Here is a 129,116-nt window from a genome sequence, read left to right on the forward strand (position 1 = left end):
TGTAGAGTTAGTTGGTGAATTCGGGATTTTTCTATTTTTTTGAGTGAGGCTTGAAAGGCTATGTATTTCCCCCTTAGGACCACCTTTGTAGTATCCCATAGGTTTTGGACCAATGTGTTTTCGTTCTCATTGATTTCCATGAATTGTTTAAGTTCTTCTTTGATATCCTGGTTGACCCAAACATTCTTGAGAAGAGTGGTCTTTAGCTTCCAAGTGTTTGAATTTCTGTCAAATTTTTTCTTGTGATTGAATTCCAGTTTTAAAGCACTGTGGTCTGAGAATATGCAGGGAATAATCTCAATCTTTTGGTATCGGTTGAGACCTGATTTGTGACCCAGTATGTGGTCTATTCTGGAGAAAGTTCCATGTGCGCTCGAGAAAAATGAGTATTCTGTTGTTTTAGGGTGGAATGTTCTGTAAATATCTATTAGGTCCATCTGGTCCAGTGTATCATTCAAAGCTCTTGTTCCCTTGTTGATTTTCTGCTGAGATGATCTGTCCATTGCTGAGAGTGGAGTATTGAGGTCTCCTACAATTAACGTATTGTTATCACTATGACTCTTTATTTTGGTTAACAGTTGGCTTATGTAGATGGCTGCTCCCATGTTGGGGGCATAGATATTTACAATTGTTAGATCTTCTTGTTGGATAGACCTTTTAAGAATGATATAGTGTCCTTCTGTGTCTCTAATTACAGACTTTAGTTTAAAATCTAATTTGTCTGATATAAGAATTGCTACCCCAGCTTTCTTTTGATGTCCACTGGCATGGAAGATTGATCTCCATCCCTTCACTTTCAGTCTGGATGTATCTTTAGGTTCACAATGAGTCTCTTGTAGGCAGCATATGGATGGGTCCTGTCTTTTTATCCAATCTGCAACCCTGTGCTGTTTTATGGGAGTATTTAAGCCATTCATGTTGAGAGTGATTATTGAAAGATATGAATTAATTGTCATCATGTTGCCTGTGAAGACGTTGTTTTTATAGATTGTCGCTGTAAATTTCTGTTCTATATCACTCTTGGGGTCTTTCTCCTTTTATAAAATCCCTCTTAATACTTCTTGCACAGCCGGTTTAGTGGTCACATAGTCTTTCAGTTTCTGCCGGTCCTGGAAGCTCTACATCTCTCCATCCTTTCTAAATGACAGCCTTGTCGGATAAAGTATTCTTGGCTGCATGTTCTTCTCATTTAGTATCCTGAATATGTCTTGCCAGCCCTTTCTGGCTTGCCCGGTCTCTGTGGATAGGTCTGACGTTATTCTGATGTTCCTCCTTCTATGTAAGGAATCTTTTCCCCCTAACTGCCCTTAAGATGGTTTCCTTGGTTCTAAGATTTGCAAGTTTTACTATTACATGCCGGGGTGTTGGCCTGTTTTCCTTGATCTTGGCAGGGATCCCCTCTGCCTCTAGGACACGAATGTTTGTTTCATTCCCCAGATTAGGGAAGTTCTCAGCTACGATTTGCTCAAATACATCTTCTAGTTCTCTCTCTCCACTCCCTCCGGGATTCCAATTATTCTGACATTGAAACACTTCATGGTGTCACTTATTTCTCTGATCTATTTTCATGGATTCTGAGTTGTTTTTCCCTGGCCACCTCTTTTCCCTTTTTATCTATTATATTGTCTTCCAGGTCGTTTTGTCCTTCTTCTGCTTCACTTACCCTAGCTGTTAGATTATCTAGATTGGATTGGATCTCATTGATAGCATTTTTAAATTCTGCCAATTCAGCTTTCATTTCTGCCCTTAGAGACTCTATGTTGCCATTAATTGAGTTCTCCATTCTAGCTATTGTCTTCACAATTGCTAGCCTGAATTCCATCTCCGACATCTTGGTTATATCTGCATCCATTTGTAAATCTGCAGCATAAGTCATATTCTCTGAGTCTTTTCTATCTTAGGGGCTCCTCCTCCTAGTCATTCTGTTGATGGGTGTTTGAGGGACTGTATAGAGTCCAAATTATTGACCAAAACCCAAGCAAGATGCACCTGTTTTCTTCGGACTTTAGGGTTGCTGGCCTCCTGTTTTCCCAGCCTATCTTCTGGGGGAGAGGCCTGCTGCCCTGTTAATCAGGCAACCCTGTTTGGGCGGAGTTGCCCTGCCCCCCTGTGGTGGGGGATGGGCTCAGCGGGAATCAGGTTCTGGGGCTTTTGTTCTCTGGCAGCTTTCCCTGGTGGCTTTCCATGTCTCTTCCGCGAGTCAGAGCAGAAGAGACCGTTTCCAACCCTCTGCCTCAGAGCAGAGAGACTGCAGTCTGTTCTTCAGTGAGCTCTCCAGGCCACACTGTCTCCGTTTCTGTCTGTGCTGCTATAAATTGCAGTTGCCTGGGTTGTGCGCCCCTCCGCAGCACCCCCATTCCTGCCTCCAGCTCGGGGCACGTCTCTGCCCTTTGTGCTTCTAAAACTGCCAGCCGCTCCCAGTTCTCACGTGGGACCCCGCCGCTCTGGGTTTCCACCCCGGGGGCTGCCCTAAAGTCCTTTCCTGCCACTAGGGGTCTGCGAGTCTGTGCCCCGTTCCCTGTGCGCGAGGCTGTAGCTCACCTGCAATGTAGGATCCCCACGGACAAGCACCCTCCCACTGCCGTTTATCTTTTGATATCTGCCCGCGTAATCAGGGCTCCCCACTTCATACCTCAAAACCAACCGCCTGCAGTATTCTGTTTGTAGAGATCCAGATCTTCTTACATCTCAGGCTGGTTTCATGGGTGCTTAGAGTGAGCTGGTAGATATCCAGCTAAATTCCAGGGACCAGTTGAAATAGGGTCCCCTACTCCTCTGCCATCTTTCCTTCTCCTCTGGATGGCATAGACATTTTAACAGTATTTATTCTTCTAACCCATGAGCCTGGACTCTCTTTCCATCTCTTTGTGTCTTCCTCAATTTTTTTCTTAAGTGTTCTGTAGTTTCTAGAGTACAGATCATTTACCTCTTTGGTTAGGTTTATTCCTAGGTATCTTTTTTTTTTTTTTTTGGTGCAGTTATAAATGGGATCGATTCCTTAATTTCTCTTTCTTCAGTCACGTTGTTAGTGTATAGAAATGCAACTGATTTCTGTGTATTGATTTTGTATCCTGCCACTTTGCTGAATTGCTGTATGAGTTCTGGTCATTTTGGGGTGGAATCTTTTGTGTTTTCCATGTAAAGTATCCATGTCATCTGCGAAGAGTGAGAGTTGGACTTCTTCTTTGCCAATTAAATGTCTTTTATTTCTTTTTGTTGTCTGATTGCTGAGGCTAGGACTTCTAGTTTTACGTTGAACAATAATGGTGAGAGTGGGCATCCCTCTCATGTCCTGACCTTATGGGAAAAGCTCTCAGTTTTTCCACATTGACAATGATATTCACTGTCCACACACCGATTGGAGCCCAATCTTATGACCCTGAGATCATGACCTGAGCGAAAATCAAGAATTGGACATTTAACCAGCTGAGCCACCAAGGTGCCTCCACAGACTTTTATTTTTTAGAGAAGATTTAGGTTTACAGAAAATTGAGCAGTAAGTATAGAGTGCTCCTGTATACCGCTTCTCTCAAACCCTCCTGCCACCCCTCAGTTTCCCATATGATTAGCATCTTGTATTTGTGTGGTACATCTTGTTACAACTGACAAACACATATTGATACTATGTTATTAACTAAAGCCCATAGTTTACATTGAGGTTCATTCTTGGTGGTGCATATTCTATGTGTTTTGCCAAATGAATAATATGTATCCACCATTACCTTATTGTACAGAATAGTATCACTGTCATAAAAATCTCCCTGTTCCAGCTATTTTTTCCTCCCTATCTCCCTCCAAAACCTTTCACTAATGATCTTTTTACTGAGTTGTTATGCTTCTTCCAGAATGTCATATAGTTGGAATCATACAGCCTTTTAGACTGGCTTCTTTCAGTTAGTAATATGCATCTAAGGCTTTTCCATCTTTTTACAGCTTAATCATCTCTTTTATTGCTGTAAATAATTTTCCGTTTTATAAATGTACCACAGTCTGTTTATGTGCTAACCTTTGGAAGGACATCTTGTTGCTTCCAGTTTTTGGTAATCGTGAATAAAGCTGCTATAAATATTCATATTCAGGTTTTAATATGGATGTAAGTTTTCAACTCATTTAGATAAATGCCTAGAAGTGTGATTGCCTGATCATATGTTAAGACCGGATCATAAATGACTGTTCCATTGTCATAGGATTGTTTGGCTGTGTAAGGAATTGCCAAACTGTCTTTCAAGATGACTCCAACCAGCAATGAATGAAAGGTCCTGTTGTCCCATATCCTTGTTAATCTTTGTGTTCATCAGTGTTTTGGATTTTAGCCATTCTAATAAGTGTGTAGTGATATTGCACTGTTTCAATTTGCAGTTCTCAAATGGAATATGATGTTTAGCATATTTTCTTTTTAAAAATATTTTATTTATTTTTTATCTTCACAATTCTCTTTATTTTTTAATATTTTGTTCAATTAACCAACATATAGTACATCATTACTTTTTGATGTGTTCAGTGATTCATTAGTTGTGTATAACACCCAGTTCTCATCACATCATGTGCCCTCCTTAATGCTCATCACCCAGTTACCCCACCCCTCCACCCACCTCCCCTTCCACAACCCTTAGTTTATTTCCCGGAGTCAAGAGTCTCTCATGGTTTGTCTCCCTTTCTGATTTCTTCCCATTTGGTTTTCCCTCCCTTCTCCTATGATTCTCTGTGCTATTTCTTATATTCCACATACAAGTGAAACCATATGATAATTGTCTTTCTTTGATTGACTTATTTCACTTAGCATAATACCCTCCAGTTCCATCCACATTGATGTAAATGATAGGTATTCTGATGGCTGAGTAATATTCCATTGTGTATATGAACCACATCTTCTTTATATGCTTATTTTCCATCTGTACATCTTTGGTGAAGTGCCTGTTCAGATCTTTGTCCATTTATTTTGGATTTTTTTAATTGTCAAGTCTTAAGCGTTCTTTGTATACTTCGGATATAAGTCCCTATCGCGTATGTATTCTTTTTTTTTATTCAAGTGCAATTAACATATAGTGTTATATTAGTTTCAAGTGTACAACATAGTGATCCAACAATTCTATACATTACTCAGTACTCATCATAGTAAGTATACTCTTAATGCCTTTCACTTATCTCACCCCCCTCCCCACCACACACACACACCTCCTTTCTGGCAACCAATGGTTTATTCTCTATATTTAAGAGTCTGTTTTTCAATTTTTTAATTTAAATTCAATTTAATTAACATACTGTATTATTAGTTTCAGAAGTACAATTCAGTGACCCGTCAGTTGTATATAACACCCAGTGCTCATTACTTCAAGTGCCCTCCTTATTGCCCATCAACCAGTTACCCCACCCCACCCCCACTTTCCCTCCAGCAACCCTCAGTTTGTTTCCTATAGTTGAGTTAAGAGTCTGGTTTTTTGTTTGTCTCTTATTTTGTTTGTTTTGTTTTGTTTCTTAAATTCCACATATGAGCGAAATCATGTGGTATTTCTTTCTCTGACTGACTTTGCTTCGCATTATATCCTCTAGATCTATCCATGATTTGCAAATGGCAAGATTTAATTCTTTTTTATGACTAATATTTTATATAAATAGCTTCCATTTATATTTTATATAAATAAATATATATAGCTTCCATATCTTGGCTACTGTAAATAATGCTACAATAAACATAAGGGTGCAAATATCTTATTTAACTAGTGTTTTTTGTTTTCTTTGGGATAATTCAAGTAGTGGAATTATTAGATCATATGGTAATTTTGACCTCTTTATCACAGTGGCTACACTATCTTACATTACTACCAAGAGTGCACAAGGTTTTCTTTTTCTTCACATCCTCACCAACTCTTGTTATTTCTTGTCTTTTTCATTCTGGCCATTCTGACAGGTGTAAGTTGATACCTGATTGTGGTTTTAATTTGCATTTCCCTAATGATTAGTGATATTGAGCATGTTTTCATGTGTCTTGGCCATCCTGTATGTCTTCTTTTGAAAAATGTTTATTCAGGTCCCCTACCATTTTTTCAAGTTTTTATTTAAATTCCAGTTAGTTAACATACAGTGTAACATTAGTTTCAGGTGTAAAATCTAGTGATTCATCAGTTACATACATCACCCAGTGTACATCACAAGTGCCCTCCTTAAGGCCCATCACCCAATTACCCCATCCCTCCACCCACCTCCTCTCTAGCAACCCTCAGTTTGTTCCCTATAGTTAAGAGTCTCTTACGGTGGGGCACCTGAGTGGCATGGTCACTTAAGCATCTAATTCTTGGTTTTGGCTCAGGTAGTGATCTCAGGGTCCTGAAATCAAGCCCCGTGTAAGGCTCCATGCTCAGCATGGAGTCTGCTTGGGTTTTCTCTCTCCCTCTCCCTCTGCTCCTCCACGCCCCCCCCAAAGGTGCTCTCTCTCTCTCTCCACCTCTCTCTCTAAAATAAGTAATAATAATAAATTTTTAAAAAATAGTCTCTATGGTTTGCCTTTCTCTGTTTTTATCTTATTTTTCTTTCCATTCCCCTATGTTCATGTTTTTCTTAAATTCCACATATGAGTGAAATAATATGGTATTTGTCTTTCTCTGACTTATTTCATTTAGCATAATACACTCTAGTTCCAGCTATGTCATTGCAAATGGCAAGATTTCATTCTTTTTGATGGCTTAGTAATATTCCATTGTACATCTGAGTAATATTCCATACCACGTCTTTTTTATCCATTCATCTATTGATGGACATCTGGGCTCTTTCCATAGTTTGGCAATTGTGAACATTGCTGCTATAAACATTGGGGTGCATGTGTGTATGGAATTTTTTTAATCCATTCATTGACCCTATGTGTTTTGATTGGAGAATTTAGTTCATTTTCATTTAAAGTAATAATTTATACATATGTATGTATTGCCATTTTGTTAATTGTTTTCTGGTTGTTTTGTAATTCTTTTCTGTTCCTTTCTTCTTACTCTCTTCCTTTGTGGTTTGGTGATTTTCTTTAGTGTCATGCTTAAATTCCTTTATTATCTTTTGTGTACTATTATAGGTTTTTGCTTTATGGATACCATGAGGCTAACATATACTAGAGTGTGTGTGTAAGTACACAGTCTCTTTTAAGTTGATAGCAACTAAATTTGAATGTATTCTAAAACTATATTTTTACTTCCCATTTTTATGTTTTTGATATCACTTGTACATCTTTTTTAGTATCATTTAACTGATGATTAATATAGTTGTAGCTATTTTTACTTTTGTTTTTTAACCTCTATACTAACTTTATAAGTGATTAATCACTTTACTATATATTTACCTCTACCAAATGAGATTTACATTTTCATGTTTTGTTTTTTTAACTTTTTTTATTTTTTCTATTTTTAAAGATTTTATTTATTTATTTGACAGAGAGAGATTTTAGCCATTCTAATAAGTGTGTAGTGAGATTGCACTGTTTCAATTTGCAGTTACACTATTTTTGAAAAAACTTTTTTAACCTCTAAGAGTCAGATGATTATATTTGGAATACTTTTCTTATCAGTCAGTTTTTAGATGTTAGAAACTAGCCTGAGAGGAGGATTAATTCTGGAAAATGTATCTTTTACAATAGTTTTGATATAAAAAGCATTTTTAAAAACAAATTTTGGCTCATATGTGAACACATACTGATAAGCTGAGGTTTTCTACTTCTGATGCGGCTGCAGTCTTTAAGAGAAAAGGCAAGCATTGCTCTCCTTTGAAACAACATCTCCTGGATCTCATGTTGCTGTGTGTTCATGAGTGAGTCTGTTTTTATGCTTGTATTTTTTTGTGTTGAATATCTATTTTGAATTTGCATAATTATGCTTTGATTCTTCATAATTTCTTACTGTATAGAATTGATTTGCATTAAGCATAAACTGTAGACTAAAAAGTGTGAAATATTTCATTTAGCATAATCTTCTCCAGTCCCATCCATATTGATGTGAAAGTTGGGTATTCATCCTTTCTGATGGCTAATATTCCATCGTATATATGAACCACATCTTCTTTATCCATTCATCTGTTGAAGGGCATAAGTCAAGCAGAGAAAGTCAATTATCATATGGTTTCACTTATTGGTGGAACATAAGGAATAGCATGGAGGACATTAGGAGAAGGAAGGGAAAAATGAAGGGGGGGAATCAGAGGGGGACACAAACCATGAGAGACTAGGGACTCTGAGAAACAAACAGAGGGTTATAGAGGGGAGGGGGGTGGGGGGATGGGTTAGCCCAGTGATGGGTATTAAGGAGGGCATGTATTGCATGGAGCACTGGGTGTTATACGCAAACAAAAAATCATGGAACACTACATCAAAAACTAAAGGTGTACTGTATGGTGACTAACATAACATAATAAAATAAATTAAAAAAATAAAAAGTGTGAAATAAGTATGTGGTTAAAAGAGGAGCTCATTTGTTTTGGGGGGCAGAGGATGGGAAAGACACTGGGTGAGGTGAGGGGGTCATCAAGGCCTTAGGAGTGGAATGGTGAGAGGCAATTCCCTGTCCTCCACGGAGAGGAGGATGGGGTACTTGTTACTCCCCTAAGCCAACCCTAAAAGAATTATATATAGTTTGGGGGGATGCCACCCAAAATCTTGTTTGATATGATTGTTAGCATCTTGTTTGATATGATTGTTTATCTGCCGAGAGAAAGAGAAACTAAAGGGTGTAGTCCTTGGAGATAGCATGCCTAACTCTCTTTTAACACAGCACACACACACAAGGTGTGAGTTTCCTCTGTCAAAAGAATATCTGGAAAGCTATCTAAATTGAACTATTTTGCTGCACCATCCTTCCCAAGCATGTAGTCTGACAAGTGAGGGGACCCAACATCACAGGAGCATCGGAGTGTTCTTGCATGAACTAATGGAGCAGAGGTTAGGGATTCAGCTAAAGCTGGGGGAACTGTGGAATGGGGAGGACCCGGGGGAGGTTGTGGCTGCACTGTTTCCTTCATCTCTCCTTGCCTCAGCATTGTCTGTCAGAGGGAGAAAGTGGAGGTCTCTAGGGGCAGAACAGCCCCCGCCCTAGAGCAGGCACACAGCCTGCCAAATGCCAGAATTGGGTATGAGACCAGAGTTTGCAAACTGGACAGATCATTTAATAATTAAAGTTATACAAACACTTTGGACTCTATTATTGAAGAACAAGAAAGAAGGGCTCTATGGAAGCAATCAAAGGCAGGGATTTAAAAACTATGAAAGACATGAAAACATGTCATGTCACTACCTTGTAGTGTTAAGATTATTCAATCAGATGGTTTTGATTTTCAATTATATATTTTAAAAATATTTTCTTGTGATTGTTTCTCACTGGCATGAGGCAGAAGGAAAAAACAGTGGCTTACTTTTTTAATTACAAAAGCAATAACACACACTCCCTGTAAAAATTTATCGTGCCACAGTACCCATAGTATAAATAGACTATATGTTATCTGTTCTCCTAATAGCAAGTAGGTGGTATTCCATCACTGCTTTCAATGCTTGCAATGGATATCCTCATATTTTCAGGTGCTGGTGTGAATATTTCTGTAGTCAGATTCCTGTGTTTGGAACTGTTGGGTCAGAGGATGCTCACATGTAGAAATTGGTAGAATTAGCAAAATTGACCTCAAAATGTGCCAATTTATAATCCCACCAAAGATGTGTGGAAATGCTCAGTCTATGGGAATATTTGTCTCCCCCTGTAAGATTCCCATGGGGCCAATGATAACTTGACTCCTATCCACTGTTGAATTTAAGGTCCTCTCTCAGCTCTGCCTGCCCCTGTGAATTAGCCAGACCTGGGCTGCTTCAAACAAGGGCAGCCTCCCTTCACAGTTGTATTTTTTTTAATATTTTTTTATTTTATTTATTTATTTATTTGAGAGAGAGAATGAGAGAGAGAGAGAGCATGAGAGGGGGGAGGGTCAGAGGGAGAAGCAGACTCCCCGATGAGCAGGGAGCCCGATGCGGGACTTGATCCCGGGACTCTGGGATCATGACCTGAGCCAAAGGCAGTCGCTTAACCAACTGAGCCACCCAGGCGCCCCCACAGTTGTATTTTGTACACTGGATTGGGATCCACTCATAAGTGCCATGTTCACCATTTTCCAGTTTTGAGGAATAGCTCCATGGAAAATGTAAACAGTGGGGAGAATTGAACATACCATGTCTTATTTTTTTTTAGAAATTTTCAAGAGAGTCATGGGGTTTGACCGGAAGGAGGCTTGGGTTTCTACTCTGAAACATTATTTAAAATGCACCAGTAGAGCTATCAGTTATTTAAAAATAATTTAACTTGCCTTTTGGATCAGCTATATGTTTGTTTTTCTTATTTAATGTACAAAAACAATCAAAAGAATAGATAATCACTGTATACAGTCAAGGAACATATTTTTAATGCTATCATATAACATTTGTGAGTGGGACCCCAAAATATTTGCACACTAATGCAAATGATTATAGAAAACCAACCTTTTCTGAATATCATACATGGTATGTTAACAAGGCTATGATTTTTTTAAGTTTTTATTTTAATTCCAGTTGTTAATATAGTGTTATATTAGTTTCAGGTGTACAATATAGTGATTCAACAATTCATACATCACCAGGTACTCATCACAAGTGCCCTCCTTAATCCCCATAATCTATTTCACCCATCCCATCAACCCTCTTCCCTCTGGTAACCATCAGTTTGTTCTCTATAATTAAGGTCTCTCTCTTGGTTTGTCTCTCTTTATTCCCCCTTTGCTCATTTGTTTCTTAAATTCCATATATGAGTGAAATCATATGGTATTTGTCTTTCTCTGACTGACTTATTTCACTTAGCATCTTAAAAAGTTTCTATTTTACTTTTTTTAAAAGATTTTATTTATTTATTTGACAGAGAGAGACACAGTGACAGAGGGAACACAAGCAGGGGGAGTGGGAGAGGGAGAAGCAGGCTTCCTCCTGAGCAGGGAGCCCAATGTGGGGCTCAATCCCAGGACCCTGGGATCATGACCTGAGCCAAAGGCAGATGCTTAATGACTGAACCACCCAAGCACCCCTGTTTTTTTAATTTTTTAAAAGTTTTTATTTAAAGTCCAGTTAGTTAACATACAGGGTAATATTAGTTTCAGGTGTACAATAAGTGATTCAATACTTCCATATGACAGCGGTGCTCATCACAGCAAGTGCCCTCCTTAATCCCCATCACCTGTTTAAGCCATTCTCCCCTCCCCCACTCTGGTAACCACCAGTTTGTTCTCTATAATTAAGAGTGTTTCTTGGTTTGTCTTTTTTCCCTTTGCTCATTTGTTTTGTTTCTTAAATTACTCATATAAATGAAATCGTATGGTATCTGTCTTTCTCTGACTGACTTACTTCCCTTAGCATTATACTCTCCAGCTCTATCCATGTCATTGCAAAAGGCAAGATTTCATTTTTTATGGCCAAGTAATATTCCATTGTACATATATACCACCTCTTCTTTATCCATTCATCAACTGATGGACATTTGGATTGCTTCCATATCTTGGCTATTGTAAATAATGTTGCAATAAACATGGGGGTGCATGTATCCCTTTGAATTACTGTTCTTGTATTCTTCGGGTAAATACCCAGTAGTGCCATCACTGGATCATATGGTAGTTCTATTTTTAAGTTTTTGAGGAACCTCCATACTGTTATCCAGAGGCTGCACCTGTTTGCATTTCCCCCAACAGTGTAAGAGGGTTCCCCTTTCTGTATCCTCGCCAACACCGGTTGTTTCCTGTGTTGTTCATTTTAGCCATTCTGACAGGTGTGAGGTGATATCTCCCTGTAGTTTTGATTTGCATTTCCCTGATGATGACTGATGTTGAGCATTTTTTCATGTGTCTGTTGGCCATCTGTATGTCTCCTTCAGAAAAATGTCTCTTCATGTCTTCTGCCCATTTTTTAACTGGATTTTTTGTTTTCTGGGGTTTTATAAGTTCTTTCTAGATTTTGCATACTAACCCTTTACCAGATACGTCATTTGCAAATATCTTCTCCCATTCAGTAGATTGCCTTTTCAGTTTTGATTATTTCCTTCACTGTGCAGAAACAGGATGAAGTCCCAGTAGTTTATTTTTGTTTTGTTTCCCTTGCCTCCAGAGACATGTCCAGTAAGAAGTTGCTGTGGCCAATATCAAAGAAGTTACTGCCTGTGTTCTCCTCTAGGATTTTGATGGACTCCTGTCTCAAATTTAGGTCTTTCATCCAGTTTGAGTTTGTTTCTTTGTGTGGTTTAAAAAAATGGTCCAGTTCATTCTTTTCATGTTGTTGTCCAGTTTTCCCAATACCATGTGTTGAATAGACTGTCTTTTTTGCATCAGATATTCTTTCCTGTTTTGCGGAAGATTAATGACCACATAGGTGTGGGTCTACAACTGGTGACTGAACTTAATCTCCAGCCTTTCTTCACTCTGTGAGTTTAGGGGGGGGTGGTGGGGGTGGGGGGGGGGGGCTAAATTTCAACCTTTTAATCACATACTTGGTTCCCCTGAAAACCAGCTCCACCCTTAGGGAGCTTTCTAGAAGTCATTTCACTAACATAACTGAGGTGTGGTTGAAAGGGGCTTGTTATGAATATCAAAAGACACTTATCAATGTTATGAATATCAAAAGCTCTTATCACTTAGGAAAGTCTAAGGGTTTTAGTTCTGTGTCAGAATCTAGGTGGAAGACCATATACTTCTCATTAATCATAATATTACACCTATCTTGTATTTTCCCTGACTCAGCCCTGGAGTCCATCACTTCTCGAAGGAGCCTTGGTTCCTTTTAGTGGAAAATAGTACTAAAAACTAAGTTCTGGATGCTAGGTGTGCTCATTGGTACTGGAGTGTTATTGTTCCTGTCAAAACTGACAGAGCCAGGAACCATGTGTGTGCACACACAAATCTATCTGTCTACCTATTTATCACGTGTATGCGTGTGCTCCATCTATCTGTACATTGTAAAAACTGTGAGTTCACAGAGCTACTCTTTCATTTTCTTCTTTCCTCTTTCTGTAGTTCTGTATTTCATCTCTGACTGAAAAACCTCTCAGCACACAGAGGGAATTTTCTTATTTGCCCAATCCCTTGTTGATCAATTCTTGTCATTATTCATCCTTGTCATGATTCATTTTAAAGTTCAAACTGTCCCGTAACTGGTCAGTGGAGCATCTCCACCCTGGTTCCTATGGCCCCATCAGTTCCTGAGCACATTTGAACACAAGATGTTCCAGATTCACCTGTACTTTCTCTGCTCCAACCCTGGAATCAGCCATTTCTCCAAGTTCATTTCAGTGGGAAGTGACATTTTAAAAGCCCTAAGTGAACTCACTACTTTGAGGTATCATTGCTTCTAGACATTTTAGAGCTAGAATACATATACAGAAAATATTTAAAAAATACAAGTTAACTGATACTTCTTATCCAATCCAGTAAGGTTACCCACCATTTTCCCCCCATTCCAGTTTCTTTCTGGTCTCCCACAGTACACACTGCAGCTCCCAACAACATGAATTTATTGTTCCTCCTTTGTTTAGTCCTATCATACACACAAACAAGCTTTGGAATTCCCTTTTTTCATTAAAGAAAATCATACGTATATATATTCATGCATATCTATGCATACATCTATAGGTAAAGATTCCTCTTTTTGTTTGCTTCTGCTGTGCTGAGTCTTTAGCCTTTGCTGACATTTTGGTGATGTTTCCTCCACTCTAGAGGAAATGTGAGAGCAAATCCCAGCCAGGTGTCCTGGAAGCTGCCAAGGACCCAGGCAGGAAAGAGTGCCTCACCACAGGCCCAGGGTGGGATCCAAGGGCTCATAGGGCTATAACCAGCTATCAGTTTCATCCTCTTCAAGGATACATGTCCTGCTAACAGGCACTGGGCAGATGGTGAGGGGATCTGGGTGTTCACCACCATCATGAGCTCTGGGCCTGAAATACGCACAGAGAGTCCCTGAGAAGGTGTGGGTGAAGGTGAAGATGTGGGACCCATCTGACGCATTGAAGAAGGACAGTTTTCCTGCCTCCCAATCCAGGAAGATGCCCACACACCGTGGCGGCACACGCAGGGTGAGCGCAACGCGGTGTGGGTCCAGGATGAAGTACTCACAGCGGTTCCACAGCCCCATCACCCAGTAGCCATTGGCTGGGCTTAGGTGCCCCGGCCCCATGCGAGGCACTGAGGCCAAACACACACCCAGGAACCAGCGGCTGCGCCTGCCCACGTGCACTTCCCAGTAGTGGCGGCCAGCAGAGAAGCGCTGACAGCTCAGCACACACGTCTGCTCAGAGAACCGCTGGGGGTCCCCCACCACAGGGCCAGGCACTGCTGTGCAGGAGGACACGCTCTTGCCATCCTCAGAGACTTCCAGGCTGTGGTGCGCCGAGGCTGGATCAAGGGTTACGTCCACTGTGCAGAGGCACAGGGTTAGTGCCTGCGAAGGGCCCTGCCTGTCCCCTTCCCCAACAGATAAACTTCTAGTGCTCCTGGTGGTCACTCCCACCCCGAAACCACCCCTGTGTACTGAAGCAGCTTGCAAGGCACTTCTGAGCACTTGAAAGCCATTAAAAGAATCATTTCTGAACTGGAAGTTTCCTAACTGCCATTCTAGGTGCTACGGAGAGCAGAGATAGAAAACAAGGCAGATTCGTGGGATGGAGGTGGGCTCATTTCCCCCAATTCCTGGTCAAGGGGAAGGGGCTCCCGGCTGGTTCAATTCCTCACTGATGCCACCACCCTGTGTGACCTTGAGATCATCATGTGAGCTCTGAGCCTCAGTTTTATAGCAAAGTTAGCATTTTAAAACTGAAAAGGACCTCTGAGATCATCTGGTCCAGTGCCCTGACCTCTAACACCCAACCCTCAAAGCACGCCCATTTGATAGATGGGAACTCCAAGGATCTCTTCTGTCAAATGAGAGGTTCCTACAAACTGGCCCTAGCAGTCTTCCTGCCAGATGGAAACAAATCTAGTAAAACCCAGAAAGTAATGTGTTTTTAGGAGGAGGTGTGTGCACACAAAAAGTGCATGTGTGAATGTAATCAGATGTGTGCATGCAAGCATGTATGTGTGCATGTGTGCACATGCAGGCACATGTGTCATGTTGTGTATGTGCAAAATTAGGTTTATGTGTTTGTGTGTGTAGGCTCCATACTTGGCTCCTGGACAGATCCTTCCTCCAATCTCAGATCTCAGATCTCTCTACCTTCCTTCTGTTTAAGATCCAACCAACCCCAGTCACAAGTCATAATCCCTTGACTTCAGTTACCTGCATATTGTTGGGCTGCTCTCCACTCTGAAACCAAACAGAAAGGAAAAACAGACCAAAAGATCTGAGTCAGTGCAACCTTGAGGGAGGCTCAAAATGCAATGAGGGATGCTACAAACCCAATGATCCCATTCCCACCATGACAGCAAGTTGGAGTCCAGACTGGTCTGGGTTCACAACGGCATTTCTCTGGGAATTTAGGATTAGGTTAAGTGGCTGTTGTCAGTGCTGGGTTTTATCAAATCTGCATGCAATCTAACCTTGTACTGAAAAAGGCAGGAGAACAGAGCATGTGGGCAAAGAGAACCAATACAGATGGCCAGGATGCCCTGAAGATTGCACAAGAAGTTTTTAAATCTCTGACCAGCAGGCTCAGTCTCAGGAAGCCTGGCTGAGCATGGCTCCTGTCCTAAAATGTCATTTAAAAATCCTGTTTTGCCTCCTTTCTTAACATGAACCATTCTGAGTGGATTTCTCTTTTATCTTAATTTGCTTTACAACAGAGACATCAAGTCACAAAATAGTAAAAGTAATAGAAATTTTCAGAGCTCCATAAATTTATAGAAGGGCCTTTAAGTCCTGAGTTTACATCAGAATAACTAGTAGTTATTCTTGCATAGAATAACTCAATTCTATAAAGATGTTGATTCTTTCTAAATGTATCTATAAATTCAAAGCAATCCATGCAAAATTACTTTTGGATTTTTTTAAGGAATTTTATAAATGGATCCTAAAATTTAAAATGGGCCTAAAAAGTTCCATTCAGAAGGGGGGTAAATCGGAGGGGGAGAAGAACCATGAGAGACGATGGACTCTGAAAAAAAAACTGAGGGTTCTAGAGGGGAGGAGGGTGGGGGGATCGGTTAGCCTGGTGATGGGTATTAAAGAGGGCACGTTCTGCATGGAGCACTGGGTGTTATGCACAAACAATGAATCATGGAACACTACATCACAAACTAATGATGTAATGTATGGTGATTAACATAAGAATAAAAAAATTTAAAGAAAAAAATAAAAAGTTCCATTCACTTCTAAAAGGAAGCAGAAATGGAGGAAAATTTATACTTTTGTGTACTATAAAAGCCATAACAGTGAAAACAATGAAGTAATAGGTGGTCAACAGATAGATCCATCTACACATGAGAACCAAATATGAACTAAAGGCAATACCCACATCAATGGGGAAATCATGAACAGCGTAGTAGATGGCACTGGGAAAACTGACTCACAATATGAAGAAAAATAGCTGTATTCTCACCTAGCACCAAATAAAATGGCAAATTTCAGATGGGTTAAAGATATACATAGAACACATGTAAAGTGAATAGAAGAAAGTGGAAGAGAGTATCTTTACGACCTAAGTGTGAGGAAGGTTTTCTTCAACAAAACTTCAAAAACACATGCCATACGGTACAAATTTGATGAAGATATATCTGCATAAGGATATTAATCCCTCATTGGTATTAAACACTGTGAATTCCTTCTTCTAGTCTGTCACCTGCTATTAGCTATGTCCTTGGTTTCCCACTGAAAAGAAACCATTAATTTTGATAAAATCTCATTCATCAAATTTTTACCTAATGACTTGTGGTTTTAAAACTTTGATGTATATATATGTGTATATATATGTCATATATGTCTATATATATGACAATATATTGTCATTATGTACATATATGTGTCATGTCCCCTTGAATTGATAAAAGAAAGATAGCAACCTCATACTAAAAACAGCCAAAAGGGGCACCTGGGTAGCTCAGTTGGTTAAGCTTCTGCTCTTGATCTCAGCTCAGGTTTGATCTCAGGGTCATGAGTTTGAGCCTTATATTGGGCTCCACACCTGGCATGGAGTCTACTTAAAACAATGGCTAAAGGACACGAACTGGCAATATTCAAAAGAGGAAGCCCCAAAAGTCAACTAGCATATGAAGAGATGTCCAAACTTAGTATTCAGGGGAGAACAGACTGAAAGAGCAATGAGCAATCATTCATCCCCATTGACTGGCTAACTCAGAAAGTGCCTTACGTGGGATGTGGGCTCATGGGAGTCTCCATGCACTGCCAATGGCAGGATGATGACACTGCCTTTGGGGGATCCCTCTATCCCACTTAGTGACATATCCCCCATGGGCCAGCAATTCCCTTCATGGGTATACATCCCAGAGAAATCTCCACATAAAGCCAGAAGGTGACACATTTGAGGCTATTCATTCAGTGTTGTGTGTGGTGGTGTGGAGTCAGAGGCAGGCTGGATGTCTATTTGAAGAATGTGGCTGGCTAAAATGGAGTACCCTGCAGCAAGGAGAGACAGACCAGATATGGTGGCAGGGATGGACGCTAAAACACAGTGATGAGTGAGAAAAGCAAGGAACAGCACAAGACTGTAAACATCATTTACAGAAATGAAAATGCCTGTGCACAAAGCCAAAAATTCACCTTTTGCAAAAATACATACAAAATAAAACTACACATCAGACTGTTTGCTTTATGTGGGGAATGGAGGAAGGGACAGGGAAAAATATTTACACATAGAGTAACATGCCCTCTCTAGACCCACAAGTCAGTCTTTGAGGGTGGGTGCCAGGATGTAGGTGATTCTGATGTGCAACCAGAATTGGCATCAATTGTTTATAATATGCTTACACCTCAGAACAATAGAAAAGTAAATCAAAAAGTAAAACTTGAACATAACCTCTAGTAAGTGACATACATTAATACATGCCATATGCCTATGAAAGAAACCAGAATGAAGTATGGTTGCTGAGTCAGAGTGAGTGACTGGGATGTTGAGATGAAAGTGGACAGTGGGAGGGAAACGAGCTTCACTCACCAGCCTGGCCTTCAGCCCTTCTCCAGTCTGAAGCAGCCATGGAAAAACAGAATTAGAACACCAGGTCAGTGCTGCTTCCCTGCTCCCACATTGCATTTTGTACCCACCCCTGCCTTTCTCCCCTTTTTCCTGCCACCCACATGGCTAGCAGGGTTCCATCCTGGGCATCATACCTGGTTGGGAAATGAGAAGAACATACGTGGAAAATCAGATGCTAAAACATGGACAAGAAGAAATAATCTGAAGAAGGGTCACTTACCGAGCTCTGTCTGAAGCTTCTCTGTAAGCAAAACACACAGAGAAAACATCAGTCTCTGGGTGAGGGGAACCACCTTCCCAAGGCAGTTAGGTCACTGGGAGGAGGTTCCTTAGTCTTAAAGGACTGTTCACCCCAATCCCATCTTAGTCTCTGTATCACCCATCTGCATGATTCTTTTTTTTTAATTTTTTAATTTTTTTTAAAGATTTTATTTATTTATTTGACAGAGAGACACAGAGAGAGCAGGAACACAAGCAGGGGGAGTGGGAGAGGGAGAAGCAGGCTTCCCGCTGAGCAGGGAGCCCGATCTGGGACTCGATCCCAGGACCCTGGGATCATGACCTGAGCCGAAGGCAGACGCTTAATGACTGAGCCACCCAGGCGCCCTCTTTTTTTTTTTTTTTAAGATTTTATTTATTTGACAGAGAGAGACACAGTGAGAGGGGGAACACAAGTAGGGGCAAGGAGAGAGGGAGAAGCAGGCTTCCCGCTGAGCAGGGAGCCCAATGCGGGGCTCGATCCCAGGACCCTGGGATCACGACCTGAGCTGAAGGCAGACGCTTGACACCTGAGCCACCCAGGTGCCCCTCATCTGCATGATTCTTATGCCTCACCCTATTCTTTGCTCTAAGGCAGAAATCTGCACAGGGCTAGAAAAGGAAAACTGGTCCTGGTATTGAGGAGCCTCTTCCCAGGGCTCATGTCTAGTTTGAAAGGCTACTTTTCATTTGCCCCAGAATCAGAAACTTTTCCTGGGGATGAAGTCCTTCGTAAATCCAGGCACTGAGCACAGCTGGTGTAAACCTCGGGGTCACTTGCTGTGTACATTATTTTAAGGACTGGGAGGACATCACACTCAATTATTTCCCCTGGCCAGATATTAAGACTGATATTTTGTCACTAGGAAGGCATTCCTTTGACTTCTCCACTTTGTCTGTTTTTTAAACTTTTTTTTATTTTTAAAAATATTTTATTTATTTTTTGAGAGAGAGAGAGATAGTGAGAGATAGAGCATGAGCAGGGGAGAGAGGGAGAAGCAGGCTCCCTGCTGAGCAAGGAGCCCAATGCAGGACTCAATCCCAGGACCCTGGGATCATGACCTGAGCCCAAGGCAGATGCTTAACCAACCAAGCCACCCAGGCGCCCCTCTTATGTCTTGTTTTAAAAGTAAATCATTATGGCTAGAGGCTCGGGAAGATAGTGGAGTAGGAGGACCCTGAGCTCACCCCTTCCCATGTTTTTAACTAGATATCATCCACATCCAAGACTGGCAGAGAGATATGAAGACTGGCAGAAAAAATTTCACAACTAAATATAGAGACAAAACTGCATTTGAAAGGTTAGGATGGTCAGATAGTTGGAGAGAGCAGAGAAATGGGCCCCCTCACCAGGGAGCTCACACAGGGAAGACTGATTCCCATAACACTTGGCTTTAAAAAACAGAGGGGCTGAATTCTGTGAGTTTGTAAAACCAGTGGGACTTGAAGCCTTGTGCTTTAAAGGTCAGCTGACTTAGCAATGGATGAGCCTGGAGGGCAAGTGATAGCTGAGTCACTGCCTTTAAGAAGACAGCAGCCTGCACAGAGATGTAACATAAAAATGGCAGTTTACACAACACTGGGGGCAAATGGGAGACAGATCTGTTCATAATGATTTTGGAGCATGTTAGGGGACTTCAAAAATGAGGGAGATGGCAGGCATTGTTTTCCTCTCCTGAACTCCAGCATAAACACAGAGCCACCTGTGGGAGTTTGGGGCTGCACAGACACTTGCTACCTAACCCATTAGCAGTGTGCCCTTCCCACAAGTTCTCCTGAGGACTAGCCCACACTAAGTCTGCTAGCTTTGACCATAGGCTCAGGGGAAATATTGTTAAAGCCACACCACTCCCAGCTGTGCACCCCCAACCACCATCGTGTACTGGCCCCAGCTGTGTCCAGCCATCCTCATGCTCCACACCCAGCCTCATCGGCCCAGGAGCTCCAGCAAACAACCATCAGCCACTGCAGCACTTTAGGGGATCCAACATAGGACCAGTGGCCCAGTGCAAACTTTCCTAGCATGGCAGCCCCACTCTTAAGTTCCCCAGCAGGCACACCCCATCAGAGCTGGACTGCCTGGGTTCTACTAACAACACAGAGAGCAAGCACAGCTCACAACAGCCCACAACAGGCAGAGGGTCACTGCAGATGACTACACTAAAAGGAAAAGTGACTCAGACACAACAGCAGGGTGTAAGCAACACACATAAGATACTTTCCTGACATTCATAACACACAGAAACACACACACAGAGGCAGACAAAATGAGGAGACAGAGAAATTTATCACAAATGAAAGAACAGGACAAGGACAAGGCAGAGATCTAAGTAAAACAGATATAAGTAACATGCCTGATTGAAAATTTAAAGCAATGATTCTAAGGAACTCACTGGACTTGAGAAAAGACTGGAAGACATGACTGAGACCCTTAACAGAGAGATAACAAAAAACATAGCAGAGATAAAGGGCACAATAACCAAAATGAAAACACATTTCATGGAAAGAACAGCAGACTGGAAGAAGCAGAAGAATGAATTAGTGATCTAGAAGAAAGAATAATGGAAAGCCAACAAGCTGAACAATAGAGAAAAATTTTTTGCAAAATGAGAACAGACTTAGGGAACTCAGGGACTGCATCAAACGTAATAACATTCGTATTACAGGAGTCCCGGAATAAGAAGAGAGAGAAAAGGGGGCAGAAAATTTATTTAAAGAAATAATAGCTGAAAACTTCCCTAATCTGGGGAAGGGAATAGATATCCAGTCCAAGAGGAACAGAGAACTCCCATCAAAATCAATAAGAGCAGACCCAACCAAGACATACAGTAATTAAATTCACAAAATATAGTTATGAAGAAAAAATGTTCAAAGCAGCAAGACAAAAGAAGTCAGTGACTTAGAAGAGAAAATCAGTAAGACTATCAAGACATTTTTCAGCAGAAACTTTTCAAGCCAGAAGAGAGTAGCATGATATATTCAAAATGCTGAGTGGAAAAGATCTGCAGCCAAGAATACCCTATCCAACAAGACTATCATTCAGAATAGAAGGAGAGATAAAGACCTACCCAGACAAACAAAAATTAAAGGACTTCATGACCACTAAACAAGCTCTGCAAGAATTATTAAAATAGACTCTTGAAGATGTAGTAATATATATATATATATATATATGTATATATATATAATGGTATATTACTCAGGCATTAAAAAAAATGAAATCTTGCCATTTGCAAGATATAGATGGACATAGATGGAGCTTGAAAGTATTATGCAAAGCAAAGTAAGTCAGCCAGAGAAAGATGAATACCATATGATTTCACCCATTTAAATTGGAATTTAAGAAAGAAAGCAAAGGACCAAAAAAAGAGAGGGAGAGGCAAACGAAGAAACAGGTCATAATTACAGAGAAAAAACTATGGCTACCAGAGGGGAGGTGGGTTGGAGATGGGTTAAATACATGACTGGGATTAGGAGTGCATTTGTGATAAGCACTGGGAGGTGTATAGAAGTGTTGAATCGCTATATTGTTCACCTGAAACTAATATTACAATGTATGTTAGCTGACTGGAATTTCAATAAAAACAACAACAAAAAAGACATAGGGTGACAAAACAGATAAAAAAAAGAAGACCCATCTATATGCTGCCTACAAGAGAACCATTTTATGCACGTGGGTGGCTCAGTCAGTTAAGCATCTGCTTTCAGCTCAGGTCATGATCCTAGGGTCCTGGGATCAAGCCCTGCATTGGGCTCCCTGCTCAGTGGGGAGCCTGCTTCTCCCACCCTGCCCATTCACTCATGCTCTCTCTCACTCACTCTCTCTCTCTCTCAAATGAATAAATAAAATCTTAAAAAAAAAAGAGAGAGAGAGAGACCCATTTTAGACCTAACACACCTGAGATTGAAACTGAGAGGATACAGAAACCTGTGTCATTCAAATGGATGTCAAAGACAGCCAGAGTAGCAATACTTATATTGGACAAAATACTTAAAAGAAAGACTGTAAAATTTGATTTAGAAGGACACTATGTAATAATAAAGGGGACAATCCAACAAGGAGATATAACAATTGTAAATACTTATGTACCCCAAATGGGAGCACCCAAATACATAAAACAGTTAATAACAAACATAAGGGAACGAATCAATAATAATCTAATAATAGTAGGAGACTTTAACATCCTAATCACAGCAATGGACAGATCATCGAAAGAGAAAACAAGAACACAACGCTTTGAATGACACAATGGAACAGATGAATTTAATAGGTATATTCAGAACATTTCATCCTAAAACAGCAGAATACACATTCTCTTCAAGTGCACAGGGAACCTCCTCCAGAATAGATCACATACTGGGTCACAAATCAGGCCTGAACAATTCAAGATCTAAGTCATACCATGCAACTTTTCTGATCACAATGCTATGAAATGAGAAGTCAACCAGAAGAAAAAGTCTGGAAAGACCACAAACACATGGAAATTAAAACAAACAAACAAACAAACAAAAACCATGCTATTAAACAATGATCGACCACAAGTCAAAGAAGAAATAAAAAATTACATGGAAACAAATGAAAATGGAACCACAATGGTCCAAACCTTTTGGATGCAGCAACAGTGGTCCTTAGAGGCAAATATATAGCAATACAGGCCTACCTCAAGGAGCAAGAAAAAGCTCAAATAAACATCCCAACTTTGCACCTAGAGGAGCTAGAAAAAGAACAACAAACAAAACCTAAAACCAGCAGAGGGAAGGGAATAATTAAGATGAGAGTAGAGATAAATGATACAGAAACTACAAAAACAATAGAACAGATCAATGAAACCAGGAACTGTTCTTTGAAAAAAATCAAATAAATTTATAGTCCCCTAGCTATGCTTATCAAGAAAAAAGAGAAAGGACTCAAATAAATAAAATCACAAATAGGGGAGAAATAACAACCAACACCATAGAAATACAATCATAAAAGAATGTTATGAAAAACTATAAACCAACAAATTGAACAATCTAGAAGAAATGGATAAATTCCTAGAAATATATAAAATACCAAAACTGAAAAGGCAAGAAATGGAAAACTTGAACAGACTAATAACAAGCAAAGAAATTGAATCAGTAATCAAAAAACTCCCAACAGATCAAAATCACAATGAGATACCACCTCAACACCAGTCAGAATGGCTAAAATTAACAAGTTGGGAAATAACAGCTATTGGCGAGGATGCGGAGAAAGGGAATCCCTCTTACACTGTTGGTGGGAATGCAAACTGGTGCAGCCACTCTGGAAAACAGTATGGAGGTTCCTCAAAAAGTTAAAAATAGAGCTACCCTATGACCTGGCAATTGCACTACTAGGTATTTATGGAATCACAAAGATAGTGATTCAAAGGGGCACCTGCATCCCAATGTTTATAGCAGCAATGTCCACAGTAACCAAACTATGGAAACAGCTGAGATGTCCATCGACAGATGAGTGGATAAAGAAGAGGTGGTATGTATCTACAATGGAATATTACTCAGCCATCAAAAAGAATGAAATCTTACCATTTGCAATGATGTGGATGGAACTAGAGGGTATTATGCTAAGTGAAATAAGTGTGTCAGAGAAAGACAAAAACCATATGATTTCACTCATATGTGGAATTTAAGAAACAAAACAGATGGGGATGCCTGAGTGGCTCAGTTAAGTGTCTGCCTTCAGCTCAGGTCATGATCCCAGAGTCCTGGGATCAAGCCCCACATCGGGCTCCCTGCTCGGCGGAGAGCCTGCTTCTCCCTCTCCCTGTCTGCCACTCTGCCTACTTGTGCTCTCTATCTTTGTTAAATAAATAAATAAAAATCTTAAAAAAAAAAGAAACAGAACAGATGAATATAGGGGAAGGGAGGGAAAAATAAAATAAGATGAAATCAGAGAGGGAGGCAAAACCATTAGTGACTCTTAACTGTAGGAAACAAATTGAGGTTTGCTGGAAGGAAGGAACAGGGGGTGATGGGCATTAAAGAGGACACTTGATGGAATGAGCACTGGGTGTTATATCCACCTGATGAATCACTAAACTCTACCTCTGAAACTAATAATACACTGTTATGTTAATTAATTGATTTTAAATTTAAAAAAACTCCCAAAGAACAAAAAAGTTCAGGACCAGATGGCTTCACAGGTCAATTCAACCAAACATTTACTTTTTTTTTAAGATTTTATTTATTTATTTGAGAGAGAGAGAATGAGAGATAGAGAGCACGAGAGGGAAGAGGGTCAGAGGGAGAAGCAGACTCCCTGCTGAGCAGGGACCCCGATGTGGGACTTGATCCCGCGACTCCAGGATCATGACCTGAGCCGAAGGCAGTCGCTTAACCAACTGAGCCACCCAGGCGTCCTTCTACCAAACATTTAAAGATGAGTTAATACTACTTTTCTCCAACTATTTTAAAAAATAGAAAAAGTTATTCATTCTGTGAGGCCAGCATTACCCCAACACCAAAACCAGATAAAGATACCAAAAGAGAGACACAGAGAGAGCTGAACATGCCAAAGCCCCTGATGAACACAGATGCAAAAAACCTGAACAAAATCCTAACAAACTGAATCCAACAATACATTAAAAAAATCATTCACCATGATCAAGTGGGACTTATTCCTGGGCTGCAAGGGTGGTTCAACATCTATAGTCAATCAGTGTGATACATCACATCAATAAGAGAAAGAGTAAAAACCATATGATCATTTCAATAGATACAGAAAGACAAAGTACAACAGTGATTCATGACAAAAACCCTCAACTAAGTAGGTTTAGAGGGAACATACCTCAACATAATAAAGGCCACCTAGGAAAAACGCAGAGCTGATATCATCCTTAATGGAGAAAAAGTGAGAACTTTTCCTCAATGGTCAGGAACAAGGCAGGGATGTCCACTCTCACCACTGTTATTTAACATAATATTAGATATCCTAGCCTCAGCAAGCAGACAACAAAAAAGAAATAAAAGGAATCCAAATTGGCAAGGAAGAAATCAAACTTTCATCATTCACAGATGACGTGATACTTTATATAGAAAACCCAAAGGAGTCCACCAAAAACCTGCTAAAACTCATACACAAATTCAGCAAAGTTACAGGATACAAAATCACAGTACAGAAATCTGTTGTATTTCAATACACCAACAGTAAAAAAGCAGAGAGAGAAATTAAGGAAACAATCCCACTTACAACTGCACCCAAAACAATAAGATACCTAGGAATAAATCTAACCAAAGAGGTGAAAGACCTGTTCTCTGAAAACTTTAATACACCGATGAAAGAAATTGAAGATGACACAAAGAAATGGAAAGATATTTCATGCTCATGGATTGGAAGAACAAATATTGTTAAAATATCTATATTACCCAAATCAATCTACACATTTAATGCAATCCTTATCAAAATACCAACAGCTTTTATTCACAGCACTAGTACAAACAGTTCTAAAATTTGTATGGAACCACAAAAGACTGAATAGCCAAAGCCATCTTGAAAAGGAAAAGCAAAGCTGGAGGCAGCATAATTCTGGACTTTAAGGTCTAATACAAATTGTTGTAATCAAAACAGTTTGGTACTGGCACAAAAATCAATGGAACAGAATAGAAAACCCAGAAATGAACCCATAACTACACAGTCCATTAATCTTTGACAAAGCAGGAAAGAATATCCAATGGGAAAAACACAGTCTCTTCAATAAATGGTGTTGGGGAAACTGGACAGCAACATGCAAAAGAATGAAACCGGACCATTTTCTTACACCATACACAAAAATAAATTCAAAATGGATGAGAGACCTAAATATGTGTCAGGAAACCAAAGAAATGCTTGAAGAAAACATTGGCAGTAACTTCTTTGACATAGACCTTAGCAACTTCTTCTAGATAGGTCTCCTGAGTCAAAGTAAATAAAAGCAAAATCAAACTTTTGGGACTTCATCAAATTAAAAGCATCTGCACAGCACAGGAGACAATTAACAAAACTAAAAGGCAACCTACTGAATAAGAAAAGATACTTGCAAATGACATATCTGATAAAGGGTTAGTATCCAAAATCTAAAAAGAACTTACAAAACTCAACACCCTAAAAACAAATAATCCAATTTAAAAATGGACAGAAAGCAAAAAAAGCCCACATTTTTCCAAAGAAGACATACAGATGGCCAACAGACACGTGAAAAGATACTCATCATCACTTATCATCAGGGAAATGGAGAACAAATCTACAATAAGATTCATCTCCCACCTGTCAGAATGGCTAAAATCAACAATACAAGAAAAAACAGGTGAGGCTGTGGAGAAAAAGAAACCCTCTTGCATTGTGGGTAGGAATGCAAACTGGTGCAGCCACTCCTGAAAACAGTATGGAGGTTCTTCAAAACGTTAAAAATAGAACTACCTTATGATCCAGCAATGGTACTACTGGGTATTTACCCAAAGGATACAAGAACACAAGTTGAAGGGGATACATATACCCCAATGTTTATACCAGTATTATTTACAATAGCCAAATTGTGGAAGCAGCCCAAGTGTACATCAACTGATGAATGGATAAACAAGATGTGGTATATATATATGTATATATATACATATATATATACACATTATATACATGTATGTATATAATGGAATATTACTAAGCCATAAAAAATGAAATCTTGCCATTTGCAACATCATGGATGGAACTAGGAGACTAGAGAGTATAATGCTAAGGGAAATAAGACAGAAAGACAAATACCATATGATTTCACTCATGTGGAATTTAAGAAACAAAAAAAAAACAAAGGGGGAAAATATATATAGAGAGAGAATGACAAATCAAGAAACAGACTTAATTATAGATGGTCACTAGAGGGGAGGTGGGTGGGGGGATGGGTTAAATAGGTGATGGGGATTAAGGAGTGCACTTGTCTGTTAAAGTACAGGGTGATGAATGAAGGTGTGGAATCGGCATTTTGTACATGTAAAACTAATATTACACTGTATGTTAACTAACTGGAGTTAAAATAAAAACTTAAAAAAATAATCCCTCACAGGAAAGGCAACACTGTACACTAATTTAATCTATGGTGTTAATTACTTTTTATAGTTGGCCTTCCGCAGGACTAGGTGGACTACAGGACAAGCTTCTCTAACCTCATAAGTTCATCTGGAGTTTTACTGGGGCATACAAGGTGGTTCTTGAGGTCTCCCCCACCCCACCTGCCCCCATGGTAGCTTTTTCCTCAATGCCCCCCTTCCTTTGGCTATACTCTCCCCTCCTCCGTACAGACACACACAGCCCACAGGTTCACGGTCTTGAGTCCCCGGGGAGAAAAGCAAACCTGATAAATTAGTCACATTTTGGTGCAAATTAAAGTTGCCTTCCTTCCCAGTGGCATTCGCATTAAAAAGAGAAAGAAATCCTAGGAAGATGAACCAGTGGGAGTAAACGTTTAATGATGGAATTGTAACCAAATCGATAATTTGCAGGAAAGGGGCAGGCAGGGTTTGTCGGGGGGTCTGAAGTCAGACCTCCTTGGCAGCTGCACCATGAATCGTGTGGGAGTGGGGCGGTGGGAGGTGCAGAAGGATGGATTTAGAATTAGATTGTTGCCATCCATCCCTCTCCCCTGAGAGCCTAAAGCTACTGAACACTTTCCGCAGCGCACGCACAGGGTTACCCCACTAGTCCGCACCCAGCACTGTGGGAGTGGCACCCAGAACTTACCCAGCTCTGCTGTGAGTCTCTCTGGAGAAAAGAAAAAAGAAAAAAAAAAAAAAAACACGAAGAAAAGAGAAAAAAATCTCAATTGATGAATACTGAGGCTTCACTTCCCTAAAGCGCACAGACTCGACCCGGTGCGTTCTGGGCCACCAGGACCGGCTGCATGCGTTGGAAGAGTGGGTTCCGTGGCAGGGGAAGTGGCTGAGCAAACCTCCGCCACTCTGCGTCTCCGTCCTGATCCCAAGCGCCCCGGGTCTGAAGTACTCGCCTCCCCGACCCAGCAAACTCCCCCGCCCCCCACCACTTTGTGCTACTTAGGGAAGCGGGCAAAGAGTGCGCCTCTTGCCTCTTTCCCTGCTTACCTTTGTCCTTCTCAGCCTGCTTCCTCAGATTTTCTGAAAGATCGAAGGAAGGGGAGCATAGGTGAGGGTGCGTGCTCGACCTTCCAGTGCGCGTTCCACCCCCACTCGCAGCGCGTTCCCGCAGGATCGCGCCTCTTGCGTGCCCCCTTCTTCTCCCCAGCAGAGCCCGCGCCAGGCGGGAGACACCCCCGCCCCAAACAGCCTGCCCTGTACCTTGGCACCTCCGTTGCTTCTGAAGGAAGTACAGCGCCAGCGTCATGAGAGCAGCCAGGAGGAGAGGCAGTCCAACCAGAGTCCCGAGGAAAGCCCTCTTCCAAGGGGAGCTTCCGGGTAAAAAGGCGTCTGGAAAACACCTCACAGGGAGTTGTCTCGCTTTAGGCGCCACCAAACACTTAAGGGACAAGCCTATTCTGGACCCAGCGTGCCGGAAATCCTTCCAAGTTGGCAGGCGTTAAACCTCGTGGGCAGCACCAGAGCAATCTGTAAAATGGGCACGAGAGCGGCCGCACCCGCGCTCTCCGCAGGGAGGACCCTGAGGAATAGTGGCGGACTCTGAACTTGCTTAGCAGCAACCGGGAAAATACAAACTGAAGGATCTGGAAGGGAGGGGCTGATGGACCCCACCCACACCCCCAGCTTTTGAACTTATGTGACCATGGCCCTGCCCCCCCAACCCCGCCCTAAACTTTTCCCCACAATTGTCCTATTTCTGAAGAATACAAAAATCGAAGGCATTGGTGTCCGAAAACCAGTGAATTTTTGCTCTCTACCCCCACAGTCAAACCCACAAGTCATTTTCCGCTTCTTGCAAACACTTTTACTTCTCATCATCACACCTTTGGAAGAATTGGCTCACTGGGGAGGCTTTGCCCTAAGGCAGCATGTAGCCCAGGCTCCCTCCGACAGGGGCCAGTCGGCAAAGAGATACGCGCAAATCGGAAAGTAACTCTAGAAACTCATGTGGCAATTTAACGTATTGTTATTTTAAAAGTGATGGTTTTATCTCAGTGGTCTTTTTAAAAATATATTTTTCTCTTTTTTATTGTAGTAAAATATATAACATAAAATTTACCATTTTAAAAATTTTTAAAGGTACAATTCAATGGCATTAAGTTACTTTCATGTTGTGGATCATCATTACCATCCATATTCAGATGGTGGTCTTCCCAAACTGAAATTCTACCCATTGAATACTAACTCCCCATTTCCCGCTCCCTACCCACCTCAGCTTCCAGCAACTGGAAACTTCTATTCCACTTTGCATCTATGAATTTGACTACTCTAGGTACCTCCCTATAAGTGAATCAAACAATATTTGTCTTTTGGTGTCTGGCTAATTTCACTTAGCATTATGTGGTTCATTTTTCCTTTTTCAGTTTAATTTTTCTAGTAGTGCATTTTTATTGTCTTGTACCCAAATATTGGGCCACAAGGGATTGGTCCTTCACTACAGATGGTTTGCCAAGCTCTGACCTACAGGTTAAGAGCAAGAGCTCCGGGTTCAATGCCTCCCTGAGATGCTACCCTCGACCTTGTCCCTTTGTTCAAGCTTCTCCTGCCTCCTTCCTACTCCCCTAGGTGGCCATAGGCGGCCCCATTCTCAGTGCAGGAACTTTGCACTCGCTGTCCCCTCTACCTGAATGTACTCCTCACAGATATCCACGTGAACCACATCCTTTGAAAAGGATAAATGCAAATCAAAAAAGAAATAATTGGATTTGGAAACAGACTCCCTCTTTTTCCCTTTTCTTTCCTTCATAAAACTAAAAAAAAAAAAATCCTTTCTCTATCCCTTTGAAATATATGTAAATGTTTTTGAAAGCTAAATAAGTTTTTGCTAGCTTTCAACCCAGGAATGTTTTTCTTAAGGAGTTCAGAGACATTTCTTTGAAATGTAAACATCAAGAAGAAAGTGTCCCTATGTCCTATCTCATTGGGGGTTTCAGGTGCCTGGCTCCAAGTTGTGACTATGTGCTTGTCACAGAGATTTAAGACGTTTTATTTTTCCTTGGATAACACAATTAGCTAGCCCAAATGACCACTCCAATGACACAGTAAATTTTCAATGAAGTATGTGTGGCGCGTGGTGTTGTTGAGTCCTCTTACCCAATGACAAGTTATCATTTAGAAGGGTCAGATTTCTTTCTGTTATTATACAGTTGACCCTTGAACAACACAGATTTAAACTGTGTGGGTCCATATAGATGTATTTTTTTATATTAATTCCAGTTAGTTAACATATAGTGTAATACCAGTTTCAAGTGTACAATATAGTGATTCAATTCTTTCATGCATCACCCAGTGCTCCTCACTACAATATCAGTTTCAGGTGTGCAATATAGTGATTCAATTCTTCCATGCATCACCCAGATGCTCCTCAATCCCCATCACCTCTTTAACCCATCTCCCGGATCGACCTCCTCTCTGGTAACCATCAGTTAAGAGATTGTTTCTTGGTTTCTCTCTTTCCCTCTCTCTTATTTTATTTCTCTTTGTTCATTTGTGTTGTTTCTTAAATTCCACATATGAGTGAAATCATATGGTATTTGTCTTTCTCGGACTTAGCATAATACTTTTGCTTACATTTGCCTAGCATAATATCTCTAGCTCCACCCATGGTGTTGTAAATGGCAAGATTTCATTCTTTTTATGACTGATAATATTCCATTGTGTGTGTGTGTGTATATGTATATACCACTTCTTTATCCACTCATTAGTTGATGGATATTTGGGCTCCTTCCATATTCTGACTATTGCAAATAATGCTGCTATAAACATCAGGGTGCAGGTACCCCTTCAAATTAGTGTTCTTATATTCTTTGGGTGAATACCTAGTAGAACACTTATAAGATAATAAGGTATTTCTATTTTTAACTTTTTCAGGAACCTCCCTACTGTTTTCCAGAGCAGCTGCACCAGTTTGTATTGCCACCAACAGTGCAAGAGGGTTCCCCTTTCTCTGCATCCTCGACAACACCTGTTGTTACAATCTTGTTTTGTTGATTTTAAGCCATTCTGACAGGTGGGAGGTGATATCTCATTGTAGTTTTGATTTGCATTTCTCTGATGACCAGTGATGTTGAGTATCTTTTCTATTTTGTTTGTAGTTTCCATATCATTTATTTTTCCTCTAGTCTTTAGTATTTCCTTCCTTCAGCTGGTTTTCAGCTTTGTTTGTTCTTTCTTTAGCTCCTTTAGGTGCAAGGTGAAATCATTACCTTTGAGCTTTCTCTTTCTTCTTGGAGTAGGCCTGTCTTGCTATGTACTTCCCTCTTAGATCCACTTCCGCTGCATCCCAGAGGTTTTAGACTGTTGTGTTTTCATTTTCATTTGTTTCCACGTATTTTTTAAGTTCTTCTTCGATTTCCTGGTTGACCCATTCATTGCCTAATAGCATGTTATTTGATCTCCATGTGTTTGTGTTCTTTCCAGATTTTGTCTTGTTGACTTCAAGTTTCATGGCATTGTGGTCAGAAAGGACAGGTGGTGCAATTTCAATCTTCTTGAATTTGTTGAGGTTTTTTGTGTGCTAATATGTGATCTATTCTGGAGAATGTTCTGTGTGTACTTAAAAAGAATATGTATTCTGCTCTTTTAGGATGGAATGTTCTGAATACATCTGTTAAGTCCATCTGGTCCAGTGTGTCATTCAAAGCTCTTATTTCCTTGTTGATTTTCTGTTTAGGTGATCTGTCCATTGATATAAGTGGGGTGTTAATGTCCCCTACTATTATTGTATCAATGAATTCTTTTATGTTTATTATTAACCATTCATCTATTTGTGTGCTCCTATGTTGGGTACATAAATTTGTACAATTGTTATATCTTCTTCTTGGTTAGACCCCTTTATTATTTAATAGTGTCCTTTGTCTCTTTTTACAGTCTTTGTTTTAAAGTCTACTTTTTCCAATGTAAATGTCATTGCTCCAATTTTCTTTTAACATCCATTTGCATGATAGATGTTTCTCCATCCCCTCACTTTCAATGTGCAGGTGCCTTTAGGTCTAAAACAGATCTCCTGTAGGCAGCATATAGATGGGTCTTGTTTTTTATCCATTCTGTCATCCTATGTCTTTTGATTGGAATGTTTGGTCCATTTACATTCAAAGTAATGTTTTCATATCTTGTGCCCTCTGCTATGTTTTTCCTTATCTCTGTGTTAAGTGTCTCAGCCATGTCCTCCAGTCTTTTCTCAAGTCCAGTTAGTATCCTTATGATCATTGCTTTAAATTCTCTAATGTACATGATACTTGCATCTGTTTCACTTAGATCTACCTTGGCCTTATCTCATTCTCTCATTTGTGATAAATTTCTCTGTCTCCCCATTTTCTCTGCCTCTCTGTGTCTATTCTGTGTGTTAAGAACATTTTCTGCTTTTGAAAGTAGTGACTTTAAGAAGAGTAGGTCCTGGAGTGCCTTGCAAGAAAGTGTCCCCTGTTTACCAGGAACTGGCACTTTAGCAAATCATTCTATGTTTTTTACTTATGTCTTGCTGTTGTGTCTGAGTCACTTTTCTTTTCAGTGTAGTTGTCTACCCTCATTCTCTTCCTGTGGTGGCTGAATTTGCTGTCTGTGATGTTAGTGGGACACAGGCATGCTAGCTCTGAGGGAGTGTGCCCACTGGGGAACTTGGGAGTGTGGTGGTGGTATTAGTAATATTTGATTGGGCCACTAGTCCAATGCCAGATCTCCTAAAGCACTATGGTGGCCAGGGACTCTTGCCAGTCTGGTGGGGGTACAAGGCTGGTCTCAATGCTCGTTGATGACATGCAGCTGGGCCTGGCATGTGAGGGTGGCTGGTGGTGCATGGCTGGGCATTGCACTGCAGCTGGGCAGGGGGTGCTGTAGCAGCTATGCACCTGTTGTCTGGGCAGGGTGCATGTGCAGCTTTAACAAAATTTGCCCTGAACGCTGGGTCAAGACTATAAGTGTCTGCAGCCCCACCTCCCATAGGTGGCTCCATGTTTATGCTGGGGTCGGGGGAGGAAAATGGCACCTGCCAGCTCCCTTATTTTTAGAGAAGTCCCCCAACACTCTCTGAAATCAGGATGAACAGATCTGACTCCTGTTTACCCCAGCTTTGTGTAAATTGCCTTTTTTATATTGCCTCTCTGTGCAGGCTGCTATCTCTCTAAAGGCAGTGACCCAGCAGTCACTCACCCTCCCAGCTCACCCAGTGCTGACTCAGCTGACTTTTAAAAGCTCCAGGCTCCAAATCCCACTATTTTTACAAACTTACAGAATGCACCCTGTGTAGTTTTTAATGACATACGTTGTGGGAAATAGTCTTCCCTGGGTCAACTCCCTGGTGTGAGGGCCCATTTTTCTGCCTTCTCTGTGCACACAGCCTCCCTCTGCCTTTTTGACCTTCCTAACATTTCAGCTGCAGCTTCTTCTCTATATTGAGTTGTAGAGTTCGTTCTGCCAATCTTCGGATTGCTGTCTGGTTTATTGACTTGGATGTGGTTGATATCTAGTGAATGTGGGACAGGATGAGCTCAGGGTCCTCCTACTCCACCATTTTCCCAAGATCCTCTCCTCCTTATGGTTTTTTTTTTTAAATAATATTTTCTTTTCTCTGGTTTACCTGATTGTAAGAATACAGCATATAATACATACATAAAATCTGTGTTAAGCTTCTATTTCTGTTAGCAGTCAACAGTATATTATTAGTAGTTAAGTTTTGGGGAGTCAAAAGTTATACGTGGATTTTCAAATGCTCAGGGCAGAGGGTGGTCAGCATCCTTAACCCCCTGAATTGTTCAAGGGCCAACTGTAATATAACTATTGATTTGTACCAATGTGAAGAATGACCCATAGGTTAGGTTTATCCTCAGGACTTAAAATAGTCACGAACATCAGATCCTTCAGTTTGTGCCTCATGATAAGACTTTGGTCCTAGATAATGGCCTCACCCTTCAACTCATTGCCTAACTATCTTCTTTCCTAACCTACCACTTTTAAATCCACATGCACACCCCACCACACCTTAGCACCCTTCCCTGCTTTGTATTTCTGTACAGCACCTTACATCTTCTAATCTTACAATATAATTCACTCTTTTGTTTGTGTTTCCCCCACAGGAATGTCAACCTGAGGGCAATGGTTTGGGCCACATTACTTATAAATATCATTTGAGGGATGAAATTAGGAACACATGGGCTCTCATGATGACCTCTAATGAGGAGTTTCTGGGTTTTAGGGCAGAGCCTTTGGTGTATAATATTGATTCCCTGGGGCCTCCACAGCATACTGTTTGGGTGAGTGGTAAGCTGTTGTACTCTCAGTAGTTTCCTGATATCCAAAGTGCTGACTTTTCAGGTGTCTAGGTCAGTCCACCCCAGAGATAACCAGGCCCCAGTACCATTGTGCTCTTTTAGACGGCCTTTGGAACAATGCACATGAAGGACATGGTGGGTAAGAAGATGAGGGTTAGTCAGCATCTACTAACCTGTTATCTGGATGGTGAACTCTTTCTTCTGGAGCAGGAGAGAGTTCTGGATGGAGCAAGACACATTGCTGTGGGAACCTCCTTGGACAACCACAGATGTTTCCAGATCAAACAGGCCCCGGGCATCCTGGACAATGGCTTCCATCTCTGGAGGCAGGCACTGTCCTTTATGATCTTTCCACTGAGCCTGGGGTTTGGGGTACCAACCACTGGAGCTGCACCTCAGCTGAACGTCTCCCTTCTTGAAGCCCTCGAGGGAGATGTGAGGGTCTGAGCCCAGCCCTGGGAGAGGCAGGAAGAGTGGGAAAGATCAGGCTCCCTCCCAGAAGTTGTACATGAAGTTCATGCCACCATGCAATGTCTGCAGTCATTATAAGGTATCACAAACTGTGACTGATCTTAACACACATGTGGGCTCACAACCCCCAACTGTGGGCTATAAATGACAGTCTAAATTGGTGGTGGCAGGCGGGACATGGGGACAGTAGAACCCATGAGGGACATTTGGAAATATTGTGGGGGTTCATTTGGCCAGAAGGGCTACTGGCATTTAGTCAATTATGCAAGAGACAGTCCCCTGAAGTAAAGATAAATCCCACCCCACATTTCCATAGATTGTCCTCTGTCTCTCTTGAATCCAGAGTTCAGGTGCCTGTGTCACACACACTCTTTCATGTCTCCAACCTGTGGAGCTAACTTCATATTTTGAATATGCAAAACATTGATATGGTTAAAGAGCAATACTGTAAAAAATGTACATCAGGAAAGTCCCAGACCTTTCTCCATCCTTCCCATCCACTGCTCTCTCCTCTCCCTTAGGTAACTAATTTCATTAGTTCCAGTTTCATTAGTTTATTAGTTCCTAGTGCATCCTTCCTGTGTTTCTTTTGTGCAACGTTTCTTTTTTTTTACACCAAAGTTTACATACTATAGAACCTCTTTTGCACCTTGCTTTTTTCTCTTACCAACATCCTAGAAATCACTCATCAGTTCCTAGAGCACCTCCCCATATTTTCAGGTGCATAGTGTGGATCACTCCATTGTATGATGGACCATACTCAACCCCTTTGCTTAGATATTTAGGTATTCCACTGTTGTACAATTACAAATGATGCTACAAAGATTAAACTTATATGGACACCCATTTCATATTGGAGCTGTGGGAGGCTTATCTTCAGGGTAAACTCCTAGAGGTGGGGTTGCAATTCAAATGGTAGATGTATAGGCAGTCCTGTTAGCTATTGCCAAATTCCCATGCACTGGAGCTTTGCTTTGCTTCCCATCACCAGGGTACAAAGCAGAAGGCCTGCTTCCCCACAGCTCCACCATGGGTGTATGATCAAACTGTTGAGTTTTTGCCAATCTCAGAGGTAAAAAAGAGTTTCATCTCAGTGTAACTTTAATTTGCTTTTCTTTCATGATGGGTAAGGGTGATCATCTTTTTATATGTTTAAGGGCCATTTGTATATCTTTTTTGTGAACATTTACTTTGTTCATTTTGTAATGAATCTTCCTTTTTGATGGTTTTTTAAAATTAGATATGTTTTCCCCTTTTCTGCATTTCTCTGTCTATTCTTGAGCAAAGCAGCTCTATCCAGATGGACCCTTTACTCTGTCTCTTTGGCCAGGTCATACCTGCTACTTCCAGCTCCCAGACCGCTTCCCTGGAGAAGTTGCTGGAGAGGAAACGGCACCCATACAGGCCCTCATCGGCAGGAATGACACCACGGAGCTGCAAGTTCACGCTACCATCCATGATATAATCCTTGATGAGTTTGGTCCTGTTCCGGAACTGCGCCATTTGCTGGCTGTGAAGCTCTTGTCGCCCCTGGTACAGGTGCACCACATCAGAGGTCTGACTCCGGAACCAGCGGATCTCCATATCCTCGGCATCCAGGTATGGTGACAGGTGGCACGAGAACTCCACCTCTTCTCCCACGAGTGCCAGGATGGGCTCCCCAGGGCCCACCACCCTGACCTCCTCTAGGATGAGAAGCCAGAATGACAGCCGAAATCAGCTCTCATCCAAGGTAAGCTTTTATCACATTCCTTTGCAGCTCAGGAATCTACATACAGTAAGCCATTCAAATGACAAAAAGACACTTGACAAGACAATTGGCTTGGCTTCTTGAACAAGTAATTGTCATGAAGATGCCAGGTTAAAATATACACAAAGGATATTACAACCAGATACAATGTGTGGTGCTGGACCAGTAATTGGTTTGAACCAACCAGCTGCAAATGTTGTTTTGGGGACAGTTATGTAAATATGGCCAAGACATCAAATGAAAAGGAATCTTTGACAAAAAAAAAAGCAAGTTTCAAAACAATACATACACTATTCTCTTATTTGATTACAAAATGACATGTTTGCATAAAAACATGTGCAGAAAAGAAAGGTCCAAAATGAGATATACCAAATGGTTGATGGTGGTAATTTCTGCATGATGGGAATAGATATTTTCTTGTTTTTTCCTTGCCTGATTTTCTAATCTTTTATAATGCACATGGACAGTTTCTGTTAATAGCGAAGTATATTAATATAATCTATGGGGCTCCTTGCTTCATGGGTTTTTCTATCTAAAAGCCAAATCTTGTCTTCAAGATTTTTATTTAGTAGAATTTTTTTTTATTTGATCATCCTCTTAAATGGTGCCTCCACGTGGCTCCTCTACTCCCTGTTTTCTGCAAGTCCCATGAGAGTTGCTATTCCTGTTGCAGTTCCTTTGCCTGTGCTGTTTCCTGTCACTCAGGATGTTGCCCTCAATCTTCTGACTTCACCTTTTCTTTCTTGCTTGCTTGCTTTTTTTAAAGGTTTTTTTATTTATTTGAGAGAGAGAGACCCTGCACGCAAAAGCAGCAGCTGGGAGGGGCAGAGGGAGAGGGAGAAGCAGACACACCCCCCCGCCACACCCCTGCTGAGCAGAGAGCCCAACGTGGGACTTGATCCCAGGACCCTGGGATCACCACCGGAGCCAAAGGCAGATGTTCAACCAACTGAGCCACCAGGTACCCCCTGGCTTTGCCTTTTCTTGTACCTCCTTTTCTTCCTTTCAAGCTCAGCTAAAACCCATTCCCAAAGCTTCCCCTTCATGGATCCCTCCCATCCTTCACTTAGCTCATAGAACATGGCAGTGTTTTGTTGTTGTTGTTGTTGTTCACTCCATTTGAGACATCTTGTTGCCCACTGGGAATAACCCCAACACCCTCCCTTCCAGCTTCCCTTTCCAGGATCTCTCAAGCTGTCTCTTCCACCACACTTCATGCCTGGCCCTCTTCCTGGGAGCATGGACTGCCTCAGTTTACCCTCCATCTGTCATCTTCCTGGAAATTATGTCTCCTTCAGGGGTCTACTCAAACAGTACCTCCTCTCTAGGGTTCTTTTTGGCTTTCTGGAAAACAAATTTCTCTCTTAGCTGTGCTCACAGATCTTTGGATATATTTCTCTTGCAGCCATACAGCTGAACACCTTTTATGTCATGTCTGTCCCCCTTTTATGTCATGTCTGTCCCCCTCCCTTGACCTTCTTGAGGACCTGGGATGAGCCTGGTCATTTTGGTATCCCTGGTTTCCAGCTCAGGGAATCAGAGAATTGCATTTGCATAATTAGTTTATACTCTCTTTTGGCTGTTTCTTTCATGAGAGATGTTGAGCCTGAGGTCCTTCCTGCCCTTCAGAAGCTACACCTTCTATGTGGGAGTGAGCACCTGACATGGCCTGGCAGGCTGTAGATCTCAGCCCTGGGAGCACCAGGTAGGAGGGTGGGCAGAAGCTGAGGTGCTCATGGCCTGGCTGGCTGGGCTGCAGGTTTGACAACTACCTGAGTTCAGCTCTCCGGGCTGGAGGAGAAGAAGGAGATGGGTGAGGAAGAAGACACTGCTGGGCAGAGGAACTCCCTGGGAGAAGTCCGGGAAGACTAGGAAATCCACCATTTCTTCTCAGCTCTGGGGGGCACCTGGAGAGGAACAAAGAGATGCTGAAATGGATGCAGGAGAGCTAGAACGCAGCCCAGCAGGCCTGATGTCTCTTGCTGCTTCAATTTTTTTTTTTTTTTTAACAATAGTTCTTACCACTTCCAGGGCCTGGCTTCTTTTAAACCATAGCTGAATGTGAGTGCTGCTTCTAATTTTACCAGGTGTCACTGCTGACCTTGCTTAGACTCATGGAGCTGCAAGGGGACAAGGCCAAAATGTCCCAGAGGAAGCAGCTTCTTGGCTTTGCATTGTTTAGAGCCAGGAATGGAGCCACCCATTGTGTGGGGATTCAGCTAGGATTAAGTGACTTTCCCTGAATAAAAGGAAATCTATAAAGACTCAGAGATATTTTCATTCTCCCTGCCCCACTTCCCTTTGGCCTGGAACATGCGGTCCACAAACAGAGGAACAAACACAGAGTTCTGATCTTTCAGAAGTGGGACACATGACTGGCAGCAGCTGGCCAGCTCCCACCGCAGCTGAGACACCTTCTTCCAGGCCTGAAACCTCAGGTGGAGCCTTCAAGAGGTCAGCTGGTGACTGTCCCTATTGCTGCAAGACTGTGTCTTCCAGGCCACATTAACAGAGTTGTCCCATCTAGCCACATCCCCCATTAGTGGTCCACTCTACCCAGCCCTGGCCCAGGCAAGGGCTATCCCCTCTCAGTCCTGAGACCCCCTTGGGACCTGTGGTGACATCTCACAGTCTGATAGCCAGTGAGCATGGGCAACCCATACATCTTGGGATACATTCAAGCCTCTCCACATTTCTCCTCTGTTTAGTGGTGGGACTTTAGGCAGATTCTATAACTGACTGACTGTTGATTTCTTTGCCTGAACAATGGAAGAAACCAATGCCAACTCAGGAGGTCATTAAGCCTTCCATGGGAGGGCTAAGTGCTCTTCAGTACATAAAAGCCAGAACCACCTGCCCCTGCCTCCACCTTCCAAACATCTTGCTCTCCATCTTTTAGAGCCGGCACGCTCTCCTTTCACCCCATCATAGGAAGGCAGATTTCTTCAGCTCCAGTCTCCCTTTCTCCCCTCTTCTGCCACCCCACCCTTTTGCTTCATTCTCCTTCTCCTGAAAACATGTTCTTGGTGTCCTGTGGCTGCAAAGCCCTACCCACACAGCAAACGCATCATGAGCGTGTAGACGAAAGACTTTAGAAGTTGCTGGGTCATGTAGCAGAGGAATGGTCAGAGGAAGTATGCAGGTGAGTTAACGGTGTGTGTGTGGGGAAATCCCTGAGCTAGAAGAACCTGGCCAATGGAAATACAAGGACCCAGCCAGTGGGAAGGAGTGGGCAATGGCCAGTGAAGCCAGTGGGCCAGGGGCTGGGGCCCTCCCCTCCTGGAGCTCACATGCAGGTAGGCAGGCAGAGGAGCAAGTTGGAATAGCTCCATTAATGCTTCAAAAGGGACCCCTCAGCAGGAGAAGGTCAGAGGACTCCCTGGAGGGGTCTCAGCCACTTTCATGGCCAATAGCTATTGGAATTACTAGTCACACAATAGTCAGCTTAAACACAGGCTATGGGCCAAGGTCTAGGCTCTGGCCAGACAGTCCAGCCTCTTGCCCTATTGGCTGATGACAGGAAACTGGCAGCAAAGGAGCTCCAGAGCAGGGAGTCCACCCTGGACTCCCTCTCCCTGTTTCCTTTTGCTTTTTCTCTCCCTCTCCCTGTTTCTTTCTCTTCTCTTTTGTGTCTCAGTATTTTCGTCTAGACTCTGAGGATAGAACACCATGAAGGCAAAAGCCATGACTGTATATCAGCGCCAGCTAGTACCTTCCAAAACAAGAGGGGCTCGGAGGGTACTTATGGGTCCATTTAGATCAGTCAGATTTTGAGGAATTAGTCAAGACCTGTGTAGGTGGTAACTCGGGTTCTCCTACCACACAGTGACAGAGCATTAGACGGGCTCACAGCTGGGGGCCCCATTTTCCCTGAGCTGGGAGGCTGCCACCTCCTGGAGGGCAGTCCATGCGTTCCAGACCCTGGAATTACTAGTGGGACCGCAGTTTTGTAGTGCAAAACACCCATGTGAATCCCATCACTGAGGCTGCAGGGGGAGGAGGTCATAAACATACAAACACACATAGGCATACATGTGCTTATGCCCACAGTAATAAAAACTAATATGACTTGAGCACTTACTATCTACCAAGCACTTACATATACCAGAAGTATTTATTGTTATTATTATCATTAATAGGTCTGAATCACAGACCACAGGAAACTGAGGCACAGGGAGGCTAGGCAACTTGCCCGCACATACAGTTAGGAGGTGGTGGAGTGGGGGTCTCTCCTAAGCTCTACACCAGTGTGGATAGAGATTCCGCACCAGCTTTGTCCTGTGTCAGGGCTGGAACACCCTCTGTTTTCCTATCCTCCGAGCATGATTCCAGTTAGGGACCACCTGACCACAGACCGCAGCACTCACCCTGACAGCATCTCACATGCTCTGAAGAAGCAGACTAAGTCCCCAGGTCTCAGCCACAAGACCAAGCAAGCAAGCACAAGCAACCAACCCACAAATGAATAAAAATCCCAAACTCCAGCTGCTGATAAAACAACTCAAAACTGGAGTCTTCCTCAGACTTTACCAACAACATCTTCTTGGACAGGAGATACATGCCCTGTGGTCCCTTTGCTCCCAATGCACAGACATTGAAAAGCCTTTAACTTGGAGGGAGACTGATGATTTCCTGAAGGGACCTCAGAGGGGCTGAATGCCCCTTTATGCCCTAAAGGGCCCCCCTCCTGCCCATCTACTGCCTGAAGTCCACCCTTTCTGACTCACTCTCCAGCTTAAAGGCTCTGATCCTCACTGGAGTGCAAGTACTGTGAGGGGAAACATTTTCAGATCTCAGCTATTCACACCACAGTGTAAATGGATTGCAGACTATTTCTCGCGAGGAAGTTTTGCTGGGAACAGGGTCTGGACACATTGGAGACTCGGAGAAGGTGGAAGACCCAGGGAGGAGAAGGACAGCCAGGAAGAGGGTCCCAGGCTGGAGCTAGTCTTTGCAGGTGGGGCACATTCCCTATACTCTCCTGGGAGCCTCTGGGATGTCCCCTGAAGACACACAGAAGAGTAAGGGTCGCACACACTCATGATGAAGAAAAGCCTCCACCCTCTACCCAGGGCAAGCCTGTTTCTTTGCATTCTCTCCCTGGCCTCACTCCAACCCCATTCCAGTCTTCTCTTTCTGCATCTACAATTCCTGAACAACACCTGATGTTCTCTTAATTTGCAGTCCCTCAGCTCTTGAGTGTCTCTATAAAGATTATTTTTTGCTTTTGCCACTTCTATGAGCTTTGGCTATGTAACAGCAGTGTGTTTGTCCTTCTCCCATTCCCACATCCTAAGCTGTACACCTTGAGAGGTAGAGCACTCTCCTACCCTCTCCCCCTCCAGTATCTGCTGCAATGTTTTGCCCTCCACAAACTATCAAGTAATGCTCACTGGTTTACTCTGGTTTGATTTCAATTGGCTCACAAGATGATTTCCACCCCAGTCTCCAAGGTGGATGAACCACCCCAAGAAGAGACCCCAGGGAGGCTGGAGAGGGAATGGGGTAGGTCAGAATCCTACCTCCTCGAGTGAAACTACCTGAATGAATATTTCCCCTTAGCCATACTTGAAACAACCCATTCTTCAGCCAGGTTCAGCCTATAAGGTGATGCCAACCCATCTTGTCCTCTTTCCAAAGCCATCATTTTCTGCTTCCCATTTCTGAAAGTTGGAGGTTTAGACAAGTGTTGAGAATGAGCCACGTACCTGGCAGGTAGCAGCAAGGGGTCTGAAATGGCAGATGATTCCTGGTGAGCTCAACTCCCTGCAAAAGGCATGACTGTAGTAAAATGTCTTGGTCCCAGATATTAAGGTCCCCTGGACATGAGCTGGCAGCTGAGTTCAGGGGGCCAACTCATCTGTGACAGAATTACCCACCCACCTTCTACCTAAGACACACATTGTGTGCTCTGCCTTTTGCTATAAAAACCAAGATAGACAGAACAAAACGAGGAAGTTTCTGTCACATCCTGTCTCTGTGAGAAAAATCATGAATTGAATTTCCATGGACAATATCCCCCTAAGGTATTAGAAGGAGGAGAAAGGTAGCTGGAAGTTTTGCAGAGACTCGGAGCAGGGAGAAAATGCTCCAGTTGGCTGCCTGGGATTTTGGGGCCCTCAGGAGACAGGATGGCCATCCCCAGCTAGCCCCTCTCTCCTCAATGTCACAGTGAAGGATGCAGAGACTAGACTGGACTATGTACAACTGTTAACCAGCTATGCCCTTCTCTGCATGGCAAGGGAAGTAAAGAAGATAGCCTGGGAGCATTGCCATAAGTAAAGCCTGCAAGAGCTATTCACATACAACTTGGAAATAGGGTGGGGCAATATATTGGGATTTCTCTAATAGTGTGGAGCTCAACAAAGAGGAAGTAAGCATTACCTCACACCACCCCATTGCCATGGCCATGGTGCAGGGACCTGGCTGAGCCCCACCCTGACATCTTTCCTAGGGGACAGGTCAGAACTGGGGCACAGTGTAGCTCATTCACACAAAGGACACCCTCAGGAACTCCCAGAATTGCCTGATTTTGGGGGATGGGCTTGTGCGGGAGCTAGGGCTTAGAGTAAGTAGGTGGAGGAGAGGACAGTGAGCTGAAGGTGACACTCCATGTTCAGGCAGGCTGGTGCATGCATCACAGGATTATGCATGCATAAAGATATCCTAGGATGGCAAAGGGGCTGTGTGGTGAGCTCAAGTGGTGGGTGGTGCAGGTACCTGGAGATGGAGAAACAGGAGAGCTTGGGAACATATTAAGCATAAAATGAACACTGAAAAAGATCGGGAGCAGGAGCAGGAGCAGGAAAATGATAAAGGCAAGGGGAACAGACATTGTGAGTGGAAGGAGGTGATTAGCATGTGTAGTGTAGGAAAAGGTTATGGGCTTGTCTTGATAGTTTATGAAACTCACCAGTGGAAGGGGAAGCTGGACAAATGTATGCTAAGTGAAATAAGTCAGACAGAGAAAGACAAATACCATATAATTTCATTCATGTGGAATTTAAGAAACAAAACAAGGGGAAAAATGAGAAAGAGAGAGTCAAAGCAAGAAACAGACCCTTAACTATAGAGCAGAAACTGATAGTTACCAGAGGGGACATGGGTGGGGGTTTGGGTTAATGGGGATTAAGGAGGGCACTTGTGATGAGCACAGGATGATATATGGAACTATTGAATCACTATATTCTACACCTGAAGCTGATATTACACTGTATATTAAAAAACTGGAATTAAAATAAAAACTTAAAGTAAAAAAAAATAGATGGGATCAAATTGCAAAGGACTTTTCATGTCACACAGTTGTTCTATGGACAGCCAGGAGCCATTTGGAAGTTGAAAGAACCTGAAGTGATTCAGTCTGGAGAAGAAAAATGGTGACCATACTGATGGACTATTTGGAAACACTTATCTTTACCTTTTCATTGTCCTTCCCCTGGTGTCTGCCATATTGCCTGGGGAGAAGAGAGACTGTCACATGAGAAATGCCAAAGCCACAGGTGGCATCCACTTCTGTGGCTCTGCACACAGTCCTGCTGGGATGTGGGAGGGATACCCCAACTGCTACTGCCTACACAGCATCTCCGGCAGAGACAGGACCCTGTGCACCATCCCACCAACTGCATATGGCTACCTCCATTTCAAAGTCCTCAGGAAACACACAAAGGCCTGTATCCAAAAAAGGAATGACCCCTGGACTCCTGGAGGGCTGTCAGTGAGAAGGGAAGGACTTCCACCTGCCCTTGGACAGTGGAGAACCCACCCCGTTCAAGCCTCTCGAGTCACTTAGACCAATTCTTGGTGTCCACCAGCCCTCCCCAGGGGGTTTTCTGAGGGGACTTGGGGGTGGGGGAGTGAGAGAACCCCCTCTGCAGCACAAGGGTCATCCTCAAATACAGCATGGGGCACCAGAAGAGATGGAGCAAAGAGTCATGCTGAACTCAAAAGTGGATAAGTTAATCCTTCTCTGTCCAGGAAAGTGCAAAAAAAAAAAAATGGCAGTAAGAGGGGATTAGGATGAACTTGTGAGTGCAGAGGCAGGCTTGGGAAGGTTGGGGAGCCGTGTCCTCTCCCGAGTTTGAAAAAACCTGTTTTCCCTCTTCTTCAGGGTCCATGCAGGAATGTGTGTCACCTCTATCTCCACCTCTCTTCTCGGTCCTCATCCTAACTTTCCCAGCCTTCTCTCTCGTTACCCCCACCCCTGATCCTCACCAGTCAGCACCTGCAGCTGCCATCTCTTTCATATGGCATTCTACCCACTTCTTCTCTCTGCCAGTCCATACTCTTTCTCCAAGATCCTGCTCAAAACTCCTTCTTCCAGTGTCTTCATGGGTGAACTCCACCTCTCTTGGTGTACAAACCTCTTCTTTCTTACTCTTTCCAAATTGCCCCTAGAGTTTGAACTTGTATAAATGTGTCACAGAGGCACACTTGGCAAATGTCTTTATGTGACTGTGTTTTCAACTACAATTCTGGCTCCCAGAATTGAGGAATCAAGTCTCCGTGGCCCTTGGCATATTCTCATACACCAGCAAATTACCCCTTACAAAGGAGGTTAGTCGATTGCATGGACTGACATACAAAAGAAGAGACAGTTATCAACAGAGATGGATTTTGCCCTGTTCTCCTCAGGAACAGAAAGAATGGATTTGAACATTTTTTCATGTGTCTGTTAACCATTTGTATGTCTTCTTTGGAGAAGTGTCTGTTCATGTCTTCTGCCTATGCTAAGTGAAATAAGTCAAGCAGAGAAACACAATTATCATATGGTTTCACTCCTATGTGGAACATAAGGAATAGCGTGGAGGACCGTAGGGGAAGGAAGGGAAAACTGAAGGGGAAGAAATCAGAGAGGGAGACAAACCATGAGAGACTCTGGACTCTGAGAAACAAACTGAGGGTTACAGAGGGGAGGGGGGTGGGGGGATGTGGTAACCGGGTGATGGGTATTGAGGAGGGCCCGTGCTGTGATGAGCACTGGGTGTTATATGCAACTAATGAATCACTGAACACTACATCAAAAACTAATGATGTACTATATGTTGGCTAACTGAACATAAAAAAAAAAAGTCCTTTCTGAAGTTCCAAAAAGGGAAGAACAGATTTTCTAATTTCTCATCACCCGCTCCCTCCACCCCACTCAGCCCAAAGCATGGCCCCCCTGATCCTTCCTCATTACACAACTTCCTTTGTTCTCCAAAAAGCTCAGACTGAAAGTCCTGTGCCTGTCAGCCGGCACACACCCACCGTTGTACTTTTGTCACACAGATGGTAAAGCACACACACGCATTGAGAGTGAAGTACACTGCTCTCCGAGCTGCAGGCTCACATGTTTAGCTGGGTCCCAGGGGAGAGCGGGTGTTGTGGAGCAGCGAGGACTGCACGTACTGCACAACCAGCAAAGTCTCCAAGGGCAATGGGCATTTCTGGGATGACTTGGAGAGCGCTGCCCAAAGGCATCAGCTTTGGACACTCCCACCTCAGAAGACTTCCTCTGCAGTAAAGAGTTAGCCAACACCTTCTCATGATATGCAGAATATGTAGAATGAGAATTGGAAGTAAAGAAGCCACCAGCTGAATGCAGGTCCCGTGAGAACCGTGTCCCCATGAGTCCTTTCCCTCTGGAGGAGGGAAGTGAATGAACTCTGGTTAGTATACCTTGATGATGCTTTTTCACAGAGCCAGCTCAAACTTACAGTTGGACAGAGATTGAATTATATAAAGAGATTGTAATAATAAAAAAAAGATTAGGCTGTTCTTAAAGATGGTGCTTCCCACTCATGGGCACCAAACCTCTGCTTTCTACCCCAGCTCCGAGTGGGCACCACTGTGACATTGACATTAATGCTGAACCATTCTTGTATTCCTAGAATAAATTCTATGTAGTCATGGTGCAGTATTTTTACAAAATTCTTCTCTGTATACTAATATTTAATATCAGCTTTTCTTCTGTATTCATTAGTGAGGTAGGATATAATTTCCCTTCATTTATCTCTCTCACCAGCCCCACCCCCAGTGTTATTCTCATTCAGTTTGGAATAAAGATTGTGTGGCTGGGGCTTCTGGCAGGCTCAGTTGGTAGAACATGAGACTCTTGACTTCAGGGTCGTGAGTTTGAGCCCTATGTTGGGTGTGGAGACTACTTTAAAAATAAAATCTTAAAAAAAAGATTATGCAGGGACGCCTGGGTGGCTCAGTTGGTTAAGCGACTGCCTTTGGCTCGGGTCATGATCCTGGAGTCCCGGGATCGAGTCCCATGTCAGGCTCCCTGCTCGGCGGGGAGTCTGCTTCTCCCTCTGACCCAATGCTCTCTCTCTCTCTCTCTCTCTCTCATTCTAAAAAAAAAAAAAAAAGATTGTGCAGCTTAGAACTAAGAAAATTTTCCATCTTCTCTGCTAAGAACTTTTTTTATGTGCCACAGAACTGTTGTTTTCCTAGAATTAACTCAGAACCATCTGGACAAGAGCTTCAGGGACAATAGATGCATAACTATTGTAAAAATATATGCTGATAGTGTCTGTTCAGTACATGAATAGACCAGAATAAACAAATCAATTTGGGTCATTTATATTTTCTTGGAAAATTATTAACTTCACCTGTATTTTCATATTTATTGGTTTAAACTCTGTGTGATATCTCATGCTGTTTAAACCTCTATATCTGTTGTTTCTGATATTAATGTGTTCCTTCTTTTTTCTCTCCCTTCTTTCATTCTTTTGAAGTCTTGCTAAAAAGTTTTTTTTATTGTTGTTTTGAAAGAAAAAGCTATTGTTTTCACTGAGCCTATTTCCCTATTTCTTTGATAGCTGTTTTTGTCTTTTAGATTTTTTCTTGTTTTACTTTTGAGGGGGTCATTTTATTATCCTTTTTCTCACAATTTGATTGACATGCCTGTGACCTCATTTATTTTGTAACTCTTGCTTTCTAATAGATACATGTAAGACTAGTCATTGTTCTCTGTGTATTCCCTAGTCCACATCCCATATATAGTTTATTCATAGTTGCTTATTATCGAGTAGTCTGTAATTTTAGTTTTCTTTTCTTTTCTTTTGCAGATTTTATTTATTTGAAAGAGTGGGAGAGGAGGGGAAGGGAGAGGGACAAATAGACTCCCTGCTGAGTGGGAAGCCTGATGCAGGGCTCCATCCCAGAACCCTGAGATCATGACTTGAGCTGAAATTAAAGAGTCTGCTTAACCGAGTGAGCCACCCAGATGCCCCTATTTTTCTGTTTAATGCAAGAATTATTTAGAAGAATACTTTTGATTGCCCACCCCTTTGTTTATAAACTTTCTCTGTGATCTTGTTTTAGATATTACTCTAAATAAGTTACCATATACAATGTATGTAGAACAGTGTCAGGCATAAAATTAGTTAAGTGTTTGGTATTTTCAACATTATTTTTTATATTAACATATAATGTATTATTTGTTTCAGAATATGATCTATTATAAGAAACTAATAAGATTTTTTTCTGCCACAAGATAAAGTCTCCATCTTTTATTTATTTATTTATTTATTTATTTATTTATTTATTATTTATTTGACAGAGAGAGACACAGCGAAAGGAGGGAACACAAGCAGGGGGAGTGAGAGAAGGAGAAGCAGGCTTCCTGCTGAGCAGGGAGCCCGATTCGGGACTCAATCCCAGGACCCTGGGGATGATGACCTGAGCCAAAGGCAGACGCTTAATGACTGAGCCACCCAGGCACCCCAAAGTCTCCATCTTTTAATAGGAGAAATTAAGGTGTCATATTTATTGTGGTTATTGATTTTCTTGGACTTATTCTCCTCTTATTTTATGTTCCTATGAAACATGCTTTCCTCCTGTGTATTTTCTTTAAATTTTTTTATTGTTATATTAATCACCATACATTACATCATTAGTTTGTGATGTAGTGTTCCACGACTCATTGTTTGTGCGTAACACCAAGTGCTCCACGCAGAACGTGCCCTCTTTAATACCCATCACCAGGCTAACCCATCCTCCTAACCCCCTCCCCTCTAGAACCCTCAGTTTGTTTCTCAGAGCCCATCGTCTCTCATGGTTCATCTCTCCCTCTGATTTACCTGCCTTCATTCTTCCCCTCCTGCTATCTTTTTTTTTCTTAACATATATTGCATTATTTGTTTCAGAGGTACAGATCTGTGATTCAACAGTCTTGCACAATTCACAGCGCTCACCATAGCACATACCCTCCCCAATGTCTATCACCCAGCCATCCCATCCCTTACACCCCACCCCCACTCCAGCAACCCTCAGTTTGTTTCCTGAGATTAAGAATTCCTCATATCAGTGAGGTCATATGATACATGTCTTTCTCTGACTGACTTATTTCACTCAGCATAACACCCTCCAGTGCCATCCACGTCGTTGCAAATGGCAAGACCTCATTCCTTTTGATGACTGCATAATATTCCATTGTGTATATATTTACCACAACTGCTTTATCCAGCCGTCGATGGACATCTTGGCACTTCTCACAGTTTGGCTATTGTGGACATTGCTGCTATAAACATCGGGGTGCACGTACCCCTTCAGATCCCTATATTTGTATGTTTGGGGTAAATACCCAGTAGTACAATTGCTGGGTCTTATGGTAGCTCTATTTTCAACTTTTGGAGGAAACTCCATACTGTTTTCCAGAGTGGCTGCACCGGCTTCCATTCCCACCAACAGTGTAGGAGGATTCCCCTTTCTCTACATCCCCACCAACATCTGTTGTTTCCTGACTTGTTAATTTTAGCCATTCTGACTGGTGTGAGGTGGTATCTCATTGAGGTTTTGATTTGGATTTCCCTGATGCCAAGCAATGTTGAGCACTTTTTCATGTGTCTGTTGGCCATTTGGATGTCTTCTTTGGAAAACTGTCTGTTCATGTCTTCTGCCCATTTCTTGATTGGATTATTTGTTCCTTGAGTGTTGAGTTGGATAAGCTCTTTATAGATTTTAGATACTAGCTCTTTATCTTATATGTCATTTGCAAATATCTTCTCCCATTCTGTCGGTTGTCTTTTGGTTTTGTTGACTGTTTCTTTTGCTGTGCACATGGTTTTTATCTTGATGAAATCCCAATAGTTCATTTTTGCCCTTGCTTCCCTTGCCTTTGGCAATGTTTCTAGGAAGAGGTTGCTGCGTCTGAGGTTGAAGAGGTTGCTGCCTGTGTTCTCTTTTAGGATTTTGATGGACTTCTGTCTCACACTTAGGTCTTTCAACCATTTTGAGTCTATTTTTGTGTGTGGTGAAAGGAAATGGTCCAGTTTCATTCTTCTGCTTGTGGCTATCCAATTTTCCCACACCATTTGTTGAAGAGGCTCTCTTTTTTCCATTGGACATTCTTTCCTGCTTTGTCAAAGATTAGTTGACCATAGAGTTGAGGGTCCATTTCTGGGCTCTCTATTCTGTTCCATTGATCTATGGGTCTGTTTTTGTGCCAGTACCATACTGTCTTTTGATGACACCTTTGTAATAGAGCTGGAAGTCCGGAATTGTGATGCCGCCAGCTTTGCTTTTCTTTTTCAACATTCCTCTGGCCATTCAGGGTCTCTTCTGATGCCATACAAATTTTAGGATTATTTGTTCCATTTCTTTGAAAAAAGTGGATGGTATTTTGATGGGAATTGCATTGAATGTGTAGATTGCTCTAGGTAGCATTGACATCTTCACAATATTTGTTCTTCCAATCCATGAACATGGAAAGTTTTTCCATTTCTTTGTGTTTTTCTCAATTTCTTTCATGAGTATTTTATAGTTTCCTGAGTACAGATTCTTTGCCTCCTTGGTTAGATTTATTCCTAGGTATCTTATGGTTTTGGGTGCAATTGTAAATGGGATCGACTCCTTAATTTCTCTCTCTTCTGTCTTGTTGTTGGTGTATAGGAATGCCACTGATTTCTGTGCATTGATTTATATCCTGCCACTTGACTGAATTCCTGTATGAGTTCTAGCAGTTTTGGAGTCTTTTGGGTTTACCACATAAGGTATCATATCATCTGCACACAGTGAGAGTTTGATTTCTTCTTTGCCGATTTGGATGCCTTTGATTTCTTTTTGTTGTCTGATTTCTTCTGTCTTTTTGCTGTGGCTAGGACATCTAATACTATGTTGAATAGCAGTGGTGATAGTGGACATCCCTGCTGCGTTCCTGACCTTAGGGGAAAAGCTCTCAGCTTTTCCCCATTGAGAATGATATTCGCTGTAGGTTTTTCATAGATGGCTTTTATGATATTGAGGTATGTACCCTCTATCCCTATACTCTGAAGAGTTTTGATCAAGAAAGGATGCTGTACTTTGTCAAATGCTTTTTCTGCATCTATGGAGAGGATCATATGATTCTTGTTCTTTCTTTTGTTAATGTATTGTAACACGTTGAATGATTTGCAGATGTTGAACCAACCTTGCAGCCCAGGGATAAATCCCACTTGGTCATGGTGAATAATCCTTTTAATGTACTGTTGGATCCTATTGGCTAGTATTTTGATGAGAATTTTTGCATCCATGTTCATCAAGGGTATTGGTCTGTAATTCTCCTTTCTGATGGGGTCTTTGTCTGGTTTGGGGATCAAGGTAATGGTGGCCTCATAAAATGAGTTTGAAAGTTTTCCTTCCATTTCTATTTTTTGGAACAGTTTCAGGGGCATAGGTATTAATTCTTCTTTAAATGTCTGAAAGAATTCCCCTGGGAAGCCATCTGGCCCTGGGCTTTTGTTTCTTGGGAGATTTTTGATGACTGCTTCAATTTCCTTAGTGGTTATAGGTCTGTTCAGGTTTTCTATTTCTTCCTGATTCAGTTTTGGTGGTTGTTACATCTCTAGGAATCCAGATTATCTAATTTACTGGCATATAGTTGTCATAATATGTTCTTATAATTGTATTTCTTTGGTGTTGGTTGTGATCTTTTTCATTCATGGTTTTGTTGATTTGGGTCATTTCTCTTTTCTTTTTGGTAAGTCTGACCAGGGGTTTATCAATCTTGTTAATTCTTTCAAAGAACCAGCTCCTAGTTTTGTTGATCTGTTCTACAGTTCTTTTGGTTTCTATTTCATTGATTTCTGCTCTGATCTTTATTATTTCTCTTCTCCTGCTGGGTTTAGGCTTTATTTGCTGTTTTTTTCTCTAGCTCCTTTAGGTGTAGGGTTAGGTTGTGTATTTGAGACCTTTCTTGTTTCTTGAGAAAGGCTTGTATTGCTATATACTTTCCTCTTAGGACTTCCTTTGCTGCGTCCCAAAGATTTTGAACAGTTGTGTTTTCATATTCATTGGTTTCCATGAATTTTTTAAATTCTTCTTTAATTTCCTGGTTGACCCATTCATTCTTTAGTAGGATGCTCTTTAGCCTCCATGTATTTGAGTTCTTTTCAACTTTTCTCTTGTGATTGAGTTCTAGTTTCAAAGCATTGTTGTTTGAAAATATGCAGGGAATAATCCCAATCTTTTGGTACTGGTTGAGACCTGATTTGTGACCTAGGATGTGTTCTGTTCTGGAGAATGTTCCATGGGCACTAGAGAAGAATGTGTATTGCGTTGCTTTGGGATGGAATGTTCTGAATATGTCTGTGAAGTCCATTTAGTCCAGTGTTTCATTTAAAGTCTTTATTTCCTTATTGATCTTTTGCTTAGATGATCTGTCCATTTCAGTGAGGGGGGTGTTAAAGCCCCCACTATTACTGTATTGTTGTCAATGTGTTTCTTTGCTTTTGTTATTAATTGCCTTATATAATTGGCTGCTCCCATGTGAGGGCCATAGATACTTACAATTATTAGGTCTTCTTGTTGGATAGACCCTTTAAGTAAGATATAGTGTCCTTCTTCATCTCTTATTACAGTCTTTGGTTTAAGATCTAATTTGTCTGATATAAGGATTGCCACCCCGGTTTCTTTTGGTGTCTATTAGCATGGTAAATGGTTTTCCACCCCCTCCCTTTCTATCTGGGGGTGTCTTTGGGTCTAAAATGAGTCTCTTGCAGACAGCATATGGATGGGTCTTGTTTTTTAATCCAATCTGATAGCCTGTGTCTTTTGATTGGGGCATTTAGCCAATATACATTCAGGGTAACTATTGAAAGATATGAATTCAGTGCCATTGTATTGCCTGTAAGGTGACTGTTATTGTATATTGTCTGTGTTCCTTTCTGGTCTATGCTGCTTTTAGGCTCTCTCTTTGCTTAGAGGACCCCTTTCAATATTTCTTGGAGGGCTGGTTTCATGTTTGCAAATTCCTTTAGTTTTTGTTTGTCCTGGAAACTTTTTATCTCTCCTTCTATTTTCAATGACAGCCTAGGTGGATATAGTATTCTTGGCTACATATTTTTCTCATTTAGTGCCCTCAATATTTCATGCCAGTCCTTTCTGGCCTGCCACGTCTCTATGGATAGGTCTGTTGCCAACTAATATTTCTACCATTGTAGGTTATATATCTCTTCTCCCGAGCTGCTTTCAGGATTTTCTCTTTGTCTCTGAGACTTGTAAGTTTTACTATTAGAAATCGGAGTGTTGACCTATTTTTATTGATTTTGAGAGGGGTTCTCTGTGCCTCCTAGATTTTGATGCCTGTTTCCTTCCCCACATTAGGGAAGTTTTCTGTTATAATTTGCTCCAATATACCTTCTGCCCCTCTCTCTCTTTCTTCTTCTTCAGGGATCCCAATTATTCTACTGTTCTCTCATCTTATGGTATCGCTTATCTCTTGAATTCTGCCCTCGTGATCCATTAGTTGTTTATCTCTCTTTATCTCAGCTTCTTTATTTTCCATCATTTGGTCTTCTATATCACTGATTCTTTCTTCTGCCTCATTTATCCTAGCAGTTAGTGTCCCCATTTTTTATTGCACCTCATTAATAGCCTTTTTGATTTCGACTTGGTTAGATTTTAGGTCTTTTATTTCTTCAGATAGGGTTTCTTTAATAACTTCCATGCTCTTTTCAAGCCCAGCTAATATCTTTAAAATCATGATTCTGAACTCTAGGTCTGACATCGTACTAATATCCATATTGAGTAGGTCCCTGGCAGATGGTACTACTTCTTGTTCTTTTTGTTGAGGTGATTTTTTCCATCTTTTCATTTTGTCCAGAGGAGAATAGATGAATGAGAGATCAAAATGCTAACAGGGTAACAACATCCTCAGAAAATATATTCTAAACAAATCAGAAAAGACCTGAAACCAGGGGAAGAGAAAGGGAAAGAAAGGAAAAAAAAGAGGAAAAAAAAGAAAGATAAAAACAAGCAAAAACAGAACAAAACAAAAAAAAAACAGAATATGATTAAATATGATCAGGCTGGTGCATAGATCAGTGCCACACACTAGATTTTGGGAGTATTTTGGTCTGTTAGAAGAAAGTGCCTCCCAAAATTTTAAAGAAAGAAAGACTTATATATGTACAGAATAAGGGTTGATACGATGAAGGGATGGAATATGACTGTAAAGATGAAAATTGTAAAAAATTTTATAAAAGGAATTGGTAAGAAGTTGTTTGAAAAAAGAAAGAAGAGGATTTGAAAAAAAAAGTTGGGGGGGAGAAAATGTGATCAGGCAGGAGATTAGAACAAAGCCATACACTAGAGATTTAGGGTATATTTTGATCTGTTAGAAGAAACTGTATCTCAAAATGTTAAAGAGAGAACAACTTATATATATATGTCAAAAATAAGGGTAACTACTCTGAAGGGATAAAATATGACTAAAAAATAAAAAATAAAAATAAATTTTTTTTAAAAAAAAGGGATAAGATGTTGGTTGAAAAAGGGAAAAAGAAAAATTCCAAAAAAAAAAAAGTTAAAAAAAAAAACACTTTGAAAGACTAAAGAATCATGGTGAAAAAGCCATGAATTCTTTGTGCAGTATTCCCCTAGCGCTGGAGTTCTGCCGTTCTCATTGATTGGTAAACTTGGTCTTGGCCGGCTGTTCTTGCTGATCTTCTGGGGGAGGGGCCTGTTGCCGTGGTTCCCAAATGTGTTTGCCGGAGGCAGAATTGCCCCGCCCTTGTCAGTCCAGGCTAAGTAATCTGTTCGGGTTTGCTCTGGGAGCTTTTGTTCCCTGCAAGCTTTTCGCACTGCTTTGGAGGGTGAGAGTGAAAATGGCAGCCTCCCAATCTCCGCCCTGGAGGAGCCAAGAACTCGGGGCCACGCTCCTCAGTGTGCCCCCGGAGAAAAGCAGTCAATCACTCCCATCTCCCCGGTTTCTGACCCGGTCTCTGTGCTCACCCGGCCTGTGACCGAGCATTTCTATCTCTGGCACCCAACTCGGTGTGGAGTCTCCAAACCCAGCAGATCCCTGTGGTGCGCTCCCGTGCCACTCGTCCCAGGGGAGGAAGGGGAGTCTCCCCGGCTCTGCCGCTTGTTGGGTCCCTGCTGGAGGAGCAGTGGCCCGACCGATCACAGTTTATGGCAACCCTGAGCCGAGAGCCCGCTCCTTGGCTCCGTCTCTGCAGCCTGCTTCCCCACTCTGATACCCAGGAGCTCTGCCACCCTCAGGCACCCCTGGTCTTTCTGTGACCCCGAGGGTCCTGAGACCATACTGTCCCACGAGGGTTCCACCCGCCGCTTAGCCACTGGAGCGACATCCCTCATTGGAGCCGACTTCTGAAAGTTCTGATTTTGTGCTCCACTGCTCTATCACTTGCCAGAAGTGGCCAATGGAGGCCCCCTCCCCCACCATCTATCCTCCCGAATATCACCTCGGGTTCACTTCTCCGCACATCCTACCCTCCAGAAAGTGGTTGCTTTTCCGTTCAGAGAGTTGTTGCTATTCTTTTCTTCAATCTCCTGTTGAGTTCGTAGGTGTTCAGAATGGTTTGATCCCTATCCAGCTGAATTCTTGAGACCAGACGAAATCCAGGTCTCCTACTCCTCTGCCATCTTGCTCCGCCCCCTTCTTGTGTATTTTCTTTCCTGACTAGGTGGGTCATAGAGTTCTTTCTTCCTGCCCCCTCTAGTGGTTTGGAAGTTCTATAACCTATTTTTATCTATAATTACCCTTAAAAATTTATACATTTATATACATTTTTTTCTCAATGTCTAGAAGTGCTGGTCACTTCTGAATGAGACAAAATATTGAGCTTGCCTTTATCTCTCTTCCCTTCCTTTCTGCTCTTCCTCCCAGGTTTGGTTGCAACCATCTGAAAGTTTTGTTTCAGATGCTCTTACATACAACTGTCCTTCCACTTTAGGAACTATTTTCTAGGAATTACATTAAAAATCACAGGTGCATTAGCAGCAGTCATAAGAACAATCACCACTTTGGGAAATTTTGTTGCTTATCTCTCTTTCTTGAGTTACATGTCTTGTCTGTCTTTCCTTGGATTTATATTGCTTGAAAAATCCTCCAGTATTTTATTTCAATAAATTTTTTTTGGAAATATGATTTCTCTGATTCTCTTCATTTCTGAAGATTTTCTTTTACTTTCTTAATTGGAAGATGATTGTTTAAAAATGTAGGTGTGACCATGGGAGGAAAGAGGATCATAACAGAGTCAAGTGGGAAGAGGAGTAGGAAGGTGCAGGATGGGACAAAAGAGATGATCCTGATCCCTCAGAGCACAGAGAGTCAACCGACAGGAAGTTGTGATGTAAAAACACATAGTGTAGACATGTGAGAGGTAAGTGAAACGGAGTCACTTATGTCAAGGTGTTTTTAAAGAGAGCCAAGAGGCCACTAGAGGTCACTAAGGAGCTGGGCTTTCTGCACATTCTCACCAGATGAATCCATAAAATTTGAACTGGGCTAAACTGCAAATATTCCAAGGACTCTGCCCAAACACCTGCAACTTGCTACAATAAGAGACTTAGCTTAGTGATAGCCTTAGCAACCAATTATATTCAGCCAAGCTTAGTTTTCTGCTGCCAACACCAACCAAAAGTCTTTGGAAACAACCCATAGAAACATTTCATTTTGTCTTTTGAAAACCCTTGACTTTTGTTTGCTAGGAGGACACAATTTGTATTGCTCCCCACATCTGTGCTTCCCAAATTGTAATTCTAAGACCTCAAATAAATGCTTTTGTTTTATTTCAGCTCTTCCTTTTTTCTCATTCAACCAACACAAGGAAGTAACTACAGAAAAATCAAAATCAAAAGCCACAGAGCTCTCCGTCTGGGCAAAATGATTGGGAGGAATAGAAGAAAGAAGGAGAGAAAGAGGTTAGGGGACTGTTTCTTTTTATTAGTGTTTTGTCCAATTTCACTCTTCAAATATGAGCCTGCATTACTTTCATTAGAATAAGTCTTTTTAAATACAAAGAAAAATACAAAGGAGCTTCTTAGTTCCATCCAGATCTGGGCTGTGAGATCAGATTTTATATGTGAGTGACTTAGCTAATGGCCCCAGCTGCATAACTTTGAAGGCTTTGTCTTCACTCCTGATTTACTGATTGGGAATCTATTGGTGAGTCTGACTCCTGATCCAGTGCTCTGAAAAGTAGGTCTGTTGAAGCCAGTAAGGGCAGATTTCTGGACTCTTAAGATTCTGAGTATATTCTAGAAGCTGAATTAGAATCCCTGGCAAACAGAGTCTGGGTTAGAGTCCCAGACTTCCCTGTTCATAAGACAGAAAGCCTGTATTAAAGGCAAGCTTCTTTCTTTGTTAGATACCATTAAGAATATGGCAGCTTTTCAGTCAACTGAAATCCCTCCTTCCCAAACCCTTACTAACTATATGCTTCATCACTATGGTACTCATTCTGTTTACTTCCTTTCCCATTGGCATTACATTACTGTGGGCAATTTGCCATTTCGAGGGTTTCTTTGGGAAACTTAATATCTCCCCAAACCATCTCATCTAAGATGTATCCTCTCCTGTCACCTTTATGCCCCCATCCTTTTACCACCTCCAATCTTCCCTTCAGCTCCCTTAGATCTTTTGATGTCACCCTTCATACCCTTACCTCCTGCATTCTTCTGCTCACCCCTGTGAGCCCCTTCCCATTCTAGCCCCTCAACTCCTTGTAGTCACTCAAACTCCATGCTCCCCCATCAGGGGTCTCAAGGACCGAGGGACACCAAAAGCAACCACTTGACATTGAAAAAAAAAACTAATTGGAGGCAGACTGGCTATTTTACCCACTCATATGGGCTTTGGAGACACCCAAATGTCCAATGTCTTCTCAGTCCCTCAGCCCAGATGTAGTCCACAGCTTCTGTAAGATTAGATATAGGGACAAAGGCAATCTTAAAAGTCGCCTCCCACAAATACAGTGAAGAGTTTTAGCCCCCACATTGAGCCTGTAACCATAACTTCTTCCATCTGGCAGAAACACAATTCTGATAAAAATATAAAGAAGGGCAGAGGAGAGGATCAAGGCTTATACACACTAGTGAGTTTTGTATTCTGTGTTTATGCCTGACTCATGGTTAAATTTTTAGAATGAAAACCATAAAATCTCCACTTGTATCTGTCTGTATGTACAGTATGTGTATGTGATATTTTCCCACCTCCAGATGGTGTTATCAAATTAATTTATAAAATCCCGTAAGGAAACTCTATTCTAATTGGTTTAGATAAAAATAAGTGCTTATATAAATTAAATGTTCCTAAAATTCCTGGGAATATAGAAATATTTTTCAAATTCATTTGATTTGATTAAATCTTTGATAAATAAGATTGTTTTGATATTGTAGGTTTCATTAAAAAACAGCCATGTCTTCCTAATTGTTAGTATTAAATAAAATACAGGCATACATTCTTATTCTACTTGAACTTACTAATCAAATAATTGAATATTATATTTGTTAGATGTGTAAGACTATAAAAATTATAACTTTGATCTTAATCAAATCAAGTCATTCTTTTTTTTTAAAGATTTTATTTACTTATTTTAGATAGAGACAATGAGAGAGAGAGAGGCAGCATGAGAGGGAGAGGGTCAGAGGGAGAATCAGACTCCCCGCTGAGCAGGGAGCCCGACTCAGGACTCAGTCCTGAGATTCCAGGATCATGACCTGAGCCGAAGGCAGTCGCCCAACCAACTGAGTCACCCAGGCACCCAATCAAATAAAGTCATTCTAACAAACTTTATTTCAATAATAATTGTTTTATATGTCTACTTAAAAGAAGTTTCCAAAATCTTTTTTTTATTATTATTGAAATATAATTGACATATAATGTTATATTAGTTTCAGGTGTACAACATAGTGACTCGACAATTCTATACACTGCATTTAGCATAATAACTTCTAGGTCTATCCATGTTGTCACAAATGGCAAGATTGCATTCTTTTTTTATGGCTAAGTAATATTCCTGTGTGTGCGTGTGTGTGTGTGTGTGTGTGTGTGTGTGTGTGTGTGACATCTTCTTTATTCATCTATTGATGGACATTTAGGTTGCTTCCATATCTTGGCTGTTGTAAATAATGCTGTGATGAACATAGGGGTACATATATCTTTTTGAATTAGTGTTTTCATTTTCTTTGGGTAAATACCCAGTAGTGGAATTATTGAATCATATATAGTTCTATTTTTAATTTTGGGAGGAACTTCTATACTGTTTTCCACAGTAGCTGCACCAATTTATATTCCCACCAACAGTGCACAAGGGTTTCTTCTCCTCCACATCCTCACCAACACTCGCTACTTCTTGTCTAGCCATTCTGACTCATGTAAGGTAATACTACATTGTGATTATGATTTGTATTTCCCTGATTATGTGATGTTGAGCATCTTTTCTTTTTAAAGGTTTTATTTATTTGACAGAGAGAGAGAGAGAGACAGAGTGAGAGAAGGAACACAAGCAGGGGAGTGGGAGAGGGAGAAGCAGGCTTCCCGTGGAGCAGGGAGCCTGATGTGGGGCTCGATCCCAGGACCCTGGGATCATGACCTGAGCCGAAGGCAGACACTTAACAACTGAGCTACCCAGGCACCCCAACGTTGAGCATCTTTTCATGTGTCTGTTGGCCATCTGTACCTCTTCTTTGGAAAAATGTCTATTCAGGTCCTCTGCCGATTTTATAATCAGGTTATTTGTTTGTTTTTTGGTGTGGAGTTGTATAAGTTCTTTATTTGTTTTGGGTATCACCCCTCATCAGATATATGCCTTGCAAATATTTTCTTCCATTCAGTAGGTTACTTTTGTGTTTTGCTGATGGTTTCCTTCACTGTACAAAAGCTTTTTATTTTGATGTAGTCCCAATAGGCTGTTTTTGCATATGTTTCCCTTGCTTAAAGAGACATCTAGAAAAGTATTGCTAAGGTTGATGTCCAAGAAATTACTGCCTATGTTTTCTTTTAGGAGTTTTATGGTTTCAGGTCTCATATTTAGGTCTTTAATCCGTTTTTGAATTTATTTTTGTGAATCATGTAAGAAAGTGACCCAGTTTTTTAAAAAAGAAAAGAGAGTGGTTTTATCCTTTTGTATATAACTGTCCAGTTTTCCCAAAACACACATGAAAAGATGCTCAACATCACTTTTCATCAGGGAGATGCAAATCAAAACTTGATTTGTTGTTGTATATTCTTGCCTCCTTTATTGTAGATTAATTGGCCATATAAGCATGGATTTACTTTTGGGATCTCAATTCTGTTCTATTGGTCTATACATATATTTTATGCCAGTACTATAATGTTTTGATTACTGTAGCTTTGTAGTATATCTTGAAATCTGGGATTGTGATAATCTCTAGTTTTGTTCTTCTTTCTCAAGATTTCTCAGGCTATGTCTCAATAAACATATAGGCACTGAAATTTAAAATACAATACCACTTACAACTGCTCAAGAAAAGAGAAATATTGTGCTATAAATCTCCCCAAACATGTACAGGACTTATCTTCTATATACAATGCACATAACTGAATTGTTATTGGCATTCTTGAAATACCAATATTATACTGATGGAGAACATTTTGGTGTTTGCCAGTTGTCAGGGATGTGAGGGTCAGGGAAGGAGGTGGTTGTAGCTATAAAAGGGTAACAGGAGGAATCCCTGTGATTATAGAACTCTTCTGTGCTTTGTATCAATGTTAACAAGCCAGCCATGATACTGTACTATAGCTTTGCAAGATGTTACCATTGGGTTGATATTGCTGTATTATTTTTTACAACTACATGTGAATCCCCAAATACCTCAAAATAAAACGATTGTTTAATACAAATTTTAAAAATACATACACATGTAAACACTCATGTTCCCACCTTTAGTTCTTTCATCACCTTGAGGGTCTTGAGAAAGCCTGGGGATCGCAGCAACATGCTGTTTCAGAAACTAGTCTCAGTGCACTTCACAGATATGGGATGGGAGCCTTGACCTTGGCTGCAAGTTTATTCTCACACTTTTTACAGGATGTTGTGATGGATTGCACTTGGGGTATGAAAGAAAGAAAGGAGTTCATGTTTGGTACCTGAGCAACTGGTTCAACAGTGGGAGTGCTGTTTACTGAAGACTAGGGTAAAACAAATAGGCAAATATCTAACATGATTTCATGTGTTGATATGTGCTAAAGAGACACTAAAGCAGAGTCCCAGGCTGGATTGTGGCAGAGCAGCTTTGGGGAGGTGATTTAGATAAGATGTCCATATGGGTAAAGAGATATGAGTAGGTGCCCTATGCAAAAGAGGTTTCCATGGGGAAAAAAATTGGAAAATCGTTAAATAAAATTACAGTTACTGCAGGATTCTCAGACTCATGACTAGTCTAATGGCATCATGAATCTGAAAGGGGGTACAAGGCCACACTCCTGTGGTTGTATGTCCCTTCTGGGAACAGGAAGGCTGGTGTAGTTTGAAGAATGTTGTTGTGAGGTAGGAAGACTGCAGGGACTCCATTTTTAGAAAGGCTCACTCTCTGCTGTTTCTCTACTAGACCCTATTTACTCATGTTCTGTATTTCACCTTGCATCTGAATTAAACCAAAGAAGCTATTCCTACTCCAAAGGGAAAGCAAGAAAGTTAAACCATTCTCTGAGTTCATCCTAGGCCCCCAAACACCTGATAACATCCGAGAACTGGATCCCAAACATGATCCCAGACACTAGCTTTGAACAAACCTCAGCTGACAACGGCATCAATACCCACTACCTTCTATGATTTATAAAATAACACCTGTTGTTAACCTGTCATTTGCCCTTGATCAGAACCTACCCTGGATTCCTGAATGAACACGTACTCTGGACCTCTTTCCAATATAAACTCCTAGCCCCAAGCAACAGAGAGACTTACTCTCTTTTCCTTTCCAAGTCTCCCAAACAATCCACCTGATATACTCTATCATTTACGCTATTTAATAAACTCTGCTTTCACTTCCTCCTGGTTTGAGTTTGACGTCTCTCCTGAGCAAAGCCAAGGACACTCTTCGCTGGTCCTGTGTGTCCCCCTCTGGGTCCTACGTCAGTTGTTCTAAGGTCCTTGCACCAGGGGCACGAGACTCTGCTCTGGGAACCCCTGTGGCCCCTCAAGCCATTCACCATCTCTAGGTGTCTCTCCTGCTGCAGAGATGTGACCCCATCTGCCAGCCAGAACCCTGAGCCTGATAAAGGAAATTTTCAAGTTTTAATATTTGTAGTCCCTGCTCCTGGTCTCCCAAGGAAGCTAACACTTTTACCAAGGTCAGAATGTCTTCATCAAACTTCAAAGTATGGGCTCTTTTTCTGCCCTGAGCACACATTGTACATCTGCTTTGTTAACCAATGACCTAAAAGAAACATTTCAACTAAAGGTAAGAGTAAAAATCTCCCTATGTTCTGTTCCCGTATCGCCAAAGCCTGCAACCTCAAACCTACTAAAAGCAAAAGATAAAGTTTATATTTTTCAGAACTGTCTTTCATCATGATGATTTGTAACTCTTGATGTAACAAAAAAACATATATAACCCAGGATTAAACATTCCCTCTCTGGAGCACTCTCTTCTTTGTGTATCCTGAGCAGCTGTCCTCACTTGCACTTGTGATCACATAAAACTCTCTTCCTTTCTTTTTAGAAATTCTAAAAGGTTTGTTCTTTTTGCATCTACAAGAGCACCCTTGCTGTGGATTTGAAAAGGACTGTGAGAGCAGAGACCCAGAGGCCTACCTGGAGGGTGAAGGTGCAGAGTCTGTGTATCCACCAAATACTTTCATTTCTGTCTTCCTCTTTCCAAAAGGTGATTGAGGCTTTTCTCATTTAACACACCCTCTGAAGCCCTTGAACTTAGGAAAGGCCTTCATCTTCATCATTCCCTGCTCAGAGTTGAACTGTGTGTGCAGCCTCCCTTAGCTGAAGGTCAGGGATTGCTGTGACAAGGTTCCTTCCCCTAACCACACCTTCCCTCAGCTGCTTTTTAACTTTTAATTTGGATTGTTTGAATATATAGAAAGGAAAATATAATGAACCCCGATATTCCTATCCATCACTATCTTCAAAAATCACCAATTCCAGGTGTGCTTGGGAAGCTCAGTAGGTTAAGCGTCTGCCTTCGGCTCAGGTCATGATCCTGGAGTCCTGGGATCGAGTCCCACATTGACTCCCCCTGCTTGTGCGCTCTCTCTCTCTCCCTCTTAAATGAATAAATAAAAAATATATACTTTTTTAAATCACCAATTCCTGGTCATCTCCTGTCATCTAAATGCTCATCTATCCCCTCAACCCTCGACATAATTTTGAAGCAAATTTCAGACATTATTTCACCCACAAATATTTCAGTGTATATCTCTAAAAGTACCACCTTTTAGAGGTGCCTGCGTGGCTCAATCATTGGGCTTCTGCCTTTGGCTCAGGTCATGATCCCAGGGTCCTGGGATCGAGCCCCACATCAGGCTCCCTGCTCAGTGGGAGCCCTGCTGCTCCCTCTCCCACTCCACCTGCTTGTGCTCCCTCTCTCACTGTGTCTCTCGTGTCAAATAAATAAATAAAATCTTAAAAAAAATAAAAGTATCACCTTTTAGAGATATTATGTGATAGTAGCCATAGCTTATCTCTTTAAAAAAGTAATAATGCCTATTTTCTATCATCAAATATCCAGTTATTATTCTCATTTCCCCCACTTTCTTCCACAGACAATATATAGATATATTTGGTCTGTATGTTTAATGGGCATGCAAATAAATTCCAAATTTATAATAAATTATAATTAGTTGCTACATCTCTTAAGTATCTTGTAATCTGTTAGTTCTCTCTCCTTTTATTTTTCCTTGCAATTTTTTGTGGAAGAAAATGAAATATTTCTGGTAGTCTGGATGTTGCTGGCTGTACATTGCCGTATGTCACTGGCCTGATCGCTTTTAACATGTTTCTCTGTCCCTGTATTTCCTGAAAATTGGTAACTGGATCTAGAGGCTTGATAAGATTCAGGGTTTTTCTGTTTGGTTGGTCGTTCTTTGTTGTTTTATCTTGTCTTTTTGTTTTTGTTTGCTCTACATCCATCCATTTTTTAGCAGTGGCAAGGACATCCTGTTAGCTAGGATGCAATGGGGGGTTACTCAGATCAGAAGACTATCTGCACAGGGGAGGAGGGAGAAGGGACAGAAACAGAGAAAGAATGTCTCTGTTTTGCAGAACAAGTAGCTCCCACCAAGGAGACATATGGCCAGGAGTTCTAACGGATACACCCTTGCATGAGCCAGTTTGGAGCTGAGGACCTGTGCAGAAGACCCCTTTAGCTCATAATACTAAGATCTCCTATGGGCAGGGTTTTCTGCTATTTATTGAACATACAGTGTATGCGCTAGCATGTTGACATGCTAAGTTTGCACAGGTGAACCAAAGTGCCTAACAAAATATTTAGAAGTTCCCTATTGTATCAAGCACTCTGTCCCTGCCCCCTAGCACAGTGAATAAAATTTTCCTGCACTAACCCCAAAGGGAAACAGTGCTTTCAGAACTATTTCCCTGTCTCCTTACTTGTTGCAAGTAATAAAAAAGTTTTTTTTCTCAAACCAAGAGACTTGGGCTGGTCCACTGGCTGATATCCTGCACAGTGTACACTTTTTGTTCAGTGACAATCCTAACCTCATCCTTACCGCACTGATTATCAGGGAAGCGTTTATAAAAGAAACTTCTGGTTAAGTATTTGGTTATACTCATGTACAGGATAAATGCTTGACTTTTTCTCCATTTATTTACCATTCTTCTAAATAATGACGTGGTTCCCTAGCACCAAATGAGGTTTTAGGTATTTTTTTTAGTGCCATTATGAGGTGGTAGATTTAAACATACTAGATGTGTTTCAGTCCATTGCACTTATAATTCTCGCTGAAGCTCAAATCAGTTCGCCCAAAGGGAGCTGCTTCAGGCTGACCCTAATTCCTCTTGCCTGCAGCAGGGATGTCAGGCTCGCTCTCTCCCCAATCAGTCATTACTCCTGGAGACCCCTAGTTCCTTTGTGTGCAAAATGGGATTTATATAGTCATTCTTATCTACAAACCTTTCACTTCTACACCCCTATTTACGATACCATTCCTAACAGTATGACAGCCACCCTCCATTTTAGGTTCAACTCTAAGACATCCTAAACTAGACCTTGGACCAGGAATCATAAGCTCTCTGGGTCAAAGGGCAGCAGGTCGGCCAGAACCAGCGACATGCGGTCCGCCCATCCTCCTAGAGCGGCATCGGAACTGCGCTGGCGGGCCTCGTGAGCACTGCTCCGCAGCATCCCCTCTGCCTTGGTTCCGCGTGCGCAAAACGGGAGTCAGGGGATCGCGGGTCGTCTGAGGCGCCGGCAAGGGCCGCCGGGCTGCGGAGGAAAGGCGCGGGCACACGTCTCCCAGGGCGCCTGCACGCTCTGACTGTTGACGATCGGCGCGCAGTACTGGAGGAGGCCGACGCACCTAACCCTAACGCGGGGCAGCGGGGAAGTGGCGGGAGCCTGGCCGGAAAGCTGCCTCTGCCCCGCCCTCCCTGCGTCTCTCTGGTTCGGATCCGCTAAGTCGCACCTGCCCCGGAAGCCCCGTGGGGCGACCTTTTCGGAGAAAGCTTTCCACGTGGCAGAGTAGAATTTTGACTTATTTTACCCTCTGGAAAGTTGAGGAGTTGTTTAAATGGGGGAGGGAAGTAAAAGGTGGAAGAGATTATTGCATTTCGCCTTCTTTGTGTGGTCTTTCCAGCCTCTGAGGGGGACCGGCAGGTGCCGCCTCTAAATATGGCACCTTGGCATGAGCATTATTTGGAGCTAAAGTTAGCTGAGAATCACCAGGTGGAGAGAGAATTCTCCGCCCTGCCCCTGTGCACCTAGGAGTAGGGAATAAATTTCCTTGCGTGACGGTGTGCTTTTGTATCAGGAAGAATGACTCTTACCGGAGACCAAATAGGCACCCCAGAGAAGTCTGCATAAGCAAGCTTGCCTAAATGTCCCTTACCTTTCACCCGTTCCTCCATGTAGTTCCTAGTTATGTCCCTTGAAACCGAAAACCTCTTTCCTTTAAGAAAGTTACATAAGCTCCTGGGTCTAACTTCGTGCAATTTCGCTTCTTTTCCGTGTACTCCCCTGTGTGCAAAATTTGAATAAAATTTTATGCCGTTTTTCTCCTGTTTGTCTGTCTTTTGTGAGTTAACTTCACATGCTACCAGCCGCTAAATCTAACAGCACAGAGGAAAAGGTTTTTTCTCCTTGACACGTGTGATGCATAGTTACCTATTCAAAGTGAGTCATAAATTCCTTTTAAGCTCACAGGCCAAATCCATCCCTGAGAATGCTAGAGAGTGCTCTAGTATCTGCAAAGTCTCGGGTTGTGTTTCCATGGGAAACCTCAGTCTGTTCTCCCAACACTTTATATTTCTGTAGCTTTCACATTCCTCCTACATTTTTATCTTTGCATCAATGGAGAATCAGCCTTGCTCCATGTATTAGAGTTCTCCAGAGAGACAAAAACAATAGGGGAAAGAGACAGGCTCATGCGATTATGGAGGCCAGGAAGTCCCAAAATCTGCAGCACCAGTCAGCACCCTTAAGATCCAGAAAAAGCCACCATTTCAGTTCCAATCCAAAGGTATGGAAAAAGGCCAGTGTCCTAGTTTGAAGGCCACCAGGCAGGAAGAATTCTCTCTTACTTGCAGAAGGATCAGCCTTTTTGTTCAATTTAGGCCTTCAACTGATTGGATGAAATCAGGAAGGGTAATCTGCTTTACTCAGTCTACCAATTCAAATGTGAATTTCATCCAGAAACACCCTCACAGACATGTGAGTAATGTTTGACCAAATATCTGGGCATCCTGTGGCCTAGTCAAGTTGACACAAAATTAACCATCACACCCCATCACCAGTTGCCTTTAGATCTTCCTGTGTGCTGCTTTATGCTTACAGGAAGTCAGGAGGAGCTCTAGGCATCATATGGACCTTGAAGCAGGAATAGGAGGGAACATGTAGTATCAGCCAGCTCTCTTCTGTGCTGGTTTTCTTTTTTTTTCTTTTGTTTTTGTTTTAAGAAAAACCATTCCTGAGGTCCACAGCAGACTTGCTCTCACACCCCAATGGCCCCAAATGGTCACCTGGCCTTTGGTTGCAAAAAGGTGGGGTGGGGGGTGGGAAACTGAGTATCAGGAAGAGGAGAATAAGAATCATTGTATTTGGTCATTTTATACTAATCATGATTGGCTTGGGAGTATTGCTACCCTTTATAATCTGGGGGCCCCATTAGCTGAGAAGGGAGATGGAACGGCTAAAAGAGGGGGTGGGGCATATACAACAGTATCAGACATAGTTCACAAACAGAAATCCCAATCTAGCCCTGCTTCTCTGAGACTGCATTCTTAGCATCTTTAGGGTTTGGGATGTTTATAAACTCAATCACATTTGTATAGACATTTTCTTGGCTTATTTCTAAAGCTTGATTCTCTTTATTATGTTTGAACTTCGATAGTTTCATTCCCAGATGGCAGCCTTCTTTCTCCTGTTTCTGTGTCTCTTGGGGCTGGAGGAGGGTGTCCTGCTGTAGATCCTTTGTTTGGTCGAATTGAAACTTCTCAAAGTGGAAAATGGGGGTACTGGCACTGACCATCTGTCTTGGTGGCTCTGTGGATCTGCCCAGATCCTGGGGCAAACCACTCATTTCCAGAACAGGTCCCTCCCTGTTGCAATCAGAAGACTCCCACCTTACCCTCCCACGCTGGTCCTGGCAAATGGCCTGGATGTGCTCACAGGTGATGCGTGAGCCAGCTCTCTCCCCCTACCATCCCATCTTCTGACCCAGTGCCCCACGCTGTGCCTTGTCTTAGACTGGACCAGGGGCCATTTCTGCGGGATGCAGATGAGATGTTGCTGCTTTCATGATTCAGATCTTTTATGGTGCCCCACACCTGAAGAATGAAGTCCCAGGACCTAAAGTTCAGAATTTCTAACAAAAGATGGAGTCCAACTGCAATTCTTCCTGCCACCTCCCCCATAGTCTGTCTGATCTATCACCAAGTCCTGTATGCAGAGCTCTGCCTTCAAAACACACACACACACACACGTACACACACACCTGGTTTACCTCACCCTGGGCATGATCACTGCCAGGCCTACTGTAGTTGCCATGCCCTCAAGGATAGCTGTTGTTAACTTTCTCTCTTGGAGAACCTTTACATTCCACCTCTCCCAATTCCCATGCTACCACTTTATTGTTGCACTCAGTACTGTATATTGTAATAACTTATATGTCGAAACCCTAGAATACTTGGAATTTGTGGTCTGGGTTAGTTTTAGGACTGCTGCACTAAATAATGCTACTTAAACATGAGACTAGCTAACACATCAATGCCTATAGCAGACCCTCTTCTAAATAAGAATTTTTTTAAAAGATTCATTCATTCATTCATTCATTCAAGACAGAGAGAGAGAGAGGAAGCGAGCAGGGGAGGGACTGAGGGAGAGAGAGAATCTCCAGCAGACTCGCCACTGACCGTGACACCTGACAAGGCTTAGTCTCATGGCCTTGTGAACACAAGGTTTATTTGTTACTCATGTAAAGTTCTGTGCAGACCAGACTGTCCTTCTCCATCTTGCAGCCATAAAATCTGGAACATGTGATCTTCAGTGTTGTCACTGTAGGGGGACAGAAAGCTGGAAGATCCTCTGGGATATTTTTAAGGGACAGGCCTAGAAGTGCCTTATATCCCTGAGGCCCACGTCTCTTGGGCCGGAACCAAGTCATAAAGCTCCCTTCTAACTGCAAAGGCAGCTGGGAGGTAGAGGAGCTTGTGGATATTTGGTGAACACTAATAATCTTGCCACGGTCAGGGAATCTCAAAAAGGCAGAAAGAGAGAGGCCCTACAGCCACACTGAACTCTTGCACCCTGAACTGGCATCATCCAACCAGGTGGTCAGGAGGCCTCATCCATTACATGGGATGGTGACACTTACATTCAGATACCCAGGAATCTTTCATAGTCTCAAGACTATGACCTGAGCCAAAACCAAGAGTCCAATGCTTAACCAACTGAGCCACCCAGGCACCCCTCTACATAGTAATTTATATGATGAAATAAAGTATTTCAAATCAATAGGGGATACAAAAATGCAGCAATCAGCCCTTCGAAAGGGAGAGTTTCACATTCTAAAATGAATTCTAGGAAGACTGTTGTGGTTTTGAAATATGTTCACAAGTTCTTTTACATTCTTCCTTTCAAGCAATGGAGCTTAATTCCCTTCTCCTTGAGGGTGGGCTGGGCTTAGTGATTTGCTTCTAACAAAGAGCATAGTGCAACTTCAGAAACTAGAGCATAAAAAGCACTTATGGCTTCTGCCTTGCTCTTTCTCTGATCATGGGCTGCCATTCCAGGGGGACACTCTAGCAGGCCCATGGAGAGACCCAGGGTGAGGAGGTGAGGCTGCCTGCAAAGAGCCATGTGAGGAGCCATCTTGGAAGCAGATTCTCCACGCCCAGGTGCACCTCAGAGGGGATGCAGCCCCAGTCAACATCTTGACGACCATCTCATGAGATAACTTGAGTCAGAACCACTTGGTTAAGATGCTTTCAAATCCTGACCCAAAGAAACTGTGAGTTAACAAATGTTTTTGGTTTTAAGCTACCAAGTAGTCCATTCCACAGCAACACACAGCTAATACAAAGAACAAACAGCAAAATATAAATGAAAATATAATATAAGTGGGCCTTGGAGGGAAAGAACCCTCCAAAGTTTAATGAAAGATTCCTGTGTATCTGAATGTAAGTGTCACCATCCCATGTAATGGATGAGGCCTCCTGACCACCTGGTTGGATGATGCCAGTTCAGGGTGCAAGAGTTCAGTGTGGCTGTAGGGCCTCTCTCTTTCTGCCTTTTTGAGATTCCCTGACCGTGGCAAGATTATTAGTGTTCACCAAATATCCACAAGCTCCTCTACCTCCCAGCTGCCTTTGCAGTTAGAAGGGAGCTTTATGACTTGGTTCCGGCCCAAGAGACGTGGGCCTCAGGGATATAAGGCACTTCTAGGCCTGTCCCTTAAAAATATCCCAGAGGATCTTCCAGCTTTCTGTCCCCCTACAGTGACAACACTGAAGATCACATGTTCCAGATTTTATGGCTGCAAGATGGAGAAGGACAGTCTGGTCTGCACAGAACTTTACATGAGTAACAAATAAACCTTGTGTTCAGCCACTGAGTTAGAGGGTTTATTTGTTACTGCCACTTAGTCTAGCCCATCCTGATGAAACCATTGCCTCTTTCTAGTACCTGTCATAAGTAGTACATGTAGTACCTCTAGTACTAGTACTTTCTAGAGTTTTTCTCTGGGTCACTGGGGTATTCCATATATTCCCCAGGTTGTACGTGTGTCTACACTGCTGTCCGCTCCAGCTTAATTACAGTTCTTTGTATAGACAGATTATCACCAGAGTTGTAGGGACCATGGTGCCCATCATGCAGGTACAAATATGGACCTAAAGCTTGACCATGATTGTCTATAGCCCAGCCAAGACCAGGCTATCATGTTTCATAAGACTCAATACCTATAGACCCTGGGCACTCTTAAGGGCCCCTACAGGGCACCCCTGCTAGCTCCTGGCCTGCTCCCCTACATGCTTCAATGGACTCCGAAAGAGCTAGATCCAAGGAGAAGAAGGAGTCAAACTATGACCCAGCATAAAGTCTCTCTTCCAAGTCCTTGGGTCCTATCTCTTCCGCAGTGGATAAAGGGGGATGATCCACTCCCTTCAAGACCCAGTGTCTGTAGGAATGTGACCACAGCAACAATGATAGTTAATACTGATATAATGCTTATTATATGGTAGGCCTTGTTGTAAGTGCTTTACATATACTAATTTCATTTTCACAACAACCCTATAGAGTAGGTATTATTCCTACCTATTATCCTCATGTGGAAGCTGAGACCCAGGGAAGTGAAGTACCAGTGTAGGATTACACAGCTACCTAGCCCCATAAGAAACCCAGAACCCAAATGGAAAGAGCCAAGATGTCCACTGACAGATGAAATGGATAAAGTGGTATATATACATATATACACATATACATACACAATGGAATATTACTCAGCCATCAAAAAGAATGAAATCTTGCCATTTGCAACAACATGGATGGAACTAGAAGGTATTATGCTAAGTGAAATAAGTCAGAGTAAGACAAATACCGTATGATTTCACTCATATGTGGAATTTAAGAAACAAAACAGGTGAACATGGGGGAAGGGAAGGAAAAATAAAATAAGATGAAAATAGAGATGGAGACAAGCCATAAGAGACACTGAACTCTAGGAAACAGACCACAGGTTGCTGGAGGGTGGTGGGTGGGGGGAAGGATTAAGTGGGTGATGGGCATTAAGAAGAGCACGTGATGGAATGAGCACTGGGTGTTACATGCAACTGATGAATCACTAAATTCTATCTCTGAAACTAATAATATAGTATATGTTAGCTAAATTGAATTTAAATAAAGAATTAAAAAAAATAAGAAACCCAGAGCCCAACACTAACTCAAGACAAATGTGTTAGAGCAGGATGTCATTTTCCAAGAGCTCACCCTCCGAATTAGGGGAATGAAGTACAATTCCTCTGATTTTCAACTTCTCCAAAGCCTTATATAACTGTGAGTTGGCCCATGTATACAACAGAAAGTTCGATTCTGCCTCTTTTTAAAAAACATTTCCTTCCTCCTGCCAAGTGGCATCTCCATGACCTCTTGGTATTGGTGCCCTGTGGTCTGTGAGTGACAAATGGAGAAGAATGGCATCTCCAAGAGGAGACCAGGCAGCTGGGCTTGGACCAGCAGGTGCCAAAGATGTTCTTAGGACAGAGCATTTGAAAGATGTTAAAGATTGATTGATTGATTGATTGATTTGAGAGAGAAAGAGAGAAGGGGGATGGGGCACAGGGAGAAGGAGAGAATCTCAAGGAAATTCTGCGCTGAGTGTGGAGCCTGATGTGGGGCTGGATCTCACAACCCTGAAATCATGACCTGAACCGAAATCGACTCCGACACTTAACCGACTGAGCCACCCAGGTGTCCCCGAAAGATGTTAAAGATCCCGGCGTCAAAACTGCCCAGCTGTGTGTCCTTGGGCAATTGCTTACCTTCTCTGTTTCCTCACCTGTAGAATAGGATTATATAGACAGTACCTTCATCATAGGGTTGTTAAGAAGTAGTTTATCCATATATGCAGACCACTTAGAACAGAACCTGGCTCAAAATAAGCACCCAAAAGTGCTCACTATTGTTAATTATCATTGTAGATGCAGTTTCAGTCAGGACTTCTGCAAAAAAGACACATCCCCTTTTGCACAGGGCCCACAAATGAGAATGGTAGTTGGGCTGCTATTCCTTCTAGATCTTTTTCCAGGGATTGTGAGTAATCCTTAAGAACCACTGATAATTCAAGTAACTCCAGGTTCATTCCTATCTCTCTGGCAGCTCAACGGTGTACCTGCCACACACGGATTTTACACATCCCTTTAAATCTTCCATATGTGAAAGGAACTCACTGACATTAGAAACATTAACGGCAAATTCAAAAGGTGAATTTCTTTGATAACAGAATGTGTTCTTATGACAGACAAAAAGACTATACTTGATCTAAGAAGGGAAGGTGGTCCCTGGAGGATATCACTGTAAGGGTAAGTAAATTAAACAATCATATATGATTTTTATTATTATTATTATTATTATTTGCCTGCAGATTTAGGAAGAAAAAAACCTGCTAAAATCCAATCCTGGAGAGTCAAGCATATAAAGCACTCTGTACTCATGGTTGGGGGCTTCATAAATTGGTATAATTCTTCTTGAGAGTAGTTTAGCAATCTGATTAAATTTATTTTATTATGCATAAATGTATTTTTTAATAAATAGTACATTCTCATGGTTCAAAATGCAAGGATATAAAAAAGATATGCGCTAAAAATTCTGCTTCCCATCCTTCTCCTCCAGCAACTCAGGTACCTCCCCACAGACACCCATGTTAGTGATTTCTGGTGCAAACTTTCAGGGATATTTTTATGAACATATACAAATATGTACATGTCCTTTTCATTCTTTCTTACACAAAGTATAGCATAGTGTAATTTGGAATTGATTTCTTTGCATCTTACAGATTTTCCCATACCATTTTATAAAGAGCCTCCTGTTTCTTTTTATGGCTGAATATTAGTCCATTTTGTGTTATGGGTTGTATCATGTCCCCCCGAAATTTCACAGTTTGAAGTCCTAACTCTGAGTATCTTAGAACGTGACCTTATTGGGAAATAGTGTCACTGCAGGCATCATTATTTAAGATGAGGTCATTTGGGAGTAGGTTGGGATCCTAACCTGTATGGTTAGGTTTGGTTGGTTTCCTTATATGATTGGTTTCCTTATAAAGGGGGGAAATTTGGACACAGCCATGCATACAGGGAGAATTCTGTATGGTGATGAAGGCAAAGGTGGGTTGTTAACATACTCAAGCCAAGGAATGCCAAAGATTGCCAGCAAACCACCACAGGTGAGAAGCATGGAACAGATGCTCCCTCCCAGCTCTCAGGAGGAACCAACCCTCTTGACCCCTTGCTTTTGGTCTTCTAGCCTCCAAAACTTTGAGTAAATATATTTCTCTTGTTTAAGCCACCCAGTCTGTGGTGCTGTGTTATGGCAGCCCGAGCAAACTAATACACACAGAGGTATAATAATTTCTTTTATCACTTCCTTACCTTGGACGTTCAGAGTTTTTTTCAATCTTTACTTTTAAAAATGCTTCAGTGAAAAAATTTTCCACACACGATTTCACGGGTGTGTAACTACACCAGCATTGGTGAATTTCTAGAGTAGAATTGATGCAGCAAAAGGTGTGTGTGTGTGTGTGTGTGTGTGTGTGTGTGTGTGTGTGGTGATCCATTCTGCCAAGTACCTCCTTGGAGGTTGAGAAAGTCTGCACTCCCACCAGCAGGGCAGGGAGAGGGCTTTCCCTCTGTTCTCAGGACCACAGTTTGTTATCAAACTTTTGGATATTTGCCATTCTGATAAGAGAAAAAAATGGTATGTCTGTGCTTTTTTGGGTTTGCATTTTTTATTATGAGTCATTTGAATATTTTTCTGTGAACGTATTTTTCTATTGGGTTGTTGGTCTTGCTTATCAGTTTTGGAGGAGCTCTTTGTGTATCATGGATATTTACCCCTTTTTTCTAAGTTTTTATTTTAATTCCAGTTAACCTACAGTGTTATATTAGTTTCAGGTGTGTAACTTAGTGATGCAACAATTCCATACACACCTGGTGCTCATCATGACAAGTGCCCTCTTTAATCCCCACCCTCTATTTCCCCCATCCCCCCACCCAGCTCCCCTCTGGTCACCATCAGTTTGTTTTCTTTAATTAAGAGTCTGTTTCTTGATTTGTCTCTCTGTCCTTTCCCCCTCTTTTCCCCTTTGCTTGTTTGCTTTGTTTCTTAAATTCTACATATGAGTGAAATTATATGGTATTTGTCTTTCTCAGACTGACTTATGTCACTTAGCACAATACTCTCTGGCTTCATCCATGTCATTGCAAATGGCAAGATTTCATTCATTTTTTATGGCTGAAGAAAATTGCATTCCATATATACCTACATATATATGTATATATACATACACGCCACATTTTTTTTATCTGTTCATCAATTGATGGACACTTGGGCTACTTTCATATCTTGGCTATTGTAAATAATGCTGCTATAAACTCAGGGGTGCATGTATCCCTTTGAATTAGTGTTCTTGCACTCTTTGGGTAAATAGACAGCAGTGCGATTGTTGGATCATAAGGTAGTTCTATTTTTTTTTTTTTTTGAGAGAGAGAACAAGTGGGGGAAGGGCAAAGGGAGAGGGGGAGAGAAAATCCCTAGCAGGTTCCACGCTCAGCAAGGAGCCCAATGCAGGGCTTGATCTCATGACCCTGAGACCATGACTTGAGCTGAAAACAAGAGTCAGACACCCAACCGAGTCACCCAGGTGCCCCAAGGTAGCTCTATTTTTAATTTTTTGAGGAACCTCCACACTGTTTTCCACAGTGGCTGCACCAGCTTGCATTCCCATCAACAGTGTGAGAGGGTTCCTCTTTCTCTGCATCCTCACCAACACCTGTTGTTTCTTGTGTTATTAATTTTAGCCATTCTGACAAGTGTTAGGTGATACTGTAGTTTTGATTTGCAACTCCCTGATGAGGAGTGATGTTGAGCATCTTTTCATGTGTGTGTTGGCCATCTGTATGTCTTCTCTTGAAAAAATGTCTATTCGTGTTTTCTGCCCTTTTTTTTAAAGATTTTATTTATTTATTAGAGAGAGAGCAAGAGAGAGAGCACAAGCAGGGAGAGTGGCAGGCAGAGGGGGAAGCAGGCTCCCTGCTGAGCAGGAACCCAGTGCAGGACTTGATCCCAGGACCCTGGGATCATGACCTGAGCCAAAGGCAGATGCTTAACCATCTGAGCCACCCAGGCACCCCTTTCTGCCCATTTTTTAAAAAAGATTTATTTATTTAGAGAGAGAGAGAGAGAGAGAGAGAGCAGGAGTGGGAGGGGCAGAGGGAGAAAGGGAATCCTCAAGCAGACTCCCTGCTGAGCATGAAGCCCCACAGGGGGATCCATCTCACGACCCTGAGATCATGCAATCAAGAGTCAGATGTTTAACCAACTTAGCCACCCAGGTTCCCCTCTTTCTTCTTCTTTGGGGCTCCTATAATACAAATATTATTATGTTTGACGCAGTCACTGAGTTCCCTAGGTCTATCTATTCTCATTTTGCATAACTCTTTTTTCTCTCTTTTGTTCAGCTTCCTTTCTTTCCGTTACTCCGTCTTCTAGATCATTAATTCATTCCTCTGCTTCTTGCAGCCTGCTGTTCATTCCATCAAGCGTGTTTTCATTTTGTTTATTGTGCCCTTTATCTCTGCTATGTTTTTTCCTTATATCTGTGTTAAGGATCTCTCTCGTGTCTTCCACTTTTTTCCTCAAGTCCAGTGAGTTCCTTATGCTTTAAATTATCTATCAGGCATGTTATTTATATTTGTTTCACTTAGATTTCTGGCTGTGGCCTTGTCCTATTCTTTCATATGAGATAAATTTCTTTGTCTCCTCATTTTGTCTGACTCTCTGTTTATGTAAGTTAAGAAAGTCAGCTCTATGGGGCACCTGGGTGGCTCAGTCACTAAGCGTCTGCCTTCGGCTCAGGTCATGGTCCCAGGGTCCTGGGATTGAGCCCCGCATCGGGCTCCCTGCTCCATGGGAAGCCTGCTTCTCCCTCTGCCTGTTCTCCAGCTCCACCTGCTTGTGCTCGCTCTCTTTCTCTCTGTCTCTCTCTCCCTCTGACAAATAAATAGATAAAATCTTAAGAAAAAAAAGAAAGAAAGTCAGCTGTGTCTTCCACTCTTGAAAGTAATGACTTTATGAAGATGAGATCCCAGAGTGCCCTGGCCCTCGGTGCCCCCTGTTCCCCAGAACCTGACACTTCAGGAGAGTATCCTTGTGTGTTGCTTACACCCTGCTCTTGTGTCTGAGTCACTTTTCCTTTCAGTGCCCTTGTTGTCTGTGCTGACTGTCCTCCTGTTATGGGCTGTGCTTGCTCTCTGTGGTGTTAGGAGGACCCAGGCAGGCTAGCTCCAAGGGGGCATGGCTGCTGGGGAATTTGGGAGTAGGGCCACAGTGATAGTAAAATTTGAGTTGGGCCACTAGTCCTATGTCAGCTCCTCCGAAGCACTGCAGTGGGCAGAGCTGTGTGCCAGGGCAGCCGTGTGCATGAGGCTGGGCATGGGGCACATCCACGGCTGGGCATGGTGTGCGCAATGGTGGCTGGGGAGGCTCCGCAGGGTGTGGCATGGAGGCTGGGCAGGGCCTGCCATGGCAGCTGTGCACCAGGTGACTGGTCTGGATGTTGGCACAGCTTTAAAAAAAATTCACCCAGAGCTGGGGGCTGAGGCTAGCAGGCTTGGACTGGATGAGTCTTTAGGAGAACAGGTGGGCTTGGGGCACTGCTAGCAAGTTAGGTAGCAAGTGTCTGCAGACTCCCTTAGATGGCTCTGTGTTTATTCTGTGGATGGAGGGAGGAGAATGGCACCTGCCAGCTCCCTTGTTTTTGGAGAAGGCTCCTAGCACTCTCTGAAATCAGTGTGAACAGATCTGTCTCCTGTTTGCCCCTTGAATTGTGCAAACTGCCATTTTTAGGTTGCCTCTCCATACAGGCTGCTGTCTCTTTAAGGGTGGTGACCCAGCAGTCACTCACCCTTCCTGCCTGTCCAGTGTGGGGTGAGCTGACTTTTAAAGTTCCAGGGTTTTACTGACTTTTCAAGTCCCACTGTTTACAAACTCATGGGATTCAGCCCCTCTGGATTTTACAGCCAAACATTATGGGGATTAGTCTAACCCATGTGAGCTCCCTGGTGCCAGGGCCCGTTTCTCTGCCCTCTCCATGTACCCAGCTCCCTCCCTCCTGCAGACAGTCTCCCTCTACCTCACTGACCTTCCCAACCTTTCAGCTGCAGCATCTTCTTTGTATTTAGTTGTGGAGTTTGTTCTGCTAGTCTTCAGATTGCTTTCTGGTTTATTGACTTGGATGTGGATGATCCCTAGTTGTAAATGTGGGAGGGGATGAGCTCAAGGTCCTCCTAGTCTGACATCTTCCCAAGCTCCTTCAATTTACCTTTTTTGATATAAGACCCAAATATTTTTTCCCAGTTATTCATTTTTTTTTTTACTTATGTGGTTTTGTCATACAAAAATATTTTGTTTTTATGTGTATGAATTAGTTAGTTTTTACTTTTATGATTTCTGGATTTTGTGTTATAGCAAAGAAGAAAACAAAACAAAAACTTCCCCACTCTAAAATGATCAAAGAAATTTCCTGTGTAGGTGTGTCTGTGGTTTTTTTTTTTTCCCTAATACTTTTATGGAGGTGGTAGAAGCAGCAGTATGTTTTTACTTTTATGGGTCATTAATGTGGGCACATTTTTTTTAATTTGCTTATTTACTCATGAGAGATCACATGAGCATGTGAGCAGAGGGGAGGAGAAGAGGGAGAGGGAGAAGCAGGCTTCCCACTGAGCAGGAAGCCCAGTGTGGGGTTTGATCCCAGGACCGATCTTGACCTGAGCTGAAGGCAGACGCTTAACCGAATGAGCCACCTAGGTGCCCCATAATGTGGGCACATTTTATGTCTTTGATACATCTGGAGTTTATCCTGATATAAAGACTGAGGTTTATTGTCCTTACACCATCTATTCCCCACTGATTTGAAATGCTACCTTTATCAAATACTAAAGACCTGACTAGATTTATTTTTAGACTTTGTGTCTTTGAATTGTACCAGCTTGTTCATATGCTATAATAATGCCCCAACCTGGGGCGCCTCGGTGGCTCAGTCATTAAGCATCTGCCTTCGGCTCAGGTCATGATCCCAGGGTCCTGGGTTCAAGCCCCATATCGGGCTCCCTGCTCGGCAGGAGGCCTGCTTCTCCCTCTCTCCCTCTCCGAGCTTGTGTTCCCTCTCTCGCTGTGTCTCTCTCTGTCAAATAAATAAAATCTTTAAAAAAAAAATAATGCCCCAACCTTATCACATGTATTATTTTTTCAGGCACTTTCTAGATAGAAACAAATGATCTTTTTTTCCACATGAACTTTAGAATCAATTGTGTGTTGCTGAAGAAGATTTTGTTGCTATTGTTTATTGGGATCATTACAGTTATAGATTAACTTAGAAAGAGAAGACATCATTCTGATAACGTCTTTCCATTCATGCAAATAGTGCATCCAAGAATGTTTCCATAAATTTATTTCATCTTTTGTGACTCCTAGAGCATTGCAACTTTTCTTCACATAGGTCTTCAATGTGTCTTCTTAATTCCTGGGTATTTGGTCTTTTGCTTGTTGGCTTCTGTTGTAAATGTAATCTTTCCTTCCATTACTTTAATTGTAGTTAGTACATAAAGAAAATATTGATTTCTTCATGTTAATTTTGAAACCACACCCCTTACAGAATTCTTTTATTGTTTATTCTAGAGGTTTTTTGTTGTTGTTTTTTTGATGAGTCTCATGGGCTTTCCACAAATAAAATCCTCTTATCTACAAATAGGATAATTTTACTCCTGCTTTCCATTATTTATATTCTACTTTTTTTCCCCTTGTCCATCTGTAGTAGGAAATAATGGTAGTGATGGGTTTCATCCTTGTCTGATTCTCTATTCTACTTGACAAGTGTTCCAAGGAAAGCATGGAAAAAGCTTTTGTATACTTTTTATTACAGCACAGATTTATTTATTTATTTATTGAGACACATTTGGAAAGAATCTCAAAGATCAACAGCAGAAGGAGATCATAGTTCAATGGAGCATCACAAAGAGTTGTTACATGAAAATGATACTGTATAATATTTGTAAAAATAGTACATAAAAATTGCAGATGTAGTTGCTATTACAACCATCTGACAAACATCTGCAAATTGGTAGTAGAAAAGGAAGTTTATTAAGATGTTAACAGTAGTTGTCTCTAGGTAACAGGATTAAAAGTGGTGTTTCTAATTTTTCTTTCTTTTCCAAATTTTATGTAATGAGCTTGATACATAGTGGGAGGGGGACTTTTATTTTAATAATTCGTGACCAAATTCAACGACTAAAAGTGGAGTTGGTATTAGGTTCCTTTGGGACTTAACATTCATCTGTACTTGAACTGCTTCAAAGGAGGTAGATGAGCTCCAAAGCAAGAGCAAACTCAGGACAATGTCATCGCTGTACCTATTGGGCTCTTAGAGCTGCACCACCTAATAGAATGTAATGTGAGCCTTATAAATGACTTCCGATTTTTTGGTAAACACACCTAAAATAAAAAGAAATAGATGTAATTCATTTTAATGATATATTTTATCATAAAATATCATTTTAATGATATTTTTTATATATTTATCAGACCCTATAAAACCAAAATATTATTTCAGCATGTAATCAACATTTTAAACTATTATTTTACATTCTCTTTTTCTACGAAGTCTTACATATCAGATGTGGATTTTATATTTACAGCGCATCTCAATTTAGACTAGGCACATCTCAATGTGCTTTTTTCTTTTTTTTCATTTCATGTGCTTAGTAGCCATATATAAAAAATGGCTTGCATACTGATCTGGGCAGGGCTAGACATTCTGCTCTGATTTGTAGATCTCCAGAAGAGACAGGTATTGGAAAAGGCTAGGATGTATGTGTGTAGACACAAGGCCAAACAAAAGGTGCCTGAAGTATGACAAAGCTCATGGAGGAAGAACTATCACCTAAAATAATATAAATAAATAAAATATCACTTTAATTAAGATGACTTATTTAGCTTCCCAGTGATTCCTCCCACATGCATACAATCTTTCATTGAGAAAAACCTCCCAACCTGGACATAAATATTAGGCACCCTGCTGCCTAACGAGAAAAACCCAGTCTTCCCTGCCATAGGTGGCAGGCCAACTAACACCAGAACCTTTCATCATGTGAATTCTTCTGGCAGCATTTCATGAGGACTGCATGAAGCAACTTCTAGGGCTGTGCTGTCCAGTATGGAGAACATTAGCTACATGTGCCTATTTATTTATTTAAGATTTATTTATTTTAGAGAGAGAGAGAGAGAGAATGCCCCAATGGCGGGCGGGGGTGGGGGGGCAAAGGGAGAAGGAGAGAGGAAGCAGACTCCCTGATGAGCAGGGAGCCCCAGGCAGGGCTTGATCTCACAACCCTGAGATCATGACCCCAGCCGAAACCAAATCCCACGCTTAAGGGACTGAGCCACACAGGCACCCCTACGTGTGCATATTTGAATAAAAGATTATTAAAAACAGATCCTCAGGGGCACCTGGGTGGCTCAGCTGGTTAATCATCTGCCTTCTGCTCAGCTCATGATCCCAGTGTCCTGGAATCCAGCCCCACATCGGGCTCCCAGCTCAGCAGGGAGCCTGCGTCTCCCTCTCCTCCCTGCTCATGCTCTATCTCTGTCCTTCTCTCTTAAATAAAAAATAATAATAATAATAAAATTAAAAAAAAACAGATCCTCAGCTACACGAGTCACATTTGAAGTGCTCTGTATAGCTACATTGGCCAGGGTACCTGTTGGGGTAGCTCTAGGGAAATCCACTCCCAAACTTCCATCCCTGCCTGTGCTTTTGCCTAAAACTGCGTGGCTTGAGAAAGGGCCTGGGTCTCTGCTCCTTCTTAGGGTCTCCCAGCTGTCTTGGTCTCCTCTAACACACAACACACATCATATTGGCTCAGACTCTCTCTGAGATGCGTGGAGTTCCGGCATGGAGCCAAATGTGATCAAGAACCCATTGCTACAAGGAAACCCCCTCTATTCCCTCTATTTACCTCGCACCTACATGTATAAAAAATGAAAATTAGATATAGAATTGATGCTGAACATGGGTTCACTCCAGCTAGAAGTGACATTCATCCAAGCACTTTGCCTAACTTGTTTTTTAAAATGCTCCTTATTTAAAAGTTTGCTTCCAAACATTTCAACTTTTGGCTAAGAACTGATATTAAAATTTAGCAATATACACAATTTTGCTAATAAGCCAGAAAACAATTAACATTTGAGTGAGAAAAAAAAGTAAACTTCTAATTTCATTACAGAGATGTATGCTAAACAATAAAACTTAAGGCATTAAACAATTTTACATTAGGTTAACATTCAGTGAGAATGAAAATATTTTAGGTTAAGACAGAAATCCTGTGAGGGACATAAAATAAAAAAGATAGGTTCAAGGAAAAATCTGAAACAATGTAAAAAATTTCTGTTAAAAGCGAATGAGAGTATTAAATCGTCGGGGACTTAGAGTTCGTTGTATACGTCTGAAATAAGCGGATTTGTTTTTTTAAACGTCAGCATTCACAGCGTGCCAAAATGTGTCCTTTGCAATTACTCAGACTTAAGAGGAAAAATATCTAGATGTTATTTAAAAAGGATCACTTTTAAAGTCCTTCCAGGCCGGGGGTTTGGGAGGCGACATCGGAGGGTGCAGCCTGGTCCTGGGGCGCTTCCGCCCCGCGCTGCGCTCCTGCAGCCCAGGCTCTTCTCTGGGCGCCCTCCGCGGGCCGGAGCTGTCCGGCCGCAGCGCCTGGCCCGGGCTGAGCTCTCGGAGGGGTCGGACGGGTCCCACAGGCCCCCGGTGCTCCCCCTCCTCCCAGGGGCGCCCCCGCGGCCTCACTCTGTAAAGCGCTCTGTGTTCAGGTACATAGGTCGTTCGGTGTTTACCCAGCCAGTCATTTGCCTTACTCTCAGCCCCACCCCGGAATATAAACTCCCCGAAAACCTAAAGCTTCGCCTGCACTTTCCCGGCTGCGGCCCCAAGCCCTACACGAAGCAGGGACTGGGTAAGTTGTACACAAACCAGCCTCCCTCCCCGCCCACGCCCTCCGAGCGCACCACGGGTCACGTGCCCGAACGGGGAACTATCATCGAGTCCGTCCTCCGGCCTCCCAGAGAGGACTCGGAAGTGCCCTGGAGCCGGCGCGGGCCCTTCCGGCCGGGCCGTCCGCGCTTTTGTCCCGCCGGCGGCCCTGCTGTCGCGGCGCCGCCACAGCCAGTACGTGAGTCCGCGGCTGCCCGCGCTCCCGCCCCCGGCCCTCGCCTGCCACGCCCTTCCCTAAGTGGCGGGGTCTCGGCTGCCCCTCGGGTCTCGGGCGGGATAACTGGGGGAAGCGTCCCCGCTCCCCCAACGCACCTCAGGAGGCACGTTCCGGGGGAGTGGAGCGGAGGGAGGACCTCAGGCAGGCCTAGGGGTGTGGGGCGTGCCCCTGGAACACACCGGTGTGTCTGTGGGCCCCATTTCTGGCCGTCCGAGCGGGCCGGGCCGGGTTGGGGCTGCCGGATGTCCGGAGGAAGGCTGGGGCCTGGGTCTTTTCTCTACTATTCGCTGCTCTTTCGGGCCGGAGGGGAACCCTAGACAAGAGCGCTTTAAAGTAACCCCGTTGGGGTGCCCCCTTGCAGTTAAGTTTGGCCCTAGGACTTAGTGATTGGGAGCGTTAGAGGGACCCCTAGGGGTGATCTGATTCGATCCCCCCCGCCCCCCTCCCTTTTCCCCCACGGTTGGGGGGATGATGTTGAGAGGCTTCTGCCACAGGTGCGGACGGAGTCCCGGGGAGGCGCTTCCAGGCCCTTGCTTTGGGGAAGCTCACCAGTGTACAGACTGGGGGAGGAGCGGCCTGCCCCGGGCTCCCAAAGCTGAGTTGACTCGCTGGGGGAGTGTCTGAGAGGCCCCTAGACGCAGGGACCAGTGGGGATGCGAAGGATAAAAGGGAAGTGCTGGGGCTCGGTGCGCAGCTTGCTCCAAGACATTTGGACTAGATGGCCACCGGGCTGTTGTCCTTTTGAAAGCACGAGGGTTTTGTTAATAAATTTTTAAGTATGTTTGCTAATATGTTTTAATATTCATATGGTTCAGATGTTTAAAATATAAGCAGATACCAGTGAAAAAGGTTTGCTACCGGCTCAGTCATCTTCCCATGCCCGAAGCCCTAGATAATCACATTTGTTAGAGTGTAGCCATCCAGTTTCTTTATGCAAGTGCTGGCAAATGTGAACGTAGTTAGTTCCCCTTTTTTCACAAAGCGACAGGGTACTCTCCAGAGTTCTGTCCCCTGGCTTCTTTCTCTTACTAAATACAGTAGTATTTTAGGGATCATCAGAACACAAAGAGCTCTAAAAAACAAAACAGCACTGGGGTGTCGGATTGGCTATTGTTTGGATGTTTTGAATGTTCCCTAATTTTTTAGATCTATTCAGAACCATTTGGGTTGTTTTCAGTTTTTTGTTACTTCAACAATGGTGCACTCAATGACTGTTCTACTAGGGCATATGTTAGCAAGTGTTTTTAAAGAAGGGATCAATCAAAATAATTTTTGTTTTGCCTTAACTCAGCCAGTTACTAGTAAATTGTTAAATATGCCAAATCATTATTATAACAGCTCCTGTAGAGTGTTTAAAGGACAAATAAAACCAAGTAGGTTTTCTCTCCGGGATCTTGTGTTTATGATGCTTAGCCGTATGCTAGCCTAATAAACTAATTCTCTTACTGACTCCCTTCCAGCCATTCTCTGCCCCTTTAGCTTCAGAAAAATCTCTCAGCCTCCCTTTCAGAATGTCCTTTGCTTACCTTTTCCCCCAGGATGACTAGAAATCTCTTCACCGCTACCAGGTATGAGAATGTTCTGTTTCATTTTTTACTTTAAGGAAAAATCACCTTTAATCCTTATTTCTACTTTTAAGGAATAGAACCAACTCATGTTAACCATTTATAGTTTATTCATAACTAAACGCAATAATAACTAAAGCACATAGTATATTCTCTCTCTTCAGTATATCACTCTCTCACTTGTTGGTTCCATCTTTCATCTGTCTCATTCTCCAATTTCCTAGGTATTCTTTCTTCTGAATTGGTAAGCATTTTGTGCTCACATGCCTTGTTTTTTCTTTTTCTTTCTCTGGTCATATGTAATATCCAAGAACTTAAGCTACAGAATGCAGGTGTCACACTTGATGGCAGATTAACTTGTGGAATGTTGGGTTTGGTAATCTGGAAATCCAGAGTAGCTGCAGATGTGTTGCTTGTTGCAGCCTGTTAATAGGCAGGACTTTTTGGCCAGAGTGAGCCACAATTCTTCTGTGAGTTGTCCAGGCTCTTGAGAAGTGGCTCCTGACTCCTGGGGCAGGGACGGCAAGAATTAGGGGCAAGTTCTTACTCTGTACACAGGCTTTTGGGGGCATTGGTAGTAGAATATGAGCAACAAGTACAGAGGTGTCCAGAGGTTGTGGGACATGCGTAATTTGGAAGGAGTGGATCTAAAGCTGGTTGTTGGGTCATGCTTCCTGCTGACAACTAGAGAGGAGTTAGCAGTTTCCCATCCAGCTTGTAGAACTTTTAAGAAATTAAGCCTTTCCAGCCTGCTCTATGCAGGAGTTGTGCTTTTAGAGTGATTATCTCTTGTGTCGTGGGGGATATATGACTTAGCCAACACATCAGTCTTTTTTTTTTTTTAAGTTGTTATTTAAATTCCAGTTAGTTAACATACAGTGTAATACTAGTTTCCGGTGCACAATATAGTGATTCAGCACTTCCATACAACACCCGGTGCTCATCACAACCGGTGCCCTCCTTAATCTCCATCATGTTTCCCCTGTCCCCCAGCCACTTCCCCTCTGGTAACATCAGTTTGTTCTCTGGAGTTAAGAGTCTGTTTTTTAGTTTGCGTCTCTCTCTCTTTTTTATCCCCTTTACTCATTTGTTTCTTAAATTCCACTTACGAGTGAAATCATATGGCTATTTGTCTTTCTCTGACTGACATTTCACTTAGCATAATACTTTAGCTCTATCTATGTCCTTGCAAATGGCAAGATTTCATTCTTTTTTATGGCTGAGTAATATTCTATTGTGTATACATCTACACCACTTCTTTATCTGTTCGTCAGTCAACAGACACTTCAGCTGTTTCTGGTAAATGATGCTACTATAAACATTGGAGTGCATGTGCCCCTTCAAATCACTATGCTTTGGTTAAATACCTAGTAGTGCAATTGCTACTAAGGTTGTAGGGTAGCTCTATTTTTTCACTTTTTGAGGAACCTCCATACTGTTTTCCAGAGTGGCTGCACCAGCTTGCATTCCCACCAACAGTGCAAGAGGGTTCCCCTTTCTCTGCATCCTCAGCAACACCTGTTGTTTCTTGTATTGCTAATTTTAGCCATTCTGACAGGTATGAGGTGGTATCTCCTTGTACTGTTGACTTGTGTTTCCCTGATAATGTTGAGCATTTTTTCATGTGTCTGTTGGCCATCTGTATGTCTTCTTTGGAAAAATGTCTGTTCATCTCTTCCCATTTTTTAATTGGCTTATTTGGTTTTTGGGTGTTGAGTTTTATAAGTTCTTTATATATTTTGGATACTAACTATCAAATATGTCATTTGCAAACATCTTTCATTCTGTAGGTTGCCTTTTAGTTTTGTTGATTATTTCTGTCCCTGTGCAAAAGCTTTTTATTTTGATGAAGTCCCAGTAGTTTCTTTTTGCTTTTGTTTCCCTTGCCTCAGAAGATGTATTGAGAGAGAAGTTGCTCTGGCCAGTGTCAAAGAAGTTACTTTGTGTGTTCTCATCTAGGACTTTTATGGTTTCATGTCTCATATTTAGGTCTTTTATCCATTTTTTAAGAAGATTTATTTATTTTAGAGATCAAGAAAGAGCACGCATGCAAGTGCAGGGAGGGGCAGAGGGAGAGAGAATCTCAAGCAGACTCCCTGCTGAGTGGGGAGCCTGACACGGGGCTCCATCTCATGACCCTGAGATCATGATGTGAGCCAAAATCAAGAGTCAGATGCTTAACCATCTAAGCCACCCAGGCGCCCCATCCATTTTTAATTTATTTTTGTGTATGGTGTAAGAAAGTGGTCCAGTTTCATTCTTTTGCTTGTTGCTGGCTAGTTTTCCCAATACCATTTGTTGAAGAGACTTTTTTCCATTGGATATTCTTTCCTGCTTTGTCAAAGGTTAATTGACCATATAATTGTGGGTTCATTTCTGAGTTTTGTATTGTGTTCCATTGGTCTATGTGTCTGTTTTTGTGCCAATACCATACTGTTTTGTTCATCGGAGCTTTTTAATATACCTTGAAGTCCAGAACTGTGTTGCCTCCAGCTTTGCTTTTCTTTTTCAAGGTTGCTTTGTTTATTCAGGGTCTTTTCTGGTTCCATACACATTTTAGGATTGTTTGTTCTACCTCTGTGGAAAATGCTATTGGTATTTTTATAGGGCACATCAGTCTTCTTGATTGGCTTATAATAACCTCCTCCAGACTCTAGGACTGAGTTCTCTTCTCCATTCATTAATCCACTGCAACTAGTATGAGTGATCTTTTTTCTTTTATTTTTTATGAAAAAATTTAAACACACGGGAAAGTAAAATAGTACAGTGAACTCCACACACCCGTAGCTCAGGTTCGGTAATTATCATGGTTCTGCTACATTTGTCTCACCTTTCCCTTTTTATTTTTTCTTTATTAAAGTATTTAAAAATGTTTTAAAAGATGTTATTTATTTATTTATTTGACAGATAGAGAGCATGTCAGGGAACATGAGCCAGGGGGAGAGGCAGAGGGAGAGGGAGAAGCAGACTCCTTGCTGAGCAGGGAGCATGACGTGGGGCTCGACCCAGGAACCCTGTGATCAGGACCCGAGCTGAAGGCAGATGCTTAACTAAGCCACCCAGGCCCCCCTTTATTAAAGTATCTTGAAGGAAATTTCAGACATCATGCCATTTCATCCTAGCATACTTTAGTCTACTAAAAAAAAAAAAAAAGACACTTCTAACATAACTATAGTGCCATTATCACACCATCCTAAATTAATTCTGATTCTTTGATATTATCTATCAAAGGTTGGCAAAGTACTGGGCCTGCAGTCTGTTTTTGTATGACTTGCAAGCTAGGAATTGTTTTTACATTTTTAAAAGGATGTTTAAGGGGCCTTGGGTGGCTCAGTTGGCTGAGCAACTGACTCTTGATTTCCACTCAGGTCATGATCTCAGGGTTGTGAGATTGATCCCCATGTCAGGCTCATGCTGGGCTTGGAGCCTGCTTAAGATTCTCTCTCTCTCTCTCTTTGCCCCTTGCACTCGCTGTCTCTAAAAAAATAAGAAAAAAAGATAAAAGGATGTTTAAAAGCAAACAAAAATTAGTGACAGAGTCATAAATGGCCCACAAAGCCTAAAATATTTTCTATTTTGCCCTTTGCAGAAAAGGTTACCAACTCCTGATTTAAAAGAATATGTGATCTTCCAAAATTTATATCTGAGTTTGCTGTTCCTTTGCCTAAAACGCAGGATCAAGTCTGTACTCCTTAGTATGAAGGGCAAACCCTGGTGCAGCCCTTACCTTTGCCCACCTGTCCAGCTGGGCCCACCGCCCTCTGCTGCAGAGGGCAGTGCAAACTAATTCCTTTGCACTTGTTCTTCCCTCTGCTGAAACTACTCTGTTTCTGAAGCTTCCCTAATCCTCCAAAGCAGAGTCAGTCCCTTCCCTCTCCTCTCTCATCTGTGTCCTGTGTCTGCTATTTTTATCATGTGTTAGTTTTTTTTTTTTTTTTTTGCCAGATTTTTATTTCCTGCAGATCTATTAGTCTGCCAGCTCCTTGATGACAAGATCTTACCTGTCTCTACATCCGCAGGACCAGCCCGGTGCCTGGGGAAAAAAAGCAGGATATGGATCATAATCTAAATTCTTTGGGCAACATTAAACCTCAAAGATAACAGATACTAGAATACATGTTATTGTTTGTGAAGATAACTTAATATTTTGTTAGAAACTCTTGGTTGTCTTTATATTTTAGCAGATGTCTTAGTCCATCTGGACTATAATAAAATACACACTGGATGGTATATAAATAGCAGAAATGTGTTTCTTACAGTTCTAGAGGCTGGGAAGTCCAAGATCAAGGCACCAAAGAATCTCTGTGATGACTTTTTTATAAGAACGCTAATCCCATTCTTGAAGATTCTGCTCTCATGACCTAAGCACCTCTCATAGCCCCACCCTCCACCCCTCCCCCAGTACCATAATCTTTGAGGGTTAGGATTGTAACATGGATTTGGGAGGAGGGGACACAAACATTCAGACCATAGCAGCAGCATTTATCCTATTTCTGGCTTTTTATGTCTTGGCACTTCTCTGCCTATGTTTTCACTGACCTTTTCTTAGACTCAGCATTGATTAATATGAATCTCATTGCAAACCATCAATTTTCAGTGAAGAAGCACATTTATATTTGCTTTGAGTTCAGTCATTAAGAGGTTGGGTGAACTACATCGGGTCATAGTACACTGTGCCTCCATCCAAACAAGAGGTTAATTTAAGCACACCTGAAACAGGGAGGCTTCTGGTGTCTACCTAGGTCAGAAGGGTAAGCAGTGAAATATTTGTGATTTCATGCAGACCAGACCAGTCAGTAGCCACACAAGGAGTCCCAGACAGTGTGAAGTGGATGAAGCATTAGCCTATCAAAGTCAGGGGAAAGGTCCAGCCGGGCCAAGGATCAGTGAATGCAGTAGCAGTGAGGGATGGGTTAGCATGGCCCATTTAGTGTCCAGTAAGGTGGCCAGATGCAGAAGGCTCCAAGTGCCACACTAAGTAGCCTGGGAAGACTTGATATTGGGGAGTGACCAGGTGTGCATTTTTCAAAACTTAAGGTAGGGAGACTATGGCAGAAATTCAGAAGGATACTTTAGGAAGGCTTAAACTAAGGCCTTTAGCAGTGGGAATAGAATTAGGGATAGGGACTTGAGAACTGTTGAGGTAATAGAATCAGCTGGTCTTAGGGCTCTTGTGGATGTGGAAGGGTAAGGAAAGAGAAGAACTCATTTTGTGTGTATCCTGCCACAGCCTAGAATCTGCCATTTCTCTGAGGAGCTCTGTTTCCTTTTAGTAGGCAATGGGAGATCAAGAACAGGGTGCTGGATGTGCTTATTACTACTTAGGTGTTTTTTGCTTCTTAGCTTTTCAGCAGAGAGGTAGGGAATATGTGTACATATACACACAGACGAGTATACATACATGTGAATGTGTAGACATGTGCACGCACACATGTAATTTAGAAATCATGTGTAACCTCTGATTCATCCGCCCAGGGTTCTTTCTTGCCTTCCCCTATTCCATATTTATGTTTCTTTCTCCAGGAGAGCCCTGGCTTGCAACAAAATCAACACATTTACTCAGTCCCTCAACACATCTAAAATTCTTTCAAATTACTTTGTCCATACCTCTGCAGAAAACAAAGCTGCTTAAAAATTCCATTGTTTTCAGGGCTTCTATACCACCCCCTCCAGCCTTGCCAAGACTGAGAGAATATAGTATATGGTTACATATTCTGTGATATTATATGCCTAAATTACGGGTTAGTTCTTTGTTTCTTTTTGTTCCCTTCCTATGAGTTTATTTGTTTCTGTTTGCTTTGGGGTTTAGCTGCTTTTCTTTTTTCCAATTCTCATTGATTTAATTTTATTCTTTGAATATGCAGAACATTATCATGCTTCCATAGTAAAAACTATGCAAAAATATGTACTTAGAGTGTCTCTCTTCCCTATCCCTTTGCTCTGTTCTCCCCACTCCACCACTTACAGGTAATGGGGCTTTATTGATTTCTGGTTTCTCTTATTACTGTAAAGATAAGCAGTTATATGTTTGTTTTCTTATTTTTCTTTCATACCTAAAGCATAGCATATATGGTCTTTTTCTGTTTACATGGTATCCTGGAAATTGCTCCTTCTCAATCAACTGATAGAGATGTTCCTCATTCTTGCTTAGTACTCCATTGCATATATGTGCCGTAGTTTATTTAACCAGTCTTCTGTGCTGCGACACTCCGGTAGTTTCCTAGATTCTCTAGTTACAATGAATGCTACCATGCATAGTTTTGTGCACATATACTTTTTTGTATTGTTGGAAATAGATTGTCAGTATAAATTCCTAGATGGGATTTCTGGATTGAAGTGTAAATGCATACAGTTCACTTAGATATTGGCAGGAGTTATGCCACTTTGCAGTCCTGTTAATATATGAGAGTGTCTGTTTCCGCCACAGCCTCCCCAACAGAGTGTGTTGTCATTCTTTTAATATGACAGATGAGAAGTGGTATCTTAATGTAGTTCTTATTTGCATTTCTCTTATGAGTGGAATTGAAAACATGTTTAAGGGACATTTTAATATTTCTTTTTGTGACTTGTCTGTTTATATCTCTTGCACATTTTTCTATAGGAATTTTAGTCTATTTTTTCAACTTTTGAAAAATGTTTATATAAGGGATATTAGCTATTATATAAATGATGCACATTGCAAATATTTTCTTTCATTTGTCATTTCTCAATTTTGCTTATAGCATTTTTGCCATGTAATTTATATTTACACAGTCAAATTTATCCATCCTCTTTTACTGCATGTGAGTCATAGTTTGAAAACTTTTTCTCTACACAGGAAGCATTCACTCATATTTTCTTCTAGTATTTGTATGGCAACACGTTTTTATATTTAGAGCTCTGCTCCATTTGGAGTTATATTCTTGAGTGTGGTGTAAAGAATGGCTTTATAGTTGTTTCCAACACTGTTCCAAAGACCATCTTTGCCCCAATAATTTGATCTATCATCTTTATCATGTGCTTGATTTCTGTGGGTCATTAGTAGTATTTCTGGACTTTCTTTTCTGTTCCTTTTGTCTATACACTGGTACCATGCTGCTTTAGTTAGAGGCCTTGTGGTATATTTCAATACCTAATGTGGCTAGTCCCCACTCACAGCCCTTTTATGTTTCTCTCTCTCAATTTTTGTTTATTTTTTTTAATTTTAAGTAGGCTCCAGGCCCAACATAGGGCTTGAACTCATGACCCTGAGACCGAGAGTCTCATGCTCTACCGACAGCCAGCCAGGTGTCCCTTGTATGTTTATTTTAGAGGATTTGGTTTTATGGCTGTAGGAATTTGAACATCTTTCTCTCCTGAGGACTGAGGATGAATAGAGGTGGAGGGGCCAAGGCCAAAGGGAATGAAGACAGCATGGGCCCCGATGTGCAGGATTGAGAGCACAGATAAAAGGCATGTTGCTGTTGATGGTTATGGAATTCCACTGCCTGCCCAGTAGAGCCCTCACATTTAAGCAACATGGACTGCTGTGCCCAAAGTAGTAGAGACAAGTGGATGCTTTCAGGGGGAACAAAGAATCCCCACCTGAGCCCTAAAATCTGTTTTAGGAAGGAGTTTACCTTTCCTGAGTCCTGTGCTTTATACCTAGGTTCCTACCCTGATCAAATAACCCAGCCTCAAATAATAAATAGTAATAATTATGCATGTAGAACTCACCAAGTAGTAGGTGTTGTTCACAACACTAAATAACTCAGGGTCACGCAGCTGGGTATTTGAACCCTGTAGTAGTATTTCCTTTGCTTGGTGGTTTGTATTTTAGCTTCTAATCTTCAGTATGCTCTGATTGCAGTTAGCTTGTTCATCAAGTGGGAATGGAAGCCTCTTTGCCTGGCATGCTGGAGCATGCTCTTCATATAGATTACCTCCCTGACTCCCCACTTTCCAGGGTCAGGTTTTCCTTGGAGGGGAAGCCCAGGAGGCCAGACCCACCCCAGGAAGCTGCAGTCTGCCTTATTTCTCAGGTCTGTCATGACTCTCTCCATGCTTTCATTACCATCGCCCCACTGCCACCACTTAGCTACTGATTTCTTCCCTCTTTTAGCTTTGCCTCTTTAGTTCTGCTCATTATGTCTCTTTTGTCTTATTAATTTTTCTGTTCCCTCTTATTCAGAGATTTCTTCTTTGTTTTTTCATGACCAGGTGATCGTTTCCAAAAACTGATCAGTGTTGTCCTTGGTTCTGTGCATCACTTCAACCCATTTCAACTTGCCCTCATGCTAAACCGTTAAACAAGAATAGAAAAACTCTTTGTTCCATTGAAAATCCAGGGCTCTAACATTTTAACATTAGCTCCATAGGGGCAGAAATTTTGGCATGTCCCCTCTTGTATCCCCTGCAGTTAAAAATGGTACTTAATCACACAGCATGCAGTCAATAAACATTTGTCACGTGAATGAGTAAATTTGGGTGTAATTCTTCCAGTTTCCTCTATTCAAAGTGAACAGGTATCATTTTCATTTTCTTGGTTTAGTGTCACATTTGAAGACGAGGGGCACTGAGGATGAGAAATCAACTGAAAAGTACGAAAATGTTGGAAATGCAGAATCTATGTGGCCAAAAGTGGAAGGTCTTCACAAGGATCGTATACAGGAATATAAGGTTGGTGAAACTTGTGATTGGAATAGCAAGGTAGAGAATCAACTGGAAAATCCTGAGGGAAAAAGAATGAAGGAAGACAAAAGTGGCATCAAGGAAAAGATTGGCAAAGCCAAGAACACAGCAAATATAAAGACAGAACAGGAAGACGAGGCATCTGAGAAAAGCTTACGTCCAAGTTCAAAACATGTTATACACCAGACTGTCCCTATAGAACAGATAAGCAGTGAACAAGACAAATGTGTGGAGAACATTAATGGAACCTCTCACCCTGGTCTACAGCAGAAAACCATTGCTGTTAAGAAATCACACAAATGTGATGAGTGTGGGAAATTGTTCAAATATAATTCCCGCCTTGTTCAACATAAAATTATGCACACGGGGGAAAAACGCTACGAGTGTGATGACTGTGGAGGGACTTTCCGGAGCAGCTCGAGCCTTCGAGTCCACAAACGGATCCATACTGGGGAGAAGCCGTATAAGTGTGAGGAATGTGGGAAAGCCTACATGTCCTACTCCAGCCTTATAAACCACAAAAGCACCCATTCTGGGGAGAAGAACTGTAAGTGTGATGAGTGTGGGAAATCCTTCAATTATAGCTCTGTTTTGGACCAGCATAAGAGGATCCACACAGGAGAAAAGCCCTATGAATGTGGTGAGTGTGGGAAAGCTTTCAGGAACAGCTCTGGTCTCAGAGTCCACAAAAGGATTCACACAGGGGAGAAGCCCTACGAATGTGACATCTGTGGGAAAACGTTCAGTAATAGCTCCGGCCTTAGGGTCCATAAGAGGATCCACACAGGCGAGAAACCTTATGAATGCGATGAGTGTGGGAAGGCTTTCATCACTTGCAGAACACTTCTAAACCATAAAAGCATCCACTTTGGGGATAAACCTTATAAATGTGATGAGTGTGAGAAATCGTTTAATTATAGCTCTCTCCTCATTCAGCATAAAGTGATCCACACTGGAGAGAAACCTTATGAATGTGATGAATGTGCGAAGGCCTTCAGGAACAGCTCAGGCCTTATAGTGCACAAAAGGATCCACACGGGAGAGAAACCCTACAAGTGTGAGGTCTGTGGCAAAGCGTTCAGCTATAGCTCAGGCCTCGCAGTTCATAAAAGCATTCACCCTGGGAAGAAAGCTCATGAATGTAAGGAGTGTGGAAAATCCTTCAGCTATAACTCACTTCTTCTTCAACATAAAACCATTCATACTGGAGAGAGACCTTATGTATGTGATTTGTGTGGGAAAACTTTCAGGAACAATTCAGGCCTAAAGGTCCACAGGAGGCTCCATACTGGGGAAAAACCATATAAGTGTGACGTGTGTGGGAAAGCCTATATCTCACGCTCTAGCCTTAAAAACCACAAAGGAATCCATCTTGGGGAAAAGCCCTATAAATGTACCTATTGTGAGAAATCTTTCAATTACAGCTCTGCCCTTGAGCAACATAAAAGGATTCATACAAGGGAGAAACCTTTTGGGTGTGATGAGTGTGGAAAAGCCTTCAGAAATAATTCAGGCCTTAAAGTGCACAAACGGATCCACACTGGGGAGAGACCTTACAAATGTGAAGAATGTGGGAAAGCCTACATCTCACTCTCAAGCCTTATAAATCATAAAAGTGTACACCCTGGGGAAAAGCCCTACAAGTGTGATGAGTGTGAAAAAGCCTTCATCACATACCGAACCCTTATAAACCACAAAAAAATTCACCTTGGGGAGAAGCCCTACAAATGTGATGTATGTGAGAAATCTTTTAATTACACCTCACTCCTTTCTCAACACAAAAGGGTCCACACTAGAGAGAAACCTTATGAATGCGACAGGTGTGAGAAGGTCTTCAGAAACAACTCAAGCCTTAAAGTGCATAAAAGAATCCATACTGGGGAGAAGCCCTATGGATGTGATGTGTGTGGAAAAGCCTACATCTCACACTCAAGCCTTATTAACCATAAAAGTACCCACCCTGGCAAGACACCCTACACATGTGATGAATGTGGAAAAGCTTTTTTCTCAAGCAGAACTCTTATAAGCCATAAGAGAGTCCATCTTGGGGAGAAACCCTTCAAATGTATTGAGTGTGGGAAATCTTTCAATTACAGTTCACTCCTTTCTCAACACAAGAGGATCCACACAGGGGAAAAACCTTACATATGTGATAGGTGTGGAAAGGCTTTCAGGAACAGCTCAGGCCTCACAGTGCATAAAAGGATTCACACAGGCGAGAAACCCTATGAATGTGATGAGTGTGGGAAGGCATACATCTCCCACTCAAGTCTTATTAACCATAAAAGCATCCACCGTGGGCAGCAGCCCTATAATTGCGAGTGTGGGAAATCCTTCAATTACAGATCAGTTCTTGACCAACATAAAAGGATCCACACTGGAAAGAAGCCATACCGATGTAATGAGTGTGGGAAGGCTTTTAATATCAGATCAAATCTCACCAAGCATAAAAGAACCCATGCTGGAGAGGAATCTTTAAATGTGACAAGTATGGGAAGCGACATATCACAGAAGAGAACTCACGAGGGAGGGAATGCTCGGGATGGGACCAAAATGAGCATATCTATAGGAGGCAGAGCTTACCAAGTCTCAACTCAAATGGAAGAAAAACCTTATGAATGTATGAATATCTGAGCTCTTTGTTCATGGCTTGTAATTGACATAGCATAAAGGAAACTACGAGTACTCTTCGGTGTGATCTTCATTATAGCCAGCAAGGAAGCCTCCAATGTCAAGGTAGTTGAGCCTTTATGGAACACAAAATAGTTTATACTGGGGATAATACCTGTCAACGTGACAAAGTGATTTAAAAACCTTCAAAATAAGCAGACCTTTCTGGACATAAAAACACATGGATGAGGAAGGGATTTCACTTAGAAGTCATATAGTTACCAAGAGAAAGTTCATTACTTGGGTAAATTCTGTGAATAGAAATGGGGAAATTCAGGTATAGCTTTGAATCCTAATTATACATTGGTCAGTGGGGAAAAATACAAGGAGAGCCTCCCAACAGGCACATTCAGGGAGAGAGAAGCTTCAGGGAACATAAATTTATTTAATAGTAGTGATCATGAAGTACAAATTTGATATAATTGAATAATTTGTGAGGGGTGATGATAAATTTTGAAAGAAAATTGGATTTTGTTGTAGGAAGAGTAAAAAGTATAGACATGAATCTAGCAGGAAATAGTCATTTAAAAACAATGTAAGTTGATTGAACTATACGGTTGTAATGTAATACACTGGTTGAATGGGCAAAACTTAAAAAATTTCAAATGAACCCCCTCAATGAATGAAGTGTGATGAGTGAAGACCTCACACATTATGCTACAAATACCAGGTTCTACCATAGACAGAAATTCAGCACACTAAATAACTAATGGAACACGTCTTTGACATGAATTTGCACCTACACAAAAATAATTGATTCAGGGATTCCTGTGAATAGGAATGCTAAGAAAGTGATTTTATTGGAAGAGCTAGAAAGCTAAGTAGCTATTGATAATTGGAGGGATTGGAGGAAATTCATGCTTCTTAATAGTCTGTTAAATGTTTGATTGTTTTGGAATGTGTTACTGTGAAGATTTCATGCACTACACGTGTGTATTGTCTGTTGTAAAATGTTATGAATACTTTGTTCAGGGCCCACTCTGTCTTGGCCATGAAGGGCCAGATAGTCACGGTGAGGTTAAGGTGGAACTCCAATAAAGAAATTCCTCAAAAGTAAACAGGCTCTGACTGACTTTAGATGGAGCAGTACACAGAGAAAACAATTTGTCCTATCTTTGTTGAGTAAGTGAGACCAAATGCAAAGCAGGGAGTGCAGCAGGGCTTTCCCATAGGGCTAGTAGCTCCGGTTTCACAAGAAATTAGGTGGCATCTCTACCGGGAGAAGTGCAGAATGGATTGATCCTCATACTGGGCCTGGATCATAGCTCCTGGAAGTGGGCAGGCTGTGGGACTGATGTGTCACCTCAGAGAAATCGTTCTTTTGGGGACAGAATTTAACAAAATGTTGTTTATGTGTTAAAGCTGTTAGCTAGGTGACTCAAAGGGTAAAAGGAGAGTCTTCTGAGAGTCGAGTAAGCTGTCCAAGAATACTCTGGACGGCACCTGTCTATAGAGGCTGAATCCTAGTCCTGTCTCGCTGGCTCCAAAATCCACTCTCCTTCCCAGAGAGCAGTCTCTCCCTAGATAGTTTCCTGGCTCTCTAGGATTTGTCTCTAGCCCCGTTCTAGCCTCCCATAGTTTCCATGACTTTCTCTAGGGGTATAGTTCTTCCACTTTTCTCCAAGCCTCCACCAGTAAGTTTTGATGGAAAGGGGTAGGGAAAGAGCATTTCTGCCACTCGGCTCCCCTTTGGAACGCCACAGCCACACTTGTTCTGTCCTTCTCAGAACACTGGCCCTCTCCACAGACTTGGATTGATGGATTCAGCAAATACTCGTTGAGGATCTGCTAGGCACAATCCCCTGTCCTAGGAGCTAGGCAGCGGGAGTAAATAAAGGATAGGTAAGGGAGAAGGTCCACAAGCAAAACCACACTAATGGATGCTGAACCAAACACTGCAGTGTTGAGAGGACAGTGACCACCACCAATGGGGAGGAGGGAGGCAGTGGTGATATCTGGTGGGACAGTTGGGTTTTTAAAGAGGGAGGAGGGGGAAATAGGATGGTCTGATTAAAAGCCTCATCAAAAAAGCTCACACATCTTCAAAAGGGGCTGGTCGTTCCAGGGTTAGTGCATAGTGGGCAGAAAGGAAGGCCATAGAATATCAATTCCAAGGAGTTACCAGGTATTATCAATCTTTCATTTACTTGAGGCCACCCGTGGCTTGAGCATCACTCCTCCATGCACACACACCCATGTACGTGAGCTCCACCTGGACCTAATGTACCACCTACAATTGGGAGAGAAACAGATGAAATAATGAGAGAGGGTGGCTACCACTCAAATGGGGATTCCAAGTGCTCCAGCCTGCTGAGCAGTAGGACACGCTCCTACTGAGGCCTCCACTGACTGACCCACAGGAAACAGGCCTCCAGTCCACCTAGGGCCGGTAACATGCTGCTTAAGCTGAACTCATGATTTCCACTTGTGCCAGGTAGACTGTGGTACAGATTCAATGAGCTGTTCAGGCTTATCTCAGGCCTGGAGTGTGTTTCAGGAGTACCATCCCCCACCTCTTTCCAGAGAAAGTGCCTGATGCACAAGAAGAGAATTAAACTTGCCAACATGTAGGTAAATCAAAACACTTTTTCAAAAAGGCAGAGTCTAATTCAAAGGACTAAAGATAGAATTGAAATGTTAGACCATAGTAGGTTAAATTGGAAGCTGGAAGATCTGCATGAAAGTGGCCTAAAGTGCTTGGTATTATTTCTGAGGAGGTCAAGATGCTCTTAGCTCTGGATTTTGTTAACTATGTATGGTAAAATGTCATGGGCAGACCAGAAGGATAGAAGTCAAGTACATAAAGATCTGGACTGGAAAACCTCAAAGTCTGGAAAGGAGAAAAAACAACATGGAGAAGGCAGGACAGTACCTTCTGGTAAAGGTAGGTAGGTTACTTGGGTCAATATCATACCAACAACAATGAAAGACTTCATTTTTAAAAATGTAGATAGCATTCCACCCCTTCCTCTCAAGAGAGCATTGAAGATAAAAAGCCTGTGGTTTAAACAGGATAGTTTAAAAATGAGATCCTGTCATCAGAGAAGGGAACGCTAAAGCAACTTCTGTCCTAACCTGTTAGCTGATGCTGCACAGCTGGGTCCCATTTAACCAGCCACAGGGAGTGAGAGAGACAAAGTCAGGGCCAGGCCCACCTGAGGTGGTGAATCTTCTACGAGAACTTTCTGAAGTTAATCTGGGTTACCAAAGTGCTACAACCTCAAGAGAAACCATCCCTCAGTCCCAGGGGGCTGTAGAGACATTGGCCTTGTAACTGAGCAGAGCAGTAGAAAAGAAAGGGAAAAGAAAATGTCCCTAACACCTTGTGGTCCCTTATGACCCAGGTAAACACAACCTGAGCCCTGGCCAAAGCAACACAAGGCACCTCTGGAAGAGGACTTCTTCAATCTAGACCTCAGGGAAATTTTTAAAGGTAATTTTTCAGGAGCGACTGGTTAGTAAGTAAGCAAAGACAACCAGGCACAAGGGGGAAAGGCAACATGACAAAACTAGAACTAGAAATGTGGCTACAATATGTAGACTTCACGTATTATCAGATATATGGGTTTTTTTTAATTTTTTATTTAAAAATTTTAAACTTTTTGAAATATTTAAAGATGCGTTTGGCTACAGATTGTGACAAAATTAAAAATAGAATTGGTGAACTGAAAGATAAAGGTGAAAAAATTATCCAGAATGCAGCATGGGGTTAGAAAAATATAGGAAAATAGAGAAGGGAAGATTTCATTGGGAAGTTTTACATATAAATACACGTAAAGTCACAGTCTCAGAAGGCAAGGAAAGAAGAAAAGGGCCAAAGGGACTGGGGCTGAGAATTTTCCAGAGCTGATGAAAAACACAAGTCTACACGTTCATTTATCTTTTATTTTTTTTAAAGATTTTACTTATTTATTTGACAGAGACACAGCGAGAGAAGGAACACAAGCAGGGGGAGTGGGAGAGGGAGAAGCGGGCTTCCTGCGGAGCAGGGGGCCCGATGCAGGGCTCCGATCCCGGGGCCCTGGGGTCATGACCTGAGCCGAAGGCAGACACTTAACGACTGAGTCACCCAGGCGCCCCAAGTCTACACATTTAATTTTTTAAAGATTTTATTAGAGAGGGAACACAAGCAGGGGTAGCGGCAGGCAGAGGGAGAGGGAGAAGCAGGCTCCGAGCTGAGCAGGGAGCCCGATTCGAGGCTCAGTCCCAGGACCCTGGGATCATGACCTGAGCTGAAGGCAGACGCTTAACAACTGAGCCACCCAGGCGCCCCCAGGTTGCAGATTTCTAATCGTACCCTTATGTGGTGGAAAGAGCTGGGAAGTTCTTTGGGGTCTCATATAATAGCACTGATCCCATTTATCAGGGCTCCATTTGCATGACTTAATCACTTCCCAAATCTCAACCTGCTAACACTACCATACTGAGCATTAGGATTCCAACGTGAATTTGTGGGGTATACGAACATTCACACTGTAGCAGACAAAAATATAAAACTCCATTGTATACTGTGTAAAAGAGACTCACTTTAAATATGAGAAGACTCAAGATTTGGAAGTAAAAGAATAGAAAAATTATTTGAAGCAAATAGTAATCCATAGAAACTGGTGTAGCTCTACTAATATTAGATGAAATAGATACTTTAATTCATAAACTATTCCTACAGATAAAGGGAATCATTTATTACATTAAGACAAAATGTCCAGGGAAGAGAACATACTGGAAAGATATAACAGTTTTGAGTTAGTATCTACCTAGTAACATAGCTCAGAGTTGGCAAATATGTGCAGAACTCAAAGGAGAAATATAAAATCCACAATCATGATGGGAGATTTTTTGATACCTCTCAGTAATTAATAGGACAAGAATATTAAAAATTAGTAAAGTTACACATTTGAACACTGATTTAGTAAGTACTCTAATACATGGAACCCTGTACCATCGTGTTAACGATACACATTTTTTTTCAAGCATACATGAAACATTTTCAAAAATTGACCTACACAATGTTACATGTCAATTATATCTCAAGCTGGGGCAGGAATTGATCATATGCTGGATCATAAAGTAAACCATAACAAATTTTAAAGAATTAAAATCATACAGAGTATGTTAGTTTGCAATTCAGTTAGAAATTAATAATAAAAAGATACTTAAGCCATCCCCATTATATTCAGAAATTTACAAATTTACAAATACTTTTCTTAATCATGGCTCAAGGAAGAAAATATTTTGACCACTGTAATCAAGACCAGTGGGATATTGCTTAAGCAGTGCTTAGAGAGACATTTATAGCCTAAAAAGATATTTTAGAAAATCAGAAAACCTAGCAATTAATCACCTAAGTACCATCTAAAAAAGAACAATCAAAATAAATCCCAAAAAAGTTAAAATAAGAAAGTAATAAAAGGTAGACCTTTATGAAATAGGAAAACAAGCACAATATAGAGGATCAACAAAACCAAATGCATGTGTGTGTTGGAAAAGACTAATAAAACTGACAACCCTCTGGTGAGATTGATCAAAGAAAAAAGAAAACGAAAGTCAGGAATAAAAAGGGGGAATAAGGAGAACTGTAAAATTTTCTACTCTGTGAACATGCACCGACCTCTTCACTCCCTACTACTGAGAGAATAACCCACTCCCTCTAAATTCCTTGAGTCAACAATTCTGAGAACAGGTTGTAACATAAGTGAGCCAAATCACAAACACAATCCATTTCTGAAAGATTGCCACCTACATAACCAAAGCCCACCAAAACTGCAGTGAACACTGTTGCTTTAGTTTATTTCCACTATAAAACCCATCTCATTCCTCGTGTTTGGAGAGACAGTTCCTTTGAGAACTTTCCTTGTTGCAACCATTTGAATAAATACCCAGGCCCTAAGTCTCAGAGAATTTCTAAAGTTTGATGTTACAAATGCTACAGGTATTAAAACAATAAGATTAATTATATTATAATTTTATTACAATAAGTTAGAAATGTTATATGAAATTTTAAAAAAAAATCCTAGGAAAATGTAACTTACCAAACCTTACTAAGGGTCTCATATCTTATAGATGTGGAGTGTATGGGAAAGACTATGGAGTGAGTTCAGTCCTTAGGGAACTCGAAGAAGAAGCAAGAGGAGAGAGGAGGGAGAGGAAAAAAAGCAGAAAGGAGAAATCTTAATCAATAGTAAGTATCGAAAAACCTTCCATAGGCGTGCACTCTCTATTAGTGAATTTGAAAGTGAAAACCTGAAAAATAATTTCATCTGTGTTTATGTATGGACACTCTAGGGGTGAAGTGGTACTGAGTACCAGTCATGCAATGCAAGGGAACTTTTCCCTCATGGGATTAAAAAACGAGAGATGGTCAGCTGAGGACCAGTTAGCTGAGTGGAGACCTGAAGTCTGCCTCAGGACCTTGAAAAACTGGGTATAACCCCTTCCAGGGGATTACTCAGACTGGGAGGTTTCTCCATGCCTCTTCTCCAGCCCCAGCTGAGTGCCCTAGCCTGGAGACATGGAGAAAGAAGTCACAAATTTTAACACAATTCTTTCTACAGGGTGTTCCCATTTAGACCTGGCAGTTCTCAGACTGTGGAGAGTATCGGTTATACTCAGGAAGGAGTTTGTATGAATCCCATGTAGAGAGACTACAAAGTATTGTAGCCAAAATGTGGTCTTTCCACCACAAAGCCCAGATGCAAACAAGGGCTCTTTCCCTTATCCCAGATGACTTTAGGCAAGTAATTAAGTCTTCTGTTTTATGTTGTGTGTCCTCAGCTGTCTCTTATTGGAGTAATAATAGTAGCGAGTTGGAGAAGTTAGTGTTTAGAGGCCTTAGAAATGTGCCTGGAATGTGAAGCTTTAGCATAAAGGTGTGTGAAGTAAGTCTTGCCATGTGGTGGCCCCTGTCCCAGGACTCTAGCGACCAGACCGTCAGGTAGTGGAAGGCAGCCTCATCTGAAAGCCAAGAAAATATTCCAAGGACCACCCCACACACAGGTATAACCTAAGATGAGATTCGAGAAAAATGATTGTTTGGATCTCGTTACTCAGCTGCATCTTGCTTCTAAACAAGCAATCCATTGTTTCTAAGCAAAGATGCTTTGCTTTTTCAGGCTGGTAAAGGTCAGCAGAAGAAGCCTCCAGCTCCTCCAGTGACCAAGAGTGTTGGATGGGACCAGGGCTGATTCACACTTGCTTCTCCAGCTTAGGCATCCTGCCCACTCCTACTATGTGCATTTTGCTTCTCCCCCGTCCCCCTGTTTTCCTGGCAATAGATGGGCTGGAAATTAATACAGAAAGGGTTGGTGGGAGTCAAGCCTCCACCATCTTAACCATGGCTGTTTGGGGGTGAGTGTCCCTTAAGATCTCAAAGCATAAGAAGAGGTCCAGGGGTTGGCAGGGCAAAGCCCTGGAGGAGAGCAGAAGTTCCTCTGGTCTTGGATATAAACTTAAGGGCCAGCATTCCAGTGTATGCAACAACTATGAATTTTCCTGTCTATAATTTCCCCATCTGTAAAATGAGGGAAATGATCCAACTCACAAGGTTGCTTTAAGGATTCATGAAAAAGCATTTTGTATTTTGCAAATCTCTATACGAACATCCTTGTTAAATTGACTAGTGATCTGTTTTGTTTTTTAAAGTTGAGATAAAAATAAGAGCAAAGATTAATGAAACAAAACGACACAATAGAAAGGATCAAAAGTTAGGTTGGTGTTTTGGAAAGAGTATTAAAATTGATAAACCTCTGGTGTAATAAAGAAAGAATAAAAATCACAAATAATCACAACAGATCCCATAGAGTATTTAGAAGTATACTTTTTTTAAAAAAGATTTTATTTATTTATTTGAGAAAGAGAGAATGAGAGACAGAGAGCACGAGAGGGAAGAGGGTCAGAGGGAGAAGCAGACTCCCTGCTGAGCAGGGAGCCCAATGCCGGGACTCGATCCTGGGACTCCAGGATCATGACCTGAGCCGAAGGCAGTCACTTAACCAACTGAGCCACTCAGGCGCCCTAGAAGTGTACTTTTAATTTTTAAAATGTACATGGCCTTCCTAGTTATATTCTATTATCACACTGTGGTCAGAAAACATATCTGCACGATTGCTACCCTTTGACATTTGTTGGAATCTGCTTATGGCCCAACACGTGTTTGATCTCAGTGAAGCTTCCATGGTCACCGGAAAAGAATGTGTGTTCTGCGGATGCTGGGTGCACTCATCTAGATAAAGCATTAGATCAAGTTTGTAATGCATTGTTCAGATCTTCTCTATTCTTAATGGATTTTTATCTGCTTTCTGTCAATTAATGAGGTAATTGATTTAATTTAATAATTTCCACTTATAGATCTGTGAAGTTTGCTTTATATATCTGAGGCCATGTTATTAGATGCATGTAAATATAGAATTGTTATATCTTCCTGGTGAATTGAAATTGTAAGAAGAAAGCCTCTATCTGTAGTAATGCCTTTTCTTATTTAAAGTCTATTTTTTTCTGATATTAATAACATCAAAAAAATTGCTGTTACGTGGCATATCTCTTTCTATTCTTTCACTAGATTTAAAAGCCCAAAGATGTGTTTAGATGTGTCTCTTGGATATGTGTCTTTTGGAAATAACATGTTGTGCTTTAAATCTAGTCTGATAATTTCTTTTAACAGGAACATTAGGCCTTCCATGTATAATTTCCATTACGGTTGGGCTTAAATCTTATTCACTGCTTTCCTGACCTAGGTTATGTCATCTCTTCTTTTTTTTTTTTAAGATTTTATTCATTTATTTGAGAGAGAGAGAAAGTGAGAGACCGAGCACGAGCAGAGGGGGAGGGGCAGAGGAGAGGGAGAAGCAGGTTCCTTGCTGCGGGGAGCCTGATGGGGGCCCTGATCCCAGGACCCTGAGATCATGACCTGAGTCAAAGGCAGACGCTGAACCAACTGAGCCACCCAGGCGCCCCTGTGATCTCTTCTCTTGACTTCTTTCAGATTGGGTTAGAAATCTTCCGTTAAGATTCTATTACAATTAATCTATTATTCTACTTTTCCCTCTGTTGGTTTGGAAGTTACACACTTTTTCTCTTCTTTTACTGGCCAAGGACTTAAAAGATCCATTCTTGATTTATCAAAGCCTAATGTTAATTGACACTTTTATCTTCATACTAGACAATGAAAGGATCTTAGAATACTTTAACTTCATTTACCTGTCATTTTATATGCTATTGTTTTTGTGAACTTTCATTATGTACATATAAAGGTGTATGGATATGTATTGAAATACAGTATTACTGTTTTCTATACTAAATGTTTATTGAGATTTATCTTTATATTTACTCCTTACTTCTCTGCCTCCTCAACTTTCCATATGGGGTCATTTTCCTTCCTTCTGTCTGAAAAACTTCCTTTAGGACATTCTGTCCTTTTAAAGGTGACACCTTCCAATTTTTGTTTGCCTAAAAATTACTTTATTCCACCTCATTCTTAAAAGATATTTTTCCCCAGGGATAAAGTTCTAGGTTGAGCCTCTTTTGTCATAGTAGAGGTGTCAAGCCACCACCGTCTGACCTCCGTACTGGTCAGTGAGCAGTTGGCTGTTCATCTTTCTGTTTAATGCATTCTTTTTAAGTTTTTTCCCTGTGTCTTTGATTTATTCCAGTTTTACTATGGTATGTTTAGGTGTGGATTTTTTTTTTATAGTAATGCTGCTTCAGATTCTTTGGGCTTTTAAATTTGTGGATCTGTATCTTCAGCTTGGGTAAATTCTCAGCCGTTGGGTGCCCTCATTCTCTTTCTCTTTCCTTCTGTGACTCCAGGGAAGGTGTATTAGACCTTATCGCCATAACCCCTACGGTTAAGCAGTAACCTCAACCTCTCACTTTCATCCCTTTGTTCCTGCCTCCCTACCCAGGCTTCATTCTGGATATAACTTACATTTTAGTTCACTAAGTCTCTCGTTAGCTGTGTAATCTGCCATTAAACAGATATCCTATTTTTCAGTTAGAGACTTTCCATTTGTTTCCTTTTTTATAGTATGCCAAATATGTCTCTTTATTTTGCTTAAACATTATTTGCTTAAACATTATTTTAAAAGCTATCTGATGATACAGATATCTGATCTGGCAGGGGCTTTCTCTGATGCTGATCTCTGAGTGTGTCACAAATTCTCTGTATTAGATTCCCGCTGCCCGAACACTTAGAGTGGTTTCTGTTTCCTAGTTGGAACCTGACGGATACACTGCTATCTGCCAAGCTCTCAACCCCGGGCCCTAAACTTTCTACAAATTTTTTTTTCACTGCCTACAGATCTCCTTTATATTTTGTTAACTTTCAGCAAAAGGGAACTTGATTCAGGAGCTACAAAATTTGTTGTCTAAAGCTAGGAGTCTAAAGTGAACACAAACTGAAAAACAAGAATCCCTTCTCAAAGACTCCTAGACTTAGTAAATAATTTTTGGATAACATTTTTTGGGGGTAACACTGCCATCCTCCCAATTTTGTTTCAGTTGGCCTGTCCTCAAGCAAGTTCCCTTTCTCCTTCCACAAAACAATATCTGAGATACATATGTTAGTTATCTACTAATAGTTAAGTCATCTTGAAGCTGTTTCAATTACATATTTTAAATTTTCCAAGTCACTTATTCAAAAAAAAAAGTTATTTCTTAGAGCCTGTCATCTGAAGATACAATTAAAACAAAACAAAACAAGACACTTCAGTGAGCACAAACCTTGGAGCTCCTAGGTTCCAGCTTCCTTATCAGGAGGGTTTTTTTCCTCTAAAGATAAAGATAAAGGTATGTTACAACAGAAATACTATAATAGCAATACTCTGACTAACATTTCTTCCTGTGATCTTACTACCCTCCTCCCCATCAAAAAAAAAAAGTGTTTTTTAAGCTACCTTTAAGAGGAAGAGTTACATCATTCCCTAGTTCTGCTCTCACTTCCCCCCACATCTAGAATCTTGGATGTTACCTAGTTTATTCTGTCTGGAGAAATGATGACTAGTGGGGCTTTGAGGAGCAACCTCAGGGCCTTCCTCATCCCCCAGCCCCCTAGCCCTCTCTGAAGTCGACTGACCCTCTCGTGGCCTCTGCAGAGATCTGCCCTTGGGCACACCAGCCCTTGACTTAGACCATTCTCCAAGACTAACAGTGCCTTAGTGCCTAATCAGTCAGGGGGAGGAGATAGCAGACAAACACCATCCTAGAACTTCTGCACAGAACATAGTCTTGATGACTAAATGGGGCTTCCATCTGGGGATCCCCGTTTACCTCTTTTAGCCAGTCCTAAACTGCAGTATTTCAGGTGGGCTGCAGACTGGTGTGAAGGTACCACAAACATACACCCATTGTAGGGTTAGAATAAGTTCCTCGTTTAGTTAACCAGCTTCAAAATATATTTTTTAAAGATTATATTTATTTATTTGACACACAGAGAGAGGGGGAGAGAGCAAGCACAAGCAGCGGGAGGGGCAGGCAGAGGGAGAAGCAGACTCCCTGCTGAGCATGGAGCCCAACGTGGGGCTCGATCCCAGAACCCTGAGATCATGACCTGAGCCAAAGGCAGTCGCTCAATGACTGAGCCACCCAGGTGCCCCAGCCAGCTTCAAAATCTTATCAGAAGCAAGATAGCATCTGGGCAGGATTCAGCACATCACAGGGATGTTCACCTTGGTGCCCAGGGTCCCTAAGTGGCTAGGATCTGACTAGATCTAGAGCTTTTTTTTTGGTCAGTACACAACCATTTTAAACTCAAGATAACTGTTTTGGAATCCAAACCAATAATCTGTACAGTTATACTTTCAAGAATTTGTACAGACAAGAGGTTCTCACTGGTCCTGAACCAGACCCAGCAGCACCAGGGAGCACATGAAGGGAAGTATAATTGAGATGGCACTTCGCATTGTTCAAAGGGGGCACTTTTGCTTCCAAACTTTTGCTTTCAATTTTTCACAGAAAGGAAGCTTACCATACATGCATTAATGTGGTTGTTCTCCTTTCTGCAAAAGGACATAGACATCTTTTGTGTTCTTTCTAAGGGCTTCCTAGTAACTTACTGTATAGTTATACCATAACTGAACCAGTTCCCAGTGAAAAACATTTGGGTTGTTTCCAGTTTTTTTGCTAGTATAAGCAGTTTTGCAATAAAATATATTTTCTCACCCTTACAGAAATTTATCTGAAGGATACATTTCTTTTTTTTCTTTTTTTTTAGAATCATAGAAATTAAACTCTGTTTTTGGTTTTTAAAAAATTTTTTATCTGAGTATAGTTGACACACAATGTTACATTAGTTTGAGGAGTACAACATGATTTGACAAGTTTATACCTTGTGATATGCTTACCACAAGTATCACCATACAACACTATTATAATATCATTGGCTATATTTGAAGGTTACATTTCTAAAGACAGAATTGTTGAGTCAAAATTTGCCTTAAATTTTTGATAGTATAAACTTGCTATCCAAAAATATTGCAACAACTTATACTTCCAACAGTAGTGTATAGAACTTTCTATTTCCCCACACCTTCACCAACACTAGGTATTACCAACATTTTTCATCTTTGACAAGCTGATATTTGAAAAATGGTATATGCTGGGGTTTTTTTTTAAAGATTTTTTATTTATTTATTTGACAGAGAGAGACACAGCGAGAGAGGGAACACAAGCAGGGGGAGTGGGAGAGGGAGAGGCAGGCTTCCCACTGAGCAGGGAGCCTGATACGGGGCTCAATCCCAGGACCCTGGGATCATGACCTGAGCCGAAGGCAGATGCTTAACGACAGAGCCATCCAAGTGCTCTATACTGGTTTTTTAAATCTTGAAACTGTCTCAAAGTAAAATGGAAAGTACAATATAAAACTCCTTTTCTTCCTGAACCATTTGAAAGCTAAGTGGCTGACCAGACACCCCATCACCTTTGAATACTTTTAGTGTATATTTCCTACAAGCAAGGATCTTCTACAACACCACCATAAAATCATCAAAACCAGAAAATTAACATTGACTCAGTACTACCATCCAATGTCCTGACCCCATCCAAGTTTCTTTAATTGTCCCAGTAATGTCCTTTGGAATAAAAATATTCAGTTCAGAATCCTGCATTGTTAACTTAGTTTCTGCATCTTTTTGGTCTCCTTCAATCTAGAACAGTGCTCCCATCCTAGAACAGTGGTTCTCAAGCTTGCACAAGTGTCAGAATCATGTGGTGGGCTTGTTAAAACACAGACTACTGGGTCCTAGAGCTGATTTAGGGAGTGGCTAAGAATTTGCAGAAAATTCTCAGTTGATTCAGATTCTGCCAGTCCAGGGACCACATTTTGAGAACCACTGTTCTAGAGTCTCTCCACATTAAAGTCCACCAGCCTGACTGGCCCCTGATTGCTCATGCAGTAGTCAGTAGGCTTGTGCACAAGGTGGAAGATGAAGACGTAGTCTTATTTTCTTAGAATTTAAAATAATGTCCAGTGATGGGTATTAAGGAGGGCATGTACTACATGGAGCACTGGGTTTTGTACGAAAACAATGAATCATGGATCACTACATCGAAAACTGGTGATGGTATGGTGACTAACATAACATATTAAAAAAAAAAAAGAATTTAAAATGATGCTTCCTACTACCAGTAGGTCGTGTCTTTAAAAAAGGAAGTACTAAACATGGTTGTATTAGTTTCCCATTGCCACAATTTGGTGGCTTAAAACAACATAAATTTATTATCTCAGAGTTCTGGAGACCAGAAGTCCAAAATGGGTATCTTAGGCCTAACATCAAGATGTCAGCAGAAGTTGCATTCTTTCTGGAGGCTGTAGAGGAGAATCCTATCCAGACTGTCTGCTTCCTGCTCATATGGTCCCCTTCCATCTTCAAAGCCAACAATGACCAGACAAGACTTTCTCATGCTGCATCAATTTTGACTCCCTCTTTCACTTATAAGAACCTTCATGATTACATTGGGCCACTGGGATAATCCAGAATAACACCCTCATTTCAAGATCCTAAACATCGGCAAAGTCCATTTTGCCACGTGAGGCAATATATTCACAGATTCTGAGGATTAGGACAACTTTGGGGTCTATTACTCTGCCTACCATAGTGAAGACCACTAGCTGTCCACCAAACTCTGTTCTTCCTTCTAGGGGCACACAGCTAGACTACATTTTCCAGTCCTTTTCTGCAAATGGGTGAGGCCCCTCAAAAGGAAGATGAGTGTAAGTGTGTGTTCTTTCCATACCAGGCCTGCAAGAACCTCCTTTGCATGCTCCTCCTATTCTTTCTGCTTCCTTGGGACCTTAGAGGACGGGGGGCCTGGGTAAATACTGACCTGAATACCCATCCTGGACTACTAAGTGAGCAAAAATTAAAATTCTGTAACACAGAGACTACATTTTAGAGCCTTGCATTTTGGGTCTACTTGTTTTATTAGTTGACCCTTCAGTAGTCAGTCAATCCTAACTAATACATCAACAAGTGAGAATATTTCTTCATAGGCCCTTGACTCCCAATGCCCAAATTTTATAAGACCTAAGCCTCCTACTTCTCTAAGAAGACTGAGGTCCTCTGAAATAGGCAACCATAGTTTTTCACCTTCTCCCTTCGAACATTTATTGGACAACAGGTACAGGGCAGGTGCACTAGGGATGCCTGTGATACCTGCCTCTTTGTCTTGCTGGGCATACTTTCCTTTCTCTCTTGTTGCCTTTTTAAACCAGGGCTCCTTCTCCAACTCTACTGCCCTCACCAGCTTCTTCAGCTTTCTCCTCTCCACTGGCACTTAAGCTTCTGCTTTCCAACCTGCTGGCCTTGAAGCCAGTGTTGAGTCAGCCTTGCCTTCACTCTGCTGTGCCAGCAAACTACTTCTCTATTCCTCTGCCTCTTTCCACAATCAGACTCCACATGTGCTGGGGCCTCACTTTGGCAGAAGTCCAGAGATGGGAGGGAGTGGAGATTGACCTGGTCTGGGGGCTCAGGGAAGGACACAATGCAGAAGCAGTGTTCTAGTTGACAGCTGAGGCTGAGGCTGAGGCTGAGGAGGCATTAGTCGAGCCAAGGAGGAAGAAGAAAGTTATAGGCAGACACACTGCTAGAAAGAGGCTGCACCAGCAAATACACATGGTAACTGGGGTGGGTCAAGGACGTGTGTAAAAGAGAGAAGGAAAGTGCTCCAGGGACAGGGCAGGGGTTGGAGCTGGGGTATGGAGAAGAGTTGGGGAGTGAGGTATACTAGGCAGGGGGCTAGAGCTCCAAAGACAGCTTGGATTGGCGCCTCTGCAAAGCTCTGCAGCCTGCCAGGCCCCAACCCCGGCCATGCTCTGCAGTCGGAGCTCAAACCCACAACCCAGCCAAAGCAGTCAGGGGCCTCCAGAAGTGTGACCTGGGGTCCTGCGCCCTGCTCGGCGCTCTAGGAAGCTTGGGGATCCGGGTTGTGACTACAAGCCCATTCTAATTTGTAAAAATGGAAGGACGACCAAGAAGATGGGCGATGGCCACCAAGGCTCCTCGTCTCCCAGCTTGTGCGGGGCAGGAAAGATTTCCATCCCAGTGGAGGAGCTTAGGAGAAGGCAGGGATGTGTGGGGCTGCGAGCAGAGAAGACCTGGGCTGGATTCAGTCTCCCTATTCTAAGGGCCGAGCTGTTCTGGGGCCCACCCACAAAGATCCCAGATATGGAAGTGGGGGGGGGCGCTGTGAGCCCTGCAGAGCTACTCTTGGCACACAACCACTTCGTCCAAACCCTGCATTAAGAGACTGGAGCAGATACTAGCATAGTTTCTAACAGGTCAAGGCCATGTCCCTGGGACGTCTCCTCCAGCCCCTGAAGTTCCTGTGTGGGAAAACTTCAAGCTATTCCAGCCAACACGTGAGGATAAGGACCCTGCCTCCCAGTCTCCTTAGGAGGGTAGGAGACTAGCTTCCATAAGCACCGGTTAGCAAAATCGAGATGGCCTAAGCCCGCACGTGTATCTTTCCACTTCCCTGATTCTGCTCACCACCCCTGGTGACTGCACTCAGAGCAAGATGGGATTTTTCAACGTTGGAATTCTTAGTTTCTCGGGAGATCGAGAACTCTTTGGTATGAGTGTGGGAGAGGGATCGGGTGGCAGAGCAAATGAGCTTCATGTGTGAGGAGGTGCGGCCTGGCTCTGGACAGTTACCTACCCCCTTACCTCGGGTTCTGCTTGTCAGAACGGTGGGGGCCAGCTCCGGATGTAACCAGTGCCTCTGGCTAAGTCATTTCATTGATTTGAGCTTTTCTTCCTGCCTCGACACACGAATCTGTAAAATGTTTATGTGTAGAAACTTTTTTTTTCAGATAGAAATTTAGATAGTGCTCTCAAACAGACACAAGTAGGACTTCTTTCTTAGAGGGCGGAATTGGGGGGTTGCCCAAGAGGTCTGACAGCCTCTCCAGGGGGAGCTGAATCACCTCCAAAGAACCAGGTACAGCAGAAACTACTGACCACTCCAAGGCACCTGGGCTCACCTTCTTCACTGAGCAATCAGACCCCACCCAGCAGAGTTTGGGCAGGGCACCTGTTCAGCTTCCCTCAAGCTTCTGGCCAACATAATGTGAGCAGAAAACGGCAACTCTCAGGTGATTCCCTGAAAATAAATCTCATAGTCCTCTGCTTCCTTTACTTCTTGCACCTGGCTGGGAAAAGGGACAACTGGAGTGGCTCTTGAGCCCACGGGTAGATATCATGTATTGACAATGGGAAGCCAACACGTCAGCATCATTGCCCAGTGACCTTGGAGAGTCAGTCTCGTTAAAGCCAGTGTGTTTGGGTCTTTTTGGAAAGTGGCTCAGCCAGTTGCATAATCAGGAGACCAAGGCTCAAAGGAGGAGTTTGATAACTTACACATTCCCTACTCTAAGCCCTCAGCCATGCTCAACGTATGGAAGATCATTTCACTTATGTTCACATGTGTTCCCATGTGGCTTTGGCCCACTTTTATTTTATTTTATTTTATTTTATTTTATTTTATTTTATTTTTTATTTTATTTTATTTTATTTTATTTTATTTATTTTATTTTATTTTATTATTTTATTTTATTTTATTATTTTATTTTATTTTATTTATGTTAGTCAACATACATCATTAGTTTTTGTTGTAGTGAACCACGATTCATTGTTTTCATATAACACCCAGTGCTCCATGCAGTACGTGCCGTCCTTAAGACCCATCACCTGGCTAACCAATCCCCCCTCCCCTCTAAAACCCTGTTTGTTTCTCAGAGTCCATAGTCTCTCATGCTTCATCTCTCCCTCTGATTCCCCCGCCTCATTTTTCCCTTCCTTCTCCTAATGTCCTCCATGCTATTGCTTATGTTCCACAAATAAGTGAAACCATATGATAATTGACTTTCTCTGCTTGACTTATTTCACTTAGCATAGTCTCCTCCAGTCCCATCCATGTTGATGTAAAAGTTGGGTATTCATCCCTTCTGATGGCTGAGTAATATTCCATTGTATATATGGACCACATCTTCTTTATCCATTCATCTGTTGAAGGGCATCTCGGCTCTTTCCACAGTTTGGCTATTGTGGACATTGCTGCTATGAACATTGGGGTGCATGTGGCCCTTCTTTTCACTACATCTGTGTCTTTGGGGTAAATACCCAGGAGTGCAATTGCTGGGTCACAGGGTAGCTCTATTTTTAATTTTCTGAGGCACCTCCACACTGTTTTCCAAAGTGGCTGTATTTGGCCCACTTTTAAAACTTCCTCAACACCCACCCCCCAATAAAGAAGTCTGCAGGTTTGTTGAATGAGAGGATCAGAAAAATTGGTTCATCATCCAATCAGGCATCAATGTAGATGCTAATTTCTGAAATGGTGTAAGAACACAAAGGAAATTAGTAGAAAATCTGATTTCTATTTACTTTTCTTCTTGCATCATTTCCTGCTAGCTCCCACCTTTCTTTATTTATAAGGCGATTCTTTCTCACTCCTCTTTCCCCTTGGATTTTCCCTGGAGTGCCTATGTAAGTTGTTCAAACATGTGACATTACATGGGTCCTCAGTGATGGCTCATGGAAAAGTAGGATGTAGCTGACTGATGGCGACTTGAGTACCAGGAGATGGTGACACTGCATGAGAGCAGGAACCTTCCTGCTGAGACACTGCTAAACTTCAGAGGGAAAACAGAAAATGTCAAGAGTCACCTCCAAGTAAGAAGCAGCTGTAAAAAGAAACACAAAGTGTTTAGCAGACTTTCTTTTCAAGTTGAAATGTTAATAATTGCCGACCTTTATGAGTCAGCCATAGGTCTAGGTGTCTCACATACACAGCATCTAATCTTTACAGAATTACTTAAGGTAAACATTCTTATTCACATTTTACAAATGAGACTGGAGTTCAGAGTAAGATTAGGGATTTGAACCCAGCCTTGACCTTCCTTCCCCCCCATACCCCTCTTCCTTCCACTTTAGACAAGAAATATAAAGTATTAAAAGCTGGCCTTGGAGGATGTGATTGATTTTATGTGTCGTTTTAGCGGGCCATGGTGCTCAGATATGTGGCCACACATCCTTCTGGATGTTTCTGTGAGGGTGTTTCTGGATGAGAGATTAGCATTTAAAGTGATAGATGAATGATAGATGAAAGCAGATTGCCCTCCATAATGGCGGTGGTCCTCATCCAATTAATCGGAGGCATGCGTAGACCAGACAGATTGACCTCCCCTGAGCCAAGAGGAATTCTGCCAGCATTGAGCATTCAGACTTCAACCCCAGCATCAGTGCTATTCCTTGGGTCTCCAACCTGCAGATTTTGGAGAAAACAGTGTTCTCAGAGATCAATGCCAGTAGATTACAAACTGAAAAAACCAGAGAGAAGTGAAGTTGATTCGCTGCTCTAGGCTGCACTAAACTGCTTTCCTGCATCTTCAGTGGTTTCTCTATGAATGGCACAGGGGGTAGTGAGCTAGGTAAAGAGGCTGAGGCCAGACTAGTGTCCTCTCCCAGTTTGTAATCGTGCATCCGTGGTGGAGTTCCTCTTCCTGGGCTCGTAGGGGGACGACTTTCTCCAGGCTCCTTTTCAGGTAGGGGTGATGATGTGACCGGGTTCTGGTCAATGAAAGGTGGGTGGTATGATGTAAGCTACTTCCTGGCTCGGCCCACAAAAATTTCTGTAGACCTCCAGCTCTCCCTTCTACTGTTCCCGCCGCCTGGGAAGTTCATACTCAAAATGAGTCAACTAGAAGATGGAGGAGGGTCACCTGCACCATAGTAGACATTGTATGAGCAAGAAATAAACCCTGAAGTGCATCAACTCACTTCTTAGGCTAGTCTGTGCTGACAAAGGCAGCATCCATTAGCCTCCACTGGTTAGAGGAAGCTAGGCTGCTAGAACAAAGAGACTCAATGATGCAATGTTGTTAAAACAGAGCAACCGACTGATCTGTTTGCAGAAGCTGGGCCAGTGTGATTATTTTCGCAGGTGTCTCAGTTTGGATGATAAATCATATGGACACCCTACTTAAGGAACAAAGAACTTTAAATCTCTCTCACTTCCCAGTCCAAAGTGAGCACTGTTGCCTGGCAGCTCTGTCCTCTGCCAGCTTCAGAGCACTGCTGTCATCCGGATGGTTGGAGCTGAGCTGCTGCCATGTTGAGGTTGTCATCAGCGGCCTTTTTTTTTTTTTTTTTTTTGGGGGGGGGGGGGTGGACAAGGGGGGGGGGGGGGGGACAGAGGGGGAGAGGGAAAGAGAGAGAGAGAAAATCTCAAGCAAACTTCATGCCCAGTGTGGAGCCTGCCACAGGGCTTGATCTCATCATGCTGGGATCATGACCTAAACCGAAATTAAGAGTTGGATGCTGAACCAACGGAGCCACCCAGGCACCCTGACTTTTTGACTTTTTTTTTAAGATTTTATTTATTTATTTGACAGAGAGATAGAGAGTGAGCACAAGTAGGCAGAGCGGCAGGCAGAGGGAGAGGGAGAAGCAGGCTCCCCGCTGAGCAGGGAGCCTGACGTGGGGCTCGATCCCAGGACCCTGGGATCATGACCTGAGCCGAAGGCAGGCGCTTAACCAACTGAGCCACCCAGGCGCCCCAATGACTTTTTGACTTTTTAATCTTCTGAGTCCCATGGTTAAAGAAAGACCAAAGTGGAGGCCACTGTTTGAATATACCCCTAGCCCAAGCACTCTTAGTCATGTAATTGAAAGATAAAACTGTCCTGATTTTTCAATAATGCTGATTCTGACCTTAACCAAAATTAAGCTTTCTTCACGTCAGCATAACCTATAGCTTCCTACTCACCTACACACACTTAAGCTTATGCTGTGCTTCTACCGTAGAAGGAATATTAGTTTCTAGTAAGCAATCACAAGAGAAAACAATGTATTTCCTCATGCTCTGTAAGTTGCCCTGGAACAGCTGAGAGGCAGCTATAACCACTTTTGGTTTGAAGTCTTCCTGTTCACGAATAGTTTGTTTTCTGGCTCAATAAAATATTCATATCAAGTAAGTCTCTCTGGATTTTTCTCTTGACACCATTCTAGACTGTAAGCAAAAAGAGACCAGAGTCCAAGGCTTTTTGTTTCTAACTTCTTATTTTGAGATCATTAGATTCATAAGCAGTTGCAAGAACACAGAGATCCTTTACCTAGTTTCTCCATAATAGTAACATCTTGCGAAACTCTAATGTAATATCACAACTAGGATGTCGATATTGGTACAAGGCCAAGATCTTGTACAGATGTCCTCAATTTTACCTGTACTCAAGTGTTTGTTATTTAGTTCTGTGCAATTCTATAACGTGTGTAGATTTGTGTGACCACCACCACCACCACAGTCAAGATGCAGAAAGGCCAACTTTGTTTCTGCTCACTCTCCCTTCCTCCCAGCTGCTAGAGCAATGTCTGCGACAAAGAAGACACTCAGTAAATGCTCGCTGAGTGAATGAATGAATGCTGTGCTAGCTAGGGTTCTCAGAAGCCATAAAGGAGAGGCAAAAAGCCACCAATGTAAATGACATACATACAACAGTCCAGAGGTCGGACTGGTGGGGACAGCTGTGCCATGTGCCACTGGGCCAGGTGATTCCTGCAGCCCACCTTGTCCTGGGCTGGTGGGCAGAGAAAGTCAGGACATGCCCGGTCCTTCCAAGTGCAAGGCCTGGAGGTTGCACTCATTGCTTTCCCTCACATCCTTTTGGCCAGAATTGAGTTGCAAGCACATATCAAGCTACAAGGGAGACGGAGGTTGATGGTGTTATGGGGCTGCCATTATTCCTCCCTCCCTGCGCTTGGCAGGGTTCCCCAAGGTGGGGGGTACTTCCCTACCCCACTGATGTTCAGCTCTGGCCAGGAGAATGTGGGCAGAAGTGACAATGTGTCCATTCTGAGCTGAGGCCTTAAGTGGCCTCTCATGTTCCTCCCCACCCCACTGGCACAATTGCCACCCTCCATGAGAAGAGCTGCTGCAGGAAGCTAGGGGTCCAGAGGATAAGACAAGTGGAGCCCCCCTAAATCTGTTCATGGCCTGAAGCAGAGCTGCAAGAAAAATAAACGGCTTTTTTGGTGGAGGGGAGGAGAAGCCACTGAGATTTGGGCTTGCTTGTCATGCAACATCAATGCGGCAGAAACTTCATGCAGTGGCCATGAGGTCAGCCTTCACTGAGGAGTCCTACTGTTAAAGAAGGCAAGAACATGGGGTGCCCGGGTGGCTCAGTTGTTAAGCGTCTGCCAGGGTCCTGGGATCGAGTCCCGCATCAGGCTCCTTGCTCAATGGGGAGTCTGCTTCTCCCTCTCCCTCTGGGTTCTCTCTGTCTCTCTCAAATAAATAAAGTGTTAAAAAAAAAAAAAGGAGAAGAAGAAGAAGGGAAGAACACACATTAGTGTGCCATGAAAATTCCGTGGGGATGAGAGGGGTCCTTCCTGGACAAAGCAGAGACCGCCCAAGCTGTCGAGGGCTCAGTTTGCACAAATATAACGTAAGGGGGAGCACTTTCCTGGAACTCTATTGTGGATGGAAGCAACTGGAATAGTGAGAGCAGACCGGGAGACCCTCTGTCTGTGCCTTAATGAATAAAACAGTCATATTAACTAAACAAAGTTTGGGAAGAGTTTTCTCTGTGAGGCAAGAGATGGTGCTAATACTAGAAACCTGAAATAAATGTGTCCCACTGTATTAAATAGTTAATCAGTGTCTGTCTGTTGCCAGGATAGCTGTAGAGAAAGCTGCCATTCTGGTCTGTATCCTATACAAGATTAGGAATGCACGGGAAGACAGCTGATGCATGTATGGGATCCATCAAATGTTATCTCTAAAGGGTCATTTCTCCAAGGTGCCTTGGCTCCTCAGTACTCACAATCTGCATGATAAGTGCAGCCTTTTAAAGGAAGCAGTTCTCCATATTACTTGCTGACTATTCTGCCAAGAATTCGGGTGTACAGACTCGGCATCGAATTTTTTCTATGTGGGAAACTGCTAGAAATATGCAAGAGGTAAAAAAAAACTTTGAAAGCACAGCGATTTAGGGGTGAATATCCATTCTGAGGTAGATGAATTCATCCCTGATAAAGTATTGGCTGCTTATTTGAAACTGAGGAAAATAAAACATTGCTTAAAACATTTCTTCAAATACAAATACATCCTAAATTTTATCTAGGTTCTCTTCGTTTGTCTGTTTGTTGTTTGTTGTTTTTGTTTTTTGGTGTTTATCTTCCTACTCTTTGTTATGAAAATTTAAAAACACTTAAAAATGTTGAAAGACTAGAACCACAAATGCTTTCCATCTAAATTCAATGATTGTTAATGTTTTACCCTATTTGCTTTTTCTCCTTCTCTCCCTCCTCCCAACATACCAAAATACACCAGTTTTGAAAATAACTTACTAATATGACATCATGATCTCTAATACTTCAGCACGAATCTCCTAAAAACAAGGACAATCTCCTATATAACCACAATGCCACTATCACACCCAAGAAAATTAACAATCATTCTATAATCACAACTAATATCCAAGCCATATTTACATTTTCCCAATTGTCTCCTTAAGATTTCTAGGCAATTCCCCCATGATCTAATCAAGGTTTGTGGATTCCATCTGGAGGTTCATCTGGAAACTCTCCCCCACTCTAACTTCGGTTTGGTTTTGACCTATGAAGCTGATTTTTCAAGAATCCAGGCCAAATAACTTAAAGAAAGTCACCCATTCTTCATTTGTCTGATTGTATCTGGATGGTGTTCTTTAACATTTGCTTTTAAGCCTGTATTGCCCTTAAAATGGAAGTTAGGTCTGGAGACTCAATTAGGTTTAGGTTAAAGTTTTTTTTTTTTTTTTTCAGGAATACTTTGCAGGCATCTCAGAAGAATGTTCATGCACCGGGTTTTTCCACTAGTGGAGATGCTGAGAGTGATGACTTGGCTGAGAAAGTGCGAAACCTCCACGGAGAATGGTCTGCCCGGAAACAGAGATTGAGGCCAAGTTCACAGGCTAATGTTCTATGACAGATGCAATCCTATGACTGCAAAAAAGGCAGGGAAAAAGAATTGAAGCAGAAAAGGAGAGAAAATGAATGCAACATGGTTTGTGGCCAAGCTGGTCATGGTTTTGTAAGCAGCCCCACTTGGTCAGGTGGGGCGTCTCTGGAGGTGCTCTATGCACCGTTTCATATGGGAAGAGTTGTTCTCTGGCGCAAAGCCCACAGCGTGTAAATGCCCTTGTACTTCTGGACTGATTCCAGTGCCTTTGGGCAGCCACTGGGAAAGCCGGGGCTTCTGTGGGTCCCACTGTGTTTGACTTGGGTATGGAGCTTCTGTAGACCTTTCCGGTGTAACGACAGCCTTGCCGAAGGCACAGATGTCTATCATTGTAGGAGGTGAGGTGACAAAATGGAGTCTGGAGCTTTACATCCATCACGGGGACCTTATCAGGGCAAGTGGGTCCTGAGAGGCAGGCAGGCAGGGCCAAACGCATCTGTGGGAGTGGGCATACACTGGATCCAATACCAAAAGGAATATCTTTCTCTTTGAAACTAGTAATGATCTGTGGAGTGACAATCTGCCCCATAGGAATATGGGGTTTTAGTACCCATCGATTATTCTTGCCTGAACCACTTATTAAATCAGGAGTTGCAAGGTATGGGGGCTAGTTGTACCCACTGCTACTATACTAGGGTGTCATTTCTTCTAGGCTCCTCAGGAACACAACTAGGAATATATTTATGTATATAGGGATATATATAGGGATTATGTATCTATATATATAAATATATACATTTTAATTTCCCCTTCTTTCTTACACAAATGCAGAACACTATATATTCTTTGTCTAGATTTTTTTAATAACATGTACACAGGAATTGTTCCATACTTATTCATGGATTTAAGTTAAATGCTAAAATTCATTAACTATTTACTACATATGTATGTCCAGTGTATGTCAGGGTAGGCCAGGCAATGTTGTAGTAAAAAACAAACCCCCAAGTCTTTACAAATAAAGTTTGGTTTCTTGCTCACATAAAGTCCTGTGTGGGGTAGGACACCTCCTATGTCTTAAAGCCATGTGACTTGGAACAGATGTTCCCCATGGTCACCAGGCTGAGTAGTCATGCCAGAGCCCAGTCACATGGCCCCAAGCCAATACAAGGGAGGTTGAAAATGTGTCTCATTCTTCATGAAGAGGAAACAGAAATGGCATGTGGTGAATTATATAGCATTGTCTGTGCCACACCAGACTTCACATTCATTCTCTCATGGAAATCCCACCACAGCTCTACAAGGTAGGTACTTGTATTATGCCCATTTTACAGCAAAGGGCATTGAGGCTCCAAGCTTCTGTATGCCTTTCAAAATTATAGTGTTCCTGTGTGTCAGGATTAATTTCAGATCCAGGTATATCTGGTATTGTCCATTAAAAAAAAACACAGCAAACCCATTTGATCCATGCACAAAAGCAAAATTCACAGAAACGTTGGAGATCAGAGCGAGTGGTGTAGGACAAATATTTAGGCTTAGGATTAAGAAGCTATTTCTTACCAAAAAAGTGCAAAATAAAAATGAAATCCCTGGGCGCCTGGGTGGCTCAGATGGTTAAGCGTCTGCCTTCAGCTCAGGTCATGATCCCAGGGTCCTGGGATCGAGTCCCGCATCAGGCTCCCTGCTCCTTGGGAGCCTGCTTCTCCCTCTGCTTCTCTCTCTCTCTCTCTCTCTCTCTCTCTCTCTCTGTCTCTCATGAATAAATAAATAAAATCTTTAAAAAAATAAAAAAATAAAAAAATAAAAAAATAAAAATGAAATCCCTGGAACAATAAAGACTAAAACATCACAGGACACAGTGTTTCAGTAACATTGGATAATACAACAGCTTTATTTATCATTTCTGAATCAAGAGCTAGTGTTATACACGTTTCTTAATGTACAAAATGGGACTGTAAACATTTTTTTCTTCTTCTTCCTAAGTAAGAGCATCATATGTTCAGTGCATGAGAGAAATAATGACTCTTTCAAAACCATTTGGGATAGTTCTGAGGAATTAAGCCAAGTGAGGTCCAGGGATTTTAAATTTGAAAAATCTTCCTTTTAGAGGAGGAAATAAATAAAATTTAAAGTCTTTTGGACAGTGTGTTTAGTCCCACATTATTTATTATATTTGTATACTATCTATTATTAGATTTATTGCCTAAGATTGGGTGCAACAATGCTGGATCCCAGTGTATGTTTTCAGTAAGTGATTGCAGCAAAATGAACAAAAATCACAAAACTAGGAACTCCACTTTAAATGAAGCATTGGGAGCGCCTGGGTGGCTCAGTCGTTAAGCGTCTGCCTTCGGCTCAGGTCATGATCCCAGGGTCCTGGGATCGAGTCCCACATCGGGCTCCCTGCTCTGCGGGAAGCCTGCTTCTCCCTCTCCCACTCCCCCTGCTTGTGTTCCTGCTCTCGCTATGTCTCTCTTTGTCAAATAAATAAATAAAATCTTTAAAAAAAAATAAAAAAATAAATGAAGCATTGGCCATCCATATATGCAAGGGACTGCAGATTCTATGAAAAGGTAAGGTGGTTCCAGAAGGTGACTGTTCTAGAACAAGGCAAAGCTCACCCTTGCCTGTGAGCGTGAAGCAAACTCATCCTGGCTGTTGATCCATCACAGTTTTCACCATAATGCCCTGCAAGCATCAACCTCTTGTCAGTGGTTTCCAAACATTTTGGACCCTAACTACAATAAGAAATACTGTTAGCTGTGTATACACACAGCCACTCACAGATGCAGTTTCATGACATAATACAAGCAAAACACTCTGGCCCTCTCCCCTCAACCTACTCTATTCCCTCTTTTCCCCCAAATGCTGGCATGCTTGCACTCATACCCTATGAGACCGGCTGTGTGAAATCCCTAAGCTATCATTGCTTATTGCTTTGGCTGGCCAATCAAACCAGCCTGTGTCAATTACCTATTTTCTCTTTTTGTTCCACAGCTCCCAGAAGGAAGAGAGGCTCAGTGCTTGGAGAAGGTACTGTCACCCCAGAATCAGTAACCAAACCCTGGAGCCTGGAGGACTCAGTGCTATTTATAGAAGTTGCCACTACTCCTTTAATTCCATCTTCAAAAATGTTCAGGTTCACTTAGCATGTTGACACAACACTAGGATTGCCAGATTTAGCAGAGCAAAGCAAGCAAACAAAACCAAGATGCCCAGTTACATTTGAATTTCAGATAAACAATAATTTCTTTTTGTATGTCTTATAAAATAACAATAATTCCTTGTTTATCTGAAGTTCACATTTAACTGGGTGTTTTGTTTTGTATCGGACAACCCAACTGGCCGCACACCCTGTTTCCCTTTACTTTGAACATCTTAAATCTTAAGGATAGATCTAGGCTGGACAGGATGTGGGCATTGCTCTTGGGAGGGGGAACATTTTAGCTTAGCCTCCTTCTGCTCTCCTCAGTTTTAATTGCTGGCGACATGCCCCACAGCCCCCTTCAGGGTTCTCCCATCCAGTAGTCACCCTTGGATAGGCAAGGGGGCACAAACCCCGCTCCTGCTGTGTCCACTTGACTTTCAGGTCCTCTTGGAACCTTGGCATCCAGACCTCAGAGATGCCAAAGGACAGTCGCCAGCCCGATCTAGCTGTTTGACAGAATCACAGTCTGCGTAAGTGATCCTCTCCATGAGGGGCAGCCTACAGGGAGGACAGAGAATTGCATCCTACTCCACGCCTCCTGAGCCGACATCCCCAGCCTCCTTTCTGCTTCCAAGTCTATATATCTCAAAGATACATGCTTGCCTTTCCCTCAAAGCCTCTTCATCCCCTCAGAATTAGCACCTTTGGACTTGGTTTTTCTTCTCATTACTGTCCCCCCCCATACCACCCCAAGACAATTGGTCATTGCCTGAAATTGCTCACAAATGGATGGTTTAGGGAGGTGCTGGGATCTTCTCTGCCTCTGTGCCTCACATTTGATTAATGGCAAGAATAAATCTCACCTCCCAGTAAAGGCTTTGAGTCTGAGGAGTGAGCTTGGGGGCCTTCCAGGGCCTCCCTCCATGGCTTGGGTTGGGTTGTAAGATAGTCACCGTGTTTCTTCAGTGGGCGGTGAGCAGCACAAGGACAGGGGCTCCACATTTGTGGAATTAGTACATGAAGGAGAATCTGCTGCAGGTGGACAGAGAGGGGCAGTTGAAAAGTATGGGCCATGATCCTTGCCGTCCCTTCCTTTTGCTTTCATAAGACCTTTTCAGGAAACACACCTTCCTCCTTCTGATTGCCGAGATCCATCAACAGATCCCTGTTGCCCAGGCCACAATTTCTTCTGGGGCCTTCTCTCCCCTTGTTAACCCTTACTTATCCAGACCTTTCTGCCAGGGCCATCTGGGTTGTCCCAAGTGCTATTAAAAAAAAAAAAAAAAACCAACACAACAAAACTGATGTCCAAATGGCTGCCACTGGGATAAATGAAATTCTGTATTTAAAAAACAAAATAAAACCCTCATAGATATTTATGAAGATCTGCTATTTGGGGCTAACACTGTTAGGGTCACATAAGGTTAAGACACAAGTTCCTGCATTCAAGACTCATAGTGAAAGTCAAGATTTGAATACATTTAAAAGCCATTTCAGGATGACCCTAAAAGACTAGGAGATAATAAAATGCATTTTACATAGCTTCTAAAGGTCATCTAATGACACTGTCTTTCCTCATTTGTGGAATCAGAGCATTTGATCAGATTTTCCCTAAAGTTTCCTTACTTGTTCCAAATAGATTGTTCAAATTTTATATAATAAAATAACAAGATACTGTATTCACTCTGTGCCAGGCACTATTGCTGGCAACTCTTCCAGTCTTCATAAGAATACCATGAGATTATTCATTTCCCCCTCGGCAGGTGGGGCAATTTAGTCATGGAGGTTGAGAACCACCCAGCACTCCATTCTGGAGCTGGTATTTAAACCCAAGGCAACAGGCTGTCACGTGCACATGACACAGACGTCCATCCTGCGTCTCTGTGGGCCTTTGCGCAGGCTTTCCCATACTTACTTTTCAGGCTGCACTTCTTTGCATTTTAAGGAGGGAGACCATATACTTGGAAAGCCTCCGCTACCTCCGCTATTTTCCATTACCTACAACCTTGGTCCTCTGGATTCAAACTGGTACAATTTGCAGCCCAGTTTCTAACATTTTAGAAACTATGTATCTATGGAACAATGGCTGTATCTCTTTTTAGGAATTTGGCTTACTGGAATCTGTAAATTTCACTCAGATTTTAAGCCCAAAGTCCTGCCTCATTCACTATGTCATGTTTCTTTCTTCATTTTCTCAAAATTGATCAGGTTAAATCTTCAACATTCTCTCTATCTCTCCTACCCTTCTTTCTTGGTTTTGATTCCACAGCTTCCCAAGCAGGATTTCCATACAGCACTTCACTAAAACTTTGGTTTCCTCAGTGGCTGCTCACATCTAGCTACATCTTACAGCTGTTCACACTCCACTCCAGTCTCTGCTGAGAACTGAAGAACATGGGAAGGAATACCACCCGGACAGCTGCACCGCGATGAATTCCAATACAAGGCAAAGAAGAATCAGTGCTGACAACTACTGTGGTTTCAAGGAGGGAGTGGCATTTGAGCTGGTAATAAAAGACTTCCAAAGATTTTTTGGGGGAAAGAGAAGCACAGAGTAGAGCCCAGGCTGCAGGAGGGGAGATGAATTCAGAGTCTCCGTGTCCCTCAGACCAAAGATCCCTGGTCTCTTCCCTGGAATGAAGTGCCTGTGCTATTCTAGGTATTGTCAAAGTCCAGAAAAGAGTAAATTATTTTTTTTCTTGGAATATTCTCCTCACTCTCGGTTGTAGCTGAGTATATCTGATCTATTTAATATATATGTGTATGTATAAAATAGCATACAGACACAAACACACACACAAACACACATCCAATTCTCTGCTGAAATTCCAGTTGTTTTTTCCCACTCAAGAAAGCATGTTAAATGCAAGCACATGGGGCACCTGGATGGCTCAGAAGGTTGAGTGTCTGATTCCTGGTTTCAGCTCAGGTCATGATCTCAGGGTCAGGGGATCTAGCCCCGTGTCAAGCCCTGCATAAGGCTCTATGCTCAGTGCAGAGGCTGTTTGAGATTCTCTCTCCCTCTCCCTCTGCCCCTCCTACTCGTGTGCATGCTCTCTCTCTCTCAAATAAATAAATCTTAAAAAAAGAAAAAAAGAATGCAAGCATGCAATCCTGATATTTCCACAGACGTGTTCTCACATGGGTCTGATTATTTAGCAGGGTCAATCACCTGAAAAGGTCAGCCCTTTAACAGGTACTAGGAATCAATCAGTGTGTGACACAACACAGAGGTGATTGCCACACTGTAGTGAGACATTTGGGAGGCACAGAAAAGGATTATTAACTCCCAGAAGCCTGTGGCTTTCTTTTTTTCCATAAACAGTTTCCAGATGATTCCTAATGAGTGTTTGCTGGGGTGCTGGGTTGCCTTTAACTTACATTCTTCCAATATTCCAAAGTAGCCTATGGTGGGGGTGTGGTGGGGTGGGGGGAAATGGGGGGACATATGTGGACACTTTTTCCTAGAATAAGATGGAAAACAGTGAATCACACATCTAGCAAAAGATCAGAGATGGTACTTTGAAAGATTTATGTATGTCCTTTCCTTTTTATGACTAATAAGATCATTACTAAAAGTTACTTAAAATGTTTCCAATAATTAGAAATGGTTATTCTGGTTTAAAACCCATTTCAAAAAAGATAAGGGAATTATGATAAGGTTATAATGATAGTTTGGGGCTAATAGTTGTAATCATTTTCTCCCAAGTACTTTGAACTGCTCCTGTATGAGGAGCTTTGAAGGATTTGGTTGGGGTATGAGAGAGCTGGTCGCTGCAGTCAGGATCTTGAGTCCAAGCACCCTGACATCAAAACCAGCGTAGATTATAAGGAGTAAGAATATTCCTGTTTGAACTTGGTTCTGCTTGAAGTAAAGCATGCATGACCCCAAACCAGGAGTTACTCTCTCCTACCCTTTAAGACCTTGCTGATGACCCACTTAACCCCTGGAGATATTCCAGATTAATTTTTTTTGTCCCTCTAAACACTTCTTCAGTACTCCTGAAATGTCTTCAGTTTATTACTTGTACATTTCTTTATTCTTTCTTGAGAATAAGTCTCCTCTTTCCCTGTGACTGATATATTCTGAAGGCAAAAGGTACTTCTATTTTGGACAGTGCTCCCTTGACTTCTCCCTTCCCCTTCTCCTCCTCTGTCCCAGCTACACCCACCACCTGTGGAAGCTCAGTACAGGGAAACAGCCTCCTGGCATCAGGATTCAAGGTGTTTTACTCACTAGGTAACTGGACAACCCTCACTAATGGAGATGGTCTATGGAAATGCTGACCCAAGCTGCTCTTGGTTTAAATGCAAATTCACAGATTTAAAAACAACCCAGTGATAGTCAGAACTTATAATTGTTAAAGAAAGGTGTTTAAAAGCAGACCAGCTTTCACTATGGCCTAATCATACTTTGAGAGCCCTGAAAAAGGGACAGGCCAGGTGAGAAACAGGAGTAGCTTCCTAAAGGGGCAAGGGGGGAAGGTGGGCCTCAGGGCTTTCTCTGTTCTCAGATGGAGAGGGCATTAAGTGATCTCCCATGAAAACTCAATGTGACCACCACCCTGGCACTTTCCGATTGCTATCTGTAAACTTCTAAACCCCATAGATATTTACATTGCTGTTTGCAGTTTTAAGAGTTCTCACAGCCATGGTTTCATTTGATCCTCATGAATACCTTGCCAGGGGTGAAGGATACATTTCATTATCTGCACGTTGGAAAAGGTAACCAAATCTTCCACCACAAAAATCAGAGGAGCCAGGAGCCAAGCTGGCATTAAACAAATTATACAAATTTGTTTTAACTGAATTAAACAAATACAGAAATATATGAGTATTTTAAGGTAAACAGGTCTCTGCCCTAAAGAAACTCATAGTCCATTTGGGGAGAAATGCTCAAAATTAAAATAATTAAAATAACAATACAATTTAATAAGGAAAGACCAGATACAAGAGGGTCAGTGCATCCTTCACTGTGAAATGAAATGAAGAAAGTGCTATGATTCTAAGTGTACTTAAGTAGCTTTCATCCCATGACTGAATTGAAATCCCCAGTGTACTCCACCTGCCACCTAACCTTCATCTCAAGTCTCTGCTTAATATTCTGGGTTTTACTAGGATTACTTATGTGTCTATAAGAAGTCCAGCTTCACACTTAGCCTATGGTGATGTCTGAGCTTGTCACATCCTTTTCAGTCCTGTATTTGCAGTGCAACTTCTGGCGCTCCCCACCCTCCTGCCTTTTTTTTTTTTTTAAAGCCACAAGAAACATGAAAATGGGAGTGGGGGATATCTGTGTTCAGTGTTCCAGAAAAGTCCACCCTCACCTCCTGGATTTGCTGAAGGGAGTAGAGTTTAGAGAATGGTGTGGTGACTCATGAATCAGATACTAAGAAAGACATTTAGGAGGAGAGTGTTTTAGGAAAGAATACCGACCTGGCCAAAGAGAGAGTGAGAAGACAAAGTCAGAACATGCCCACGGTCAGGACTATCTTCACCTGACAGAAGAATCATGGTGTGATAATTATGTGTGTATGGAGAGGGATAACTAATAGGGATAACAGATCATTTAAAATTGAGATTTCCAAAAATCTAGGATGGCACTGGGTATCAAAGCTCTCCAGAAAACACAAATTGTCCCCAAACGCCTCCTCCTTCATCTGGGGATTCTGTGGCCTTTTCTGTGGAGACTATGGTCTTGTCTCCTTATTCACTCCTTATATCACATTTGCAAAAACAGATATAAAAGTCTCTAGTCTACTCCTAAGTATTAATGTACTCTGAAGGCAGAGCATGGGCAGCAAGACCAGACTTCTGGCCTAACAGCTGTTGACACCTGTAATGTCAAATGAGCACAAAGACAGACTTAGAAGGCAAATAACAAACTGGGAAAATATTGGCAACATAAGTAACAATATTTTATTTTATAGTCTTTTTTTAAAAGATTTATTTATTTGAGAGACAGCATGAGGGGGGAGGGTCAGAGGGAGAAGCAGACTCCCTGCTGAGCAGGGAGCCTGATGTGGGACTCGATCCTGGGACTCCAGGATCATGACCTGAGCTGAAGGCAGTCACTTAACCAACTGAGCTACCCAGGCACCCCTTATTTTATATTCTATAAAGAGTTCTAGCAAATGAGTGACATGAATATAAAAGATAAAAGTAGGCAATTCACAGAAGTGACATAAAAACAGGTTCCATGCAGGATGCCTGGGTGGCTCAGTGGTTAAGCATCTGCCTTCTGCTCAGATCATGATCCCAGGGTCCTCGGATTGAGTCCCGCATTGGGCTCCTTGCTCAGCAAGGGAGCCTGCCTCTCCCTCTGCCTGCAGCTTCCCTTGCTTATGCTCTCCCTCCCTCTCTCTCTCTCTCTGACAAATAGGTAAATAAAATGCTTTTTTTTAAAGATTTGATTAGATTAAGATTTAAGGTTTTAAGATTTGACTATCACTGGGTTGTTTTGTTTTTTAAGATTTGATTATTTCTGGATGTTTTAATTTTTTCATTTTGCTTATTTATGGTTTACTGTTTTCTGTAATGAATGTCCATTTCTCTTATAACGTGAAAATAAAAGGATAGAAGTAAAGGCATTAATAAATTCTGAATTCACTGGAATTAAACTGTAACTGATCATTAATAACTAAACAAATCATAAAGTGATAGCATTTACCTTGAATTAATTAGATTTAGTTTTTCCACCATCAGAAGTAATAAGGCCTAGAATAAAAAGTGACTTGAGTTATAGAAAATAGTCACA

At 42.1% G+C, this 129,116-nt stretch overlaps 2 protein-coding genes and 1 long non-coding RNA gene across 16 annotated transcripts; 2 read left to right on the forward strand and 1 right to left on the reverse strand.

The window, feature by feature from the left end:
- Positions 1-8,293: 8,293 nt before the first annotated feature.
- On the reverse strand, positions 8,294-42,887 carry BTNL9 (butyrophilin like 9). 2 transcript variants are annotated; one of them, XM_073889270.1, is made up of 11 exons: positions 42,707-42,887; positions 38,771-38,905; positions 36,586-36,933; positions 34,951-35,232; positions 28,713-28,841; positions 28,500-28,532; positions 28,141-28,161; positions 18,376-18,396; positions 18,117-18,143; positions 15,287-15,313; positions 8,295-14,427 (listed from the first exon to the last, which is right to left on the reverse strand). In XM_073889270.1, exons 2-11 carry the CDS (start codon positions 38,880-38,882, stop codon positions 13,841-13,843), a joined length of 1,587 nt encoding a protein of 528 aa, XP_073745371.1. In that variant the 5' UTR covers positions 38,883-38,905; positions 42,707-42,887; the 3' UTR covers positions 8,295-13,840. The 2 variants fall into 2 exon arrangements, with proteins under 2 accessions (XP_073745372.1, XP_073745371.1); XM_073889271.1 differs by lacking the exons at positions 18,117-18,143; positions 18,376-18,396 and having other exon boundaries at positions 8,294-14,427.
- Positions 42,888-46,337: 3,450 nt separating this feature from the next.
- Positions 46,338-66,400, forward strand: LOC141371818 (uncharacterized). The gene is made up of 3 exons (XR_012377062.1): positions 46,338-46,645; positions 57,006-57,131; positions 65,382-66,400. It is a non-coding gene; the product is annotated as an uncharacterized lncRNA (long non-coding RNA).
- Positions 66,401-72,915: 6,515 nt separating this feature from the next.
- On the forward strand, positions 72,916-123,701 carry ZFP62 (ZFP62 zinc finger protein). 13 transcript variants are annotated; one of them, XR_012377061.1, is made up of 6 exons: positions 83,017-83,263; positions 84,442-84,471; positions 92,978-93,105; positions 101,848-101,965; positions 119,079-119,612; positions 122,209-123,701. XR_012377061.1 is itself a non-coding variant. In XM_073889263.1 (4 exons), the coding sequence occupies exon 4, from the start codon at positions 93,055-93,057 to the stop codon at positions 95,749-95,751; it is 2,697 nt and encodes an 898-aa protein (XP_073745364.1). In that variant the 5' UTR covers positions 82,771-82,860; positions 84,364-84,471; positions 92,297-92,468; positions 92,978-93,054; the 3' UTR covers positions 95,752-96,845. The 13 variants fall into 13 exon arrangements, 10 of the variants coding, with proteins under 10 accessions (XP_073745368.1, XP_073745369.1, XP_025708978.1 ...); XR_012377060.1 differs by lacking the exon at positions 122,209-123,701 and having other exon boundaries at positions 83,021-83,263; positions 119,079-120,798; XR_012377059.1 differs by lacking the exons at positions 119,079-119,612; positions 122,209-123,701 and adding an exon at positions 102,897-105,741 and having other exon boundaries at positions 83,023-83,263.
- Positions 123,702-129,116: the final 5,415 nt, after the last annotated feature.

This window comes from Callorhinus ursinus, unplaced genomic scaffold (genome assembly GCF_003265705.2).
Source record: "Callorhinus ursinus isolate GAN/ISIS: 27379988/994484 unplaced genomic scaffold, GSC_fseal_2.0 scaffold105, whole genome shotgun sequence".
NCBI classification, from domain to species: domain Eukaryota; kingdom Metazoa; phylum Chordata; class Mammalia; order Carnivora; family Otariidae; genus Callorhinus; species Callorhinus ursinus.

Excerpts from the sequence above, each read along its gene's own strand:
- BTNL9 (XM_073889270.1), bottom strand. The coding sequence starts at position 38,882 with ATGGTGGATTTCCTAGTCTTCCCGGACTTCTCCCAGGGAGTTCCTCTG. Across the intron at positions 28,162-28,499 it reads GCAGGCTGAGAAGGACAAAG|AGAGACTCACAGCAGAGCTG; the intron begins GTAAGCAGGGAA and ends TCTTTTCTCCAG. Across the intron at positions 18,144-18,375 it reads GAAGCTTCAGACAGAGCTCG|ACTGGAGAAGGGCTGAAGGC; the intron begins GTAAGTGACCCT and ends TGGCTGCTTCAG.